This window comes from Pomacea canaliculata, linkage group LG6 (genome assembly GCF_003073045.1).
Source record: "Pomacea canaliculata isolate SZHN2017 linkage group LG6, ASM307304v1, whole genome shotgun sequence".
NCBI lineage: Eukaryota > Metazoa > Mollusca > Gastropoda > Architaenioglossa > Ampullariidae > Pomacea > Pomacea canaliculata.
Genome location: NC_037595.1, coordinates 7,923,967 through 8,068,145, shown reverse-complemented (window position 1 = coordinate 8,068,145; position 144,179 = coordinate 7,923,967). Strand labels below are relative to the sequence as shown.

At 40.4% G+C, this 144,179-nt stretch overlaps 7 protein-coding genes across 9 annotated transcripts; 4 read left to right on the top strand and 3 right to left on the bottom strand.

Moving 5' to 3' along the window:
* Window positions 1-3,714: 3,714 nt before the first annotated feature.
* On the top strand, window positions 3,715-11,098 carry LOC112565799. Of its 2 annotated transcripts, none has more exons than XM_025241574.1 (9): window positions 3,715-3,730; window positions 6,758-7,699; window positions 7,935-8,200; window positions 8,858-9,001; window positions 9,496-9,558; window positions 9,863-9,899; window positions 10,357-10,451; window positions 10,671-10,734; window positions 10,901-11,098. In XM_025241574.1, exons 2-9 carry the CDS (start codon window positions 6,802-6,804, stop codon window positions 11,092-11,094), a joined length of 1,761 nt encoding a protein of 586 aa, XP_025097359.1. In that variant the 5' UTR covers window positions 3,715-3,730; window positions 6,758-6,801; the 3' UTR covers window positions 11,095-11,098. The 2 variants fall into 2 exon arrangements, with proteins under 2 accessions (XP_025097359.1, XP_025097358.1); XM_025241573.1 differs by lacking the exon at window positions 3,715-3,730 and adding an exon at window positions 3,789-4,227.
* A 20,925-nt stretch (window positions 11,099-32,023) lies between these two features.
* On the top strand, window positions 32,024-45,327 carry LOC112566265. Of its 2 annotated transcripts, none has more exons than XM_025242319.1 (10): window positions 32,024-32,158; window positions 35,904-37,589; window positions 37,895-37,978; window positions 38,326-38,480; window positions 39,095-39,140; window positions 39,391-39,548; window positions 40,036-40,081; window positions 40,793-40,890; window positions 42,668-42,734; window positions 43,320-45,327. In XM_025242319.1, exons 2-10 carry the CDS (start codon window positions 36,110-36,112, stop codon window positions 43,514-43,516), a joined length of 2,331 nt encoding a protein of 776 aa, XP_025098104.1. In that variant the 5' UTR covers window positions 32,024-32,158; window positions 35,904-36,109; the 3' UTR covers window positions 43,517-45,327. The 2 variants fall into 2 exon arrangements, with proteins under 2 accessions (XP_025098104.1, XP_025098105.1); XM_025242320.1 differs by lacking the exon at window positions 32,024-32,158 and adding an exon at window positions 32,926-32,996.
* Window positions 45,328-45,477: 150 nt separating this feature from the next.
* On the bottom strand, window positions 45,478-49,792 carry LOC112566267. Its single transcript, XM_025242321.1, has 5 exons — window positions 49,106-49,792; window positions 47,648-47,866; window positions 47,121-47,284; window positions 46,729-46,842; window positions 45,478-46,281 (listed from the first exon to the last, which is right to left on the bottom strand). Exons 1-5 carry the CDS (start codon window positions 49,109-49,111, stop codon window positions 46,149-46,151), a joined length of 636 nt encoding a protein of 211 aa, XP_025098106.1. The 5' UTR covers window positions 49,112-49,792; the 3' UTR covers window positions 45,478-46,148.
* A 1,559-nt stretch (window positions 49,793-51,351) lies between these two features.
* LOC112566591 lies at window positions 51,352-54,703 on the bottom strand. Its single transcript, XM_025242841.1, has 5 exons — window positions 54,203-54,703; window positions 53,824-54,033; window positions 53,328-53,509; window positions 53,001-53,114; window positions 51,352-52,633 (listed from the first exon to the last, which is right to left on the bottom strand). The coding sequence occupies exons 1-5, from the start codon at window positions 54,206-54,208 to the stop codon at window positions 52,501-52,503; spliced, it is 645 nt and encodes a 214-aa protein (XP_025098626.1). The 5' UTR covers window positions 54,209-54,703; the 3' UTR covers window positions 51,352-52,500.
* Window positions 54,704-58,968: 4,265 nt separating this feature from the next.
* LOC112566592 (transmembrane protein 50B-like) lies at window positions 58,969-64,036 on the bottom strand. Its single transcript, XM_025242842.1, has 7 exons — window positions 63,881-64,036; window positions 63,406-63,519; window positions 62,982-63,094; window positions 62,224-62,291; window positions 61,588-61,680; window positions 61,278-61,338; window positions 58,969-60,572 (listed from the first exon to the last, which is right to left on the bottom strand). Exons 2-7 carry the CDS (start codon window positions 63,502-63,504, stop codon window positions 60,527-60,529), a joined length of 480 nt encoding a protein of 159 aa, XP_025098627.1. The 5' UTR covers window positions 63,505-63,519; window positions 63,881-64,036; the 3' UTR covers window positions 58,969-60,526.
* Window positions 64,037-64,755: 719 nt separating this feature from the next.
* On the top strand, window positions 64,756-76,364 carry LOC112566295. The gene is made up of 6 exons (XM_025242371.1): window positions 64,756-65,119; window positions 68,841-69,257; window positions 69,758-69,781; window positions 70,499-70,549; window positions 70,918-70,984; window positions 71,567-76,364. The coding sequence occupies exons 1-6, from the start codon at window positions 65,023-65,025 to the stop codon at window positions 72,087-72,089; spliced, it is 1,179 nt and encodes a 392-aa protein (XP_025098156.1). The 5' UTR covers window positions 64,756-65,022; the 3' UTR covers window positions 72,090-76,364.
* Window positions 76,365-83,955: 7,591 nt separating this feature from the next.
* LOC112567194 (hyphally-regulated protein-like) lies at window positions 83,956-100,160 on the top strand. Its single transcript, XM_025243795.1, has 5 exons — window positions 83,956-84,102; window positions 89,239-89,297; window positions 91,848-92,017; window positions 94,093-94,213; window positions 98,912-100,160. Exons 1-5 carry the CDS (start codon window positions 84,003-84,005, stop codon window positions 99,791-99,793), a joined length of 1,332 nt encoding a protein of 443 aa, XP_025099580.1. The 5' UTR covers window positions 83,956-84,002; the 3' UTR covers window positions 99,794-100,160.
* Window positions 100,161-144,179: the final 44,019 nt, after the last annotated feature.

Here is a 144,179-nt window from a genome sequence, read left to right as displayed (position 1 = left end):
GCGCCGATAGGTTGTGCCGAAAAGACAAGATATGCACAGTCGGGGAATTGTTCAAAGTAGTTTGATTTATTCGACAGCACTTTATTTCAAACTCTCCTGGAAAATAAGAATTATCGCATAATCATTATACTTGAAATTTGAAGGCGCTTGTCAAGATTGCTGAATGCCACACTGAGTATTGCAAACAGAACTACAGTAATAAATGTAAACAAGAACATTGTACGACAAAAGAACCCTGAAATGAAAGCTCAAAATTATTGTAATCATTCATTCACTTACAAAAAATATGATGACCATGTCGAAATAATTTATCACGTTAATTACTCAAATCTGCAATGCTAAACGTTCTTCTTACTGGACATACAATAAACAGCCTTATTAGATGAGCTAGAGTTAGTTTCTTAGAGAAACTTAGAAGAAGAAATAAGTAATCTGTATGTTTGTGGGAGGTGGGAGTGTTAATAATATACATAATAAATTGAAGTATATTCGTGATGTGGATGATGTAGATATCAACTTCTATAAAGGCAAAAATATAAATGTGAGGAGATGACATCATAACAGAGATGTTGGTGGTGGGTATAATATATAGGTATGAGTGTCTAGTGTGGGAGTCAGTGTTTAGAAGATACAAGTGGATGAGGAAAGGGGGATTATATTAAATACAATATAGATGGAATATATAAATGTGGGGGGGCTCATAATATTATATGGTATACTGTGGTTGGGGGTGGTGAGGTTATAAATAGCAAATATGAGGCTGTTTGGTGGTGATGTTGATATTTATACAGTTAGATGGTAGGTGTGTTGGTGTATATCATATAATACGATATTGAGCTTGGTGTGGTGTGGTGGTGGGGTTAATTGTATTCATAAAGATACAGTGTCAGAGGAGAGTATATCTATAGTAGCAAATATGATGAGTGAGGGAGTGTGGTCGGGGAATTTATTCATTACAAGATGGGGGATATTTATAAGCAGACTGGGCAATGTGTATGATTGTGTTTATATACAAACATATAGAAGTGTGTAGAGATTATTTTAATATATATATCACTTTAGTAAGTAGTTGATGTATATGGTCGGACAGATAGGTATGGTGTGTAAGGTAGTTCATGTAATATATAAAGGCAGGATAAGTGAGTGCGGGGGTTACTATTTTATTAGCAGATTAGCGTGTGATGGTGGGGTTTACAGGTGTGCATAAGAGATGTGTGGTGTGTGAGGGGTTTTATATATATATACGATTGATGGGGTGATGTTGTGGGGGGGGGGAGTTTTATATACTAATTGTGTGTGTGTGATTGGTAAGCATCAAATAGCTTCTTTGTAGTTGTAAGGGCGATTTCTGCAGATAAAGTCGATGTATGTGTTTATTTGTGTAGGTAAGTGAACAGGGCCAGAACTGCCATCCAAAAGTTTGTTTGTATTCATGTGTTATATACTTTGATATATTGGATTAACACATGAGTGATCGGTATTGCCTAAGGCAGAAGAAGAAAGAACAGTGAGGTAAAATTAGCTTTTAATGTATTAACGTACAACGACAGTAATGTGTTGTTATGTTGAGGGAGATTGCTATAAGATATATAAATGCTTGTGATGCAGTATATTTTGAATATTCAATACCTGACAGGGTAAAAAAATAGATTCGTGAGCATGCTCAACAAACAGAGACACTCCGAAAAACATCGATACGTGCCATTGGTGAAGATGATGTAAGGAATAGAACCAATTGCACATTACACGAAATATTTCTTCAAAGATCTTAAGTAGTTATAAATAAACCCCACAAATACACAGACTGGTTCACAATACAATGCTGTGACCTTGTTGCCACTTGATAGGAAAGACTGGAAAAATTGCCTGTAGTTAAGAATCTGGTGCAGCGAAGAATGGGTTGTTGTTGCTACCTTAGTAATTGTACAGACTTGGCATTGAACATGTAGGCAGGAAACTTGTATTAAATGCAGGACAATCCTAAATGTATTCAAGTGCAGAGAATATATATATAACCAAAATCATTTTTCATTTAATGCTGAATACTAAGTGCAGGTGTATAGTGTGAAGGATGTCTAGAATAGATGTAGGACTAGGATTTTTTTATCAAGCATTCATCGTCTTTTTAACGCTCGAATTTGTTTGTACTTGAGCACTTGCTTGTAACTTAAGAACTTTAACTCTGGTGTAACTTGGCTCTGTTGTGCCTGGTCATGACATATATTTTTATGTTTTGATCACCAAGTTTAGCTGAATGTATAACATTTACATACCTACACATTTGCGGGCTCTCTAAGATGCCCTGCTGTGTCTTTTAGCATGGTGTGTAGATCAGTTTATGCAGACTCTCCATCATCGTGTGTATAACTATGTCTTGCTTTCACTGTTAAATATACTTCATTCTGGTTTCTATTGTTGTGTATATGTAAGAATTACACAACCTGTGAGCTGACACACAGATCAGGCTATGTAATAGTAGATATTTCACATCAAGTCAGGGCCTTTCTTTGTCTTTTGCACTGCGGCACTTCTAAATCACAATGCAGGTTCCCTTTTCTGTTGGACATTCATTATTTTTTTTAGGACTGTGACTGGATTGTGATACAAATCAAACAGGATGCTTGAGGGAGATCCTACAGCAATGTCGGAAGCTGAAGTGCTCTGCCCACGATGTATTTTCTCTGACATTATATAACTTTGCACATGTATATACGTCACTAGAAAACTCGGTTGGTACTTGACTACGCTATACCCGCGGTCTCTGACAAATCCTTTCACCAGCACTTGTTATCGGGTTACTTTGCTTGTTCGCTAGTAAGCAAAGCACATGGTGAGAGATTCGCTGCTCTACACTCTGAGTCACCTTGCTGACTACAAAAGGGTCAGTATAGCAAAATTGAGACCTGCTAATTAAGTAGGTGCGACTCTGAGGTCGATGTAGAAAGAAAGAGTGACGATAGGGCAAAGAGTTAGACTCTTCTACTCCCAATGACAGTCCTACTGGGTTTTCCCCGCAGCCAGGCCGGAGAGCTGTTTGAGGGGAGTTACGCTTCGTGCATCGCGGAACTCGAGAGACGTATATCGGGAGTAGGTACGAGTACTGGAGGCAGCTACTGGAAATAATCTCAGTCGTTAGCATTAGGGGCCAGAGAGCGTAGGAGCGAGGAGAGGTGAGAGTCATGCACCACCGTACTGCCCGCTGTCAGATGCCCAGTTAAACAACGTTTCCCGCTCTCAGGGAGTGGGCCTACGCTCTTGCTTGGATCAGTCACGTGTGCGTGTGTGTTAGAGCAGTGGTTCTCAAAGTGTGGTCCGCGGACCACTAGTGGTCCGTGGGCATAAGTCAGGTGGTCCGCGGCTGACAGTCGTCATATGTCAGCAAAGTGATGTTTAAAGTGATGCATTCCTCGCATTAACATTTTAATTACAAAGAACGAGGTATACGTATGTCATCTTATAACTATACTACTTTTACAAAAGGACATTTAGTTTAGAATTAAAATGAAAAAAATGCAGCAATTTAAATTTGAAATTCATAGTACAGACTGATTTTTAGGCCTTGGTGGTCCGCCATATTTTTTACAGTGGCCTTGGTGGTCCGCCATATCTTTTACTTAAGTAAAGTGGTCCGCGGTCCGAAAAACTTTGAGAACCACTGTGTTAGAGTGAGTGAGAGACAGATGTTACTGCTTTGACCTTTCTACACGGCGACTGTTTCATGATAATGACTGTAAGCAGGTGTTAAAGCTAGATATACACAGGATAACATTTTCTGAGCGGAAGAAATAATCTGTCCTCCCCCACACGCTCTCGTCAGGTCGCTCGGTGCAGATGAATGTCAGATGCTGTGTACGCATGGCCTTGCTGCTTTCCAGGTCACACTCTTTCTTGGAAACTTATCTTTCTATTCCGGGAAGACGGGGGCGAAAAACAAACGTTGAAACCTTCTTGAAATATTGTCAATCAAACCATAACAGTTATAAAATCAACCAAATCAACATTTGCAACGGACGTAGCGGCTTCCGTTGAATTAAAAAATCAGTTAGGAATATGTGATGATTGGTTATTACTCATTACGTCATTATCGAATGGTCTTCTGGGATATGTGGTGTTTGTAGTTGCAAGATCTTTTGCTCGTGCTGTTTGCACTTCCAAACCACTAAGTAGTTTTAACTGGACGCAATACACAGGCTTCTCCAGGTGTCACAATATCTGCTGCTAATAAAGGTAAGGTCGATTTAATTTCTTTTATCAGCAATCTGCAAACTTTGCAAGCTGAGTTAAATCCCACGCCATAATCTGATGTGGACAACTAATTTGTTACGAAAGATCACCTACTTTTTAAAAGTAGTTTTTCGAGAGATTATAAAAAGTAAAGAATCCTTTCTGCTCTATACATATTCCGATCAGAAGATCGGTGAAAAAGATTGCTATTTGACAACCCTAGCTCGACATTTAGAAAACCAAAATGGCGAGGGTGGACCTGTTTGTGGGTCACTGTACTTGGAATGTAGCAGATTACAACAGTGTCTGGTTTCATCTGGCGACCATTATACAGGATGTATCATAGTGTTTGCTGGTTTGTTAGAGGAAGAGTTAAATGATTTTATGCATCTTTCTGAAATGTAGACATAGGGTGTGACGAGCAAGATGTGTTGGGAGCACAACAACAAACGCAGTGCATGCAGATACAGTGGAACCTCGGTTAGCGAACGCCTCGGATAGCGAATTTTTCGGTTAACGAACAAAAATTTCGCTAAAAATTTGTCTCGGATAGCGAACAAAATTTCGGATAACGAACAAAAATTTCGTTAAAAGTTGTCTCCGATAGCGAACAAAATTTCGGATAACGAACAGCCACGTGAACCACACGTGACCGACCAGCATGTAATCATTCGCGCTCGAGACAGTTACGATCAGTCGTTCCTTACTGTGCGCATCCTTCTTATTTAGTGATTGTTGTGCTTTATTTTTAATAAGATATATCTCAATATGGCTCCAAAGAAGATTAAGAGCAATTAATAGTATGAGGTAAACAAGACGCGGCCAACAAATGGAATTGAAAAAGGAAATGATTTCAAAGTATGAAGGTGGCATGCGTCTGTCGGATATGTGATGTCGTATTACCGAAGAGTTTTACAAAAAAAGGCAGAAGAAGCAGACACTGGACAAGTTTTTTCTTCAACCTCAAAGCTACAGAAAAGGGAAGTCTTCCCGATTTTATAATGTCACGTGTGCTCATGGAGAGGGGATTCAAAGCAGTAATTCCACCCCTTCCTCCCACACCTGCTCCAACCACGCCGTCCAAACGGCAAGTTTTCTGTTTAAATGCTTTCGTTAATGTTTTTATGTTATTTAACTCCGTTTATATTGCATTATAACTGTTCTCATTAAACAAATACTATATATATATAGCCTGTACTTTCAAATATTAGCGAGTCAACAGGGGCTGGGAACAATTAAATCTATTTCCTTTATTTCTTATGGAAAAAATTGTTTCGGATAACGAACATTTCCGTTAACGAACAGCTTTCCAGAACGGATTAAGTTCGTTAACCGAGGTTCCACTGTACTGTATATACTTCCTTGTTAATAGACTTAGGTAGGCCTGTAGAACAGAGATGTTACAGCTTATATTCTGCTACTGAAACTTCACAATAAGAAGAAAATTAGGATAACAATCAGATATACTGACATATTGGTGCGATGCTGAGCATTGCTGAAAATGAGTAATTGCGGAGTTTCCCCCTGAGTGAAAGGTTTTTGAAACAATGTAAACTTACCTGTGAATTGCATAAAATACAGCAATGGAATTTATGTTCTCTTCGCGTTTGTTTGTTTGGTTGGTTATTTTTTCAGACGACATGGACATTCATGTGTGTAATTGTAAATGTTTGTGCGGGAATGTGATAAGTTTAACTCTTTCTGCAGTGGGGTAGGAATGTGAAGTGCAAAACTTATTAGCTGCGAGTGTCACATTTTTTTTACTGGGGGAGGGGCAATGTAACTGAAATCATTCGAAAGACTTAAGCCTTTGTTAATCGATCAGAGGAGTTGTGCTTTCTGTCAAAATCAGGACACCAAGAGGTAACAGGTTACACTAGTGTTAATCAAGCTTGAATTATTGGTTTCTTGTGATTTTATGCTTGAAATAATAAGTGACCCTCCGTAGACAAAGCAGCACGGTTTGCTGAATGAGATGTGGAGGATTGTTGCACCAACACAGACATGTGTATAAAACTGCTGTGGTATCCGGTGGCAGAGAAGTGCATCAAACAGTAAAGTATTAATAGCTCTGACGGTTCGCCTGTATACAAAATGACAAACATGCCTCCACACGAGAAAAGTTGAAAAGACATTATTACTACTATTTTCTTGTAAAAGTAGTCCTCTGTCCGTAAAATAGTGAGGTGTTCGAACCCTCTCTTACCCAGTAGACAGGCCTTTGTCAAGGCGGTGCTGCTGTCCTTTACCTCGCTGCTACTGGAGGATGTGTGCGGCGTCAGACGGGTGTCGAACCGGTTAACATGTGCGCCTTCGGGTTCGGATGCTGTTTCTCTAAAGCATAGCATTCCCATTCCTCTGATAAACATTTTTCTTAGTTACCTTAGTCTGTCCTTGTGTTTGTAATCTGATCGCATCTTTGGGTAGATTATTTATAAAGTTTCCACTACTCCACAATATATGAATGAATTTATGAACATGAAATACTCCGTCAGTCACATTGTTATGTATTGTCCTGCATCTTGTCTTCCAGGTTTTGGTTACTGCTGACAAAAAGGAAGATCCTGCTGACTGGCAATGAATCCCTATCAAGTCCCAAACGATTCTCATGATGATGAGAGAACGCGGGACAAAGAAAGGAAGACGAAGAAACCCCGAGAGAGGGATAAAGACAACAAAGATAAAAACAGTTACGAGGACTCTGGTGGAACAAACAGAGAAACCTCAAGAGAGATGACGACCAGACAGACGAATGTTCAACCAAACGGCAGATTCCCAGGATTTTCATTTCTCATCTACCTATTCCGACTACTATCAGGATCTGTCACAGCAACACGTTTTATCAAAGAATTTATCGCGGCAATCAACGGAAACCAGGAAAACAGATTAGTAAGGTTTACTAATTATCCATCATTTGATAGAGAAGGACCAAATCAAAATTTAAATTTTTCAATTTATTTCGCACCAATCTGCCCTCAAACTCGAAACGTTCCAGCTACCCTCTCCCTCGGCTACCCGTGTCTTCTGAATCGCATCGGTCTAGTGTTTCCCCAGGTGTTTCGAACCTCCGATAACTGGAAGTTCACGTTTGCAAGGACTGCCATGACAACCAACCTTACATTTTGTCAGCTTTGGATATCTGCACCTGCATCGACTTCCCAGACAAGCTCACCAGACATTGTTGTTCCAGCTTTTGCAGAAAACGAGGACTCAAACATGATGGCGGCAAGGGGACGTAACTTTCCAAGAGTGGTGACAAGGGCTAGAGAAACTATCGCCTTGCTGTATCAACGGTTTAGATTGATTACATTTGACTCATTTTCTGAAGAAACATTACAACAGCTAATTAATACTGTGCAACGCGTCTTGCAATGCGACGGAAACTCTGCAATAAATATCATAGCAGGTGTTGTTCCGGCCTTGGCCTTAAGGGAAAATCAACAAACAACGATGTTTGGAGTGGTGTATGCAAGAGGTAAGTACAATGAGTTACAGGGTCTTCTGTGTTATTCAATCCTATACCTCCCTCATGCACTGCTCTCTTAGCATCCACTCGCCAATCTGACATTGTTTGTGACGAGTTGCTGTCTCCCTGTTGTGTGTATGCTTGAGAGAACATGTGTGGGTGGATATGACAACAGGTCGTTAGATGCCTTTCCTTTGAAAACATGGCTAATGGCAAATTTTATTCGTTTGTTCACCACACGCAGGGATAACTTATGGCACTGTTCCACGCATCCCTGCGGTCAGCTCCCCTTGTGGAGAAAGCAGTTTCCTTGACGATATGGCTGCCACTGAGAATCCCATATTAGGGGAAGGATCCCGGCAAATGGCACACGACGGTCGTCAGTTCGATGATTACATCGCTGATGGTGATCATGACGGTCGTCAGTTCGATGATAACATCGCTGAAGGGGAAGACGAAGTGTATGTCGCTGACCAAATAACACGAAATGAAGAAGGCAACCCCAATGCAGTAAATAAAATACAGGGCGCTTCAAAAGATTTTGACACTTATCTCGAGACAACCGTTTCTCCTCGAAAGTATAACGAAAGTGTTAATTAAATAAGTGTTAATGTGTTTCTTGAAGCGCTCTGTATGTATTGTTAAGTTTAACCCGTTAATTTCAAGCCTCGCGGAGTCTTATGTTAAATTTAATGGCTTTACACCATCCCATGTCTCCAGAAACACTAATTAGAATGTGATCACAACCATGTTTCTAGAAACAGGTTCCAATTCTCGGTGTCATGAACTGTGCAAGTCCTATGTAGATGCCTTGATGGCGATATCACTGTACACATACGAGCATCACTATGGCTTTCTCTACCCGTTCTGTTCATTTCCAAACACCCAGCATCGCGGAAGGTTCCCATCCGGCGAACAGGTCCTTCATATACCCACATCACAAACTATCTCGTAGAAATGTTGCAGATGAAAAAAGTCAAAGAGAACAAAGAATGAATAAATAATAAATTGCCTTCTAAATATAACAGAAAATGGTTCCAAGCACAATGTTCTAAAATAATCAGACATAATAGTCACGTAAAACAGATTTAGAAGCAATAACTGATTTAACATTTAAATAAAAGTTTACAAGAATGAAAGTTGTAATGTTGTTTTCTATTTCTTCAGGATACATTACTAAAATATCCAACCCAGTGCGAAGATACAGTGACACCCACCTGTACAGACGAATATGGTAGGCCAGCGGGTCAAGCTGAGGCACCGAAAGGTGATCTCAGTAACCAAGGAAACACCTGCAAGTTTCCAGTGATGGTAGGAATTTCTACAAACAAAAATGTTATAGTCCTTTACATCCATCTCTAGGCTTGAATGGATATCAGACATATAGTCATGGAGAGCTCCAGGAAAGTGTGCCTCAAGGAATGTATGGACCCCCTCTTTCTGTACTCCTGCAATGGTCTCACTCTCTTTAACCTTACCTACCTTCCGTGTGTCTGTTTCTGTATATATGTGGTTGCTTGCGTGATACAGTGGATTAGGTGTAAAGGTATGGACCCCACTTTTGACACTGGAGACCTTGTATAAGAAACTGTGGAATGAGCATTGACAGTGGCATTTTACTTCATGTAATGATACTTTCATATGTGCATTGGATGCAGTGTAGGAGAATGATAGGAGTGAAATAGAGGTTGTATATATCTGCGTGTTATTTCTTAGTTTTGTATGAGCTTTGTTGCTGTTATTTGTCTTGCTGTAATACACTGTGACAAGAAATTAAAAAAAAATATTATTATGTTTACAAATAGGAAACAGGATGGGAAATAAATGTGGAAGACGTGCAAGATAACGACCCCACTGAAATAAATCAAGTAAGAAGAAAAAAAATATTATAACTTTCTTTATGTCTTATTGTACATAAATACTTAGTAGTACAGCATAGCTAACTGCAAAGCAAAGATTGTGCATTTCATTATTTATACCGCAGGCAACATCCAGGTTTTATTTGTTGCTATTTCCATGCTGAATAATTATGACTTTAATGCAGTGGCTTATTTCATGTGCATTGTTTTCTATCCTCTGTAGGCGTATGTCTGTGCGAGCTCGCGTGCGCGTGTATCTGTACTTCTGCGTGTCTGTTTCCATGTCAACTTTATTTATTAATTTATTTTACAGGAGAAGATTCCTATCCAATGTGAAGAAGATCTCCACTGTAAGTTATTCCTATTTCTCTGACCACCTAACTGCCCTCCCAGCAGGTCCCTCCCTACTTCTGCAGACAGTAGCCTCCTTTCCATTCTAAGAATTAGGACAAAAGCCTTCCGTGAACGCTTTTTCACTCCTTTATCATCAACTTGTTGGAACTCTCACCCGCGAGTGATATGTCGTCAGCAGACACTAGTCATTTAACAGGAATTTGTTCTGAAAACATCTAGTCACGCGCTTTATTCTGGCTTTTGTTATCTATCTCACGGTTCATAATGTTTATCATGTAAATGGATCAGTGCTCAGAGATTGACACTAATGTTTGGTACATTTTTATTATTTACTCAATATTGGTTTAATGTGATTTTTAAAAATAATTTCCTCGATCATGCGTTTTAGAAAAATCCACAGTATTCACGTTTCATGCATGAGACACAAAACTGATCTTTGCTTCTGTCGTGCAGTGACCCGTTATAATGATGTAAGCGGGTGTCTGTCACGTGACTACGGCGCACCCGACTCGTGTAGTCATGGCGGAGCTCGCAGTCGGCCGGCGACGGTAAGAAGTTAAACTCTGTTCTTGTCTTTCACAGTCGTTATGTCTTCCTCTCGATAGTACATGTGATTAAGAGTATGCTTCTCTTCGGTTATACATTATAATAATTATTGTATAAACTCGTGGGCATTGCGAATGCTAGACATCACTATTTTTGTGCCTCTATCAGAAAATATAATTATGATGTCATTATATCTTAAAGCCATTTCTGATACCTTACAGCAAGGGAGGCTACAGATGCGTCAAACTGTACTGTACGCTCAATGCGAGGAAGATTTGTTTCATGGTGAGTCTGTCTCCTTGTATTATTCTTTATGCTTTTCTCCTCTCTCTCTTTCTTTGAACATTTTTTGCATTATTTAGGTACTTTCATTCTTTTGGGCAAGAGTAGTATACCTTTTCCGTTAGCCACGCCGTCCCTTCATACATCCTTTCTTTCCTCTTCTTTTCAGAATACACGTGGAAGCTGGAAGAAGGGGACCGTCTGAGGCGGAGCCTGCTGTGCCCCGAGTGCCACACTTCACCGTGGAGCGTGGTCCTGATCCCGTGTGGGCATCTGCTGTGCTCTTACTGCTACCATGGCCAGGGAATATGCCCCAGATGTTTGAAGAAAGTGATAACATCCAGCCACGTGCTTCTCTCGTGATGGGGAAAAAAACCATCTTTTCTGTCATTTGTCGCTTTTTCGGTTTTATATCATACTCTCGAACATTTTGTTCAATTGTGTGATCACTAACGATTTAATACCAATGTAAAACTAAACTAATAAATATTACCATCATTAATATCAGGGCTTCTGCTTACGCAAAAAATTGCGTACAGTACGCATTAAAAGTTCGGAGGACCCCTTCAATTTTCGTCAATGGGGTCCCAGGGGACCCCTTCAAATCTGGGCGAAGAACAGATACAAAATTTGGTAAGTGTAGTGTCTGACGTCGTAGCCCAATCTATTGTCGTCTGCTACAAGGTGAGAGTCACTTCCCTTGCACTGAGTTTTTTTCTTTACTGGGAAGAGTTCCAAGATGTTGACAGCGAGGTTAGAATCATCGTCTCAGAAACGGAAAGAAAGTGAGCACCCCAAGTACAGTGAGCATAAGCTCATCACAGATGCTTGCACACTCTTCATGGCACAGAAATCTCGCCGTTTCTGACTAGACATTACAGTGCTTTGTGTGCCTGAAAGGCAGTTGAACAAAGTAGTTGATTTGGTGGGTTTTTTTCACATTGTGAAGGGGCCCCTTAGAGTTAGCCTGGGACCCCTTAGAAATCTGAAGGGGTCCCTGGGACCCCAAAGAATTTAGCCTTAGCAGAAGCCCTGAATATTATTAATAATTTTGTGTAGTATATTTAATCAAGTGATTGGATTTAATAAATTGTTTAATATAACTTTAAGGGACGTAGCTCATGTCATTCGGTTTAGATAAAGGCGGTAAACAGACACCAGCCAGGTGGACCTCATCCCTCGGCTGAGATCCGGCAAAACCCATGATGGCAGGAAATCAGGACCAAGAAAGCTGGTGATGCCCCACGACCTCTCTTGCCTCAGCTATTGTCTGCCCCCAAAGTGAATGAATGCGCGCGTTGAGCAACAACATATCTGATCAGATCTTTCGAGAAAGAGTTGATCCCACTGATGGACCTGTTTCTCAAATCTTTCATGCCAAGAAAAATCCAATTTCTCACAGTGGCTGTAAACTACTAACCAAGGGAGACAAACCAGCAACAAGGCACACGATTGCCCTGTTGGTTTTCTCGACAAAAACAAGTGTTCTTTTTCCCTGAAGATCATTTGGGGATCTTTAGCTTAGATAAAGAAAAGGAGAGGTAGAGAGTAGAAAGGAGGATAAAACCATGAGAGAATCGACGAAAATTTCAGCTCTTAATCATCTTACTGATCAAATGCAAACTTTGCATCTTTGAAACTTAATTAAGTTTTAGCAAATTTACTGAGCTACGTCCCTTATTCAAGTAGAGTTAAGAGAGAAAAATGTAGAAAACATGCATTTTGCAACATTTGTAAAACATAAGACCCATGTCGCTTTCAAAAAAAGATTTTTATTGCCATGCTGACCAAAAGGCACTCGGTATTCTAACAATGAGAATAAAAGTCTCCGTACCATTCTGGTATAAACCAGTAAACATTCCAGCCCACATTCCTATTAAGACAAAAGGAAAAAGAGTTCCACACACTCCTTTAACTTTGAATTTGTGCATACCATTCCAAAACGCACCATGAGTCAATCCGTGCTTGTTGTGGCCACCAAACTTTAAAGCAAAGCACTAAAAGGCAGATGCTGACGATTTCCTGCTGCTTATGATGACTTTACTTTTGTTGCTAAACATATCTGCTGACCTTTGACCCATCAATTTAAGAGAATATTACTTCTGTTACACGGAACTGCTGATGTCAAACAAAATGTCCGTGCAAAACTGTTGACAGTTGAGTGGGCTTTTAACGGCATGTTTTCTACGCCATCTTTGTCTTTTAACTCTGGGGGTGTCTTCTGTCTTAAGCTAGACTGGTATTATTGTTTTACTTTTGCATTCAAAGAGTGCAGGCGCTTACTACCACGAGATTCTGTCCGCTGACCAGGGTAGAACGCCTTACACTTCCCGCATTTTGGTTTTGTAAGCGGGAGATAAGTCGTTTTGTACATCTCTGGCTTGGCAAAGGACAGGTAGACAGGGACGAGACTTTAGTCAAGTAATGTGAACACGGACATTAATGTTCAGATATATCAACATGTCCGTTCTGCCCAGCACCCCTCCACCCCGTATCAGAAAAACTCACTGATGTTTTCATGATCAGAAATAGAAGGACAGGGTAAGTCATAGAAGGACAGGGCGAGGAGTGGGATGATTCTTGTCTTGGAAACCTTTTGCGGGTAGTACCTATCAGCCTGTGGATTTCCTTGCTATGGCTAAGCTTCCCAGTCTAGATAAGACAAAGGTCACAAATGGATTTTAAAAATCATTTATTTGATTTGATTTTCATCGTTTTAAATAAAGAAATGATACAAAGAAATTTTATTGTACTCATTTTGTGTGTGTGTGTGTTTGAGAGCGAGAGAGAGAGACAACAGAACGTTCTGGGAGTCAGCATGCAGTGCAAGAAGATAAAGAAGAGGAAAAGAGTGGTTGTATGAATGGTCTGTTGCTGTTTTTACAATGCATGTATTTATTTTTCATCGGAATTTGAGGAAACATATGTACCTCTTTAATATAAAATACCATTTCTTAAAAAATAACAATTTCGTATTCACGTTACGTCAACTTCATACATGACGTAAAGGAATGAGTCGCGCGGAGCCACGTCAGCGCTCGCGTGACTGCTCTTCCCTAACAACAAAGAGAATTAACAAAAATAGGAATCTAACTAGATTCGCCTGAATCGCGAATCGTTATTACTGGAAAGGAAAATGTGGGGGCTGATTACCTTAGCTGGTTTCCTCCATAGAGTTTAACCAAGCCGCAGGTTGGTTTTGGTGGGGGGCTATTTGTCACAAACCTGCTGAGATGTATTTAAAAAATTTTTTTTTAATTAGTAAAAGTAATTGTCTGGGTGAGGTGGTAAAGACAGCTATCACTGGGGCTGTTAGTGTCAACAGCCTGAGGCGTGCCGCGCCATACAGGGATGGCCGGCGGGTCTTTGTTTCAATTAAGTTTGTGTTGTTAAGTTTTCTTTGGGATTTTCTTTTGGATTTCTTTTGTGTTTTATTTTACTTTTGGTTGATTGTTCTTCGTCTACTCGTCTTATCCGCCTGGGGTTCCTGAGCAGCACTGAGTTGGATATAACTTTAGGAAGTGGAAACTTTGTGTACTTTTCATGTGGATATATGGTGTATGTTAGAAGTGAATTTGCATTTATCTAAGGAATGGTTTTGTTTTTTCTCTCCAGGTTTTTTCTTTTGGATTTCTTTTGTGGTTTGTGTTTTTCTCTTCTGTTTGTTCCTATTCTTCGTAACCGCCCGGGGTTCCTGACCAGAGCTGAGCTGGATATAACTTCAAGAAGTGGAAACTTTGTATTCTTTTCATGTGGATATATGGTGTATGTTAGAAGTGAAAACTTTGTGCTGTTTCAAGTGAGACTTTGAGAGGAACTGTACTGACGGCAAGAGGACTGTGGGGTTGGGAAATTAGGAATTGTTTTGTGTTTTTTTCTATGGATTTCAAATTATATTATTTTAAAAATTTTAATCGTTGTCTTCATGTGAATAAAGCTTCGCCACTTTTTCATAAAATGTTTACCAACGACTTCAGAGAAAAAGAATTAGGCGAAATTTCATCTTCCAGGGAAGAAGTATGAAACAGTAATAGAACTTCTGGATCACTGTAACGTTTTAAGAGGAATAAGTAAACTAGTTGTTTGCCCAGTCAAGGAACTACAGAGGGACTCACTGGGAGTGTGGAATCCCCAGCCAAACCGCCGAGACGACGGAGAAGATTTTTGGGAGAGAGGACGGGCGGAAAAACCGAGAAGCGGTCTTACTGTTCGTGTGGATACAGAGACGGCTGAGACCAGTGAAGAGAGGCGGACTGAAAGTGTGTGGTGTCCGCTTTGGATCTTGTGTGTCGATCCCAGGGAATATATTCGTGGTGTTCGCTTTGGAACTCAAATAAAAGGAGGAAGCTTCAGCAGATGCGCAACACTTTAATGTAGGGACTAGAACAATGGCCACGGCTGAGCTGTCAGTGCTCCCTCTCTGAACCGCTGTCGTCTGCTCTATTCCTTTTTGTCGTCACCTTATTTTGACGTCACCTTATGTCATTTGCTCAAGAAACTACACAAATAACATCCAGCCCACTTCACATGTTGCTGATGAGGTTTCCCGCACGACGCTTTTCGAGCTAACCTGTAGAGTAGCGGCAGCTATCACTGGGGCTGTTAGTGTCAACAGCCTGAGGCGTGCCGCGCCATACAGGGATGGCCGGCCGGTCTTTGTTTGTTTGTTTCAATTAAGTTTGTGTTGATAGGTTGTTTTGTTGATAGAGCAAAAGAAAGATTGTTTTGTTGTTAGTTCGAACAAAGGAAGGAGTGTGGCAGTGTTTTGGGTGTGTGTGGTTTGATTGGGGTTTTTCCTTGACGGGAGCGGGGAGAGGGGACAGTTTCTTTGGTGTTGTCAGTGCGTCCAGAGCGGACGGTTTTTGTTTGTGACCAGTCTTGACGGACTTGGTGTTGTTGTACAAATCCTGACCAGATTTGTATTGTGTGGTACAAGTCCTGAACCGACTTGAAGTGCCATACTTGTTTGTACTTTTGTTAGCATTGAACCTGTTGAGGTGAGTGTGAATCTTTGTTGATTTTTCAGTGAGTGTGTATTTCAGATGATGTGTTGTACAGTCCTGAACCGACTTGAAGTTACCAGACTTGTTTGTACTTTTGTTAGCATTGAACCTGTTGAGGTGAGTGTGAATCTTTGTTGATTTTTCAGTGAGTGTGTATTTCTGATGATTTTTAGTGAGCCTTTGTTTAATGTTGAAGAATGGGAAATTTCTGATGAGTGTGATATATTTGTGTATACTTCATGAACATGGTTTAAAATAGTTGAGAGTGAATTTGCATTTATCTAAAGAATGGTTTTGTTTTTTCTCTCCAGGTTTTTCTTTGGGATTTTGGGAATGAGTCGCGCGGAGCCGCGTCAGCGCTCGCGCGACTGCTCTTCCCTGACAACAAAGAGAATTTAACAAAAATAGGAATCTAACTAGATTCGCCTGAATCGGGAATCGTTAACACGACTTTGCCGAAATTACCCTTGTGGTAGAGGATAGAAAACTGCATGTGAATAAAGGTTTGCTGATGATACATTCGCCAGTTTTTCAAAATATTTACCAAAGACTTCAGAGAAAAAGAATTAAGCGAAATTCCTCTTCCAGGGAAGAAATATTCGACGATAATTGAAATGTTGGACCACATCTATCCAAACATGGAATCTGGCTTCAAAGGTGAGTTTGATGTTCCATGTTTTAACGTGCAGATTCATTTGTTACATGTGAATTCCAGTTTCAAAACGAATTATCTCTGCATATCGATTTTCTTTTGGATTTCTTTTGTGTTTTATTTTACTTTTGGTTGATTGTTCTTCGTCTACTCGTCTTATCCGCCTGGGGTTCCTGACCAGCGCTGAGTTGGATATAACTTCAAAAAGTGGAAACTTTGTGTACTTTTCACGTGGATATATGGTGTATGTTAGATGCGGAAACATTGTGCTGTTTCAAGTGAGACTTTGAGAGGAACTGTGCAAGAAGATATTGAATACTTTTGAAACTTTGGAAGAAACGTGTGTTCGAACTGTGGGGTTGGGGTATTAGGAATTGTTTTGTGTTGTGTTTCCTTTTTATGGATTTCAAATTATACCATTTTTAAAATTTTAATTGTTGTCTTTGTTACAACGTCTGCGAGGAATTCGTCGATCCTGTCCAGTGCTGTCCAAAGCAAAATTACGAATACCGCCGCTCAAAGGAGGAAAAAGACCTCTTCAGCCAGTCGATACGAAGTGGCTGACGACTTAGCCGACATATGTTATGACGACTTTGCTGACATTACCCTTGTGGTAGATGACAGTAAACTGAACGTAAACAAAGGTTTGCTGATGATGCCAGTTTTTCATAAAATGTTTACCAACGACTTCAGAGAAGAAGAATTAAGCGAAATTCCTCTTCCAGGGAAGAAATATTCCTCAATAGTGGAACTGCTGGACCAGATTTATCCCAGATGTTAGTGTCAACAGCCTGGGGCGTGCCGCGCCATATAGGGATGGCCGGCTGGTCTTTGTTGCAATTAAGTTTGTGTTTATAGGTTGTTTTGTTGATATAGAGCAAAAGATTGTTTTGTTCTTAGTTCGAACAAAGGAAAGAGTGTGGCAGTGTTTTGGATGTGTGTGGTGTGATTGGGGTTTTTCCTTGACGGGAGCGGGGAGAAGGGACAGTCTCTTTGGTGTTGTCAGTGCGTCCAGAGCGGACGGTTTTTGTTTTGTAACCAGTATTAACGGACTTGGTGGTGTTGTACAAATCCTGACCAGATTTGTATTGTGTTGTACAGTCCTGAACCGACTTGAAGTTACCAGACTTGTTTGTACTGTTGTTAGCATTGAACCTGTTGAGGTGAGTGTGAATCTTTGTTGATTTTTCAGTGAGTGTGTATTTCAGATGATTTTTGGTGAGCCTATGTTTAATGTTGAAGAATGGGAACTTTCTGATGAGTGTGATATATTTGTGTATACTTCATGAACATGGTTTAAAATAGTTGAGAGTGAATTTGCATTTATCTAAAGAATAGTTTTGTTTTTTTCTCTCCAGGTTTTTCTTTGGGAATTTCTTTTGGACATCACGCTCGTTGGAGCGGGCCATAGGAGGTCCACACAAGGCTACCGCCGTGTTCAACCACAATAAATTTTAATTGAGACAATTTTTGAGACAATGATAGCCAAGATGGTGCTCACTGACTATATCGCAAACGAATTATTCACTCCCCGTTTTCTAACCACGAGTGCCTGTTGTTCGACAGCTCCTATCAACATCAACATCGCCTCGCTCACCCCTTCGTACTTCAGCAGATCTTCTTTCCTATCTCTCGTAACTGTCGATAAGTCCTGGCTTGAGTCCGTGCTTGACTCAACTACTTGCGCTTCGTTGAACAAGAGTCGGACGACACATCAAAGTGGTTTTTAGGACAGTTCAGTAGTTGTTTTTCGACATATTCTTGATTTTTCCGATGCGAATGGCAGTGGAGTTGAGTTAACCTACTCCATTACTGATTTTGTAGCTCAAAACGTTTTGAAAAAAGACGAAGTTTTGCTCAAAGCAAAATTATGAATAACCCCGCTCAATGCAGGAAAAAGACGTCTTCCGCCAGTCGATTCGAAGTGGAGGACGACTTAGGCGACATGTGTTTAATATTTTGACGTCACCTTATGTCCTTTGCTCAAGAAACTACACAAATAACATCCGGCCCTCTTCACTTGTTGCTAATGAGGTTTCCCGCACGACGCTTTTCCAGAAAATCTGTAGAGTCTGGGTGTCTGGGTGAGGTGGTAAAGACGGCTATCACTGGGGCTGTTAGTGTCAACAGCCTGAGGTGTGCCACGCCATACAGGGATGGCCAGCCGGTCTTTGTTTCAATTAAGTTTGTGTTGATAGGTTGTTTTGTTGATATATAGCAAAAGAAAGATTGTTTTGTTAGTTCGAACAAAGGAAGGTGTGTGGTAGTGTTTTGGGTGTGTGTGGTTTGATTGGGGTTTTTCCTTGACGGGAGCGGGGAGACGGGACAGTCTCTTTGGTGTTGTCAGTGCGTCCGGAGCGGACGGTTTTTGTTTGTGACCAGTCTTGACGGACTTGGTGTTGTTGTACAAATCCTGACCAGATTTGTATTGTGTGGTACAAGTCCTGAACCGACTTGAAGTTACCAGACTTGTTTGTACTTTTGTTAGCATTGAACCTGTTGAGGTGAGTGTGAATCTTTGTTGATTTTTCAGTGAGTGTGTATTTCAGATGATTTTTAGTGAGCCTATGTTTAATGTTGAAGAAAGGGAAATTTCTGATGAGTGTGATATATTTGTGTATACTTCATGAACATGGTTTAAAATAGTTGAGAGTGAATTTGCATTTATCTAAAGAATGGTTTTGTTTTTTCTCTCCAGGTTTTTCTTTGGGATTTTGGGAATGAGTCGCGCGGAGCCGTGTCAGCGCTCGCGCGACTGCTCTTCCCTGACAACAAAGAGAATTAACAAAAATAGGAATCTAACTAGATTCGCCTGAATCGCGAATCGTTAACACGACTTTGCCGAAATTACCCTTGTGGTAGAGGATAGAAAACTGCATGTGAATAAAGGTTTGCTGATGATACATTCGCCAGTTTTTCAAAATATTTACCAAAGACTTCAGAGAAAAAGAATTAAGCGAAATTCCTCTTCCAGGGAAGAAATATTCGACGATCATCGAACTGCTAGACCACATCTATCCAAACATGGAATCTGGCTTCAAAGGTGAGTTTGATGTTCCATGTTTTAACGTGCAGATTCATTTGTTACATGTGAATTCCAGTTTCAAAACGAATTATCTCTGCATATCGATTTTCTTTTGGATTTCTTTTGTGTTTTATTTTACTTTTGGTTGATTGTTCTTCGTCTACTCGTCTTATCCGCCTGGGGTTCCTGACCAGCGCTGAGTTGGATATAACTTCAAAAAGTGGAAACTTTGTGTACTTTTCATGTGGATATATGGTGTATGTTAGAAGCGGAAACGTTGTGCTGTTTCAAGTGAGACTTTGAGAGGAACTGTGCAAGAAGATATTGAATACTTTTGAAACTTTGGAAGAAACGTGTGTTTGAACTGTGGGGTTGGGATATTAGGAATTGTTTTGTGTTGTGTTTCCTTTTTATGGATTATGAAATTATATTATTTGTAAAATTTTAATTGTTGTCTGTGTTATGATTTTATTTATATTCCTCGTCTGAAAGGCACTGTAGAGTGCAGGTGACAATATTAATGGGAGCTCTGTCCAGGATTTTATAGGCAATATATTGTCGTTTCAGACGAGGTTAGAAATTTTTTTATTGTGGTTTTTTATTTAACTTAGTGTTGTTTTAAACAGTTTAAATATTGTGTGTGATATTTTATTTGTGTCATGGCTACTGGACTCGATCCTGAATCGCGAATCGTTAAGACGACTTTGCGGACCTTACCCTTGTGGTAGAGGATAGAAAACTACATGTAAATAAAGCTTTACTTATGATCAACTCGCCAGTTTTTTCACAAAATGTTTACCAACGACTTCAGATAAAAAGAATTAAATTCCTATTCCAGGGAAGAAATATTCCACAATGTCACAAACCTGCTGAGATGTATTTTTTTTAATGTTTTTTTTTTATTAGTAAAAGTAATTGTCTGGGTGAGGTGGTAAAGACAGCTATCACTGGGGCTGTTAGTGTTAACAGCCTGAGGCGTGCCGCGCCATACAGGGATGGCCGGCCGGTCTTTGTTTGTTTGTTTCAATTAAGTTTGTGTTGATAGGTTGTTTTGTTGATAAGCAAAAGAAAGATTGTTTTGTTGTTAGTTCGAACAAAGGAAGGAGTGTGATAGCGTTTTGGGTGTATGTGGTGTGATTGGGGTTTTTCCTTGACGGGAGCGGGGAGACGGGACAGTCTCTTTGGTGTTGTCAGTGCGTCCGGAGCGGACGGTTTTTGTTTGTGACCAGTCTTGACGGACTTGGTGTTGTTGTACAAATCCTGACCAGATTTGTATTGTGTTGTACAAGTCCTGAACCGACTTGAAGTTACCACACTTGTTTGTATTTTTGTTAGCATTGAACCTGTTGAGGTGAGTGTGAGTCTTTGTTGATTTTTCAGTGAGTGTGTATTTTTGATGATTTTTGGTGAGCCTTTGTTTAATGTTGAAGAATGGGAAATTTCTGATGAGTGTGATATATTTGTGTATACTTCATGAACATGGTTTAAAATAGTTGAGAGTGAATTTGCATTTATCTAAAGAATAGTTTTGTTTTTTTCTCTGCAGGTTTTTCTTTGGGATTCTCTTTTGGATTTCTTTTGTGTTTCATTTTACTTTTGGTTGATTGTTCTTCGTCTACTCGTCTTATCCTCCTGGGGTTCCTGACCAGCGCTGAGTTGGATATAATTTCAAAAAGTGGAAACTTTGTGTACTTTTCACGTGGATATATGGTGTATGTTAGATGCGGAAACGTTGTGCTGTTTCAAGTGAGACTTTGAGAGGAACTGTGCAAGAAGATATTGAATACTTTTGAAACTTTGGAAGAAACGTGTGTTTGAACTGTGGGGTTGTGATATTAGGAATTGTTTTGTGTTGTGTTTCCTTTTTATGGATTTCAAATTATATTATTTGTAAAATTTTAATTGTTGTCTGTGTTATGATTTTATTTATATTCCTCGTCTGAAAGGCACTGTAGAGTGCAGGTGACAATATTAATGGGGGCTCTGTCCGGGATTTTATAGGCAAGATATTGTCGTTTCAGACGAGGTTAGAATTTTTTTTATTGTATTGGAACTTAGTGTTGTTTTAAACAGTTTAAATATTGTGTGTGATATTTTATTTGTATCATGGCTACTGGACTCGATCCAGAAGAGCTGAAGGAAATGCCTTTCCAAGAGAAAATGTCTGTAGAATTAGAGGGGGATTCCGGTAAACTTCAGAGATGGACGTCTGAAGCTAAGTTACTCGCCACAGAGCTTGGTCTGACAGGGGATGAGTTGGTCAAGTTCGTAGCCAGTTTTTCATAAAATGTTTACCAACAACTTCCGCGAAAATGACTTAAAAGAAATTCCAATTCCAGGGAAGAAACATCCCACAATGGTTGAACTTCTGGATAACTGTAACGTTTTAAGAGGAATAACGTTTTAAGAGGAATAAGTAAACTAGTTGCTTGCCCAGTCAAGGAACTACAGAGGGACTGACTGGGAGTGTGGAATCCCCAGCGAAACCGCCGAGACGACGGGAGATTTTTGGGAGAGAGGACGGGCGGAAAAACTGAGAAGCGGTCTTACTGTACGTGTGGATACAGAGACGGCTGTGAGCAGTGAAGAGAGGCGGACTGAAAGTGTGTGGTGTCCGCTTTGGATCTTGTGTGTCGATCCCAGAGAAATTAGTTGTAGCGTTAGCTTTGGATCTTATGTGTCGATCCCAGAGGATTTATGCGTGGTGTTCGCTTTGGATCTGGTGTGTTGATCCCAGAAAAATATATTCTGAGTCGTCGATTAGGTGTCTGCCAAGTCAGCACTTATTATTAAGCATCGGAACGTGTATGTGGTTTCCTCTAAACGTTTGTGTGCGTGTGTATGTCAGTCAAGTGTGGGCAAGACTGCACAACTTCTGTACAAGGGAAAGAGAGGATTTTACCAGGACGTTTCATTTTTGGGTGTGAGTAACTAAGACTCTAACGAAGTATTAAAAACGTACGACAGTTTGGAGTTACAGGTCGCTGTGTGGAAGACCTACGGACATTGTATATATTGAGTTAATGTTGATTGATATAAAGTTTTGTTGCCCACGACAAATCTATGTAATTTGTGATTAAAAGAACACAAAAGGGGACGTGTGTGTATAGTGTGTGAAAGTGTGGTCGAAAACAGCGTCCCTGACAATTGACTACAGTCGCCCTAGTTACGCTGTGCCACGCTCACTTACGTCAACTTCATACATGACGTAAAAGAATGAATGAGCGGAGCCGTGTCAGCGCTCGCGCGACTCCTCTTCCCTGACAACAAAGAGAATTTACAAAAATAGGAATCTAACTAGATTCGCCTGAATCGCGATTCGTTACTTAAGTTACTTAAGGGGGCTTAAGCCCAAAATTCTCAATTTTGGCTCAAAACAATGATGAGCGATTCAAATAAACTACAACTACGTTAACGCCACTGTTTATGACTTACATTTTCATATTCTAAAGCAGTCCGGCTTTCATCTTAGGTTTGAAGAAATTCTGGAAGTCTTGATTCCCTGGTAAAGCACTCTGCTTGTCGTTTTTATGTTCATAGGTGCTATGATTTATGTTTGTCCTACGTCTTTCCTTCTTATTGTCTCCTTTAGCATCCTTTACACCTCTTTCCTTCTTATCTTCTTCAGTATCTATCTTCTCCTCATCTTTCTTTATGTTTCCTTTTTTCTGCCTTCTTCTCCGGTTTCTCTGCTCCACCCGATTTCTCTTGACCATCTACCGGGTTAGACGATTTGGTGGGTTCCAAATCACTGTTTGCGTTTCCTGGACAAACTGATTCTAAGTTCCCACTGTTAATCTTTTCTGTAAGAGACGCCGTATATCCTTCATACATCACAGCTCGGGAGAATACACTGTTGCAGGGTGACGACCTCCGACAGATGTTGCACGCCTTGCAATACCTGCGCGCGTCGGCGAAGATTCCCGGCCAGGAGAAGTCGTTTACCATTTTGTATTTAGTCCTTCTGACTCCGAGGTACCCAGCCATGGGTGTGTCGTGCGCCCACCGCAGCACCTCTTGTCTGTATGCCTTAGGCACCACGACTTGGTGTACCGCCATCCCTTCTTTGCTGTGGACTCTGTATAATATACCTTTCCTCCACCGGTAGGTGGCTTCTGGCTTTGACGCTCGACTTTCGTTTCCTTGCCTAGTGCTATGACTTGCGGCCAGTTTGCGTATACGAGTAAGGGTGGGGTCCACTCGCTGAGCTCGTCCCAGTTCTTGTAGAGATAAGTTACCAAGCAGTGTCTGTGATGGCGTCGATGGTTCGTCAGTCTTTCTCCCGTAAGGCCTTGTCTGCGTTGCCGCACCAACTTCCCTAACTGGATACACTGGGATTGCACTCACTGTCCCATCAGCCTCTATGCGGTAGTTCCCAATCAACACCTTATGGACTGGATCTGCCATGAGCACGACCTCAGTCGGTCCGTGGAAATATGGAGTGTCCAACTTTACCATCGCAGTTGGGAGTGTCCGCGTTTCTGACGACGAGGTTAAAGTGACTTCAACTGTCTTACCTGTTTTGCAACGCTCAGGCATCAGGTCTGACTGCACAACCGTGATTGAAGCGGCAGTGTCTCTCTGTGCAGCCACCCTTTTCCCTTCGATGACCACTTCACACTCGAACGAGAGCGGTATTTCACAACAAGTCGCGCACAACATTTTATAGTCACCTTCCTTGTGAGTGTAGGGAAAGTCTTGAATTATTGCAGCCGCTGACTGATGTGTCTGCTTACAGTTTCTCGCAGGTATTTCACGACGAGTCGTGCACAACGACTTATTATCGTCCTTGTGTGTGTAAGGAAAGTCTTGAATTAATGCAGCCGCTGATTGATGTATCTGTTCGTAGTTTCTCGTAGGTGTTTCACAACGAGTCGTGCCCAACTACTTATGATCGCACTTCTTGTGCGTGTAGGGAAAGTCTTGAACCACTGCAGCCGCTGCCTGATGCATCTGCGTGCAGTTTCTCGCAAGATGGTCACCACCACATATAAAACAGCTTATCTTCTTCGCGCCCTCTTTGTAGCGTTGGAATTCTCTCGTTGGCACCGATCTAGCTTTGCTGTTTGTTACAGACTTCGTTTCTTGCTGTGGCTTCCCTTCAGATGCACCCTCATCATGATTGAGTACATATTTCTTCAACCTCTCATGATCATTACAGGTTGACTGTTTCGCGGATTCAAACACTAGCGCATGTTTGTTTTAACGCTTCTTGCGCTGTGGCTGGTTCGCGTTCCATGACGAACCTCGTTGGTCTAGCGGAAGTCCTGCGATAAATTTTTCTAGTAGGAACATGTCTCTTATTTCTTCATAGGTACTTTTCTTCCCTGCTAGCTCTTGCCACCTGGACAACCACTTGTATCGGTGAAGCTGATATATTCCTATGGAATTAATGCCTACACCACACCATAGAATACGAGGTGGTGTCTGGGCTACACCTTATACGGTTAAACGTTGTAGATCAACGCCGATGATCGTTAACGAATTTATATCCTTCAGAAGTAATCCTCGGTGGCTAATGCCGTATCCTTTGTATGGGTGAAGTCGATGCACTCCTATCGAATCAATACACCTCAGAATACAAAGCGAGGACCAGGCTCCACCTCTCACGGATGAACGTTGTAGATAACGTTGAAGGCCGTTAACACAATGATAATCCACCGATGTTGTCGCACCAGTCGGTGTGCTCACGGCAGAAGGGCCTGGTCAGCCTAGAAAGTAGTCAACTGGAAGGCGTGGCTCACGACCAAACAGTAAGAAGAACGGCGCGAACCCTATTGAAGCATGTGGAGTGTTGTTGTAGGCCTGAAGTAACTCTGGCAGGTATTCTGGCCATCGCCGCTTGTGTTCAACAGGAAGCGTTATAAGGAGGTCGTGCATGAATCGACTAAATTGCTCACACTGACCATTGTCCTTGGGGATGGTATAGCGTCGTGCGGGACTTCTTGATGTCATGAAGCTGGCAGAACTCTCGCACAACTTTGCCTTCAAAGTCTCGGGCCTGATCACTGTGAAGTCGCTGTGGGACACCAAGCCTCTGAAACCATTCCTTCACAATCACCTTCGCGACAATCTCGGCTTCCTGATCCCTTGTGCGGATGGCCTGCGTGAATTTGGTGAACCCGTCAGTCATCACTAGCACATTATCCCTGCTATCACTTGACATTTCTGATTTCATACAGTCGATGACTGTCACGACGCCGCCGGTGCCTCTCGTCTTTCACTCTCTCCAACTCACCAGCGGGTCGCCTGTACGAGTCTGTCTGCTTACTGATCAAAATTACCACCAAAAAAAAAAAAATCCTAACTATAAAAACAAAGCGGTCTCTAACACAATAGTTTTTCCTTCGATTTCCAGATCTACGAAGTACATAGAGCACATCACACACTATAAACTCACTGTCTTGGCAATCAACGTCTCTTCTATCGCAACCACAAAAAAATCCACCGTAGCTTCTACTCGCTCTTCACACTTACTGTCATGGCAGTAGTTTCTCCGTTCATACTACCACATTCGATCTCTGACTAGCGAAGCAAATGTCTTGGCAAATGAGTTCACCTCTTCCTATCCGCTCTCTAACCTTCTTCTTCTTCCACTCGCTAAAGTTCTTCCTCTTCTATCTACTCTCTAAAGTCCTCTTCTCTCAGTTCTCCAGCATCCTTTTTCTTCTAAAAATGCCCTCTAACGTCCTTCTGCTTCCATATCTTTCCTAACGTCTGTCTCTGCCGCTTACCTCACTATTTTGTTTGACGTCACTATACGTCATTTTTCACGTTCCATTTGGAGAACGTCTATCATTCGCACTCTTCCATCCACACACGCGCCCAGTCCTAGCACTCTGACTAGATCCATGACAATGACCAGCACTGCAAGTGGGCAATCAGCTAAAAGATGTCCTGGAGGTGTATGCACACTTTGCCGACGGATTAGCACACACCTGTCACAATTTCGATATAGTTTTTAACATCGGTGTACATTCCCGGCCAGAAGACTCTGAATTTTTAACAGTGAAATAGCAGAACCCGTGAAGAACACGTTTCTTTTTGTTAAGCACTGCTTTTAGGCCCTTGGTCACCCAAGGTTTGTTGTTAGGATAAACATAAACTGCTTTGATGGAACGGTGCAATCTACACTTTTTTTTTACTCCTAACTTTTACTCCTAACTGTGTGTTAAATGTCTGTATGAGTATGTATGCCTGCCCTTGTGAGCGAAGACAAATTTCTGTCCTGGGTCTCCTCAACAGATACTAAAGTCTGTTTTGATTTTGATTTTGATTTGATTTTGATCAAGCACCAGACAAACAAACATTTGATATTTTATTAACAGTGATACACACTGAAAAATTAACTCAAATGCATTCACTTATTAACATTCAATAATAATAATAATAATAATAATAATAATAATAATAATAATACAAAGACTGTAATGACCGGGACTTTTGCCCATTAAAGTTTAATCAGGAAGATTTAATTTCCAGTCTGTCAAGTGGATTAACAAGACAACATCAAGAGTTTGTTCTTTGAACCCTGTATCCCATCCTGCACGTCATCTCTCCACGCGAATGACCCATCGAGAGGGAAGTGACCTCAGGTGGAGGACGTAGCACGCAAAAATAATAGCCGGCAAATCTTCACGTTTGAAAGTATTGTTAAAAATTGAAAATATTATGTAAAACATTAAGCCTTTAAAAATCACTCCATTTCTAACGTTACTCATCATACAGAGTATTGTAGCTGATTAACGGATGTTTTTCTAGTGAGGGTTACACACCCACGCACACATTGATGACTGTTGACTCGCTAATATTTGAAAGTTACAGGCTATATTACTATATAGTTTTTTTAAAAGATGAGAACAGTTATACTACAATATAAATGGGGTTTCATAAACATAAAAACATTAACGAAAGCATCTAATCATAAAAAACTTGCTATTTTCAAGGCGTGGGTGGATGGAGGGGTGGGGAGGACGGGGTGGAATTACTGCTTGGCTTTCCTCTCCATGAGCACACAAGGCATTGTCAAATCGGGGGGTGACTTCCCTTTTCAGTCACTTTGAGGCTGAAGGAAAAAACTTGTCCAGTGTCTGTTGCTTCTGCCTTAATTTTTTGTAAAACTCTTCGGTAATACCACATCACATTATCGTTGAACATGTTTAGGCTCCTATTGCCTATCGCACTATTAGGGAAAGACTTTTCTACAAACATTTGCAATTCCACCCACTTCGCACACATTTCTTTAATCGTTGAACTTGGAAATTCCTCCTTCCCTTACTCCTCCCCATCCGAAGACAGGAGCCATGATTGAGGATTATCTTATTAAAATAAAGCACAAAAATCACTGAATAAGAAGATGAGTACAGGTGCACTTTGTCCTTAACACCTTATTATCTCAATAGCGAAACCTGGTTCACGTCTCTAAAAGTACTGTCATGTCAGATAATTTTTCATCAAAATTACGTATAAACTTAATAAATGAAATAATTTTACAGCATCGAAAAAGTGATATTTACCTTCCCTATCTGTACTGGAAGACATTTCAATTTATATTTGATCGCTATTTGTTTATTGTTTGCTTGCTTTCTTTCGTGTTTAGATCGGTTGTTTTTGTTTTTGGTTTTTTTTTTAGTTGTTTGAGAGCATAACAATGTCAGCTGAATGATCTATAAACATAATATCTGCAGTGTTGTTTATTTAGCAGTAACACCAGGCTCCACAATGCACTGCCTCAGTCACGTGACCTCACTAAGACTGTGACTGTAGATCTCAACAGTTAAACTTAAGCCTTCCTCCAAAGCACAGCAAAGAACTTTCATGCCAAAACATTGTGTCGGGAAATATGATCTACACCATTTTCAATCATTCAAAGAAATCGTGCGCTGATGGGAGACGATGAAGAGGAGGAGCTAGAAGAAAAAGAAAATAGCAGTAACGTTGTCAATCGAGGAAACACAAGATGGAGGCAGCAGGAGCTTCAAAGCAATTTCGAGAACCCAGCCAGCATTCCGATGTTACTCTTGTGGTAGAAAATCAAAAGCTTTACGTACACAAAGCTCTTCTAGTTCTACATTCACCAGTCTTTGAGAAAATGCTTACAGGTGACTTTAAAGAAAAAGAATTAAAGGAAATCCCGCTGCCAGGAAAGAGATATTCTGTAATGGTGGAGCTCATGGAGCAGATCTACCCCGGAGATGTCACTGACTTAGTCAAAGGTAAGCCCAGAAAATTCTTTCAGTAACAGAAAAAGAGACCCATGCGCTGCATGCGAATCATCTCGGAAATAATTCCATAATTGTTATTATTCCTTAACTTCAATGCAACTTGTTTTGTTTGGTTCGTCAAATATTTATATGGGCTGCCATCTGCCAGTATGTAAAGTCAACCATTTCTAATCTCAATGTAACTGATTTGAACTATAATTACATTGCTAAAATGTAACTCGACGAATGTGTCTGTATAAAAAGAAACTGTATACATATTTTATTGCGGAGACTTGATAACATTATAGTCTTGCAATAAAATTGTTGGACTTTCAAGTTAAGAAAAAGTTCCGGTGTTATGGAGTGATCCGTTGATGCACGGTATACAGGGAAGTAAGTCTATTTACTGAAGACATTTTCTCCAGATGAAACCCTTGAGGACATTCTTCAACTCGCGGACGAATACGACGTCCAGCAGGTTTTCATCAACGTCAGACGATACATCCTCAGTCGACTGTGTGACCAGTGTGCGGGTGGCAGGCCGTCGACTGACCGAATTCTGTTTTATCTGGGACTGGTGGAGCGTTACGACCGACTGGGGTCACTGAGAGATGTTCTCATTCGTCGGGCGAGCCAAATACCTGCTCAGGAGATGGAGAACAGCAGGTACTTCCTGTCCGTGCCTGCCACAGCCACGAGAGACGCCTTGCTACAACAAATTAAATCACGAATGCAATATCATCGTTGACTGTAAAAGTGTGTTGAAAAAACAGTTGAGGAAAGGGTTTTGTATAGTTTCTCTCCGTGGAACTGGTAGATCACATTTGTATGACTATTCTTTACTAACATATAAAATAGATTTAGATTCCAATGTACATACATGAAACCCAATCCTTTATTTTGATATCCCCCACTTCATGTGTAGCAGGAACGCCTTGAATGATGTATTTCCTCCACTCTGCATCCCTTGTGCTCCCCGTCTGGTCACGTGAGCCACGCATCGAGATGTCAATGACTCCCATGGCAGGTGAGGGACCATTCGAAAATCATGATATAAAGCAGAAGAAAAAGGTCCGTCTACCAGGTAGTTGGCCAGAAGGTGACAAGCCTCCACCTTCCCTTTTCCACAGAAACTAGTTTGTCATATGGTGGTTCCAACTTCCACAGACCGTAGTTTGCAGTATGATGGTTGGTTCTGACCACCTTGGAGTGGATGGAATACCAATTCACTAAGGGTGTTCTAGTGTCTTTTGCCCTGTTTTTTAAGATTGATTATCATTAAAGTTTTTAAGTTATCTTGTGCGTCTGACGCTAGTATTCAATATTATCCGGGAATTAGATGCAAGATGTTAATAGATCAGTGTTAGATATTACAGCAACAGTAAACATTTATACAGCGCGTTTATCCCCGAAACCAGGCTCAAAGTTCTTGCAGGCAGGTGCAAAAGCATCACCGCCAACAATAAGAACAAAGGGAGCTGTATAACCTGACGAGCAACAATAATTATGCTCATCGACAACAACACTTCTGAAGAGCAGGGACAATGATATTCAAGCAGGCAGCGTCTGTTGGCAAGGTGATGGCTTCTGTTTGTTTTTGTTTTTTAAGATTCTTAAGGCACAATCATAATAGACTGCCTGGAAAGGAGTAAAACTATTAATGGACAGTGGTATGCATCCCAATAAATACAACTGAAGGAAGCAGTCAAGCTAACACAGAGAAGCTGAGGGCAGATGTGCAACTGTGGCTTTAAATTTCTATCTCATCCCTCTTTACTCATCAGATATAGCTCCATCTGACATTTACCCGTTTCTTAAACTCAAATCCCACATAAGTGGTCACGAGTTTGGAAACAACGATGAGGTCGTGCATTGATGTCAAGGGAGACTATCTTAGTCTGGTGTACCTAAACCTGAACACTAATACAAACGATAGTGTATTAAGTATTTTCACATTCTCACCTCTAACCTCACGAGAATAAACCAATTTCTGTATTTTAAAAAAAATCAACCCTCCCATCTTATTTATACATATCCCTTTCGTGGCTCTTGAAAGCGTTTATTCCAAGAGATTTTTATCGTGGCGCACAGATTGATTGCAGTTAGGAAACTGAAGAACTTTTGAAAACAAAGAGACAAACCAAACTGAAACTTACCGCTTGTCATTGTTTAGACATTAGGAAGTAGGTTGCTTCAGCACGAGCGGAAACCGTAAACTGCGGAAGTTTGCGGCTAAGTGGTTGGACTGGGGGGGGGGGGTAAATACCACTGGAGTGGGGGGACATACTTCTGTGGTACATACTCAACGTAACGTTATCTTGCTTTCAGCACTAAAAATAAATAAAAGAAAGAAAGAAAACGATAGAGACGCAAGCAGACCGTTATCCGATAGTTTGAAATGAACGCAGGGAAGAAACAATTTCTCTAGAACCATTCAGCCTCAGGCACCTCCCTAGTTTTTACGCCATCTTAGAGTCACGTGTCCTCAACCGCTCAGCATCATGTAACAGAACTTTCAGGAGTCGCCAACCCCACCTGTTGCCATCAGTGGGAAGTAACTCCCCTGTCGTGTGGGACTACCATCATCTACCCTGGCAACGATTGCGAGAGTCAAGTACCCATCCTAAACGCGTACATATGGCCACCTTCCATTTATCCATGGAGTGAAATTCCCTTGCGTAGGTAAGCACCCAGCTGAGTACCATGAGGAGGACCGATCATACAGTGGACACCACAACTTTTGATCAACTGGAATTATTTTAAGACAGGGGTGAGGAACGTCCGATTCGCGAAATCGGCCCGCCAAGAAGTCCTCCATCAGGAGGTATGTGTATACTAAATAGTCATGATAATTATTATTGATGTGGTTTCACTGCACAGGCTAGTTTTTAAGCTAGTAATTTTGTCCGTCTCGCGAATCATCATTATAAATATCGAAGTGCCCTTGGAGGACAAAAGGTTCCCCACCCCTAGTTTAAGACTAATCAATTCTTAAAGACTTGTAATTGGTTACATAATTGCCTCCGACGTGTAGCTGGTTTCATAAAATGGCCATTTTTCACGACTTAGTTGCTTGTGCTTTCAAAACCAAGCCAGGGAAGATTTAACTCATTGCCACCCCGGCACATTTTTCAGAAAGCGACTGCTAAACAGGTCAAACTGAAGATTACGGACCCGAGCATCGGGAGTGCAGTAAGGTCATGTGATACTATTGCAACGCATTGCAGACGCTTCTTGTTCTCTGATGTACTCACCAGGCGTCTGTATACACGTACATTTCGTACCCCTCCTCAGCCCCACCCCAACCCTTCCCCGTGTACTCGACAGCCATCAAGAGCCATTCTTCCGCCGGACATGACAGTTCGTCATCGGTTCAAGGACTCTTCCGCATCGCCATCTGCTGACTTCATCAAGTTCCAATGTCTTGTGACATAAGTGCACCGCCGGGACACAAAGGGCAGATCACTGACAGATGAGGGTAGCCATCAACACGGAAAGGAAGCGGCGAATGGGTGAAGACGAAAGACAGTTAATGCCTTTCAAGGTAGGACAAAACATATCTTTTTTCACACAGTTATAAAGCTAGTGGCAACTTTTTATCAGTTGAAGCCGTCGTGTCTTTAATGAACCGACTATCGCTGAATCTGGAAAAGTTATATATTATCAATTTCCTGTCAGCTGGAGAGCTAATCGGACACACCATCACTTGCCAACAACACAACAGATAAAAAGACACCAGCACATAAAGAAGAACACAAGCAAACAGACAGGAGTTGTGAAAGACTCGAGCAAGTCTGTGTTACCTGTACTTATATTTTGATATATTATATGTTTTCCAGAAGCTATAGTGTCAGTTCTAAATTTAACTTTCTCCGTCAGGGTTATGGTAAACTCCGAACGAAATATTCTCGAAACTTCTTTAGGTCTTTATTTAACTGGTAATCAGTAAAGTTTGTTCTTGCTTGCTATTTTACTGGTGTAATACAAATGCTCACTGCCTTTTCCCGAGACTCCGAAGATGCAAACAGACAGAACTCGAGGACACAGACCATTCCTATGCGAAAATTAAACACCAGGCTTCCTTCTAATCTAGGCTTAAGCCGTTATGACAAGCTGGGAAAACGAATTCCCGAATAACACTACAAGTATTTTCTAATGACATTCCTGAAATTTTGTTTTGCATAACATCAATTGCTGCAAATTTTCCTATAATATTACTATAAGCTTGTTAATGGATATATTTTTCTTTAAAAGATTATATTTTATAAAAAATAAAATGAGCGATGATTGCGGTTAGTGAAAAAAAAGATATAAATAGACATTACATCATTATCGTCACGTGCATCGATGGTGCAATACGCTGAGCAGCCATCTCGAGAAGGGTAATGCAATCTATTCCTTTAATTTTATGCTGTATTAGTAATATAGACTTATTGAACAAGGTCAAACAATGAACATGATTATCTGTCAAGTATGACATTGTTGTATTTATGTCGAGAAAGTATATTTTGTGTCGGTCCGTAGATGACGCAAGGGACCATACTTCCTTGCCCTCCCCCCACATTGTTTGTTTACATGTATAAAGCGTCTGCTACACGCGTTTACAGAACAATTTCGATATCAAAGGTCCAGTTGCTGACCCTTCATTGTACCCACGGACATAAATAAAGGTCTGTGGTTGAACCAAAACTGGGCGAAGATTCAAATTTAGTAATGTTACAGTGCAGTACTTAGTACTTTACGTCTGAGGGCTTTACAGAAAGAATAATTTGTCTTGTAGTACTGCCATCCGACAGAAATGATTCGTAGGCTTAATTCAAGATTACTTTTGCCTCCCACCTCACATCTTCTACTGACTCCATTTCATTCCAAAAAAGCAGACGACTTTATAATATGCCCGCCGCTGCTGGCCCTCTGATATTCAATGAGACAACATTTTATGAATACTTTGCTTCATAATTTCTTTCTTCTATATAAATTACTTATTTAAATGGTTGCAAAATTAATTTATCATAAAGTTTCTCTCAATTTTAACTGTTTGTAAAATCGCTGCTAACACTAAGAGGTTGAGTGGACTTCCATGCATTTAGAACTGTCACTCAGTTGGATTATTTCGACTTTGGGTTGGTAAATGCTTTAAAAAGATATTTAGAGTATAATAGGGCCATTAGGGCAAGAAAGCGATAAATTTTTAATGCAAACTGTGGACAATCAGATTGAAATGCTGGTATATTTAATTTTATTTTACATTTTTAAAATTAAATGTATTTTCAAGCGATTGCGTAATACAATAATTAAAAATCGTTATTTATTTCAACGATGTAGAGTTTAATATTGAGAGTAAAAATCGGACTTACCTTTTCAATCTGTTGGTTGGCTTTGCTGCGTGGCTGTCCATTATAAATTGACACAACTCTACAAGCTGATTCCAGTGTAAATTTTGCTGTAGATGTCTGAATTTGTTCTTGGTAAGGCACATAAACACACTTCTCACAATTAAAATGCAGACCCACAAACCAAGCATATATGCGAAAATCTGCTACTATTCTAAATCATATGATTTCTGGAAAAAATCCAAACCCTAAGCAGTGAGTTTCTTAGCCCTAAATGTCTACGACCAAAGGTAGTTTTCTAGAAATGTCACATCACTCAGGAGAGTAGACTATTCTCGGTTCTATGCTGAGTCACTAAATCACACACAACACAAAACTGCTGAGTCATTAAATTAACCCCGACACACCATCAGACAGCCTGGTCTGGCAGGTGAAGTTGTCCTTCAGGTCCTCAGGTGTAGACCGGAGACTGCAGTTGAAATACTCGCTCCCACCTCACACACACACATGATGGAGGACTCTTTGCTGTGACTACACACAAGTCTTGTATTCGTGACTGGCTTGGATACCATTGGCAATCGTTATAATTCCCATGTTTTAACAGCTGCAGCTTCTCAAGATCATGGGAAACTCGCAGACGAAAAGTGTTTTGTGCAGTACACATGTCAATAGAACAAAAAACAGTTTATGAAAACACCAATACTTACATCCTTAATATACATGAGAGGCCAATACTTGCATGCCTAATATACATGTTAAGTGTTCAGAGTCACTCCGCCCTTTATATCAGAGAACATACTCGGTAATCTCGGTTATAGTAGTGATAAAAAACTCGGTAATCTCAATGGTGATCCTCTTGCGCAATAATTTCCGTACATCAGCGAAGCCCTCACTTTCTCCAATACAACTTTCTAACACAAACATCTGTCTTCTCTCCTTTCCCCTCCATATATATATATGTTTGCTAAATCGCCACTGACAACAAAAAATCCGTTGATTGACATTTCTGGCGGCTTGTGGCTACCAGCGTGCAGTCGTCTGCTTCACAGCGAAGTTGATGTCGGATTCTGGGGGAAAAATGTCTTTTCACTGGTGACAAGAGAATATAGCTTTGTCATCCAGGAGTGTAGAGAGCCTGGAGCCAAAGCCAGCAAAGCAGAGACTTTTCAAATAACATCGGGCTGGCAGAAAACTACATCCCGCCAATTTTTGTCGAAGCCGGTCTGTCGTTACGCTCGTTATAATGCGGAGTCAGCTGATTGTGTACTTTCGTATTAATGTCGCAATTAAAATATATTTAGTTAACTCTTCCTCCACCCTTCGACAAACACCTTTTTATTCACTGGATTAAACATTTCATCAGAACACTGACATCATCTGCCGCATCATCGGAAATTCCCAAATACCCCGGTGTTGTCGCAGCTGAAATAAACCAGGGATGGGGGCACCTGCCAACATATCGTTGCAGGCCATACAAAATTTAAAAAATTAAAAATTATCCTGCTATATTTAGTCAAGCTGTAGTTTCATCAGAAATGTGTTAACACATATGTACACTCCCAGTCTGCCTGGCACCGAGTCACTGCAATACAGGGTGGCAGCCATCGAGCATACGTGTCTGTCCCACCACGTGTCTGTCTATCCCGTAATGGACCTTACTGCTCGTCCCTCAAAATATATGCTATTGTTATGATTCACATAATACAAATTTATGTGGCCGTATAAAGATGCTAGATTTATTAACTTTCAAGTCCGGCCTATGGCAGGGTTGGACCAAATGATTTCGAGGTCTTCATATGACCCTTGAGCTGGACGTTACCCACCCGTGATACAAACGATTGCCGAGAGCTTTAACTACCTAGGAACTCTCCCTTTTAATAATAATAATAGAGATCAGTGTCAATTGTCGTCAAGTCTATGCTACCTCTTTACAAGTATTTTGTACTCTATGTGCAGAAAATATTGAACACTTGTACCAACCAGTAACAGACACGTACTGAGCAACAATCAAACTGAATAATAAATAAACTTAGAGTGACAATGACTTCTGTCAGAATCAGCTTCTGCCACTGATGGAATCTGTGCAGTAGACATCGAAGCGGAGTGCTTCTGTCCTATAAACTGATAAACACAAAAGTCAGTGGAAGTGTTGCCGCTTAGTCATGCCGCGCAGCATTCACGTGTCGAGGAGGGACGGACGCTCTTCGCTTCTTGCCGCTCGTGAGCATCACGTGACAAGGACAAAGCAGCGCTCGAGGCCAGCGATGGATTCCCAAAAGAAGAAGAGTGGGCAGCTGCTTCAGCCGACATTGGGTCTTGTACAAGGGCTCATGTCGGTTCTAATAATGGCTGCTCTTTCATTCATGACACACTTTGCAGAGAAATGGAAGTCTGTTGGCAAACGTGAGGACTGCGTCGTTGGTGACAACAGCAGCGAGGACGACAACATGCCTTCACCCACCAGACAATATAGAAGGCCACGTTCCAGCTCTACAGTGACCCGTACACCTGTTGCCAGGCAACGCCATTGCCTGCGTCGCATCCAACAGCGTCGGACATCGTCCTCGCACGTCATCTGCTGTCCGACAGAAGAAGAGAAAGGCGATAGAAACAGATATTCCCACATGATTTTTCCCCAGACCCTCGACAAGGAGGCGGTTATTGCAGACTGCGATCCAAAGGAAAGCTGTCAAGAAAATCTCTGTGCTTCAGACATTCAAACTAGTTCAAGACACAGAAGCCACATTCCTGCAGGTTTCACCAACACTCCTTCCCACGCTGAGGAGCAAATCGAAGACATAGAACCAGATGGCACGAGTCATTTAGAAGGACTGAAGTCAGATGCTACGACTAAAGAAGGGTGTGGGCTGCCACCAAAGAAATTTATCGACATGAAGGCTGGGCACAAATACACCCAGGATACTGATGCGGAAGGAGCTTTGCACAGAAATGTCACCGATATTTCTCTACACCACAGCAAGCCAGACATTTCTCAGGACGAAATAGACCATTCTCTGTGGAAGGTTATACTAGGTATTTCTGTATGCCAGAGTGACCCAGCAAGCGAAGCTCCTTCCTTCCAGAACAGTACCAGGGACAGGGCTAGTGTCTCCTATACTGACCTCGAGAACGGAGCTGTCAGCGAGGGTCATGAATGTGTGGAAGGTCAAAGCTCCAAAGATGGTGGAGAGCAGCAAACGCAGAGTGGAAACTTTGAAGGTGGATGTCAAGATAAGGGTCAAAGCTGCCAATGCCGAAATAAAGCTACCGGCGGGCTCCGTGGTTCCGCAAGTGGTGGAGACGGCGGCGGCGATGATGACGACGACAGGGACAGAAAAGACGAAAAAAGATCAATGGACGAGTGCCTGCATTTGACAAACCATAGGAAGAAGAAGAAAAAGAAAAAGAAGTCGAAGAAAGCAGCACGTGCGGTGAAAGAAGGGGTAACTGAGATGACCAGTGACGGTGCGGAAACCTTGCATGTTCTGTCCGGTCCTGTGAGCAACACTGCCGCCAGGTCAAGCAGCAAAGGTCACGGCTGGATGGTAAACCAGGTGAGCGATGGGGACAACGCTGTTCATCATACAGATGTACCACCACCACAACCACCACTACCGCCACCACGACCACCATCAGCATGTGGTAAGGTCGAGGAAAATTTTGGATAAAATAGAGAAATTCATAGATATGAACGAGAGACTGACTGAGAGAGAGACAGAGAGATGAAAGATGAGATGGAGAGATTCAGAGAGCTCTTGAGAAAGAAAAAAATGGGATCAATGAGGTCGAGGTTTATCAGTATTAATTTCAGGATCAAAGTTAAAATTTCCAGAACTTTCATCGTGTACTGTCTTGCTGTGTCCAGCTAGTGCAGACTTAAACGGTAATTGAATGTTGTCGTTTGTTTAGGTACTAGATATATGTCTTGCTTCAATGCATCCTTGCAGGAAATGGTCACAAAAGCTCGCAGTCTCAGTCTGAAGCAATTCCATTTGAGACAACCGAATCCAGCTCTTCCTCCTTTACTGCAGGTCAGCGTAACCTCTCCTTAATTTGTCTGTTTGCCATCTGTACCTAATTTTTAAAACAAGTATTATGTCGTTTAAGCTACTAGGTTTGCAATGGGTAAAATAACTTGTACAGAAAATTATAGAGTTAGAAAAGCTTCTGGTGCTTCAAATGTGGGGTTATTTTAAATTCATACTTTTGAAATATGGACTGCACACTCTAATCTGTAACTAATTGAAAGATGTCTGACTGTGCTAGCTTCTGCTCTGCCTTCCTGGTTTTTTTTATTGTTATTGTCTTACATTTCCTTCCTACCAGCCCTACTCCATCCATCAGCTAATTTCTTTTCATTTGTTTCTTAAATGCCAAGGACATAAGTCAAACAGCCAGCGGGTCAATGATTTTGAAACACAGCTACTTGGCCACGGCCAGCCTCAACCCATAGCTGCTGAAGACATGGTGACACAGCCGTTCCACAGTGACCAATGGCAAACCAAAGTCTGCTGCTCACAACCTCCACATGAGGTAATTAATAATAATTAGTTTTCGATGTTTTGCATACTAGTGAATAACAACAATACAACTATTGAAAAAATAATTATAATGGCAGCTCTTGGGAATATGTGGTAGAACAAACTAAATGGTTTAAACTCCCTGCACACATTTAATATAAGAAATGATCTTACTGAATAAACAGTGCATGTGATGATACAGTATTTTCTTCTCACATGGACCCACATGATCATGTGAACACACACACAAAATAAAGTTTCATGCACGCAGCTGCCCTATTGTCAAGCATGTAGAAATGTCACTCAATGCCTTCATTTATATGATTCTTAATGTACATTGCACAATCATCGGAACCAGATGTCATAACTTTTCTTAGTAGATATCATGAAGAATATCTGTAAGATAGTTCCCTATAATTTTGCAGTTTCCATTCCATGTGCTGTGACCATAGTACAGATATATTTTGAAAAGATGAGGTATTTTAGCTGCAGCTAGCCTTTGATACAGATATAACTTCAGTTTTTTTTTAAATTATTTTTTCCCTCATTGTAGAGATTAGTCTACAAGGTCTGCAGAAGTAAATTAATGAATACATGTTCCTTCATTATTATTATTATTTGTTTTAGACGGGTCTGTTTAAGCACCCACAACAGTGTGAGGAGGACTTACAAAGTAAGTTAGTTTTACCATGTGTGAACATACTGAAAATTAGTTTCACTAAATCTGAACATCTTTTTACCAGCAAATGTTAAAACTTATTAAAGTTGCTACTTGTTAAAGTGTTCAGCACTGGTTTGCCTGTATGCTTTTTTACTCTCATCTAGCCATGCGTCCTTAGCCCTTCCCCCATCCCTGCAAAATACACACTCGCTATCCATCTTACCTTAGTACTTATATCAACCAAATAATGTACTTCTCCCAGGAGAACAGAATCTGGATTCCTGCTGCCCACAGCCCATTTCCACTCAAAGTGAACAAGTGCAGCTCAGTCTTCTTGAAGATGCTCTGGCTGCCCAAACATCCACTGGCCAGCTTGCAGAACTAAAGAAAGTATCAGGCCTTCATGATATTTTTCCTGTGGTAAGGATCATTCTAGGGTACTCTGGCTGCAGTCGTAACTGTATAATATAACATTAATGATATAGATATATAATTACCAATGTGGTATTAAGAAACAGAACATGTTTGTTGTGCTATAAATTATATGATGTGTACTGTGTACCTAATGAAGGCCATAGCTATGAACCAAGGTAGGTCATATCTTTAGACCAACGTTGGGCAAATCAAAGGAAAATGTCTTGCTTCCATAGTTACAGAGTAGTGTCCAGACCCAATGGACATGCTTTATGCTACTTTACTCCAGGTAATTTTTGCTAATGATGTCTGCTATTTTGGGTAAATCAACATCCATGGGGTCTGGAAATTGCTTTATAACTGCAGAGAAGATAATTATTCCAGATTTATCCATAGTTATCTGAGGCAACAATTTAGTCTGGCTTTATAACTATGGCTAATGGTATGTAACTTTCTATTACCATAAAAAACAAAACATTTTCTCATTCCTTAGGAAGTGCAGCTCAAAAGACCACAGCAGTGCGTGGAGGACTTAACATGTAAACAGTTATTTTTCTCTTGTAAAAAGATAATCATAGTTTTCTTGACTTAATACTACAATTCAATTTTATTTAGCTCCAATGGCAATTAAAGTAGTAAAATAGTAAAATATAGGTGGACTAGTCAATTGACTATAGTCATAATTATTCAGAACTATGATGATTGGTGAAAGGAATAATATATATATATTTGAAGAACAAGGGTTTAAAGTGGGAAAATTCCTGAGAAAATCCAGTCCATGAAGCTGTGGTATCTGAGCAGGGACTATTACATAAAAGCTGGTGCCTATTAAAAAAATCTAAAATCCAGGGTCTCAAAAGATGGTAAAGTATAAAATTAGAAACAGTTCTTTCTTTGAAAAAGTGTGTGTGGATACATGTCTCTTAAATATACAACTGATGATCAAATAAGCTGCTTTGAAAACCCAAAGATCTATCAAAATGTAATTTCACACAAAATCCAAGAAAGTTTTCTTCAATACAAGAACCATGCCAAAAGTATCGTAGCATCTTCAAAGTATCACTATTTTAAAGTATTCATCAGCAGCTTTTTAATTTTAGTTTTTTTTAATTTAGTATGCACAGTTAGAATGCTATTGCTTTAAAGGCTAGATTATTGTAATATGCGCAGTTTCAAAAGCTTATTTTGTGTTCAAAGGCTTTTTTGAGTATCTTTACTTACTCTCACGGCTTATTTCTTCTTTTAAACAGTGAATGCAGCAGCTATTTCATCTCGAGGTCACCATAGTGATGGCCATACTGTGAATCATGACACTGGGCCACAACAAGCACAGAGTCGAAAAGCTGTGGTAAGGAGGCAACCACAATCTTTTGCATCACATTTTTCAAAACACATTTTTGTTCCATTCATTACTCAACTCTCAAGCTCACACACTATTACACCCACCAACCCGTCTAAAGTACCAATTCAGCAGAAGCCCTTCGAGTTGCATCCCTTAAAACCTTGTTAAGTGTGAAAATATTAGAGCTATCAAATGCATAAAATCAATTACATTTTAAGACCGAATGATTCTAATTTGGAGTTAAAAATAGCTAAAAAAGATTTTTTAAAAAACTTTATTCAAGAAGTTTAGACTCGGGTATTAGTTTCTTGTTTGCTGAAGACTGCGCTGCTACCATACTTTTTCTTAAATCTTACTTCCTTCTTACTGCAACTGATTTCAGCTCAGCTGGAGGGGTACCCAGCAGTATAGTGGTTAAAGCACTCCCTTGTCATCACTACAGTGATCGGCTCAGGGTTCAGATCTTGTCTCGGGACATTCTATACATGTGACACCTGTACACAAGGTTGTGCTTAGGGGAGTTTCTCCGGGTACTCCAGTTTCTCCCCATCCCTCTTCCACTCATAGTGCAAAATCGCCGCATGGTGAAAGCACTTTCCTTCTAAATAAACCAACCAGCTGAGCTGGCAGCCACTTGAGAAAAACAGTGGACTTTTAAGCTGATTTAAGTTTCTGATCCACAGGGTTACAGAGAGTGTCTGACTGTTACATTAACTACTCCGACAGACAACAAACCACATAAAAATGAAAATAATTCACAATAATGACAAAATCTCAACAATGATGAATATGTTTCAAAGTGATGGAAATGTGGCTGAAGGCCCCTTCAGCTGTCTTGAGATGTGAATGACATTGTCAACTGCTACTTGACTTATGAAACGTCTGTTAAAAGTTAGTAGGCTAACAAAGTTCCCTGAGTGAAAGATTGAAAGGGCCTGTTTAGGTCTCGTAAAGGAGGTTGAAAGTATTGAAGGTGTTTCACCAAAAATTCTTGAAGGCCCCGACTATAGTAAAAGGGAGATCGAACAGGCACGTATTAAAAGCGCCACACTCATGGTCTAAGGGAAGCAATTCAAATTTTGGAACGTTATCGTGTGTACAACGTTATTTCCCTTTAAAAATTAGAATTTTTATAGAGTACAGGGATCCCTCGTTTATAGCGGGAGATGCATTCCGCGATTGCCGAAAATCAGCGAACTAGAAACGGTATATTAATTTATGTATTAATACACTATATTAAGGCTTCATAAACCCTCCCTCATACTTTTACGCTACATAAATCTTTCCCATTTCCTTAATAGCCATTCCAACATTGTTCTGCGCATGTATTGTACCTTTACAGCGTAGCGTCTCAGGCAAGCGATGCTGGTTCTCGTTTTAGAGTAAATATATGCACTAATTACTGTAATTAATATTTATTTTATTATTTATAATATTTCTTTATTGTTAGAATTAATATTAGTAATATATTTTTATACACTTTGGGTTTTTTAAAATCTAAAAATTCATAATATGTATATATTTTCCACTGATCAAATGTTGCGGAAAATCTGCAAAGAAGCGTAGATCCGCGAATCATTTCCCCCATTAATTTCTTACAAAAACCCTCGAAATAGTGAAGCCACAAAAGATGAAGCGCGAAGTGGCGAGGGGTTACTGTACAGCTAGTGTACATTTATTAACTTCAATTCGTCCTTTTGCATTTTCAGAACATCACCAATTAGCAGTTAATTATTGGCAGTTAATGTATTCAGATGAGATCACAATATTGTATTTTTTTCAGCGCAGTCCGATTACAATCAGACCTAATGTTGTGGTGGTCGAGAAAAGTAGCCATGACGCGTTGCTTGGTAAGTACAGCATTAACAGTCCCACGGGAAATAACTCCTGAATGTTAGTACCAGTGTTGCGGTTGCTTCCCTTTACTCGTGCATCAGCTAGTACCGAGACAAGAGCTCCAGCTTGACGAACAAGTTACGACGAGGTCGATTAAACCACTGCTCAATAATAAAGTTTGATTTTAGGCATATTTAAAATTAACGAAATTAATTGTATTCCATTTAACATGTATTGAGCCTTCGTTGTATACAATTGCTTTACAGGTCGTGACCTTAGACTGCTTTGCCAAGTTTTCTTTGTGCTGAGCTTTGTAAGGCCAGCTTTTTGTATACCCAGAACAGAAATCTCGCAACAGGAGAGCTAGAAAAATAATGTCTTGATGTCACTCATTTTTTAGTGTGTAAATGACCTGGTCACTAATCTGCTACAGCCGATGCTTGTCCATCCACTCACAAGATTACACAGATCACCATCAACAGACTGGTACTCAAGACAATTTTGCATATTTACACTGACAAGCTGTAATTTCTATATCTCTACACAGATGAGCTGTAAAAACACCACAGATTCTATTTTGTTTTTCTTATCTCATACAGAGAGTTATCGGGACAAGTTGTTAGAAAACTGGCATCTCAGAAGGAGATACCTCTGCCAGAAGTGTTGGACCAACAACTTTGATCGCGTCCTCTGTCCCTGTGGTCATCTCCTGTGTCATACATGCGGGCATAGACAGACCCGCTGTCCCGTTTGTAATTCGATGGTACAGTCTGAACACTTTGCTTCTTTCTCATAATATGTTGACTTTCATAGCTACTATGCAGTCTACATTCTAGTTAAAGTGAACTAAAATAATAACCACGTATTCAACTTTCCTAGAAGTTTTTTATTCATTTTCTTTTTTGTACATACACACACATTCTTACTCATTTTTAGCTCTGTATAAGCGCACACACACACATATATATATTAACAGACACTAGCAGGCACACACACACACACAGAGGCTGGGTGTGATGCGGAGGTGGCGAGATAAGGGATGACAAAAGAGCGACGAGATAATGAGTTTTGAATGAAAAAATATCTATGTATCGTTTTTCCTCTGATAATTTATTTAAAAGAAGCAATACAAAGTACAAAAATCGTGGCATGGTGGTAGATACCACACAGCCATTTAAAAATATTTCACATATGTTCAGTTACTACATCATTCTTTGAGATTACGCTGTAGAGACTAAGTAGTAGTTCGTTTTGTACATTCCAGGGAAAAACTCGAACAAATAATAGTCTTCGTCATCATGCTCTTATAAATGTTTTTAATATACAAACAGAAGAGCCGTATCACAGTACCATTGTGTGGTCAGTTTGAATAATATAATAATCTAAACTCAAGGCATTTATCTTCTTTTATTTACATGCAGACATTGTGCCATTGTAGGGTTTAAAAAATTGATGTATGATTTTCTGTTTTAAGCGCACAAGTTTACTGTTAATATGCACAACCATTTCTTTAAATGCTTTCATATACATGGAAACACAGGAGTAGAATTTTAGGACACTTTTTCCCCCTCTGTTTTAAGCAAGTTCATTTTATTAATTTTCAACTGTGAAAATGCGCTTTCGAAAATACGTTCAAGAAATCTCACGCATTACTGTGTTTAGCCTACGGTTTTCAATGACGATCAGATGTATTTTTAAGATGTATTTTTAAGATGTATTTTTAAGATGTATTTTTAAGATGTATTTTTAAGATGTATCTTAATAGGAAAATAGAAACGATAGTTCGAAAACTGAGCCCGTTTTTACAGATGATTGTAAACTTATGGAGAAAGCAATTGGACTAGACAGCTGGGCTTATTTTTTAAAACAGAGTAAGTAAACTATGTTCTTTTATCAACTCGTTTCTTTGAAGGCATGAGAGATTTGTGGGAATGTTTCTAAACTGAGGATGCAAATTGATTATGCAATGGACGATGATTTTAAGATTCAAAACTTTTTCTGTTCAGGTCACCAGTATGAACTGAAAATAAATATTGAATGGAGATATTTCTTTTATATGCAAAGCCTTTTTTCAACCTTTAACGACGGTACGTGAGTTAAAGACGATCAAACAAAATAGTTTAAAATAATATTATTTGCCATTTTCCCTGGAATTATGATGCATAATGTTACACGCTTGTATAAAGTGTGCATGTGTGGCTTTTGAGTTATGTGTTACATTCTTTTTTTCCATGACCGATAGGAGTATATAAGAAATATACTATCAGGGCTAAGGCTAAATTATTTGGGATCCCAGGGACCCCTTCTTCAGATTTTTGAGGGGTCCCTGTTCTTCGCCCAAATTTGAAGGGGACCCCATTGACGAAAATTGAAGGGGTCCTCTGAACTTTTAATGCGTACTGTACGCAACTTTTTGCGTAAGCAGAAGCCCTGAATATGTTTAGTAAATGTTTACTATGCTACTTTCTTCTGTATGCAAAATTTTATATTAAATTTACTGCTAAGTATTTATTTTGCTACTTTCTTCTACATGTAAAGGAATTATATTACCATTTTGAAGCACACAATTTTAGTACTATATGAAATAAAACGTTTGTTTTCTCTTAACGTAGACTGAAAGTTGTTATATATATATGTGTGTGTGCGTGAAAGTGTTTGGATGACACACCAGGGACGTGTGCGCAGTCTTGTGTTACTGCAATAAAAGCATTTTCATGCGCATGACTGCATTTGTGTGTGTGTGCGTGTGAGAGAGAGAGAACCAGAGATAGAAAGAAGGAGCAAGGGGATGAAGATTGGGTCACAGACGGCAAATGGCGTCAACTCGCCCCATATACAAACCAAAATACACAACCTCTGTACATGCAGTCTCTCTGCCTCTGCCACCATCTTCTTCGTCAGCTCTTTGCTCAACACATTTCCCTTTTTAATCAGAATTTGAATATTTTCCACAAAATCCATTTGTCCAGTCACTCCAATCACTTTCATAAGAGGGTTTCTTTCATACGCTATTGTCCAGCCTCCAGCACGGTCTTGTAACACATTTCTCACAGTGAATGGGTCAGTGAGTTCCCCCACCAGTGAGCTGAGGGTTGCCACGTGTCTGTACGGAGCCTCAAAATGAAACACGTGACCCTCATCATTGCCCCGGCATACGACTGCTCCCCATAATGAGAAAACCAACGGAAACAAACCTCACAGCATAAATCTGTCAGCTACACGAATTCGTTGATGTAATTTTGTTTTCTGATAAACATTATGTTCGGGGCCAGTTTTTTAATCGTTACACGCATTGTCAACCCTACGTTGTGATGCTCAAAAATTATTTTTTTTTAAAAAAAGGTGAGAATGCTGTTTGGGCACGATGGTTGGTGTAGCCGGGACAACTGGCCGGAAGTCCTGTCAAACATTTTCAGCAACGTCACCGTTCAGCCGGCCTTGCAGGAGCAGTAGGAAGGAACGTCAAAGAGGTTGAACTCCACCGACCCCCCGCGGACACACAGCAGCGACACCTTCGACATCTCCTGTCGGCACGTGCCGCTACAACCGTTGGCGCTGCTCCTGAACACAGCAAGCATGTGTTCACATCAGTACATCCTTGAGCGTTCACACAGAAAGTGTCTTTGTACAATATTAGCAATGGTGGACAAAGAGAACAAACTGTAACGTTCTAGACGCACCTTCAGAATAATACAGAGAAAAAAGTAATTTTAAAAAGTGTACTTTAAAGATACTTTGAATAAATCTTCTTTGACAAAAATAATCATTAATAAATAAGTTGCTGAAGAAAACTTCAACTGTAATATAATTTAATTGAGATGAAGATGGGTTTACATAGAATGCATTGTTAAAATAGTGATTAATGATTTTTTTTTTTGAAAAAAAATGTGATTGTCTAATATTTTGAAACACCCCAAAAGAAAAAAAGGATGAGAAAGGGTACATAATCTAAGTTAGGTCTGAATTCTAACCAAGAATGTTTCGCCAGAGGATTTGCCCCAAACTCACGTGTCGCACGTGCCGACGTGAACCACCTGGAAGGAGTTGTTTAGGGTCAACACATTACACTGCACTCCAGTGGAGGTTGTCATAGTTCCGGAATAAGTCTGGAAGACTCGTATCCTAAGAGGATATAAACCCGTAGTCATTGAAGTCATTTAACTAGAAGGCTCAGGGGAAAAAAAATCTACGAAAACAGCAAATGTCACGTGCTTCGTCACGTGGATGAACAGCTAGATGCTGAAAGTTCATTAAAACTGCTTAAGTGGCGCAAACAAAAAGATTACATAGGTCAAAGTTTGAAGGTGATGACATTAATTACAATGTAAACTGAATTAAGTGTGTCGCTAATTAACACAGACCCATTTATCCACCCCAGTCTATCCACCCCTATTACTCACGTCCTGCAGCACTGATCGAAGTCGGAGTTTCCCAGGGTCGTGGGGTTTATCAAAGACAATGCACCCTTCTCCGACAACCGCATGCATTTCCATGGGTTGGCTTCGCAGTTGAGACGAAAAATGTCATGGGTCGAGTAGAAGAGTCTCTTGTAGTACCTGGCAACCTGCAGGAGGTTGAGAAGCCACCAAAGATTTCAATGCTAGTACATTCTGAATTGTTTCTTTTCGGCACGTTTTTACTTTTATTTATTGTTTGTTTACTCTCCGTGAAGGGAGAAGTTAGGGTGATTGTTTTGACATTTTCTTTTGCACGTTTTCTCTAAATTCCTTTTTAGCCAAAAAACTTCGCAAAGTAATGTCTTCATTTGTTTCTGGTCTAGCTCGGCTGTTATTGCTCTAAACTGCTTCCTTTCAGTAACTGCGTCTATTCGCTTAACTTAGTTTATTCGTCAAATAAACCAATTAAAAACTAGTGTTTTCCTTCTCTCCACGTTTTACCTGATGGCACAGCAGTCTGCTACTCTCACCTCTTTATACAGGGTGACATTCTTCGTCCCGCCACATGAGGACATGGTACAGATGCTCCTCTTATCATGATGGTCTTCTGGAGAAGAGAAATCTTCAGGCAGGGGGAGAACCGGGAGGTCATCCACCAGGTCCTTCCACAGCGGCGTGGTGAGCAGAGCGAAGGATGACTGCCACAGGTGTGTCACTGTTGCTATGGTAACCGCTAGTATCCACAAGATCTGCGATAACAGGTGGGTAATATTTTGAGTGATCTCGATACCATATCCCGGCTCTGTGACCGGAGCCATGGTTTCATGCCATACCCTAGACACGGTAAGCTATCTACAGTTCACTGCCACTGCGACAGCTGTCGGGTGGATCCTTTGATCCTTTGGGTAGGTGCTCTAACCACTCGGTTATCCGCTTCCCCGTGATAGATAAATAGCCAGGAAATATTCAGGGTCACACGCTCCCCTTCCCATATAGATAGAAAGATAAATAAGAAGATGGTCGTTACACAGTTGGGTGCACGTGCGCGTCCTCAAGCCTACCTTCATTCCAAGTGTTGTATCATAATTTATTCAGTCATAATTATACACTTTGTGTTCGTGTTGTATGTTCCTTCTGCCTGCTCCCTCATTTATCGCCCGTTACATTTGCATAATGTCTCAGCCATGCGGAACGTGTCGAGCCTGTGGTCCTCATACGACAGAGGTCAGTGTCAGTGCAATCATCTCATTTCGACTGTTGGGTCACAAATGCCGGAGTCTGTGTTTGTTGTGTTTTGTTTGCTGACTGATTGTTTCTCTGTGTGATGCCTGCAGTCTATTCCCCTCACACTGTGGACGACTTGAGTCGACTTTCGTCGTTAGAGGATGAACAGATGCCCGCAGGTCGTGACGAAGAGCATTCAGAAATAGCTCACAACCTTTTGTGCTCAGGGTTTGAAAAGTAGACACACCCTTAGTGTGTTTACATGTTATGTCTGTCTCTTGAGCACCAAAAGTCAAATTATTGAAGCGAGAACTATAATTTATAAAAGTGCTCAAACATGTTCTAGGAAAAATACGCGTGTCCTTATAAACTTTATCATTCCTTGCTTCGCATTGTATAATTCCTTACCACAGTACAAAGGATGGTGCAAACTTAAACACATATTACTCACATCAGAAACTTTCGTTCACGCATTGTCTGTAAGACCTGTGAAGAGACTGAAAACTACAGAGAAAGCAATAGACAGACAAACCTACGAACAGACAAAAAGTATCTTTATGATTACTAAGAGATTGTGAGAACTTTACATTATTTATTTTTATTTTTTTAGACAGACATATTAATCGTTCCACCAAAACAAACCAAAAAACAAAACAAAACAAAAAACAAAAACAAAACAAAAAACAAAAACAAAACAAAAAGCAAAAACAAAACAAAAACCACAGCAAACTGACAGCAAGAGACCGTTAGTTTGACCAGCCTACCTTCATCGTTGCGTTTTCTTGAAATAACGACAACCGAGCGGAGATCCGTATCCTCGGCTCTTCTTCGTCAAACACGACAAGACTAACACACAAACACAGCCCCTCAGATGTAGATATATGTATGTATATATGTGTCTCCCTTCACTTCTGGCCACCACAGTGTCGGCTGTTTGCACACGGCACCCGCGGTCTCAACTGTTTGCTCGCTGCACCCGTCTTCCTCACTTTATATTCCCACCCGAGCAAAGCCTCCGCCGGTTTTTCCCTGAACCCGATGTCGACCGTTAATGGTGTTGATCCGTATCCACCCTGTTCGTTCAGAGGAGTCAATAGTTGTAAACTTCACAACTTCACACACGCCGCCAGCCAGCGGACCGTCACGCGTGAGTGGACTGAGCACCTGACTGAGCCTGTGAGTAAACTGTGAGTAAACTGTGATGGCTGTCAGAACTGTGAGGTTTGGTCATATCTAGCGGGTAGGCGGGAACAGGAGACGGATTTAATCGTCCTTCTTCCTCTGCCCACACACTACCTCCCATCAACCCTACCCCTCACCTCCTCCCACACCTGCCTTTGACCAACTCTGTCAACCGCACCTTCACTGGGGGAGGAAGTTCGCTTCTTCCCTCTGACGTAGATGTCAGGTTGTGTAACATTAATAGCCAGACATCCCCTCGTCACACTGTGGTCGACCTATATATTTATATATTATATATACACACAAGTGTTTTTCTAACAAAACTTTTAGTTTCTGTGTTTCAGGAGATAAGTCCAGGAGATAAGTGGTGCGTTGCTATCCATGTTATCCATTGTTATCCAGTTGAACTGCAGCCAGGGAGGCAGACGTCTAACCTCATAGATTGTCTTCCGGAAAGGCTAGAATAATTTAAACTAATTATGTGCTGTCACTGCATTGACAGAAGGCCATTATTCAGCACTCCCCGTGTGTCAAACATGTGATGTGGAGTCCTCGTGAACTAGAGTTGCACTGAGCGTCGATGTGCATCGAGAAGACGACGACGATGAGATCATCGGAGTTCACAAAGTGTGGCGATCGTATCGGTAATAAATGTTGGGTTAGAGGCAGTTGAGAGCTGTTGACCCCAAGTAGCGAGGATCGAGTAGAAAATGATTTATTTCTTTTGATAAGGAGGATCGGCAAGTCTGAGCAGTCTTATACCTTACCTTCTTCTTTCATTCACTTTGCGCTAACATTCACGTCTTTTCTCTGTGTGTCCATGTGTATGTGCGTGTGTTCGGTTGAGTGTGTAGACGTGCATGCATAAATGTATACACCCCTTGTCTACAAGGATGCATTGTCAGGTGAAGGAACTCGTCTACAAGACAACAAGCGAAGAGCAAACAGACAAACAAAAAAGATGTAAAAATAGGAAGGACGAACACAGCGGGAGTGGCAGCCATAGAAACAGATGACCTACAGACACACGGGCAGGCTGGTACGTTTATTTTAAATTTGAATCTTCTTTGACAGGGCAAAGACCACAACTCACTCATGTCCACCCATCACGTGACTCACGTGTGACGCTCTGCCATTGTCCAAGTGCGGTAGAACTTGCGAGAATATTCTTCAGAGAGTGTTTTTTTTTTTTTTTTTTTTTTTTAGGCATTTGCTATTTTGTGTCACCTACTTATTCTGTTATTGACATTCGCTCTTGTATAATCTGCGCCATTGTTATGTACAAGTGCACGATGAGTGAACTTTTCTTGACTTCCTAGTTCAGCAGCCGCATTCATGAAGAGGAGGTAAGTCGTCACCCAGGGACGAAATGAGGGAGATCTCAAAAAAAAAAAAAAAAAAAAAAAAAAAGAAAAAAAAAAAAAGAAAAGGAAAGAAAAGAAAAAAAAAACTCGTCGCCATAGCTACTACAGACTGTCTAGATATTGCTTTATGTTATTTTACCCTTTGCCACTGCTTGATAACCACGGTGTCAGAGGTCGGACGGCATCGGCACAACCTGACACCGGTTTGTAACTATGGAGACAAGACGACTTACCCTCTCGACATGAACACAGCCCCAGGCTATCTGAGCTTCAGTGCGAATACAAACAAAACTGAGGGACGATGTGTGAGTATCATCACCAGCAGGCTAACAACAACAACAACAACAACAACAACAACGACGACGACGACGACGACGACGACGCACGCGTCATCAGCCACGTCACCTACACTCACCACAGCATCCAAGCCACTCACACTACAGCTACACAAAATCAGACACGTGGCTGTCACCAGAAAATATTTTACCATGATATTCAAAAGAAAAAAAAACCATCATAAACTCTATTAATAACCATTGCGAAACATAAATACACGCGTCCTGTTTAACACCTCCTAATGCTACCTGTGGCCTGTAGCCACTCCTTCCTGGGAACATTCCAGCAAACGAAATAATAGTTTTTTATTTCTGATATCGGTGATAAATCTTATCAATGGATTCTAGTTGTCAATGGTCTATATTTAGAATGTTAGTTTTCACTATCTTATGAAAATACTGGAAGTGATGTGAGTTGATCTAATTACATTATGTTCAACACTATAACACAAGTTCGTGATTTTTATTTGGTTATAGAAGCACCGTTACTGTGGTAAGTAAACATTCTTATTATTATTATTATTTATTATTATTATTATCTTGACTATGTAAACACGGGATCTTTATGTCCCCGGCGGTCAGCCTTTCTTGCAGGTGTCACGTACAGAGAATCTCCCGAGACGAGATCTGAACCTGCGTCCTCTCACTCCAGTGACAACCGAGTGTTTTAACTCTACCGGCCGCCCGTGTGAATGAGTGATGGATGGAGGAGGTTAAGTTCATGGATATATCACATCTTCCCTCTTCTCCCAAAATATTCACTTCTTCGTGAAATCTTCTGCCATTCGCTGATTGTCGCCACTGTTCCACATAGCACTTATCTTGGTTCAACACATATCTATATTCACTGACAGAGTTCACGACAGAGTTCATGAGAGAGGGTGGGGACGGATGTTGTCAGGGGGGAGGGGTAAATGAGTGAGGCAGCCAGCAAGTCCAGTCATATGCTCACCTAACCTCCATCATTTTCCTACGAAGGACAAAGCCTGCACGGACACTGGTCTGTGTAATATTTGTCCAAAACAAAAATTTGTGAATAGAACTTCTCGTTGAGCTGCTCCTTGTTTATCAAAATGAAGCCGTGTGCCTCGACAAAACACATCACAGAATTATATATATGTATATAAGGCCGGTCAACGTTGTGTGAATACAGCTTTTGGCACAAGAAATGTCCGGAATCGAACCCTGGGCAGGTAAGCTGCAGCACAGGTGTGTCTTCCTGTTGCGACTGTCACAAGGCACAGAAGTCTTACTGAACATTTCGTCCAACGGTTGGTCTCAGCTGGCCTTGCAGGAGCAGTAGGACGGGATGTCAAAGAAGTTGAACTCCAGCGCCCCCTGGCGGAGACACAGCAGCGACACCTTCGACATCTCCTGTCGGCACCTGCCGCTACAACCGTTGGGGCTGCTCCTGCACACAACCATACAGCAAACGTGAGCAAAAAAACTCAACAAATTTATCAGATATATACATTTATATCTTGAGAAATAAAATGAATAAAAATGAAAAAAGGAAGAATTAAACTTTCGTGATTCACAAACATGTTGTTTGTACGGATTTCTAACTAAATTATTTGAGAATATTCACAAACTTCTTGAGATGAAGAAGAAATCACAAAAGTCCTTGAAAAGATAGTGAATATTTACTTTAACAAAAAACGTGATTACAAAATATTTATAAACATTGAAAAGATTATCCACTTATACTATTTGGGACATAAAGTTAATGAAATGAGTCACGTGTCGAGATCACGTGACCTCCCAGCCGCGGTACTCACGTGTCACAGGTGCCGACGTGGACCACCTGGTAGAAGTTGTTCAGGGTGAGCACGGTGCACTGCACTCCTGACGAGGTCGTCATCAGCCCGGACATAGTTTTAAACGCTCGTGTCCTAAAGGATATAAAACATAACCGACATTTCATAAATAAAATATGTAAAATGTACAGATAAATAAAATGTATTGAGATCCAAGTTTACAAGGGAATGCCATTCTTTGCATGTACAAGTGAATGAAGTTTGTCGCTATACCCATCAATCAACGATTCCCCAAATTATCTACCCGTTTGTTCCATCCACGACTACCACGACCACCCTGCAACTCACGTCTTGCAGCACTGGTCCATGTCCACGGTTCCCATGACACTGGCGGTAGTCAACAACCACGAGTCTGAAGCACCCGTGGAAGCTGTTGTAATGTAGGGCTGGCATTTCTTGGGATTAGCATTGCAGCTGAGCCAGAATATGTCACGTGGGGTGTAGAAATGCCTCCGGTAGTACTTGGTAACCTGATGATGTTCACAAACATCAAAGGTATTATTAACTTCTGTTTTTTTTAACATGCGTTCTTTTTTACTTACTTTTTAATCTTCGAGGAGAGATAGGTGTATGACATTATTTTCTCTCATATTTTTGTTTGATATGTTGCTATTTTGTATAGACATAATTTGTAATTGTTATCGGCCAGATGATCTTGCTTGCTGCATTTATATATCTATTTTTTATTGTTTAATTAGTACTTTTTATTTTATTTATACTTGTTAGTCGATTGATCCAGGAACCTAGGATAGCTCGATAGTTGTTTGTTTGTTGTTATTTTTACCTCTTCATACAGGGAGTCGTTTTTCGCCCCTCCACATGAAGTATTGGTGCACGAACTCCTCTTGTCGTCGGCACGGAGGAGACCCACAGGGAGAGAAAGGTCCTTGAGGTCAGGCAGGAGGTCGCCTGACGATGACCCGACAACCAAACCGGAAGATGACTGCCAGGGATGTTCAGGTGTCAGCACTGCCACTGTCAGTAGCCACAGGATCTGCGACAAATGTTTGTTTATTCTGCTTTTAAAACAATTCGAACGGTCGATTTGGGGGCAGGATTTCTGGATAGTCTACCCCCGGCCCAGCCCTAGACACGGTGAACCACTTATGGTACACAGACAAACAAGAAGATAGACTCGCTATAAGAGACTGTTACCATCCTACCTTCATATTTCAGTCTCCTTGAAATTATTCCACACTCAGCTTTGCAAGACTCACAAACACAGTTTAATGGTCTCTCCAGCCCTGAACTTTCTGTTGACAGGAACTTCAGATGCTCTCACTCAGTACCTGAAATCTCAGCTGTTTGCACAGTATGCCAACAAATATTGTTTGCCAACAACCCTTTATATTCACACCCGAGCTAATCTTCCCTCTGGTTTTCCCGTGTATCGGATTTAGTCAACCGAGCTCGGGTCCACCCTTCCGTATCCAGACACGTAATGAGTGGAGCGATGACGACTGTGAAGTTGAGGGGAATTTGTTCAGGATTCCGTCAGTGGAGAAGGCGTGACCAGACGTGACCAGACACCCGTGAGATCCCTCCCTTCTCTTCTCTACAATACCCTCCCCTCCCAACCAACCCTTTCATGAGGTCACGAACCCTTCCAACCACATCTTTACAGGCCTCGGGATATTTACCCTCCCCGACCCACCCGACCACCCCACGTCCTTTGAATGTAACGCCAAGACTTGTAACAAGATAGAGCCACAAGACCCCGAGTCACAATGACGGGTACTCTACCTTCTCCCACCCACCCCTCAAAAATATGTTTGGGGGGAGGGGCTACTTTTTTAAGACACTCGTGTTAAGACACTGACGTATGATGAAGTAAGCGACACTGCTTCCTATAAAAATATATACAATCTTACAGGGAACAAGTGAGAAAGACAGGACGACGGAGCGAGAATGTACATGTAAATTGAACAAAATAAATCACAGAGGCAGGTGCACCAACAGACAGTCCACACGTGGACAAACCGCCGGGGGAGTTATTTTACATATCGGGTGTTTCCTGAGAGAACCAAGATCACATCTCATACCCACTCATCCTGAACCTCGCTCACTTGACAGTCGGTCATTATCCAACTACAGAGTTAATGCTTTTCAACAGATTCTTTGGTGCTGACTCGACATCCTCGAAATAATGTGTCTATTAATTTCAAACTATTTTTAGCCTCTGTCGTTGGCATGGGCGTCATTAGGCCCATCCACCCTCTCTTATTTAACTGCTGTTGCTGGGTTCTTCGCTTCGAACTTCATTGTGCAATGACCAGCAAACCATCGGAAACTGATCAACAATAACAAAGATTTCATCAGCTCAGACGCCGAGATTCACTGACGTGTTTCAACCGTTGACCGCCATTAAATAATGGAGTATGTGACGTACAGCTTTACGTGACGTCTGGTGCTAAATATAGATACAAAGTCGGTTAGGACGCTTGCTAATGTTAGCTCATCATGTAGCCACTCCTCTTCGGGAAAAAAATGTTTTGCGTCTCCTGATGCAGCCTGTCATGTACTGCTGACAAACAAGATCAGTTATGTCTCACTTGTGACAACAAATACAATCGAGAAACAAACAAACAAACTTAATAAAACCCAAACAATAACATAAACTTGCTGTACAGTGTCCGAAATTTAGGTTTTGAAAATAGAGACTACCCACACCGAGTAGACATTACCCTTACATACACAGACACTGTCACTGACTAGACATCACCCACCCATTTCAGTCACCATAGATACCAAAAGACGTGCGTGCAGACACACATGGACGCTTGCTCGCCTTCGTACCCTGTTCCTGACACTCACCGACTGTAAAAGTACACATCAGTAATGACTGGTCCTGACACGAGTTATGGCAGAGTTCAGAAAGGTCATCGACTCAGCAAAGAAATTGTTTCTCACCGGGAAGTTCTGGCACAGACGAGAACTGACCTCAGAGGGCACGAGACAGAATTAACAGGTCATTGGCCGGGTGGATGCATCCGCCACAATCTTGCACAGACTGCACTGGGAGTAGATTATGTCCACAGGGTAGGTAGTAGGGGTAGGGTGGGGTGGTCAATGCATGCTAATGCCACGCACCACCCGGTGGAGTAGGATGTTTTGTTTTTGGGTGGTGCTGCCGTACAGACGGTGACAGAGAAGGTCGGTACACTCTCGATCACCACCCGATAAAGCTGTCTTGTTGATAGTCGACACCACCATGATTTGCAGCTAAGTAACCATTTTGTTATCTGTTTTATTCACGACCTGGCCGTGGTAGTAGCGGGTTGCGTGTCTCGATGACCCCTGGAGCTATGCCGACGGGAGCATAAACTCTTGGCAGGGTATCCTTGTCCAACAGACCGAGGGGTAACCAGACTGAAAGGTACACCGAGCTTGCAGGTCACAGGAGGTTGGACAATAAACTACAACTCATTCCTGTAAAAATATTGCCAGAGAAACGGAGACTAGAGACAATCCAACAAGCAATGGCAGTCGAGGGGCAGAGCAAGCAACTGAAGTTAAGACACTGATGACTAATGGACATTTCCAACATGACATCTGACCTGCTCTCAGGAAAAGAACAAAAACCAAAAAGTCTCATTGCTACTGGATGGTGGAATGTGAGAACACTAAGCCAACAGATGCATAGGACCGTCGAGCACTTCATTTATACCGAGCTGATCTTTCTGGTTTCACAGAAACAAGTTGGACAGGAAAAGGAAAGAGAACCCTTCCATAGAAAGAAAAGACATGAACATAGTTTACATTATCACAAAATGGCTAATAGGAAATAGAAATGGCAGTCAAGATTCCCCTTTAAAGATTCAAGATGGGAACATCATCACTGAAGAAAGTAAGAAAGTGAGATGGAAGGGAGCACTTTGGGCAACTGCTCAACCGACCGAAGCCTCCAGTCCTGGCTGATGTCTAGACCCCATCCCCGTGATAGAGGTAAAGAAGTAATAAAATCATATTTCTTTACTGGACAGCTGATGGTAAGAGGAGATGTAGTCGACTAAAAGTAACATTGTGAAAGTCAGTAGAGAGAGAGAGAGAGAAAAAAAAAAAACCAACAGAACTAGACAGACAACAACGGAAATCTGTAGCTGATGCCTTAAGTAGATGTCAGGTAGGTACGAAGAGGACTGATTAAGTACAACAGTATTTAAATGAGTCGTCTGCAGCCACGCACACACAAACAAACAACAAAAGAGGGAGGGAGTCGTCTAGATAATAAACAACAACGAACAAGGTTCTGTTGAAGGCGGGAGAGGGTGTGGGGCGAGTGGACTGCACACTATTCACAGGTGACACCATTTCCACGTGTCATTAATCAAGGTTCTTTGGAATTCGTCTTTACACTGAATGATATACGGTGATACAATGCGCCTCGGGCTACTCTCGGAAGGACTCATTTTCAAACTTTAACACGGAATAGCCTTCAGACATTCACGTAAACAAAATAGCAGTTTTTACAGTAAAAAATAGAAAGTCATGAAAAGATGAAGTGCCAAAAAAAACCAAACAAAAACAAAACAAAAAACAAAAAAACAAACACCCTGGGGTTCAGATTGCTTGGGTACACACACTCACCCCAAGGTTTACTCTGTTTATTTCTAAAATCACTGTCTCCGGGTGAGTTCAGCTCACGGTGTGGTCTCGCGGAGCAGGTCGTAAGGGAAAAGAAAGAAACTCCATGATTCCTTGAAGTGAGGAGTGGGGTGGACATTAAGAACTGTGATGCTGAATACTATCTATGTTGTGGGTAGAGATGAATACTATCATTGTTACGATGCCGGTGCCACTCGATGCGCTCGCTCATTCGCTGTCGTCCCCTTCCTTGTCTTGTCTCTCACTCTCCGACAGAAAGAACTGAAAGGACTGGCTGCATTGTTGGGCAAAATGCTTCTAGCTAAAGATGATTTGACACTGAAGGGTGGGTTGGTGGAGGCAGTATGAGGAATGAGATGAGACAGGGAGGTTGTGATCGTCTTGATGCACTTGCATCATAGCGCAATGAAAAAAAATCTGATTCATACTCCGCTGAAGGTTTTGCTTGCTCCACAGTTATTTTCCTTTCTTTCTTCTGTTTTAATATTGTTTAGGTTCTCTTCCTTTCTTTCCCATTGTCACTTTCAGACCGGTAGTGTGCTTCCACTTCCACTATTTGCATCTCACTAGTCCTTTAAGCAATACTCCAATAATAATAAGTAGAATGCAGCTGAGCGGACTAAGCAGACAGCCTTGTCCAGAGAATCAAAATTAATAGTCAATGCATGTCTGTTCATGCTCGAGCTGCTCAGTGACCTGTGCAGAAGAAAGTTGAATCATGAAGGACGTTTATCTCCCATTAACTATGTTCACCCTGGGGCCAAGTCTAAAAGTACGGAAATAAGAAAATGCACGGTGAAGAGTGGAGTATGTAAATACTTATTTTTATTACACTTAGTGGGGTGGGTGTGACAATGAAATGGGAAGTGGTGTGCTCTGAGATGAAATGTTGACAAAATTCAGGACTAATTTTAGCCTTGAATGTATGTGTTGTAGCATGGCTGGTGTGAGAGGTTTGTGTTGGTGGGGTCAGCAACTATCACGGCAAAGCAGCCAGCCCTGTAAACAGATGTCACATGCAGAGAAAGAACATTGTGCCCGAGCTGAAATCTGAATCCAGGACAACAAATCCTCGTGTTTGGGCACAAGATGGATATATTTAGGAGAAAGTGTTTCTCTGCTGCGATTATAGTTTATGAACATATAGTAGATTGGATAGTGTATATTGTAATATGTCTAGGCTTGTGATTACGATTGTTGGGTGTGTTGTGAAATATTATTTGCATTAGCCTTTATGTTTTAGATGAAAACCGCTGCTTCGTATTCAATGGAATTTATTAACACACAGGCCTTGGGAGAACAGTCAAAAAGTTATGAAGCCAGCTTGTGTACAGATAATACTCACAAAGTATGCACTTTATTTTATATCCAACATGAACAAAACTGTATAATAACAAATAATGTATTTATGACAGTTTTCATTGGATAAATGAAGATTGATCTGTGTACATTTTACTAAATATTTACAGAAACAATAATTACAAGGTAAACAGCTTGAACCAAATCTACAGTTGACATATTCTCCAAGCTACATATCAAATATTAAATAAGCATGTTATTTTATAATGGACATTTGTACAAATAAAGAGTAAAAAGATTGCAGAGATAGCAAGGCATGATGTTTTGTAATTTTGTTTCTTTTCTCATATGAATGCAAGCATTTGCCCAGGCATTACACACATGAGCACACCCACACAAAAATGCATGTGTACACAGCACAGCCACACAGCCTGCATCTCGTAATCATCAGAAACAGCACAAGTCCATAGCGTGGACACTTGTTTTCCCCAAACATTCCTTTTTAATGTACAGCAAGATATAATGAAGCTGCTTAAGACATGATAGGAGCTAAAGACAGTCCAGACCAGTACTAATGCAGGATTGTACAATGTCCTTATACACAAAAATGTACACAACCAACAAATTTTTTTTCTTGCCTACCAATGAAAAATATCCACAACCAAATATTCAGGAAGTAAAAGTTCTTTATAGGCCTATTTGCATTTGTGACCTTTTGAAAATGTTCAGCAGGGTGCACATAAAATTCAATGTTTCAAAGGTTGCAGTGACAAAAACATGACAGACTGTACCTTTAAGGAAGTCTGTTGGTAAACTCAAAAGACTAAAAGCAGGATTTGGTGAGCTGAACTGACAAAGTTTTCTGCTTACAACATGAGGTTTATTTTTCCAGTCTGTCGATTGTAATTTCTTCCCCACTGCTAAGACAGTTTACCAGTTATTTCAGTACTTCATGTTGCTAAGCTAACAATGGCTTTATACAAAATTAGTAATTAAACCTTAAATCCAGAAAGCATTTAATAGGCAGACTAAGGATTAGAGATACCATCACACTTAAAAATGTAAAATGTGTATAAGTTACTGTCTTCATTAATGATAAAGCCTTAAATGTTATGTATTGATCATACTGCAGACATAAACATAATAAATACAGCAGACTAATCAGTCTGCAATAGAGATTCTTTCATGAAAACAATGTAGAAAAAAACTTTTTATGCCACTGTGTACAAAAATTGAAACTGCTAAGGGTAAAAAAAAAAAATCTCCAGCTTCTATTCTTCATTAATATCATACACAACATTGGTGATTGCTGTTAAATGTTTTCAACACTAGTTTTTTGATAAACAAGGAAGAAAATTTTAAAATAAAAGACATTCTACAACATCTTTACAATATAATACATTTTTATAGTAACTGAAAGCAAACACTAAGTACAAGGGCATGTTCATGAACTGTAAATAAAGACAAACCAGCTTTAATGTAAGCAGCAAAGGGGGAAAACACACAATATCAAACATGCATTTGTTATGACTTTTAAGTAAAAGAAACACAGATTTTGCCCTAGAAAAACATATTCTTCAGCCTCATCCCCAAAGGTCTTCTGTTCTTCCAAATTTAAACACCATGGCACTGAAAATTAGTAAAGAAGCCATAAGTTAAAATGTAAATCATGATCACTTATTTATGTGCCGAGATGTGCGTGAAAACACACACACACACACTTGGATGAAAGACACTGAAGGATTCAAAGGTGAAAACAATTTAAGCTTAAAATGTTTGTAATCAAATAAAGTAGATTCAATCTTTCCTCACTAAATACACCAAAAAAGAGAAAACTTCTTTGTATTTAAAGAGATAAAAATCAGTGGTTTGGTCTGAGTACTCCAGTTTCCTCCACTTTGAATGCTTCTACATGATGTGCAATGTGTGTATGTCTTCAAGAAGGTCCATTTGATGCCTACCCTCAAAAAGGTGTGTGCCCATGCACCATGTGTGTAAAGTGCTTTGGGAGTAATGGTGCCAGGGAAAAAAAGCTATATAAATGTGCTTAACAATGACAGTGATGAACTTTATTAATCCCAATGGGCAATTTAAACATGGAAATGTGCTCAGTTACTATATGTACACATAAAGTTCTAGTTACAAGATAAAAAATTAAATTAAAACCCAATCTTTTTTACTTTTTAATAATTCTTTATTTGTATTTGGATTAAGAATGTCAGGTCAGAAAAATGAGAGGAAATACAATTTTACCACTTAGTTGTATATCTGCCTCATTATAATCAGTTAAATCTACGAACTTGTTCTGAATCACACAGTGAAAAGCATTACTACCTGAAGAAGATAAGAGCATTCTGAAGAAAGACAGCAATACCAGGCCAGTCTTTTTCCACAGCTGTAACAAAGCCAAAAACAGAGTTAGTTACTGGAATCTCTCACTGCATGTTTGAAAATTTCCACTTAACCGTGTCACTGTCACATAACTAAATTTAAACATGTGTGGTGCCATCAAGGTAATCCTAGGGATTGGTTGGTTGGTTGTTTGAGAAAAAAGTTCCTAGCACAAAATTGTTAATGATCATGGAATATGTAGGAAAGGATAAGGATGAAACATTAACAAAGACATTTATCTAAATATTCTTACAGTTGGCGACATAAACACCAAACAGAATCCATGCAGCTGAAATCAGTGCTCCAAAGGCCAATAAGAAACCGATGAAAAGCCAGACTCTGGCACCTAAGGAATGGAAATAAATATAGTTTTTTCAAAGAAGAGAATTTTAAATTTATGACTTTTAAACAGGCAAAGTATTCACCATTTCTTCTTCATCAAATTTCTAACACATCAACATTTATTAATACATTTACAATTGAATTGTGGGTACTTCATTAGAAAAGCCAAATTTTAATGAGCTTTATATATTTTCTTCACTTTTTACCTATCTGACCGATTAAATAGTAAATTAATAAACAGGCTAAGGTTATTAGTTTTAAAATATATATAACACTATATGTGAAAATGTCTAATAAAGAAATTTCAGTAATCTTAAATGTTAATTAAGTCTTTTATTGATACTTGCAAGAAATACACAGATCAAGCTTTAATCTATATAGTCAAGTTCATAAATCCTAGTTCATGTAAAGATTCATAGTGCAATCTCGCAATATCTTTTAAATCACGAGTTACAAAAGAGTTCGTTTAATGTGATACTGTAATCATATCATTAGCTTTAAAACTGACTTTCAGCTGATGCTTGTATAGTTAGTATAGTGACTGTACCTCTTTGGCCCAAACAGCCAGTAGTATATGACTCTCCTCGAATCTGACCATTTGACACAGAATTGATTCTGAAAATGAGGACACAGGACAAGAAAGGAATTAGACTTACATTCTAAAGGAAAAGTACTGAACATTGTACAGAAATACTAGAAATGTACATTTTTATTTTAAGATTCATTTTGCATTAGAACAGAGTGGCATCCACACTTGAAGGTGTGCAAAACTAGCCAGTTTGATAACTGTGTCATGCAGTATATTTCCCCCAGTTGACCCATGAGAGGGTTGGCGAAGGTAAAAAGAGTGATGTAAGTGAATGCTGCTAAACACTACTTCTACCACAGGACACATAGCCTCTACCACAAGACAAAGGAATACATTTATTTTTTACAATATTAATATTGCGACTCTCCTCCCAAGGGAGAGAATGATGTTGGTTAATATTATATCAAAAGTAGATTTTTGTTCTTAGAAGCTTCTTCCACAGTTTGGAACAGTCACAAAGTCCATTCATCTTTGAGTTTGAGATACCACTGCTTAAGGTCTGCATAACACAACAAGAGTGCTAGACAACAAGCAAATCTGATTTTGTATTTGCAAGAAACTAATCTGAATAACTGTTTCTGCCATCTGATCTATGAAAAATAAGGTAATGTGTCCAGAAGCAAATTCTGTTTTCCATGTCTACGGGCCACTGAGTTAGGATGTACTTCAAGAACAATGTTAATGTTTATATGACTCCAGGGGTGCTGTGTACTTACAAGAAGAATGCTAATGTCGATATAGCTCCTGGGGTGTGAAAGGCATGATTAAAGTCAGCCTCGTTTGGGTACAAAGCAGCTGCATCAATCACCATCCACCAGCCTGAAAAAAACTGAAAAGGCAAATTAAGTTTATAAAAAATCGCGTGAAAAATAATATATAAACAATCCTAGGAACAAAGAAATTAAACACTGTACTTAACTGTTTAACTATGTGATAATTTCATTTTGAAATCATAAAATAAATACCACATCCGTAAATAACAATATGATTTCTTTTATGATTGGGTGATGTTTCCATAAAAAATGCCTATCACAATTCTGAGAATAAAGTTCACTCTGAAGCTGTCAATCTTTCTTTTTATCGACAGACTGATGTTATTCTTATATTAAAGGTGTCTTATATCAAAGGAATTGTCCTTACCATAACTCCTGATATAATTGATGCCACAAAGTTTCTCCTTTCACCTAGCTCAATGCAGTCACACTTTGGCCAGTTGCAGTTATCCAGAAACCCAGACATCTTGCTGCTGACGCACTGTGGAAAAAATATTCGAGTAAAGACTATAAGAAGAATAAGGTCAAGAAAATCAGCATTGCTATCAATAAAAGACAAATGAAATTTCCGAGAAAGAAAAATGAGACACGGCAGATCACACAGTTTTCTTGAGTCATATCCAATTAAACTTCACAGAGATTTTTGTTTATTTGTTTGCTGCATATGATATAGACATTAAAATCTATACATTACATAATTTGCACATGAAATGAAAACTTTCCCAGTGTTTTGGGACCTTGACTACGTTGTTCATTACAGACTTCTTACAGAAGCCTCACAGTTTCTGTCACGACGATGATCGATGTTGTGATCGTTTATCATAAAATTTTATTTACTATACCTTTATAAATGTCTTATCTCGATGACGTTTCTTCTGGCGACAGTGATAGTTAAAACTATCCTTGCCCAAGAATGAAATACAAACGTTAGTGGATCATAACACTAGCTGCAGTCACCGGAAGTAAGGAAGCTGATGACGTCATTATATGAAAGTATTTTAGAGTTGTCTCAAAGACTGTCCGGGGTTGTCTCTCTTAGTCTACAGCAACTCAGCACTTGACCACATTAAATAAATTAGTTCTCGTTTTGATACAGGGCCGAGCAATTTTTTTTTTACCCCATAAAAAATAAAGTAAATGTATTTACTGGTTCTGGCACCCACCCACTAATTATCTTTTATTATTTACAATGTGTACATGTAAAACAAAGATGGGTTTGTTATAATTCATTACGTACAGTACTATAAATTTTACTGCTTATATTTCTTTTGCTACATTAGCTGTATTTAATGGACTCTTTATACCTACACTATAACTTAATTAGGAACACGCACGAGACTCTCATACTATGAGAAATTATTGCATCTCTCTTTTATTCCACTTTTAGCACTAGAAAGTGTCGGGTGTCATGATGGTGTATTTTATACAATATACACACGAGTGTGTATGTACGCGCGTTCTACTAGCAGTCTCTCTCTCTCTCTCTCGCACACACACACACGTATAGTATTCTATAATACAAATGTCACCGCAAAGTGGGTCTTGCTGGTTTTTATTCGTACCAACTGCTGTACCACAGCCACATTTCCGGGTCGTTGCTCCCAGTCGCACAGGGCCCACACGGTGTTTGGTGATAAAAGTGTCATTGTTTGAAAGCAAGTCATCATGCACTACACTATAAAAGCACATCTGCTGCAAGTGCTTGCACTCAACAGTCACAGCTCCGTAAATACTTCAACATGAATCCGGAGCCCCTCTCCCCACCCTTACTGTCGCATCCCTCTTCCCCTCGCACCCATCCTGCTGTTGGTGTAGACTCCATGCACTTGGGCAACTCACTCACAGACAGACACACCGCCGCTGGGATCACAATTCGAGTGCTCTGTGTTTGCACAACTCTTTTGTCCCGAAGGCGACTTGCACATCCTACATCACAGTGTTATTTATCCACCAGCTCCATTTTGTCAGGAATCAGATTGTGAACATGGAGGTGTGGAGCCGAAAGCCACAGAAGTTTTTCTTTTCTGTTCTATGCATCGTGCTACTGAAAGCTGCGTTAGTCCAGGCCGACTACAGCCCTAGTGAGTATAGTAGAGTAACACAGTCTGTTGTTATTTGTTCATATCAATGTCTAGTGAGCATTTTGGTTACTTATGTCAGTGTGTGTGTGAGAGAGAGAAAGAGAGAGGAGTACAAAATGGAGAAAAAAGTCAAGCATACATATTGTTACGGCCAACAACAAAAAACCCACTTTGTTTACTTCCTAAAAATATTTGCTTAATTCTTAAAAAATTTCAAAGCTTTGTCAGCTACACAGTAGATACGGTTTCCGACTAGGTGTGTTCCAGTCAAATGTGAAGGCAGTGAATAATATGTGTATAATATCCGATAACTGAGTAGTAGTCAGATTTACAGAAAGCTGAGGTGTATGAACGTATATTGACAATTTATTTTTGACCAGTTCATCACCTTATCATCAAACCTTTTATCAAGTTAACAAAGATGACATACAGGGCGTTGCTTGCCACCCGTCCTTTGTGACCCTTGTGCTTACATGCACGTTCAAAATACTTCCACAGATAGACTGGTTTTATTGCCAGTGGCTTATACTAAGTTGAGGAATAACACTATATAACCTGTTTCGTACTATATTAAAATCGTGCATGAACTCTGTCAGTGTAGTTTTGTATTTCTTAGCTCTGCTTCTCTGAAGCGTATAACTGCTTTCATTCCCTATATTTTTTGTAAATTTCATTGTGAATATTAGGAAAAGAGCCACAAACATTATTCTCAATTTCACAGTAGATGACTCATCTGCAGCCTACACAAAGCGCTAGCTACCCCAGACATTAAGATCATAAACTAGGACGATACAGTCGTTATTTATGTACAGAAGTTTATGTGAGGAAAGACCTCATAAACTAGAAACACCTAAATACACAGGTGTTATAAAGGTCAAGAAATTAGAAGGAAGGCCTCACAATCCAGGTATAGAACGAAGAACGATTTCTGATACACGGACTGGAGAGAGAGGAGAGGAGCACTTACAAGAGGTCTCATGGGAGCTTCACTAGCAAAGTCACACAGGATGGAGGTTTAGTCAAGGGTCGACTGAATATGGGTTGTAAAGAAGACTTTTCTGGTGTGAGGATGTCAGAGATTCTAAACATCTTGTCAGTTTTCTTTTTCTTCAGATGTGCTTTTGGAGTGTAGTGCATGATGACTTGCTTGTAAACAGCTTTTGCTTGTGGCAGGGATGTGGTGGTGCCATGACAAGTTAATGTCAGTAGTTACACCTTCAAGTTTGTGGTTCAGTACTTCCATGATTGGTCGACTGGTTGGATACTTGGAAATGGGGTGGCTAGATGTTCTCTCTTCTGCCTAGATGTTAGAATGACGAGAGAGAGAGAGAGAACGGGATGAGGGGAAGAGAGTGGGCGAGTCGCCTGGCGGTTTCACTCGAAACATCGTGCAACTGTTGCTAAACACGAGCTATCATATGAGAAAAGGAACATCACAAATATTTACTACTGGCTACACAGTCTCTGAGGACCAAAATCCTGAGGATTTGTCGTCTCTCCCAGTGGATCTTCAGTCCTTGACGCGGACTCATTCTCCCACCATTTTCCCAATAGTCTTGTATCTGAATCACAACTACACCCGCGTGCCAAATTCTTGCAGAAAACCAGAATGGCAGTACCCTGAGCACTGATTAGTTCTCTTTTTCATATTTTATTTTAAGGTAAAATCATTTTGAGATTTAGGGCCTCATGTGCAGATGATGTGCGGAAGGAGATCACCAATTTTCGCCACCTGGAAGTCTTGTCACCAATGAACCTACTGCATCCTTCTTGCTCTCTTAATCTGTCGGGCTGATATCTCCTCACATCAGTCAGGAGCAAGCAGGCAGCCAGTGAAAATTAAGACTTGCTGTTTCTTCCTGAACTTACAATGTGGCAATATTTCTACACATTTGTCTGTGGTGGAGTAGGATTAGCAGAAGCTGTTGAGCGTCAAAATTAATATAGGTTCTTTCTCGTTGTCTGTCTTCATTTGTTATATCAAATCACCCTCTCTGTCCATCCCATGTCCCAGTCCATCTATGTATGTTTGTCTGTCTGACTGACCTCCACGCCTTTAAAAAAATTGCAAAAGAATTTATATTATATACATTTGTTTTTTCCTTTTTGAAACTATGAAACTGTTGGAACAAAGTAGTAAATGAGAAACACGGATTCATAACACTGAATGAGATTTCAAGGGAAGTGCGCAGGGCTAGGAAGTTAGGGTTAGGGTATTTGCATCGTTGGCCAACCCACTTAACAAGGGTTTTAAAAGCAGGCACTTGACTGCGACATGTGCAAAGTGTTCGTCTTCCTGTTTGAGCAACAGCCACACAGCACGCCAGCAAACAGCTCATCCCCCCGAACTCCTCCATCCTCCACAGACTCGACTTCCTGCAGCAGGTTCCGCGATGTCGAGTGTCTCCTCCTCTCCTCTTCCTGGTCTGTCGTGTCGTAAAGGTCACACGAGCGGGGTTAGGATGCTAAGTGATGACCCTGGCCATTCTTTTCGCCATTATGGCTTTCACATTTTCTGAAAGAAAAGGGTACTTAAAATGGCGTGTGTAGAACAGACGATTTGGCTTGCACAGCTCTTTGTACAATGTACACAGTACACTGGTGGCTTCTTTTTATGGTGAGGTGAGAGATGCGCTTATTATTCAATTGTGCGTGGTTGCGTGCGTGCGTGCGTGTGTGCGTGTGCGTGTGTGCGTGCGAACCTTTGTGTATATCCCACAGTAATTTATGGAGAGCTGTAGCGCAATATCCGTGAAAATATCAATTGCGACATTACACTTCCTGTATGTCTTGATGTTCACTTTTGTACCATTGCATCCTGTTTGTGTTCATTCCTGTTTACTGTGAGTGGTTTACTGGGGAGGGGAGTGTGAACCATATGGCGCACTGCCAGTTGCCTCTTGTGGACATCATCAATTAATCAACTGACACACAGTTTTCATGCATGAATTTGTTGCATGTATTTATAACAGTTACTCAGATAGCCTCTTTTACAACTACCAAAGTCCGGTTTCCTCCCAAACCTGCTGCTTATTAAAGACTAATGATCTGTCAGCTGTTTAGTATGTGAGTACTTTCCCCAAGTGTGCAACACCCTGACTCTTCCGCTTAACGAGGGCTTGATGTTCTGACAATAAATGATTTGTTGAGTTGTCAAATTTGTGGAAGTAACTAAAGAGTCACATGATCACGACAGGCAGGGTCTCATAGCTATACTTTCAAGCCAGTCTTCATTACGAATGATACTTGTGATCCAAGTCCCTGTTGTTCCCAAAGAACTGCCTTTGAAGTGGAGTTCCCACTTGCCATGTCTCGTTTCTATCTACATTCAGATGAGGCATTTATTTAGGACGCGCTCAGGGGTAGCAAAGACTGTCCTCCCTTCCCGAGAATCGAACTTTGAAACAAGTTATTGTGACGTGAGATGTTTTCAATAATACATCCACTTGTATTTCGCTATGTCAAGACCAGCAACATACACACACATAATGCAAAATAGCAGAGTTTATTCATAAATATATGCAGGCAAAATTCCAAATCTTCACAAATATGCTGCACTAGTATATCTTTTGTGCGTGAAGATTCTTCCAGTCACTTCTCTCAAGACAGGGAGGGTAATATTCCACTAGATGTTTGGGAAATAGTACTGAGCACTGAGCTTTACCCGATCTGACTAAACTTGCAAACTACTCAACTTTTAACGCCTGAGGTTGCTTTGCAGATTTTGAGTGTCCTCTGACCCTGACCACCAAATACTCGCAGAGGACAAAGGTACCCGACGACCGTTTGTTGTTGTCCTCGCGGACCAACTTCACCTTCGGTGTCAAAACCTGCAGCAACATCAAGATAATCCTCGGTGTGAACGACGAGAATGAGTTCTGGATAACATTGGACTCTTCTGGATACCTTTCACTTCAAGACGGTGATGACTGTAGTGATTTAATTGATTCTTTCTTGGATGAGGCCTGTAATGAGTCGCGGTATTTCTCTATCAGCTGGGACACGAATTTACAAGTGAGGGATCCTTCCAGTAATGGAACAGTGTACTTGAACAACCCCTTACCTCCGCCAGTGACCATAGACTACGTGTTCCTCATTAGCTGGGATAGCGAAAAGAACAAAACAGAGTGGATCATTGGTGAGAGGAATATTAGTCACTCACACGAACAGCTTTCAATCGCACACGTACTCTCTCTCTCACACACACACCACTACTACTACTGTGTGCTCTCTTCTCCTGTATCCAGCTCGTTCACACACGCACGGTAAGAAATGACATACCCAATGTGTAATTATAGTTACACTATTACAGTTCCTCCCACCCTTACCTAAAAAAGGTCGAACATTTGGTTTTGTTTTCACAGTTTAACACGAAGTTTGTGTACAAGAGTTATCCAAACATATTCATATATTCGATGTGTGTCCGCTGACGTAGGTCCACCGGGTACTCATTGTCGTCGTCCCTACCATCAATGTGTTCTTGATAGATTATTTTTTCTGAAGTCGTTCTAAATGGTAGTATAACAATACTTTAAGAGACAATAATTAACAATAATAGTAACAAAAACAATTACAAATATACGTTTTCGAAATCAATAGAATTTCAGTTTATGTTTAATATTCTTTCTTTTCATTCAGATGCTGACTGCAGCATTGGAGCTGGTGAGAAATATCTTACGAGCAACATCAAATATAATTTTTAAAAATTCTCGTTTAAGTGTGTGTGTGTGTGTGTAAGAAAGAACGCAATGGTTTGTAACAACATAGAACCGAAGAAAATGCCAGGCTCCCCAACCCGGTCAAGAGGAAGAGTATTCCAGAAGAAAACACAAAACAACAGCAAAAATCAACTTTTTCTCATCCCTTTTACAATTTGTGCTACTGAGTCTCTCAAAGGTGCCGTTACATCAAAAAATAAGAAAAGAAAGAAAAAATAGAAGGGGGTGTGTGGGGGTGGCATCAGAGGCTCGCACCCATACCCACGCCCAGGCTCTTACAAGTAAATCACTCGCCATCAGCCCACTTTTTCTGTTAATTGTCCCGTTCCCAACTGATTGATATTTGTTTACTAGCAGGTGTTTGACAAAGAGAGAGAGAGAACGGCTGGGTGTGCTAGCATAAAATTCACACATCTAAATCGTTGACAGAATTAGGATGTGTACAATTAATTTGCTCAGAGTGTGTGTAGTCACACCCTTCACCTTCTACTGAGTGGATTCAGACTGTGTGATGAATTGTGATTGGGTCATCTTTTGTTGCGGAAGCAAACTTATTTAGTCAGAACAAAACAGTTGCTTACATTTGTACTAGACCTCTAGTTTGTGTGTCTGATCATGCAATCAAATGACAGCATACAATTATATTCTCTAACCTCTACAGAAGCGCCATCCACTGTTACCCGAGGTCACCTGGCAGGTGCTGTAATCGCAGGTAAGATGGAGGCTAGTGTTATTGTGCATCCTCTCGTACCCCGGTCACACATTCTCCCCGAACCCATCCACCCAGCTATGGTCCCAAGTCAATGTCTTTTTGTAGCTGGCAGTGCAAAGCTTTTTAAAGCCATTGTGTTTATTTATTTTTATCGTGTTGTTTTCTATTCACATTGGAATGTACGTGTGGATAGCAGCCTCATGAGCACCGGGATCGCTGCTGTAGGCTAACATCTACTCATTTAACATCTTCAAACGTGTGTCTATGTTCGTACGTGTGTGTTTCTGATAGATCGAGAGAGAAAGAGAGAATGAGAAATTCTTACTTTAGTAAGAAAATAAAAACATACCCACATCTACACATTGCAGCATTGATTGCTGGGATTCTTCTGGGAGGTGCTGGAGTTTACTTTGGACCAGACCTTTGGGAACTCAGGTTCGTGTTCAATAAATATCGCTGACTTAGTCTCAACATCCTAAAATTTTTGTAAAACAGTTATTAACAGATTAACAAACTAGCACCAAAGATATATTAAATACATTACTGTTATTTATTAAAATTTTGAGTATTTGATGGATATATATTTTTATGTGTGCATATAAATATAATATATATACACGTAATTATTCATCGTGGTGAAAAAAAGGGAATTTACTCGATCGAATATTTATCAAGCCTTACACAGTGTTGCTTCCCTTCGTTAAGAAATATCGCGATATATACCATATCAAGCAAGATAATGAAGTCAAACTACCTTTAAAGCATTCAAAATATAGTCACAATCATAACATGTGTGGTTGTAATACCATGTCAGTCATCTGCACTCTGTCTTTCAGTTGTGTATCCTTTGTCACCAGCGTGTACACGCACCATGGTTGATGTCATGTCGAGTGACGATAGAAAAAGGTTAAGAACTACAACAAATATTGATGCAATTTATTATACAATAATAATAAGTTAGCCTTTTATCAAAGTTTGCCAGAAAAGGTTTAAAAATTGTTCAATATTCTGTTGTAGCAAGGAGAGACTCCCTGCTCTATGGAGGCGCAAAGCAAACACCACAGACGAAGCAGAACTTTCCGAAGTCTTGGACGGGAAGCGGGCGCCGACCCCTGAAAAGTCCAACACCAAAGACGACGAAAACCCAGAAGAAAAAGGTTACATCTCCATGGGTGTCGCCAAACGCAGGGCTCCTTCCAACGCCTACACGCCATGCACCGTCGCCACGGCAACGCCGCCCTCCAGGCCCACCACTCAGCGCCAGGGCGTCAGCAGGACCGAGGGCGCCAGGCCCACCGAGAGGGCCAAGTCGACGTCTGACGTCAAGCGCGCGGCTGTGAGTCAGCCTAAGACCAAGCAGTCGACCAAAGCTTCTGCCAAGCCCTCAAAGACTGTGGCTAAAGTTCACAAGGAGGAGGAGGAGCCAGGCGAGATTTATGCAAATGAAGATGCGCCAGTCTACGAGGGTATGAAGCGCGACTTGCCCATCTATGAAAACCGCAACACTGGAATGTACGAAAGTCTCAATGTAGGGAAGTAAATTTTCAGATATCTGAGAATGAAGGGTGAATAAAAAAATAATAATAATAAACCGGACAACAAGATGTCCTTTTTTTTTTAAATGGACCGCCGAGCTTTGACAGGAGCAGCTCAGCAGTTCATGGGAAGACAGTCTGTGGACAGATGGCAGCATTTGTCTCCTGCGTTCTCAGACCATGTGCCTGTCACAGATTTACAGAGCACGGAAGACAGAAAGAGAGAGAGAAAGAGAGTTGAGCAGCAGATGCATGTTAATGATGGGGGTTGTCGGAGGGTGTCGCGGTTTCAAAGATTTTGATTTTTGCAAAATACGATTGGCAGTATGGTTAGTTGTTGTCAAGGCGACAAATCACAAAAGCTAGATATATGTGATATTTGTTCTCCATTCGCGTGATTTTAAAGGCACACCCAAAATTATTTAATTGTATTCCGTTTGTCCATCGCAAGCCTTCAAAGACAGTTATACTTTAACCTATATTGTGGACACTGCATCATGAAAAGTGAAGCTGATGGTCTTGCAAGACCTACTCATGGCAGCAGTCGTCACTGACGTCAATGATTCAATTTCTATCATTTCAATTGTGCTTTTTCCCAAAAGTAATTAAAAGTACACACGACATTTTATGAAAAAAATAATAACCTCTTTTTGATTTGTCGGCAACACCAAGTTTTATTTTCTATTCGGCAAAAGTTCTGGACACTTGTAATCGTATTACCTTCCTCGCCTCATCTTTATAATTGAGTTCTGTCGAGACTGGGTTTCTCTTCACTGAGTAGTAGATTATATAACACAAGGTGAGAAACATTAAACGTGTTGATTGTAAAGGTTGGAACAGTTATTTTGGTGCGAAAATTCACACCTTTTCCTGTTCAGATTTCTGATAGATATTTTTATTGTTAATATTACTTCAATTCTCTTCATGTTTTCTTCGAATGTCTATAAATGTATTTGGACAACAACCAGCTTTCATTTATCTACCTGTGTAGGAAGACCTTTTTTGTAGCAGGTCTTAACACCTGTATGTTGTTGTTAAATGTCCATGAATGCTTGTGGCTAAACTAACAACATTTTAAAAAACCAAATTAATTCTTTCTTGTAATCGTTTGCAAGAGACTTTTTTCTTGCGGAAATCGAAGTTCTTTTGTTAATAAGATTTTTTTTAGTGGCAGAAGAGGAGAGAAAATAAGTGAACATTTTTTTTTTTAATCCTGCGGACAAAGAGGTGAAAGATGAAGAATCACGAATGTATAAATCCACTGTGGCTAAGTAGGGAAGAGAAGGAGGGGAAGAAAATGTGTTTACACAAACACACACTCTCTCTATCAGAACCAATTATCAAGTCTTGCAGGATCAGATATCGATATATCGATCTATAACAATCCAGCAAGTGTTATTGAAGTAAACAATGTTGCAATAACAAACAAACAAAGGCTTTATTTAACAAAGCGATCCCTAATTGTTCCAAGTGGTGTGATTATTGTGAACAACTACGCAGGTGCTAAGGGGAGGGGTCATGTTCACCTCCATCCTCAGCCCCACTTCCCGGGGAGGAATAATTACCAAGTAACATCTTGTCATCGGAAATGTTGCAGACTTTTTCTCCCTCCTTTCTCCCTTCTGTCTTTTTAATCGTCACAACTGCTACTCAACTTTAAGGAAAATCGGAAAGTTTCAACTTTTATGTTTTTTTTTTTATTTTACAAAATTGTCTTTTCGTTTTTCTTGTTGACTTTTTATTTTTTTCAGTGTGAACATTTCTTTACCGCCATTAATCTTCGACATCGTCTCGGATTTTTCTTACATTGTAAAATCACATTTTGCGCCTAAAAACAAACCTTTATACGTGTCGATGGTTGCGAGTTTTTCTTGTTTAACTTTCCAATCTCTGGCAATCAGCTGACAGCTGCGGAAACCGATACTTTCTCCTCCCCACCTTCCTCCCCTCCCTACTTCGCGATGCTCCAGCGCTGTGTGAGCCTGGATGTTAATTGAATCACTTCCGGTTTTTACGCCTACTCTACATCAGTCTGCAGAAAGTCGGCATTAATTCACAGATGTATTTTGTGTTTTTGTTTGGGGATGGGGAGATGGGTAGGTTGTTATTGCCATCTGTAACAAGGCAAAAACAATCGTCAGCGTGGGTAGATGACTGACTCTGTTTTTCCGAATGAGTCGGCTTTCAAGACGAAGAAGACTGTTTGGAACGGAAATTTTTAGTCCGTATCTTAGCATATGAGATGTTTTCAGAATTGTAACCTCTCTTCTTCTCAAATTTCTTCTGATTTACAGCAAACTTTAACGGTGAGATTTTAAAAATAGACTTCATGCTGTGATGTCACTACTTGAATTATTATCATGTGAGGTAAGGAAACAATATGCCGGATGTCTCAGCTGATTCTAAAACAGATGTTTATTTTGGTGAAGTTTATTTTTAAATAGACAAATTTGCTAACAATTAACTGCTTCGGTATCACCTAAAGAAGCTGATGCTATATCCTGTGTCTCACTTGGTTCTAAAAGAGGAGTTAATTTTTAATTCCGGATATGAAATATAAATTTAGAACAGATGAAAAAGCAGAAGCAGATGTTTTTATTTTCTTGCCACTTGTCATCCATTTCTTTCCTGTTGTTACACGATCTATACAGGCAAAGCACGGTTCGCATCCAACCACGTTTTGTAATGTTCCAAAAAAAGAAGCACGCCATTTACCTGATGGTATTCCACACCACATTAATCTACCTAAAAAATTATATATTTTTTAACACTCACTTTGCTCTGTTTCAAACACAGACCTAGTTGATCTCAAGCTTACTTTCTTTCTTTCATGCATGCTTTTTTTCTTTTGTTATGAGAGTATCTGATCCAATCGTGATTTTTCAAGTTTTTAAAAAAAATGATTTATTTTATCGAAATTTTCAAGCTTTAAAGCCAAAACTAGGTTTCGATGAGTTTCAAGGAGGCTCATCTGACCAAGCATTCTTGTCGTTTTTGTCCGTTTTACCCCACATCTGGCTTCCGCCTGTCAAATTACGCTGCAAATAAGCAGTCTCGTGTTGATTGGCTGGAAGGATCACCTGACCCTGCTGACATGCGCACTCTGCGATCCCTCGGTGCTTCCTGTATTTTTTGTGTTTAACTTGCGCTCCTGTCACAGCATTTCTTTACGATTGAGCTTTTCCGTTCGTGAGCTGTGACAAAAGTATAATTTCTAACCACAAGAAAACATTTGGTTGAGGTGGGACCGCCATACTTGTAACGATTCCATTTCACTCAAAAAAAACCTGATGGTTTACCTGTTAGGTTTACTATGTTGTGCGATATTTTGTGATGTGGAAATGAGTAGAGGGGTACACACTCCACCAGTTCTGGGTGTGGTTGCCGGGTGTCATTAAACCCTACTTTTGTAAGTTCTTGCGAGTACCGACACTGTACTCCGCCTTTGTATTGTGTAATATTTTTTTTACAATAACCAGCAATTGTAAGTTTTGTATTGTACTAATGGTGTCACTTCAACCTTGTTCAACAAGATTTGCCTTGAATATAACAGTTTCATACTGCAGCAGCCTCTACAGAAGTTGGTTGGTTTATTTAGTAGGAAAGTGCTTCAACCTTGAGACGATTTCGCACTACGAGAGGAAAGGAAAGGGGAGGAAGAAACCGGAGTGCCGGAAGAAAACCCCCGACACCCAGTCCTACAAACAGATATTACAAAGTGTTTTCGGGACGAGATCTGAACCCAGAGCCTCTCTACTGAAGTTGTATACGAAGCTGTGTGCGATTGATTTGTTAAAAACTAATCAACTATTTCAGTTGGATAGAAGAATTGAGAATCTAACATGTTCAACTGACGGAAATGTCTTTTTGGGATGTAGTGATGTTTGTTTAGTTGTCGAAAACAAGATTCAGTCAATGCATGTTTTTTTGCCAAATATAATCTGATAAAAATTGATTCATTATTTTCCTGACTGTTCATACTACTGTTCGGTTGCAGGGCAAGAATAATTTTTTTTCAAAATAGCTAAAGTGATGTTTGGAAAGTTTCATTGTTTTAAAAGTCTACTAAAACTCACAATGAACATGCAGAGTTTATTATCTATCAAATACATTAACCAACTAAATTGAGATATGTATAATTTATTCACTTTCGTTGGAATTTGTCAATAACCTGGTTGGTCGTTTTTAGCATTTTTGATAAATTTGTTTAATGTCAATGATCTGAAGGAACGTTGGCAATGTTAATTTTCTTTGAAATATATATTTGTGATTGAATGAAAGATAGTCGATCTTGTTTATTGTGTTTGTATTGATGATCTGAATAACCTTTCTAGAATGCATTCTCTTTAAAAAATAAATTATCAACCTATAGTTACAGATTCAACAGGTTTTTATATGAAACATTTCAAATATTTGCTGGTAATGTTTCTGTGATTCATCGATGTCGTGGGCGCTCAGATTTAAACAATTAATTTTTTTTCAAGAACAAATGATTCACTCTAAGTTTCATGCATATTTAATGAGACAGTTTCACTAATTTTATGAAACTCAAAGCTGGATAAAAAATTTATTATTATAAGGTAACATTGCATACCTGATTTCTAACATTTTTGTTGAATATTTGCTAAACAACAGCAAAACAACACCAACCAAAAAACTAATAATTCTTTCATCCTTGGGTTTTTTTTTCGCTCTTTCTCACTCTATTCTTCTCATATTTTCTTTGTTTCTCTTCCTTTTTCCTTTCCATCTTTTTTCATATCCTTTCTTTCTCTACCATTTCTCACCAATCTTTAAAAGCTAACGAAACTGTTATTGTGAGATGTCGTCCTTTGAGCGCTCACACCTCTGTGAACGGGAAAGATGCGCGCGCATACTGCTCGTGCTCCTGCTTCTCCAGCAAACCCACAAAAAGATGTTTTAATTAAGGTAATACGAGAAGTGAGGCATAGCAAAGGAAATTAAGCAGACGACTCCTTTTGACAGGAACAAAGAGGAAGAAGTGGAGCACACAGATTGCCGAGGGCCAAACAAAGAAAATCTGATTACATAAGATAAACAAAATGGACGTCAACAAGCAAAATTTTGAACTCAACCTGATCCATGGAGCCAATCCCATTAACTGATAAACTGATAATTCGTAAAAAAAAAAAATTAGTAAAGTGCATAATATTTGATTTGGGGAAGCTCAGTACTGGATAATATTTCTCTAAATTCTGTTTTCAAGTTACACACCTACAAATATCACAAAGGTGAGGATAGTGTATAGATACATTTACTGGCAATGTGAAACATTTTAGCCAGTGTAAAGATGTAAACATGCTGGTTACGATTTTATTCTTTCTGTGAATACTATATTTGTAGAAGTAAACCTCAAGAAGGAAACAACAACAATATTTACCCAGGAAATAGACAATATCAAAGTCGCTTGAGCTTGCTTCCGACTTCTTCTGATCTTTGTTGTTGTTGTTGTTGTTGTTGTTGTTGTTGTTGTTGTTATAAATACACGATTACTCTATAAAAGGATGTAGCCTACAGCCAAACAAGAAGAGGGTGTGACATGGGATATGTATTAACCCCAAAAGATGAGGATTAATGTATTTGTTATTTTTTGTTTAATGTGTCGATGATCTGTGATATTTTTAGACTTTTAAATTGGTTGAAATTAGTAATATGAGTCACAGAAAACAAAGGTGTCGGGTTTGCCGTCTTAGAAACTGGGGTGAAGACAGTTACATCAACGAGAGAAAACAATTTTTTGTCTTATTTCACAAAATAAAATGGATTTGTTTATTTGAATAACTTGTTCTTTCAAAGTCTGCCCCGAGCATAGCTGCTTCTTCGTGTTGGTGTGTCCACAGAGCAAAGTTGTTCCCTCAGGTTCCTACAAACAATGGACTTCATGTGAGGTTCTTGATTACATGCATTACTGTATTTTACAACACCATCATTTCTTTCAGAGCTAATGAGATTCATTTTTCCCAGAAACCCAGTTTCTAGTTTCGCCTCTTGCCTGTAGGCGGTCACTTCCATTTATCTTCGAGATTCGTGAAGCGGACTGCAAACCATTTGTGTCTATCATTGGGAGGAAAACATTCAGAACTAGGAGGTGAGGGTGGTGTAGCAGGATGGGGATGTTAATTGGAACAAGAGGCTGAAGATCGCCACAGGATCCGAGAAGAGCCGGTAATTCAAGGAGACAAAAGATTTAAAAAAAAAGAAAAAAAAAAGAACAAGAAAAAGAAGAAGAGATGGATAAAGAACTTAGTTATTAAATTTGCCGTTTTGTCGAAGAAACAAAAATCTAGAGTTGTCTAAAAGCATAACTGAATGATTATGACATAGAGACCAAGTGTAATAATCGGGGAAAATAAACAAAAACAAAACTTCCTGACGTCATCTATAAACACTAAAAATGTCTGTCCACATAATTGGCATCAGTCGTGTTCTTTCCATCTCCACTGACGGTTTTCTTTTCTGTTTAGAAAAACGGATAAGGGAGAGTCGAACCAGACACTTTTCCGAAAAACGAATCTGTGAGAGCTGGCTTGCTTTTGCTTTTGTGTAATGGACGTGAAACAACATCCGGGTGTCCTTCTCTGTTTGGTCGGCCATGATTTTTGTCTTCAACGTGCAACTGCGCCTCCGCTCCATCCAACGAAATTTTACCCAGCTTTGCCTAACACACACACACACACACACGCACACACACACACGCACACACGCGCACACACATACACACATACACACACACACAAACAAACAAACAAACAAACAAACAAACAAACAAACAAACAAACAAACAAACACGAGCGCAAGAAGGCACTCATGAAGCTGTTTCTCCCTTAGCATTCCTCCTCTCCCTCCTCCTTCCCCACACATTGACCAACTAGTCATCTGCTTCTTTTATTTCCTCACTCACTTCTCTCCTCCCTAGACTGAGGCATTAGCGCGAGCACTCCACGTGTTTGGGGGAACTCCTAGAAGTCCTTGTACTGAACCTTGTACGGACTCACTTTCACTAAGTAGAAAACTTGGGTCTGGCCCCTTTAAATATACATCTTGTTTAAGAATAACAAATACACAATGTCTGGCAAATTTTAAATCTGCCAATAAATACAGGACGTGGCTAACATAACAAAGATGCCAAGTCCGTTGCATGATAAATACAAGATATTCGATGAATAATTCATCGAACTGCTCTCAGATAATAATAATAAAGGCACAATGTTTTGAGAATATTAAACTCGTAATGTTCGGACACAATAAACAAACGATGCTCGGAGAGTGATAATGCAAGATGTTCGTTCAATGAGGAGATAAGTTTTGTTTCGAGAAAAATTTTTAGTTAGGGTGCCCGCAGGCAAACTCTAAACTTCGACAGCCTTTCAAATAAAACTGCAATAATTTTTTTTCTAATTGTTTTTCTTTGTTTAATCAACATCTTAGTCTATAAAGTCGTCGGTCTTGTTGCCGATAAACTTTTGATAAAGTTTGCCGATAAAGTTTTGAAAGTTATTAATACTGAATTAAAACATAAACAACTTTTTCATTTACCGGTGACATCTTAGTTCCACGGATACGAGCTTAACGGAACTTATTTATTAGTGATTAAAACTTTAATGTGGCAAATAAAAAGGATGGTCATTAAGAAAAAGAATTTGCTCCAAGGAGGAACAGACAGCAAAATTAAAAGGTTTCTGAAAAAAAGCATCCTGAATTAAAAGTTTCTCCGAAAACTTATATTTAAAGCAATGACATAAGACAGACAAACTTATGTTTCTTCGAAAAAGTTTTCTCAAAAAGGGTTTGAAGCCAAGACAGTCCTGTCCACCCCACTTTCTGTCTCCCGATGGCCATCAGGGCGAAATCTCGGTCCAAACCACGCAGGTCTGCTCATCTCGCGAGATTTCCTTTCCAGTAACCATCCTCTTGCATCCATATTCATGCTGCTGTTTCCGAAGAACAGTAAAACTGCCATTGAAAATTATTGTGTGTAGAATGTCAGGTCTCTCGCAGACATTTATTTAAATCAAGGTTTTTTAAAATATTATCCCAGCAGGCTATTATTACCTTCATGGCAGGAGAGACCAAGTCATTCGGTTACACTTTTCTTTCCATGAGAATTCAAAGATATTTTAAGTCACACGTTCAATTTCATTTCACAGACTGTTCTTGTACCTATTAATTCATACTAAACTTTTATTTCTGCAGACTATCATTTACTTAATAAAATGAGGAGATTTTTTTCTTTTTCTTTTTTGGAAAGTTAATTTCCCTTCTTCCCACTTGAGCTTCAGTTAGCTGCATTTTTGTCTCTTCTGTCAAGCAATTAGCTCTGGCTTTAGAAGGGATTTTTTGCGATACACTGGAATGCAAAGACCCATACAGTCGTTTGACAGCCCATGGAGGATAGTCCGCCTAGAGACACAGACTATCTGCTTTATTGAATCGGGTGTCTGCAAGGGAGGCTGGGATGACGCTGAAGGGGCTGATGGGATTTTACAGTTGTCAGATTTATGGAAAATGTCACAGACTACATCGCAGACCCTTCAATGGTCCAATACGCGCGGCATTCATAGGTACTGGGGCTGGTGGCTGAGGGTGGAGTTATGACTGTGTTGGGGAATCATACCACCGACAGCCAGAAGTGTCTAAGTGACTTTTACATGTTTCTCGACTGTCGAACTGTACATGTTTACAAGACTGTCGAACTATGACAGTAAAAGACTGTGAGAGGAATGAGATTAATTATATCTCTATCGTCAAAAAAAAAAAAAAAAAAAAAAAAAACACGGTTCGATTGCTCATTAAATTCGAACTGACCATCTCAAATAAATCCTATACTGACGATATAAAATATATAATTCGAAAAATAACCACATTTGTATTAAATGACACCCTGACCACGTGTTCATTACGATGAAGTAATTGAAGGTGTGAACGAAGGAAGGAATACTTAACATGAAACATAGCTCCAAGGCAGGAAAAAAAAGTGTTGACCTTTGACCCTCCTCCACTCATAGCCTGACCAGACAGACAAGGCCGTGCGTTGTGTACGCGCCATAGAAGCAGACGCGTTTCCGCCGCTGCCGTCTGCCGGTCGCTCTTTTACGACATATATTACGACAACCTGAGCTTTGAATGCACACAAAATTGCATTCAGCCTGTAAGTTAGCGCGCAGACGACGGTACCATTTCGCGCGCTCCGTCCCCGCCACTTGAGAAATTGATCGTCCTCACTCATCTCTCTAATGGATACTTCTTGTCCGGGGCTCGGGTAGACAGCCGGAAGCCAGGGAGTAAATTCTTGTTAACGCTGACGAGATACGGCATCGAGTTACCTCCCGCGCTGGAAACGAGAGAAGCCATTAAAACGGTTTCTGGCATAATCGAACATTTCACGCAGAAAATTGAAATTCTTTAAAGGAAAATATCTCGCGGTAAAAGCAGTTGGCATCGCGAACTTGTAAAAAATTCACTTTTAAGTAAATTGTTCGAGAAGATTATTATTATTTTTTTTATTTAAGTGTTTATTCTTATCAGAAGGAAGCATATGTCTACAAATACGTGTAAGAACATACATAATTACACAATACATTAATAGACACCCACTCACCTCACACGAGACCGTCTGTATAATTTAAGAGGCGATAAAGTGACTGAGGACGTTGCAGGCAATTTTATATTCGAGTGGCAGGTGAATGAATGAGAAAAGGCGGAACAGGTGTAATATGAAGAGACAGAGGAGAGCTAAAGTAAACATTACAGCTTCCTGTCATTCATTCACTAATCAATCTTCCTTCAAGTGCACGCTTATGCCATCTTCTGAGAGGGGAACCCTGGCAGAGTTACCTCCTCTTCCCCCACAAAAAAGTCCTCGTTCAGACATCAACCTTCGTTTACTTTCATGAATTTATTTACTGTCCTTACATGACATCGCGGATGACAGCGCCGACAATGAAAGATAGCATCATCAGGGTGTTGAGGACCCTGGCGAGGAGCCGGTACCCGACTGCTGTACACAGGGAGGCGGACCGACCGACACGATGCATCACTTGCTGACATGGCCGCCAATTGGTCTGAACGGACAAGCAGCGGGACCCACGCCTGGCTTCAGATGAAGTCTCGCCCTGCCACGTGAGATCACGCCGCTGGGAACAACAGCTTTCAATGAGCTTGTTGGCCTTTCATGGGAAGATTCAGACATGGGAGCAACTGGACTGGATAATTTTATATGTGTGGGCGGATATATATATATAAAGTACGCGTCTTGTTTCTCCCTTTAACAATACTTCTAATGATGATAATAAAAATCAGTGTTATTAATGTCAGTGTTAAGATTACTATGTTATAATTATTAAATATTAACATTAGTTTAAATATTAATAATATTTCAAAAATCAGATTTAGTTGTCCCGAATGTATGTACCGCGACCTGGAAATGAACCTAAGGTCTTGCTAAATAACTTAAACCATATTTATATGCAATGAGGAGTTTGGTGGAAATGGAGACAGATGAGTAGGCAGTCACAAAAAAGAGAGAACTGGCATAAACAGGGAAAGTCAAATAAATTGAGGTGACTGAGTTGTTGCCCCCTTCATCCAAACTTCTGTTGGCTGCTTCACTCTCCCCATCATCATGGTTGAGGCGACTGCGTGGTTTCCGTCTTCAGCAGCTCGCTGCCTGCAGCTTTCTAGTCTACCTTGGCCTGGATGTCGAGGGAACTGTTGTGCATACTTGTATGTCAGTGGTTGTTGGTTTTAGGATGGAGGCGAAGGATTCATCATGACCTCCATCAGAACCGTCAAACTGTGTAATTGATGTGTGCACGACCAGGCCTCGTCCTGACCGGTTGAACTCTTTAGCAAAAACTGTGTGATTCGGAGAGAATTTAATCCACATTCAAGTTAGTCCATCGAAGGGACCTCTGTGTAAATTTGTCATTCTGTGTACATTAAAAAAAAGAAATTAGTGTATCTTATGTAAGTATCATCGTCGAGGTGTTCACTTGCTGATGTATATTTGCTACGCAGACAGTAGAGGGCTCTGTGTAGTAAATGTGTGATGTTTCATTTATTTATTTATTTATTTTTTTGTCTATAGCAGCAATATAATACCTGGACAGCCGTTAGGAAACTGTTTGTGTATTGTATAAAGATCGCGTGAGGAACAGTGTGTGTGCGCGCGCGCTCGTTTACTAGTTGCTTGATGCAACTGTTTTAAAAAAGTATTCATCAAGGTTCTGATGGAATTTAACTCAAGAGGCTGTCCATTTTCTATTAAATCCAGAGACCGCCTAATTTGTTTTAAATTACGAAATTTCCAATTCTAAATCATTTTCATTGCCATGCGCAAAGAACAGTGCCACAAACACATCTTTATTCTAGTCGAGTCGAATATGAGTGTTCATATTCTGTTCGACATGTCATTTGAAATGTAAAGCAGACAGCTATTCATGTCATGCTAAAAATGAGCCCACAGTCAAGTTCATTTGCGACTTTCTTTTCTCATGCTCTCTCACATCACAACACTTACAAGGCGACCTTTCTGAACCGACTGGGGTTAGCGAAATATTCATCCTTCCGTATTCAGAAGTGTTCACAGCTAAAGTATTAACACCCCACAAACACCACAGGCGACATTTTATAGACACAAGCAGGAAATACTCTATCTCGGTTTGAGGTTTCTCAGTTTCTTTCCTCGCCCAAACCGCTTGAACCCTCCTCCCCCACGCCCCACCGTCCAACCTCTCATGTTTGAACAGTCTTGGCAGCTCAGGTATGGCGAGGAAGCGCTTTCCCTTCACCTTGCCTGACCGTTAACTTTATTCAAAGGGCAATAAAAGAAAAGAAGATGCAGATCCCCGCGGAACAACGACCCAACAGCGTTTGGGTAGAGGGACAGGTCAGACAAGATGGCGCAGGTGAGTGTAGAGATGTTGCCGGGGTTCGTCTTGGTTGCTTTTCTCGCGCTGGGGAAGGTTGCAGGAATAGATAACTGCAACACTCAAAGTGGTGAGTTAGTTTTCCATGTTTTTTGTCAGAGTTGTTTTGTGTGGTTTTAGTTGTTTGTGTCTGACAGCTTTTGTATGTTCGACTTTGTCGACTGTGGTAGGTTAGGGTCACATGACATAGGATGACGACAGCTGCGATTCGCTGTCAGAAGAACTTAGGACCATATTTTGCAATTTTTCTGCCTTGTTGACGTGTCCTGAATGATAGTTCCTGGACAACGTTTATTTATCAGGCATCTTGAAAGCAGAAAACGTAAAAGGAGGAAATAAGGAAAGTTCAAAGAAGAAAAGAAATAACGAAGATGAAAAGAGTGTGAACTGAATTGGTGAACGTGCTGTAGACGTTTAAGTGCAGGTCGTCTGCGTTCTGGTCAGGCCATACATTTTATTTGTTCCTCTTCATCTCACTCAGCGAACACATTTGCATAAGTTAAGGCGTCACGTAAGGGGGGAAGGGAGATAATCACATATGCCGAAACGTGGAGCGTAAACACTTAGACAGCATCCTCGATAAAGGAGAAATAACTTGTCACACACATACACATGTATAAACACGCACTGGCTCAAAAACACGCTAAACACATGCGAACCCATTGTTTACATGTCTGTACATCTGTCTTCACGGAAGGCGGGTTGACCGATGAAACAGAAGCAGAAACAAATGTTTACGGGAGGATGAAGGCAAATTTGCTGTCAGGTCAGAGATGATGAAGAGTGAGATTCTCAGTATGAATTAAGCTCGGCTTCATGACCCTAAAATAATTTCATCATTTGTGGGGAATCTACACTTGACCATTGACCTTAGTTTCAAAATTAAACAACTGTTTCCAATGTGAAATACTATCAAACACATTTTTAAAATCGAATTTTCGGTTAGGCGTGTCTTCTAATTGGAACTTTAAAATTAGTTCCTTTGACAAACAAGTGGGAAAGAAACTGTAAACTGGGTTATTCGTGAAGGACATAACAGTTTTCCTGCAGACAAAGAAAGGAATCAGTCAGGTTGCCATTCTATACGAGGTCTGTCAACGAAGTCTTTTTGAGTAACCTAAATATTTTGTTACAATCTCTGATTTAAAAATAAATAAACAAAGTGGGAGAGAACAGAATGCGATGCCATTGTACTAGGAAACAAGAAATTCTGCTGCACATTGCCGGAATTGGAAAAAGGAGTGACAGAGGCTTTTCATTGGCTTTTTGGAAATGGGTACAGAATTCGTACAATTACTTAAACTTGCTATCACCAGCAATATACCATCATTAGAAAATAATAAAACTCAGTCTTGTTGTATTATAAAAATATTTCTTGTATTCTCCATGTTTTCACATTGAAGTAAGCCAACATACTAAGGGTGTTTTAGAATACAGGCATAACATTTTTTTAATTATTATTTCTTCGTGCAGTAAAGAACGTGTGCATATTCATAGACTCTTTGCACATCAGTTACACGTTCTTCAAGTGACATAAAACATGTGAATAAATACCAAAGTGTATGTAACTAAAACGATGCTTCCCCTCATCATTCTATATATGGTGTCCAGAAAGCCCAAGCTTTGTCTTCTTTTCTGTCTTATTTTTTCTTTTTACATCTACTCACATCACTGAATCACTCCGACTGCACCTGTTGCTGTAAACAAGTAAATCTTGTTCTTTTCCTGGCAAATCAGATATTTTGTATTTATCGCCGTCTGGTTGTATTGTTAGCTGCTTCTCCATCCTCTCCTCGCCCACCCAGACGTGTCTCGTGTATTAGCGTCTGATGGAAATGTCCACAACAGTCAGCTACAGAAGGGTCTTGGTCTGGCCAGGAGCGGAGAACTCTCCCTCCATGCATCTCCTAATCTTGAATTGTCAAGTTAGCCTCTCTGAAAGGGAAAAAATATAAGTTGTAAATTAAATTTCCATTGATCTGTTTGGCAGTCCGTAACTGAACATAGAACATGGCTCTGTCACTCTCTGTCTCTTTGTCTCTGTGTGTTTTGGGGGAGTTTATGTGCGGATAGGAGAGGAAAAAGTGAGTGATAGATATATTTCATGTCAGTTTGAAAAAATGGAAAGATTTTAAATGGAATTTCTTATTTTATTTTTGTCGCTAGCCCTAGAACTTTACTCGTAAATTTTCCTAACAAACCCATCGAGTAGCAGACGCCACATAAAAGTCTTTCAGAGAGCGATCATTTGAAGAAGACAGTCAAATGAACAGAAAACTAAAACTAGATCATGTTACATTTATCAGGAGACACAATTTGCGGTTGTTTTAACCAGTTTACAGCTGTGACAAACGACATCTGCATTCGAAGGATTTCGAACCAGACTGAGCCAGACTGGCAAAGACTTAGAGTTACTTGGAGTTACCTTTCCTGAAAGGGAAAGGTCCTTTTAAGCCTTCTTCTGTATTTAGGTTAGAGCCCTGACAGAATTGTTTGACATTTAAAAGCTAGAACTTATTTCTTCAGACCAGTTTCAATCAAACAATTCTTCTCTGACTGAAATTACTTGTCATTGTGGACCTTAAAACTGTCACATTAAGCTTTTTGAATTAAAAATTCGTATTCAAGAAGACAAACACCTGTTTGGACAGAGAGGACGATTTGAAAAGACCAGGCAGGGTGGAAGATAAAGAAAGACAATCATACAAGTGTTATGACATGTGTTGCCGATTACACTCCGTTAAAGATACGATGACAGAAGAAATGTACCTTTTATACCTCCGCCATATCTGTCACTTTGCTGGGGTTTATGGAGGTTTACGAGAAGTCGGTTAGATTGGCTGTTGTGACAATAAACGGTCCCTGGCTGCCATGAAATCAGGGCCGGTCTGGCTCCAACGATACCAAGCTTGTCTGGAATCCCATTACTGAATCCTAGACGAGTTTGTCAAAGAAAGGGCGATTGATGACATGAGACATATTTTTTATTTGTTCTCCCTCGGGCGTTCTTTCCTTTGTTAACAACACTTTTGAGGAGTTTTTTATTTACCAATGAGCGCGCATGTGCATGAAAAGTATTCACATTAATGTATCACCTTGCTTTTTTTTTTTGATTTGTTCCTTTTGGTTTGTTTCATTCTTTCCTCTTTCTTTGTTTTATTTTTGCTGACTTCTTTTACTTTCCTATTTGTTACTTTTTTTTTTAATCCTATCTTGTTGTACTTAATTCATTTCTTTCTTGTTTCTTTTTTCGTTGATTTCTTTATTCGTTCATTTTTATCTTACTTTTATTTTTTTATCTTGTGTTTTTTTCTTTTTCTTTATTTATTTTCTTTTTCTTTTTTTTTTTTGTTTCTTATTTTTTTGGTTATTTTATCTTTTTTGTTTTATTATTTTTCCTTTATCTGTCTTTTTTGGTGTTTTTTATTCTTGCCTTATTTTTTTTTCTTTCGTTTCTCCGTTTCTATTTTATTACTATTTTTTTTAACTTCCTTCATTTATTTTTTCACTCTTTGTATCTTTTTATTGCTTTAGTTTTTTTTTTTTTTTGTTCCTTTTTGGATATTCGTTCTTTCCTAGCGCGTGTTTTTTTTTTAGGGGGAGGGGGCGACACAAATGTAGATAGATACCAGAACTGCAGGAACCAGAAAACTGTTGACCAATCTCTTGAAACATTGAACAGAGAACATGGAACAAAGCGCTGTTCTTGACAAAAGCTCCAAGATATCGACCAACCATAACATGAAGACATCACAATTCAAATAATTTACCACAGGATCCAGAAACCCCTGAGAGAGGCCATTCCCTAAGCTGTAATCGTCATCCGACTCGACTTACACATGCATGTCTTTCTAATATGTAACCACCTTTGTCTCTTGTTTCTTGTTCCGAGTGACCCCAAGGCTGGAACTGTAGCCAACAAAAAGTCGGGCGCTCAAATATAAAGATCAGACCACGATCATCCCAATATATAATGTGTTTTACACAATTTCCCCATTTGTGTGTAAATACATGTGCCTGCAAACACTCCCCGACCTGACTTCCATTATACTTTTAGTTATGACATGTCTGCTGCCTGAGCATGTGTGCATGTAAGGTCATAACCCCGGGGCTGGTGTCCTTTAACATCAGACATATGTCGGTAAACCTTGGCCCGCAGGAGTCTGACATCAGGACCAACGGAATCTGAATGGCTACGAGGTCAATGGCCGCCACTTCGTCCACAGACTTAGGCTCAGCCTCGGATGAACTGTAATATTTATCTCATATCTTTATGCCAGTCTTTGTCTTTGTCTTTGTCTCAGTTCATGCATGAAGCCCCATTCTCTATGATTCCACTCTTCCTGTCAAAATGCAATGTCAGCCGTTCGTGCATTTTTGGCAGACCTGTGGTCCTCTGTGGCCAGTTTGCATGTGGGAGACAGAATGGACCAGGCTTCCTTCCCCACTGTGAACTTTGCAAAAAGAGAAATACCACAAACATTCAAACGACTCTCCAGTGTCTATTAACTCTTCCATTCTCATAAAATCGCTCATTCTCATGCTGATTTTAAATGGTTTGCATTCAAACTCAATATTTCTTCCGGCGTTTTAAAGCCACACTTTACCCAGACCGTGAAAAATAAAAAGAGTTTGTGGCTATTTATCGCTGAGCATGAGGACCTATTTGGCAAACTTTTGCATGAAGGCCATGAAAAAAAAAATTGCCAGACATGGTCACATATTCCGACAGAGGGAAAAATATAACTGTCTCCACTGGAAGCTATGGGGAGGTCTTCCGAATTGCGGAGATATTTTTTTCTTGCACAATTTACATTAAAGATCAAGTTGTATGGGTTAAAAAGTTCACTACATCTCAAAATTGAGTCGAAGCATTTTTTGTTTACCAGTCGTAGGGTAGACTAACATGTAAAGGTCCCCGTAAGACAATGCAATGATCCCGGAGTATTTTACTCATGATGAGGAATGTACAACTCGCCAGTCAGTACTGTGACCAAGATTTCACTTTCACTGTGAAGTCTTTACCATGATAAAATATTACAATGACATTGCTATGCCATGAAATGAACGGATGACGGAGTGCAAGTACCTTGCCATTGTTAATGAATGTGTAAACAATGTGATTAGGTCATTAACCACTTTGGTACACATTACCTAGCACTATAGACAAGTAGTCATCTGCAATGTGTAAACTTCATGTGTGCAGCGCTGTGTTCATTCAGCCAAGGACGACTCTCAGGTGTCATGGTCTTCTTCGAGACGCAGGTGAGTTTGGGTCGCCAGTTGGTGCTGAAAATAAAGCTCACCTTTTATTGTGGTAGACTTACTCAGAAGACTAGGATAACATCTCAGTCCAACAAGAACTGCTTTACTCAGAATATTTAGAACATTCCTGATACAAATGGCTGTCCACTTCCAACGAGAATAAAATATTCCTCTTGCTGCATCACTCCGATATTTATCTGGCTGATTTCCTTAAAAAGAGCAGCTAGGTGCAAACATTTTTACATTGTGAAGGGTCAGTGCCAATGGAAAAATCACGACATGACTAATTAACATATACTCTGTGATCTTTACGCATCGGCGTCTACTGTTCACAAGGAGACAAGAGGGTTGGGATACTGGATGACTGAATCTGCAAGCACCTGTCGTTTACAACCCTAAAGGACTGATTGCTCTTCTGTTTTTGATGCATAACCAAGGCCGTAAAAAAATGGTGTGATAATTTTTGCTAAGAGGTAGGGCTTCAAGGGAGAAAATCACATAATGTCTGCTGTTGGCTTTTTGTGGCTTTTTTTGTTTTGCTACCTTTTTTCAGACAAGCTTGGCTCCAAATTCAAGGGGGTGGGACAGGAGAGGGGGTTAGACTAAGAATATGCTTTTTATTTACATTTCATTTACATTTTATATGCCATTTATATTCAGTGCTGTGCATTCTATTCTTGTGTTACTTCTGTCACCCGACTTTCCGTACAGCCACACGCACTTTCTAACACGGAAATGTGCAGATTGAGATTTATCTGTCCTGCTTTCTTGTCAGGTAAGTGTGATGTACACCTAGACCTCTTGTTCAGGGACAGGAAAGGAGCTTTGTAGCGCGGGTAGACTGGATTGTCACCCCTCCCTCACTTATGTCGTGAGCTTTTATCCCCCCAGATCTGTAAAAGATTTATTTTTCCTGTTGTCTTCAGGTTTTTTAAATTATGCAATACATACAAACAAATAAAATACTACCACATAAAACAATTTAAATAAAACAACATGGACACAGGAAAAAAACAGGTCTCTGGCCTCTCATCATACTCTACCCTACGCAGAAAGAAGAAGCTCACCATAGAGACAAAGGTTATGTTAGTCACTAGCACTACAGCTGTAACTTGTACAAACAGAAATAGTTGTTTTAACAACACGTGTACTAAATATTTATATATACATACACAAGCCACATACCATACATAATAACTATGTTGGTTTGTGGTCTTTAGGCAAACAAATAATTATGTCTTTGTGAGACTGATATCTGGTCTTTTCGAAACCTTCCTTAATTGATCTTCAGTTTCTACTCCCTTCACCGCCCTTCTCGCCATAGTGTGAAGTCACCACTAGCTAAAAGCATTTTTCAATCAAATTAGCCAATTAAAGGAGGGCGACAGTCTACACGACTTTAAAAAAAAAACTTTAACGCGCCCACAACTAGAGCCGTTAATTTAACTGGTCCTCACCCACACCAGATGGACCTCAGAGGTTGAAGCTTTGAGCACATCAGGAGTCCAGAAGAATATCTGTGGACCTCCAGGGTCTGGAGACCCTTAGTTGAAGTCGCTGCACGTCCTCCACACACCACCAGCGTTGCCCAAACCATCACTGACGCAGACGATCGACAGCTTCGCATTTCCGAAAGTCGTTAACTTACCTGACGTCACTAGTCGCTTCCGTTTTACGACATCGAGGCATTCGATTTCATTAAAAACAAGAAACAATGAAAATATATTTCTTTCTGAGAGAGAGGACTGGTGAGAGGAGATCTGTCAAGCACATTCGGAACAATGTGGAGACTGTGACTGCTAATTGAGAGTCATGATCACGGCGACAACCAGACATCGGTCTCAATCACGTGACCGCACACGTGGTGACAGGCGCAACACGTCCGTAATGAGCTTCCGCCCGAGTGTAAAGGGAAAATCAACCAACCAACAAATGTCCATTTAACACACTTTACAAACTCGTGACAAAGAGCGGAGTTAGGTCCCCGATAAAAGACTTCTTCAAAATCGAGGGCATGTCCACAATTTCGTTTTCTTCGTGGAAAAAAAAATCATTTGAAATGGGATAAAATATTGCTTTTGTTAAAAATTTTCTTTTATCGAAAGAAATGTAATGGGTTTTTTTGTAAAGCTTGCACACGTTGAGCACAACTGAGTTTCTCTCCTCGTCTTCAAACTGACACCAGTGTCGGTGCTCTGAGGTCACTACCCAAAAACAACCAATCAAATTTAAGCAGTGCCACTCACCTTTGGTGCATGTGTGCATGAGAACAACATATTAGAAATAATGTGCATATGTCCTTCTTGTGCCTCTGACCTATTTCAGTATCAGTAATCACAATTTTGCAAACAAAATCTGTTAATATATTAATTTACTTTTAATAATTAAAGAAATGTTTTTAGGCTAAAATTTCAGGGCGACCTCAGGAGTTCCTTGATATTAGTTTATCAACGAAGTACACCATCACTCTGACCTCTGGATTCTCGAAATCCTCATCACCTGCACATTAACTAAAACAACATACTTCAGAATGTGTTTTCTGATTTTCAGGGGTTTGGCTGCGGTAGCTTCGGAAACGACGAGAGTTTAGTGGTTGGGATCGATCTTGAAGGATTCGACACCCAGGATGCGTTCACATCCCATAGTTTCCGGGTCAAGACATACATGGGCTTCGGTCCAAACTGCACAGGAATGGGTTCTGACTTTGGACAAGGATTAAGGTAACAGTAACACTCATATGTAAGAGTTTTACTTGTAGTAAACACCACGTTAACTGATTATTTCATGTACCCCACATGTATCCTATTGCTAAGTTTAAAACAAAACTTTGGAGGATGTTGTTTATTTGAGCTGTGCAAAATCTTCAATGGCGGGTTACTGAATGAAAGTATGTATTTTTGTCTGATAAAGAAAACAAAATTTTTCCTTTATGGCTATGGAATTTCTATTTGTAGCAGTTTACTTAAGCAAATTCAGAGCATGCTGTTAGTGCCAGCAACCCAGATAAAATAAGCGATTCATCGACCATACCTTTGTGATTATGTTTAAAATAAAGTCAAACATGAGAGAAGAAACACTAGAACAGGCTTTTATTCAAGCCTTTTCAATATAATTAAAACGAATTCAGTACAGTACAAAAGAAAAGAAAATAAGTGTCAGGTCCTATCAATCATCTGTGAAGGTCTCTGGATGGCGGCGATGTTTCCAGCTGTCCATGCCTTATCCAAAAATGTTATTTACAGATGTGTTAGAGCTAACGAAGAAAGATTTGGCGCCTCGAGTAAGAGATAGGGATAGAAAAAAATATATATAAGAGAAAGAGAATTCAAATATATATATAGAGAGAGGAAATGTATAGTACTCGATGTCGAAAAACATTTGACACCTCTTCAGAATGGCATTTAGTCGATTATTAAGTAACATACAACTATTCAACAAGACTAGCGACCTCAGTATTCCTTCTAAGACACTTTTGCAATGAATGTAAAAGAAATAAATGAGACAATGAAAGCGAAAATAAAAGCACACGATCTAGAATAAATCCTGTTGCTTCCCTCATCAATCTTCTTCCCCTGAAGTCAGCCCTGAACTAGCAAACATCAAATCACAAACGTTACCAGACGAAGAAAATAAATAATGATCATAAAAAACACGAAGCAAAAAATAACTGAATAGGAGCTTTTACTAGGAAAATGAAGAAGACAATAAAAAAGGAAGGGAGAATTAATAAAAAGGAAAAAAAAATATTGAAGAGAAAGAGAAAAGAAGCTAGCAGATTGACAATACATAGATTGTGTGAACTGTTTATTTCCCCGGGCTTTTATTGCTCAGGTCATCTGCGTGAAATCATTACAACCTTATCTGTAAATGTCTGTGGAAATAAAAGCGATGTTGTCCTTTAGTGCTCCATCAACGAGCCCTCGTCTGGCAAACCTCTTGTCCCCAGTCTCGGCCCCCGATGTCCTTAGTCTCGACAAAGAGATCCCCTGTCACGTGTTCTAGCTTGAAAGGATCATGTACTCATCGTTCACGAAAATATAAAAAATTCATCCGCTGGTTTTTCTTTACGAATTGTTGCATAAGTGTATGGACCCTGAAGACCATTTGAACCAGACAAATATGGATGCTTGAACAAGTTTCTAGATGATGATTTATACGTGATTTGTATTTAAAAAAAACAATTCCAAACTTGTTCAAACGTTCATCCATATATGTTCCGTTAAAAATTCCCTTGAGAGGAAATGACTGGTTGATGAGGTGTTTGGATATACCCAGGCGGCTCGTTGGCAACAACAGGGTTCTCAGTTTACCCTGAGGTTAGCTGAACAGTCCGATGTGTCTCTGTCCCTCATTGACCACAAACGTTTCTATAAAAGAACGATAAGGTCGCGAGACCAACTAACCTCTAGTTTGTTTCTCTGGGGGGACAGACTACAAAGACAGCTTGTGTGGGAATGTTTAGAGGGGTAGGAGAAGGATGAAGGTGACTAACTCCGAGTCATCAGTTATATGAGGCCAAAACAGCTGATCCTGAAAAAGGAAGATGCATAGGGGAAAAAGGTTGCCCATGGCAAAATCTGAACCCATGAAAACTAATATCACAGTATTGGTTACAAGGTTCGAGTTAGTGACATCTGAGAGAATTTGCTGTCACAGTTGACGGAGGCAACACGAAGCATCTGTCATGGAGCCAAGGGCTAATTCTGGCGTTGAAAGAACCCCTAGAGTTGTTTTAGTTCTTGATTAGTTTCCACCTGTGACCAGGTGAAACATGATATTAACTGTTTGTTGACAGAGGCGCTGACCTGGGTGCTTACCCGGAGAACAAGGATGGAACTCTCCGGGTGGCAAGTGTCAAGATTCCGGGTGGACCCACACTGATTGGACAAAGGTCCATCGCAGGCCACTCTGTAGTGGTGAGTAGTATTCACACGCCAGGTGCCTCTTTGAATGGATTCAAGTGGCTGCTTAAATCTCATTTCTTTAAAAAATGTCTTCAACATTTCCCAGCACCTCGAGCGGTTTTGATGGGATCAGTTCACTTTCAAAGGCTCAAAAACATAACGAGCATGAGATATAGTAGACATACTCAAATATTATTTTATTATCTTCTGCAAAATTTCTTTTTTTCCCTCTTTCTCTCTCTCTCTCTGTCTGTCTTTTTCTTTTTTTGCACTTCACATCTGTATATTTTAGCTCATTCTTTTTCCATTTGTCTGTCTGTCCTCTTACGGATTTTTTAAATAAAACATGTTAGCACTAAATTTATTTGTTTAGCTGCTCATGTCGAACTACATCATATTTCCTTCGCTCTTCAAATAATTTTGGATTATAGCAACGGAAATAATCCTTGGAGCGAGAAAATCGTTTCACAATATTGAATACACGTTAATAATGTTCTCTCTCGGAGGTTGTGGCTAGTCAAAAAATAATAAATTCGTAAATATTCTCGGACATCTTTTTACATGTTCCCCTTAAATACTTCGAGTCGCTTATAAAGGAATTATGGAACATTACTTTTAATCAGCAGTGGAAGATGATTTGCTTTTTTTTGTAGGCGTTTTGTGAACGAGGTTTGCATTCGCATTACAATAAAAGGATGGCGTGCGTGAGTGTAGTCATCAACACACCCACAAACACACCCACACACCCATACACACACCCACCCACACCCACACACACACGCGCGCGCACACACACACAACCACACACCCACACCCACAAGAATTTGCTCAAAACATTTCAAAATGGATTGTCATCTAGTCACTGATAAGTACAAGCAAGTCTTGGAATTTTAGTAAAACATAGACACCTTGCCAACTATACAAAAGTACAAGCTGGTGGAAATTATTATTTTAAAATTAAATTAACTTCATCAGAAAGAGCAAATGTTGCACTCGTGTTGTCCTTTCACTACATCAGACATGTTTATGTTGTGATGCCCATCCTTTGGGGTGTTTGCTATTTTTATTCATTCTTTTATTTTTTCTTCGTTTGCTGTATAATTTTTTTTTTATTAACAGCAGTATTTAATAGATGGTATGTACAGGTTTATCCATAAACCAGTTTAGTATTGGGTTAAATAATACCACATACAAACATGAAATAAACGGGTTTTTTTTTCTTTCCGTCCAGATATCACACAAATTTTTTTAAGATATATATTCTAGTGTACAGAATTAGCTTGCCCGTTTCTCTGCTTATTTATCTCGGAATATATCCTGCTGTGTACTTCAATGGAGGTGACCTGTTTGGCTATAGAGAAACTGTGACAGATGGAGAAAACAAGCGATGTTTCACTGTCCACGGAATATGAAGGCAGGAAACACCAGTCTGGACTTCCCTGAAGCTGGAATTCCCCATCATTCATCTGTCAACACGTTAGCGAGTTGTTTTCTTCTCCCCCGAGCGCCTTTCCCCAGACACCATTCCCCACAAAGCCAGTACAGCAATGACTTCAATAAATCCTTTACTTACGGATGCAAAACTTTGATACATGTTGGCTCCAGCAAACAGGCGTTTGGACAGACATAAATCACACTCGTACATCATTGTTTAGTTTTGCAGCCTTAGTTTCTGATAGGTTTTGTTGGCCTCCTGAACCCGACAGTAAGTAAGAAGCAAGTCACTCAACTCGTCTGAAAAACAACGAGTAAATATGAACTGAATGATTGTAGGTGGACGTGTACCGTTGGCTCAGAAATGGCCATCCACCATGCCATCACTGGGTTTATCATGTAAAAATAATTTAATATCTGTTGCAATATATTTGCTGATTCACCAGATGTAGAAGCCGATGCAATTTAGTTTCTCTGTATGTAATTACAGATAAAAGATATTAAATGTTTCTGCTTGTCTAGAAGAGGTAAATGCTAGAATGTCACTGGGGTGAAATGAATGCAAATCACAAGCCTGGATGAGATGGAACGAAAGGGATGATGAAGAGAATCAATCAACAAGTAAAACAAACGTGACGACGACGAAGATGGAGGAGGCTGGGACAGAGGGGAAATCGAGGCTTACACCTACACACGAATAAAGATTGACGAAGAGAAATATCCATGATGATAAAGTAAGATAAAAGAGATGAAAGCAGACAAAAAGAGACAATAAAAGACTTTTTGTTTTCCAGTACACCATTGTGTCATCAGTTGCAATGATATGATTTTTTTTGACAGGACAGTGTTCAAAGTGTTATAAGTGACTGGTAACTAAATGGTTTCCCTTCAAAGAGTCTTTAAGGGAGTATTCTCTCCACAAATGGCGATTCCAAGCTTGCTTTAGCAACATGGCTCAGCATAATTTGTGTATTCTTCTGACACATAGTATACATACTAAAGTATAATGTAAGCGATCGTCTGACAAACAAAATTACAGAAGTTGGTGGCATGAGAATACAAAGTATTTCGCAAAGCAAAACAGGCATGTATAAGAAAAGATCAACCATAACATGCTTTGTGTGATGGATGTTCTTTAAAGCGGGTTTTTTTTCATACATTGACACTGTCGCAATGGCAATATATTTCCATTGCCACCCCTATAAAAAGTACAGATACAGAGGCAAACACGTGTCAAAATCAAACTATTACTACAGTCAACTAGCAAGTCAATTATGGAAGACGAGATAATAAATCGTTTGTAATCTGAATTTGAGGTTTCAAACTAACCTTTCACCCAAGATCGCGTGTACAACATGGCTCTGGGACGATGAACGTAGGCCGCCATGTTTTCATGTCGAGTGACATGTTCAGCATCCTTCTGTCTTATGTGATCACTCTGTCTCAATCTCTGGATTTAAAGATCGTGCTTAAGGGATTTAAACCTGAACAAAAGGATGAAAATTTGAGCGAACTCATTAGTTCCTGCGTGATGGAGGGTTTGGTTATAAACAGAAAAAAATTATGTTGGGCCAAAGCTGTATGAAAAATAGAAGGTCATTGAAAAACAATATATACCTTCTGCGTTACTTGCGTGGTTTCCGGTTCCACAGGAAGTAAAATGTTTACAGATCCTCCTACACAAGAGGAACCAATGTTCAAAGTGCACTTTCTATTCTCCGTGGTAGCGTCTGTTTACATCCTTCTCATGAAGTATGTCTTTCTGAAAATTGCAGACCTTCCATTTCTCTCAGTGCAAGTTATAAATCAGAACGGGGTGGCCAGTCGTCAAAACAGTACCAGCACTACCCGACATATTTCTTGTCAGATGAGTGTGACCTCCTCACTTACTAGGGTCAGTTTGTTTTCCTTTGCAAAGATTACACAAAAATGTCATCCTTCATAGACCGAAACAATTTTAGAAAGTAATTCTCGATCATTTAAACTCGCTAGTCCTTTGCTCTCTTGAAGTGTTTTCACCGAGAAGAGATTTGATCATGTGTAATCGAAAAATAAAGATGAAATTACTCGTTTGGAGCACTGCGATCGTCTTATTCATTTTTCCATCATCTTGGAAAAGTTAATGGCGTGGAAACTATTCTAAACTTCAACAACTATTCAGGAAATCGGATGAACTGCTTCAATTCTCCCGTCCGTGCTATTAGATAAGGTTTCTTATTCAAACATTCACCAGAACTGAAAAAATAAATCCTTTTACTATTAAGCTCCAATGAGCAGTTCTGCGTATTTAGAAACAACAAAATAAGGTCTAGATAAATAAATGCAAAGCACATCTATCGAAAAAGTCTTATGCATATTTGACAGTTGTACAAGACAGAGGTCTGGTAGACTGCTGGAGTGCACGTGGACTTTGGTGTCCTCTTTGTGTTAGAAACAGCAGCCAACAACAGTAAATCACTGTCAGCAAAAAAAGAGACTTTTTATCGAATATTGCGAACATTTCCGGGGGAGATAACAACCATTCTCTCCACATCTGTTGAGGATGCTGGGCTATTTGCTACTGACAGGGCTTGGACATGTTGATGACGATACCTTGTGTCTCGGTCTTAACCCGCTGTTTGTTCTGTCCGCAGTGTCTCCACGCACTCGCTGCACTCGGAAAAGTTGGTTAATGATTTTGCCAACAGCGATGAACGTTTTTGAATTTAAGCTTAGAAGAGTTGTTGGGAGAATAAATTTCCCTCTTTTTTAAAATAAAAAATCCTCCGTGGTTTTGAAGACCGTTGGACATTCGGTAAGAACATGGCTTCACTGCGTTAATTGTGCGATCAGGTGAAGGGGATTTGTTAAAGGTTGATCGCTAATCGCCCAGGTCTCACTGGCATGATCTGTAAAATACAAACCTTAAGCTGTGGAATGATCAATTGTTTAAAGTGTAGGGCAAAGGAAGTATTGTAGACAATGTAAGACAGCATTTAGAAGATGAAGACAACCTCTCCCTAACAACATTTTATTTGCTTGGTTGTCAAGGGCGTTAAGTTGGCGAGCTTCAGAAAATTGAGCAGGGCCATGATGATTCTACCAACAACAAAGAATATATTAATGTGAAAAAATGTTATATTTTGTTGATTAATCACAGGTATTAATTTTTTTTCTTATATATATTTGTTCCTGTCTTCTTACCCATGCCTCTAAAAAAACACGTAGGCAGTGTTTCTAAATGGTCTTTAGCCCATTTCTCTCGCATAATCCTAACACTTTGTGTTCATTATGCAGGTGTTAAAAGGTACGAATGTAACCTCCCAGAAAACTCCACCGGAAGTACTGGGCTGCTGCGTTGTGGGCTTTGCTGACCTCGATAAGCTGAGCCAGGGAGACAGCAGTCCTTCAACCTCGTTTACTCCCAGCACCTCTGATCAGCAGCCTTCCAATCTCAAGGACCAGGGCTCCAGTGGGCCCCGCCAATCCTACCCTCCCAACACCTTCCGGTCCTCATCCGACCCTAACTCCAATCTGCCCATTGACCTGTCCTCAAAGACGTCCCGCATCGACTCCATCCTTCCTTCCAGCATTCAGAGCAACTTCAAGGCCCCCGAAGCACCCCGATTTCAAGACATTTTCGGTCTGCAGGGAGGGGAATCTCCTCTTGGCAAATCCGGCTTTGGTAGCGCCTTTGGGCCCAGCCCCGACAGCAACAAGAACAAGTTCTCAGATCTGTTTTTTAAAGACACGGACATCCGCAACTTCAAAAAGGACGCGACCATAACAGCGGAAGAGAAGAAAAGCCTAAAGGAAAATGCGGCAGACGACACAAGTGACAAAGGTAAGGGCAGAAAGGGCTCCGGTAGGCGTCGCGGCGACGGCAGGTCCCAGTCTTCTCGAGCGGCAAACGGCGACAACCCGGACAACGGCAACTACTTGTCCTCCAGACCTTCTCGCTTTGGCAACAGGTCTGGCAAGTCCGGTGGGCAAGCGGCCGACAGTGGTTCTTCAGACCAGAGCGGAGCTGCTGACCCGCCCCCTGCAGGCCAGCCACAGGCTCCCTCCGCACCTGGCGGATCTGGAACCAACCCACCTGTAGGCAACAATCCAGGTACCCCAAACGAGGGCGCCAGCGGAGGAAGCGGAGTCAACCCAGCACCTCCTGTCTCTGGATGAAATGAACAAGAAGCCAGCCACTTGACAGTAGTGTAAACAACATCAAAGTAGAAAATTTCAGCAAGTTTTTATCTCTGAGATACATGATCTGACGACAGGTTTCTGGGCTTTGGTTCTGCTCTCTGGTATCAAAGAAACTTTCTTGATTGCTTCATGTCTTGATTTAATTTCACCAATGGCTTAGTTACATCATACCTCTACTTTAGGTTATGACAGAGTTCATCAGCGCATTTGCTGGTCTGTACTATCACCTGACTCTACAGACAGATGACTGGGTTCTGTCTTCAGCATAGGTTGAACCATACTGTAACACTGTCGTGGCCAAACCTTGAAATAAAGAATGAGTAATAATAAACAGTTTAATAATTATTTGTGGTTTTTGTGGAAGCTTTCATTGAGATGAACATTATGACCGTGTTGTTTCTATTTAAGAAAACATTACTGGTGCTTAAATAATTAAATATTTTAGCTGCTTTAATTTCTTACAGTGTCGGACAAATTAGTGGTGATTAACAGATGTAGTCAAATATTTTGTTTTTTTTTCTGCGTAGTTTGGATAATATGATGTAACGATTAGTATCAAATTTCAAAAATTTGTCGGTAAGACAGAAAGGAACATACCCTGAGTATGATTGAAGATGGATTCGTCACAAATGTGGGTTTCAATATAGTTCTATGTAAAACAAAGGAGAATCCAACAAAATATGGTTTTACCAAATGTATATTTCAGCAATCTGATGGGTTAAGTATGCTCTTTAATGTCACAGCCAAATTGCATTAATCTTTATTAATTTTTGTTTTCAGGAAATTGTTCCTTCGAATGACAGTAACATTAGAACACTTTGCATCATACATCATCACAGGCTATAAAATATACAATCTCTACATTCCAACCTTAGTTCTCCAATTGTAATCATTTTCGCTGACATTTTAATCTCTCTCACCTGTTATTAATCTAGACACATCATATTGCCATTGAAAATAGGAACACAAAGACACAAGTAGTATGTCTTCTAAAAGGTCAACTCAAAAACAGACGTTTGTGAATGGCAGCAAGCAGTCCAGTCATCTGCATTAATGTGCGTGTCCTATGAGTGAATTTTTTTATATATCTGAATTGCATGATAAATGAATTTAATAAAGCCTGGTTCTAACTCTTGGGCCTCTAGGCCAACCACTTCTGTCTATGCATCATCTAAAGTCAAATTCATGGAGTGAGTGCCAGTCGTTGGCTAAAATTACTGTTAATCAGATGTTTGTGTTACATTTTCTCTATATCACTATGTACATCTGCTTTTTTAGTGTTTTTGTTCTGTTTGAGTTTATCCTGACTTGCGATGTTGCCACCCCCGGCACAACAAGACCGAAAGTCGAGAAGCTGCATATACCCAAGTGTAAAATATCTTCAGTAGTCCTAAGTTCACATTAAAAGACTTCAGTTGTCTCATTAAAGTCACATGCCACAAAGGGATCAGTCTCCTGTCTGTAGTAGGAATCGTTATCGTTGGAACTCAGTCCCCTAAGTCCGGTGTCTGAAAATGTACTTAAGGGCACTTTGACTTCTGTGCTAACCCCGATCGCAAGAGTTCGGCCAAAGGCAGCAAATTGAATAATATTCTACAGTCACCTATATAGTGCATTCAAGTCTGGAGATGAAAGAGAACAGCAGTAACTCTCTCTTTCTCTCCCTCCTCTCCTTTTCTTTATATGAGTATATATACACCGGATCATCACTTGAACGACGCACCACTCTCCTGGCATCATTTGACCTGAGAACCTACTTATGTCATTGGTGGTCGATTCATCGTTAGAACATCAGTCGATTTTTCCTGTAGGTGTTTCGACGATTTGGTCTTGGTTAGAGTCGATCTGACTCTAGTTGGTGGTTGATGTGGCGGGGTCGATGTGGCTCGGGGTCGAAGCGTCCACTCGGGTTCGTTGATAATCTGGGCTACTACCAATCCAGCATACTGTTCTGTCAGCTGCGAGTCATCATAGTCCTATTTCTGGACTTACAAGCTTTGTGGCGTCCATCCACTCTTTAAGGTCCACCGCACATATACCTATCCAATAATTTACTGTTAATATTTATCAGGTGTCACAAGTCCTCTCTTCTCTAACCTGACTACCTTACACCACCGCCTAATATTTTCTCTTGCAAATGAAGCAAATGTTTTGCTTTCTCGGGGTTAGGGTATTGTGTGCTACTGAAACAGGACAAAAGAGCAGCTTTTTGACTCGGACAAGCATTACAGTTGGCTGAACCTTACAGGTCTGCTGCAGGAACAGGTTCAAAGCCGGCTTGCCGCTTGTCTGTTTGTTAACGCTGATGAAACGCAAACAGTTGATGCCAGACGCACGTAAATGAGATTAAGATGTGAAAAATACTCGTGAAGAAAGTTTTACAATGATTTAAATTCTATTTGTTATACGAATCGATGTCTTCAGAAGCCACACTTTATCTAGATAATTGCAGTGGATGGGATTACTAGGTTTTCAGTAAAAAGATGGATGAATATTAGGGGGTGAGAGAGAGAGAGAGAGAGAGAGCAGAGAGAGAGAGAGAAACAGAGAGAGAAAGAAAAAATTGTTCATGAAGTGCAGAAGCGAAGTAACAGTAAATCCGACAGAAATGAAAGCAGTCTTTTTTAAGTAACGTGCGCAAGAATTTAAGAGTGTGGATGGCGGGAAGACTGGCCAGAAAAGAGGATCAGAAGCATTTTCGGTGGAAAAGCGGATGGAAGACGAAAACCCTGTTATGAATGAAGCTCGAGGCAACAAGTCCTGAAAACATTGATATCAAGGAGAAATGCACAGCAGCAAGTTCTGAAACAGTCAAGAGCGAGAGAGAGAGAAAGACTCCGGTCCACGTCTGGTGCTTCGAGGTGAACACAGGACCACTCCACTCCTCTCCTTCGTTTTCTACACTGGCTTCCCATCCGTTCTCTCATTCAGAACAAACTGTCCGTGCTGTGCTTTAATTTCCTTGCTGGACCTGCCCTGTGTTCTTCTCATGTCTTTCACTACTACCACAATATGGTCACAGGATATTGAATTACTGTGCTACAAAACAGTGGAACTCTCTTCTTTTATATTTTCGCCATTTATTCACCATTGAATTCTTTAAACCGTACTAGAAACGTATCTGTTCCATAAACATTATTTCTAACAACAATTCACACACTGTTTATCCATCTTCTAACCCTTTCATTTACTTTTTCCCTCTATTCTCTAGTCCACCTGCTCGTCCTTCTCTGCAAGGTTCACACGTTTCCTGAAAGTTGTTCACCTTGACCATAAATAACCGAGGAATGGCGACTGAAAATAGATAAATGGATGTCGAGGATAAAGAGACTTATTGGCTTGTTAGTAAAGGAACGTGGGCAAAATGTTTTCAGAGCTCAAAGTAATGAGATATCCTTGGGCGGTAGTTAGGAATCAAAGGTTACCTGAGGGTTAGCTATAAAACAGGGGCCGTGTTCATGAAGCGAAAGTAAATAACTACCCAGGGAGTAAAATGGTGAAATAAAGGAAAACCTTTCATTAGTAGTTAAAGCAGACAGTCTATAGCCCGCAGATGTTGCTTTATTTTATTTTACCATTGGAAATATTTGCCACTGCTTGATAATTATGGTCCCAGGGGTAAGACGACGGTCACGAAGACTGGACACCCTTTCATAACTAAGACTAAGACGCTTGCCGTTGATTTACCTGGGACAACAACTTACTATTCTTCATGAATACGGCTTCTGATCAGTTGCAGTGTGCTGTAAATTAAAACAGGTGAAAGATCCAAGTCTTGTTCTAAGACTGGAGGAAATGGGAAATAAAACTGGCAAAAAACCGACATTTTGTCATTTGGCAGAAAGAGTATTGATACAAATGCATCACAAGTCATATAAAACTTAATGGCAGGATCCAGCATGCCAGCCCTACTGGAGCCACAGCAACAACATGTAAAATGTGATTCCGCTAGTCGCGTGTAAAAGGTTGCTAATTTTAAGTTTTCTCCGAGAAACACTCCCTAAAATGGCATCAGCGCTCGTCTTGCGAAAAAGGACAAGCCTCTTAAGAATGGCCTGAGTGAAACAGGTCCACTCTCCGGACAAACCTGGTCTGAGGGGATATTCTGCTCGCAGAGAGGAAGACGGAGAAGAGAGGACAAAGCCGTTTGCAGACAATTTAGTCTGGCTGCTAGGTAGAACACGAGTTCAATATTTTCACTGAAAGGGGGACTTAGTGTGGAAAAGTGTGGAGTGAACTTCGACTTTAAGCAGCAAAAACTTTATTTAGCTTATTCACTTTCTTCTTTCGCTTTTTGTACTTTCTTCCTTCTCTTTACCCTTCGGTTAAAAAGGTACATTTCTAACATGTTTTGCTATCGTGGCTCTTTGACGAAATTAAGAAGAAAGCTACCTCAGCAACTCCGACTCAGTTTTCATTGTCTTTGACATCGTCTTGTCGCCACTGACAACACCACCATAACTGTCGGTGCAAAAATGAGTACTCCTTGAACATTTGGTCAGGATTAAGCAAACAGTACATAGAGCTTACATAACACATACAGATAAACACACACAGACATAGACACTTATACACAGAGAGACAGACATGCACACTCTCTCTCCTTCTCTGATTTAGTTTAAAGATTTGGCACCAAACACGCACGACAGTCAGAAGCGTTGGAAGGACAAGGAGGAAGACGAGAATTGTGGAATTCAGAAGCAAGCGCCAAGAAAAAGTTTAAAAGTCAATCAGTTCAAATGTTCATTTTCACTTCCAATTGCTGTTCACCTCGACTTTCCGAGGGAGTGAGTTGACTTCAGGTCCCAGACTGCCATTACGAGCTCAGCCTTTCCCCACACATGCATTGTCAGCCTCGTCTTGAGGAGACAGCGTGTTCCCAGACGGGCTTAATCGACATGCCACTCACAAAGAAGAAATTCCAAGTCTAATAAAATCACGATGTACAAGAATTTTCTTTACGTGGAAGACTGGTCTGTGCTGTGGGTAACTGTCCCTTCTGAAAACCCTTTCTCCCTCTTCTCTACACTTATTCTTCTTGTTAAACTCAGCGATGTTGATGGATTAGCGTGCTGGTCTGGTCCCAGACCGAATTCTGTTTAATAAACTCCTTGGATTCTCTTCCCCAAATGCGTGCAATTTAATTTTATTTCTTCGTCTTTGAAAGGTAGGAGAGTGTTTGGCAAGTCATGGCTCGACGGCACGAACGAAGTTTCTAAGGCTGAACAGTGAACCTAATAAGACAGAAATACTTATCCCTGGTTGCCTGTCATTAGTGTTGTAGATATGTTGTCTGTCACTATCGTTGTAGACATCTGATTTCATCATGTCTTCTGTCACCAGCGCTAAGAGGAACAAGCACATACACACACACGCACATACACACACACACATACACATACACACACAAAGCAAATTACACTTCCTCTCAAGGAGGATGTGACCCTCCCACACTGTAGTACAGCAACCCTACATCAGGGACATGCCGAAGGAGTCATTCGCTTAATCAATGTTCCCCACGAGGCCCTGATAGCGTGTTTCATCTGCGCTGCAACATTCTCATGCATTCCTTAATGAACAACCCGCAAAAAATTCACTTTGCATATAAAGCGTCAACGGCCACATCTGAGGAAAGCTATTATATACACAGCTCTACCACCACACAGTCCCAAAGCGAGGTCGAAGCCCCGGCAGGCAACTCATTTTTTTTCAAATGTCCATGACCACCAGCTAGCCTCTGGTCAATTTCCCGGCGAACCGTTAAATTTCAATTTTCCAAGTCATCATTAACAGCGTATCCCCCTGATTCAGCTTCCCACAGGCGATGTGGATCGAACCGAAGACTCTTTGGTTTCCTGTTCATTTTAACTAAACAGATTAAAATTTTAGTTTTTAGTATTAAAAAAATTCTCACACAAAGCCACAACTCAAAAATAGCTGAATGATTTCCGCCTACCCACCTCTTCCTCACCTTGCCGTCTAACAAAATAGTGTTTGTGAAGGTGTGAGGGGTGATGCACAGCTGCATCAGAGACAGGACAGGACAGAAATTTATAGGCAACCATGCTGCCTGGCGATTGAGTGTCCAGCAGGTGCAGAGTATTTTCGGATATTTATGAGATTATGGAGAAAAAACAAACGGAAGGACAAAGAGCAGAAAGTCACAGCCAGATTGGAAATTGTAAGACAAATCACGATGTTCAGACATGACACTTTATTGCCTCAGTCCAAGAGAGCACAAGATAGAGCAGCCTGAGGTCTAAAAGTTTTGTTAAACATTTCTATAGATTTATTTACCGATTTTATCAATACCTCCAACATCCAGAGAAAAGCACAATTAAATTCGACCTCACAAACCAGAGAGGGACTACGACCGACAACTCTGATCCCCAGAGAAAAGCACACGACAATCAAGCAACACACAACACGCAGCTCAAAGCAGACTCCCGAGGTGGGAGCACTTGACCTTCAATAGTCATCACCTCGTCGTGAATCGAATCCCACTCCGATGAGAGCTTTGAAGCTATTCCTAGCTTTTTTCGTACTTGTCTCCCTTTACGAGATCATCGCTAGGGGCAGATTTGAAACTAGTTTTGATGGCCTCCAAAGGCTAGCCTCCCTTTTAAAGAACTGTGTTCTCAGACATTTGGAAGCTCTCTTGAGAAATCTCCAGATCCTCAGAAGCGTCTGGGTTTACTGCTAGTGACGTCCCTTTACCCACTTTATAATCACGTTACGCGTCTCCAAGATGGCCGCCCTTGCTTGTTTGGGTTTTTTTTTTTCAAAAGAAAACAAAGGCGTAGGAGAGCAATAACCAGAAGCTTCACTTCCATTTGAAACTTTTTGTCGATGCTTCAGTCAACAGCTTTACTCATCAAACACTTGTGATTTAAAAATGTTGTGACGTCAGAAAGGTCTATATTTGCCAGAGCATACAAGCAATAAAATATACACTGTGGTCTAAAACTCTCGTACTGGACATTCTCCGGTTTCCTAAGATGAATTTGACATTTGCTTGTTGAATACTTTCACTTGTCACGTTGCCGATAAACAATTCTTTTGCAACAATCCTCTGAGATGAAAGTTCAATAAAAGTAAAAGTTAAAAAAATTACAGGCGATGTTGAAGCCTATAAACAGTCAAATCATCATTGCAAACCAAACGAAACAAACACATTTTAGTGAGTTGTATGAGACGTTGAGAAAGTATCAGATTTGTGTGGTTGCTAACAAAAGTTAGGCCCAAGCTTGGGTATTTGTGGAACTTAAATCTGACATTTCAATGCCCATCTTGTACTTCTGTTAATTAACTTCTCACATCCACTTGAAAGCGCTCGCGGATATGTGTGTTTAGAAACAAAGTAACGAAAAGGTAAGAGAACAATTTGTTTTTTAACTACATTTCGGTTTAACAACCTCCGAAACCTCTAAAAATAATATATATTTTTCTCATGTATCCGTTTTGAAAGCCGATATTCCTCTCTGTTATTTATTCTTGTCTTGCCTATATTTCTCGTCACTTCAAACATAGACAGGTCGGGAACAGACCTAACCACTCTCATATCAGTGCAAAGCGAGACAAGTGTCACCAGGACCTTTGTGACGGCAGCAAAGGCGCGTGACAAACTGTCGGCACTTGCACGCACGTCACTCTCACGTTTCAAAAGCCAGTGACGTGCACTGCTCACTTCCTGCCCTGGCCCCTGTCGGCGCTGCTGTCGACTTTGAGACACGGATCCAATCACCTGTATTGATGACGATCGACCCGTCGCCGCTGCGCTTCTTGGAGGAGGTGTGGGGTTGGGCAAGGGGTTGGGGTCTTGACGGGGAAAGTCAATTTTCTCCAAAAGAGAGATGGACATCTCTTCCCTGCCTTGTGTGTGTCACAGGCCTGGAAACTATGTGACGTTACAGTGTTTCCACTGTCCTGGGCGTAAAAATTGTGGTTTAATACTTCATCGGCGTTAAAGAAGACGAAAAAAAAATCCGACAGTTATTAAAGGATGTTTTGCGCTGCATCAGCAACTGATAATACATCAGATGGCCTTTAAAGCACAGGTGTCACGTGCAGAAGAGAACAGACGCGGGCAATCTAAACCAAGATCAGAGAATCAGCAAGGTCTTGGTGGCGATTATTCACTTGACCAGAGGACACTAATCGACAGAATATTGAAGGGGCAGAGAGGCGGGCCTGTGAAGTGTTCTGAAGAGCTTTGCGTCCGCCTCTAGCATCGCTAGGAAAACACTCGGAACAGAAGCTAGATACGAGCGTGTCTCAGACAATGCGTCACTTCCGTTTAGTGCTTATGTGCCAACGGAAGTGGAATGAGATGAAAAATTAGAAACTTATAATAGCGTAATGGTTACTCGGTAGCAGATATGTGTGTGTAAGGGGGCAATGGGGATTTAAGTTGTCAAGGGTTCATGACTGAATATGATGATTTGCTGTTTGCGACATAGGAGGGTCGTGGGGATCCGGTAGTCGTTCAAATTGTTGTTTTGAGTCAGTCGTTGCGGTCGCCGCTGATAACGCTAGTCAACAAATCTTCACAAAAGTCATGTTACTGAAAAAAAAATTAGTCATTTCTTATTTAATTTGATGTGTTCAAGACAAATATGAAAATCAAAATGTAAAATTGGCTTTTTTTTTAAATTTGCAATACTTATTGTGTATCATGAACTGCATGCTAATATAATTTTCCTAGGTTAATACCTGTAGCAAAATCAAGTCGTAGACTTCGTCTCTTGCCTGTCTCTTAAACAGCTGTTGGTGAGCATCTCTGGGAAGTCAGCCAGCAGTGTTCATTTGCTTTGTCATCCCGCCGTAAAGAGGAGGAACCAAGCAGAAGTAACTGTCATTTGCGAGGTTGCCTGGATCTCTGCAAACATTGGGGACTGCAAACGGCATTTATGGTCTTCCGTCATTCAATCAATGTGAAAGCTGTGTTCCACATGTAGCAAAGCATATACACGGGGCCCAAGGCTTGTCTCGGTCGTCAATCTTGCATCTGAAGTAAAGATGATATTCTTCTTCACTTGAGAAGTGATATTTTTCTTTTGGTCAGCACACGTCACTTCCCCACAAATACAGAAAAAATTATCCACGGTAGTAACGCACATTTGAGGCATTAGTGTACTGTATCGTAACTAAACGGATAAAATCATAACAGTTGTATGTAACAGTAGCGTACACTGTATCCCACGAAGTCTGAAATATTTTAAATGCTCAACCTTTATGAATGGGCTATATATAGTACTGTGACGTCATTTTACTTCAGCACCCGCCTGGCAGTAGGACTGCATTGCATCCGAAAATGACGCAATAAAGTCTGTATGACGTGTAATGACGGCAATTTGCAATGTGATGCAACATTACGTCATTCTGGAGGGGCCAGCTGAGCGGTAACGTGGGAGACGGGAAGGGGAGTTGTTTGCTCATGACCGAGGGGCGATTGAACTGTACTGTGCTTTGTTTTTACAGGCTCAAGAATCATCGATAACCTTTATTAGCCTCTCAGAGATCGTACTCTGAAATCATCTAATGAGGAGACGACATTATAGCATGCTCATTCATGCAGACATGCATACAGAAAATTTGAATGTTAAACACAGATGCAGGAAGTGAGATAGAGAGAACGTCCACAAGAACTCCTGGACAAGAATGTAGTCTTCCTACAGCCAGACACCACACAGACTGTCGTGGCCATGTTGAAGGCAAACAAAGAATAAATTAAGCAGCCTTGATCTTCCTCGTCTTCGGTCTCTGATTCAGCTTCTTGCTGTTGACAGACGAGAAGTGGTCCATATTCCTAATCTTCAGCATGCCAGAGAAAGGCGAGAGGTGGGTTTACTCAATCTTCGCAGCAAACACGAAGTCTTTCATTCGGAGGACGCCGACTGGCCTGCAAGTTGCTATGACTACTGCTGCTCTTTTTCTTTCTTTTTTTTCGCTGTTCTGGTCTAGAAAAACCTCTTTAATAGAAGAGCGTGCCCCTGTCGCGTGAATGGGAAAGATAGAGTGACAGAACCAGAAAGTGTGTGTGTGCATCGTTTGATTTCGTAGTTTTTGCAATTTTTCTCAAATTTCACGGATTTAGTCTTTTTTTTAAATCTTTGAATATTTTGTATTTTTTGTAACATTTTCCAGAATGTAGTAAAAACGATTTATTTTCAGGGTAGATGCTCTCAGATACTTTATCATGTAAGCACTCAACCATGCCGTGTTTGTCTGAGAGAACGAGCATGAAAAACGCAGGCAAACTTTTTTTTTTTCGCAATGTCTGCTTCTCTTTGAAAAACAGGCCAAAACACCAGCTTTCAAGCAAACACGGTCTTTAAAAAGGCAAACAAGAGCCAATACATCAAAGATCAGTGGACATTGCATTTCTATTTTTTCCAGCCACTGTTTGATAGATCTCATAACCGGCAGAGCCATTTCCCGTCCCTGCCGTTATCTTTCTGTTGCTAATAACAACGACGTGAGGACACAGAAAGTGTTTATTGTGATCTCAGAGAAAAGGAGAGTGTTGACAGGAAGCAGCCCCCACCTACTCCCTTACCACCTGCAGGCGAAAAGACAGTTTTGCCACATAGCTGAGGACAGAACCAGAACCAGACAAAATGGCGTCAGCTGCAGCAGCGCCCCCTCACCAGGCTGGAGACTAGAAGCTTTCTCAGTAATTCTCTCAACTTCCGTCCGCCATTTTGTGGCGGCGGAACATAGCACCTGTTGTCCCAGCCTGATCCCCCGTGTGAAAAGACCAACACTGAAACGACTTAAGTATATTGCCCTCACCAGATCCCTCCTTGATTGCTATTATTACCGCGCGAATAATTGTCTTCAATTTTCTTTGTTGTTTTCTGGACACCAAGCTTCCTTAGTTGGCCCAACATCTCTCTGCCTCCACCCCGCTATTCCCTCCCTATCTCCCTTTTTATGTTTTAAGTGCAATTTCGGGTAAATGGCCAGTTTTTGTCTCTCCTTGAGTGGAGATTTCTGTCATGAAAGAAAATAAACATTTGGCTTTGTGTTCAGTCTGTTTAAAGAAGGTATATGGTCTGAGTTGCGTAATGTATTACGGTCTAGACGTCTTCCGTGTTTTGATATTTTTAAAGAATATTTTCAAACCTTGGAAAAAGTTAGAAATAACTCTTTTAATGCTTTAATCTTGAAAGCAATGCTTTCACGTCTGTTATGTTTCCTGCCTTTGATTTGAAAATGTACATGGAACCCTAAGCCTCTTCTGGCTTCTGATTACGTAAAACTCCTTAAAATAAGGACTCGATCAAAAGTGATCCCTTAGGGCAATTCATGGAAAATTTTATAAAGCTAAGGTTCTATCTACTAGAGGAAACTAAATCGGAACTTTCTTGTTATGATCGTCTCTCGCTACAGTTTCTTTTCTATTAGTGTCACTGTGAGTCGTGTTCAGCAGCAGGGAGAGTTGGTTCATCGTCTCTTCCAGTCAGTGTACACACTTCTCCACTCTCTGCTCCTCTCCAGAATGATCTGTTTACGGGGCCATAACTCCAGTCGCTCCTTTTACGGTAAAAATGGCGACAAGGCATGGTCCTGGTGTGCGACTTGCTACAAATGTCACATCACCGCCCTTCTTGTTCGTCTCTCGACAGAGAGCAATATAAGACGAGAGTCCAGCCCCGAGGAAGGAGAATGTAGGACGAAGATCAACGTGTCATCTCTAGAAGTGGTTTACCAATGTCCTCAGTCCCTACTTGAGGTGGACCATTCTCTGAGTTTCAAGATACGTTGGCACAGAGCAATGATGGCCTTTGATGTGACTTTCATCCTGTTTGAGCTTGCAGCAACCGTAACATTATCTTCACGAGCCTGAAGCTGAGGCTTCATCCCCCACTTTGAGCAGCTCAGATGAGATGTTGTCAAAGCCAGGTGTCTTTTCCTCCCCACCCGCTCTTTTGACCTCTTGCCGTAAGCCTGAATGTTTTAAAAGATGTTAGTGCTAGAAATGGAATAGGTCCTTGGTACAGGTATAGGTATTTTGTCTCGCGGTTAAATACAGCAGTGGTTTCTGTGAAAAGGCAGCCATTGGTGTCTTCGATGAATGAGGTCTTCTGTTTACCTGTCTTAGTGATGTCCTCAAATAAGTAATTGGTAATTTTTATGCCGTCACCCTGTGCCATTCCCTCTTTTATAGTCTGGCATTGGCCCTTGATCTAGTTCTCACTAACTGCCTTCATCACTTTCCTGACGGCACAATGCACTTCATTGTAATTGGAAGCTGCTTTGGGTTTGCTTTTCTTTCTTTCTTCAAGACCATTCTTCGGTCTTAGAGCTGTACGATGTTCGTGACCCAGAGGTTTTCTTATTCCTTTGACGGCCTAGCCCTTCCTGGGATGTTGACAGTAGAACTCCTTTGATGTTTTCACATCACAGTTCACAAAGTTCCGTGTGACAAATTTATCTCCAACGTTTGGGTCTGTCAGCTTTTTCAAATGAAAGTATAATCGGGGGATGTTTGAAAAGCGTTGTGTCTCAGGTCCAGCTTTAGATTCGTAAACAAGCTCATCTTTCATTCCTGTGTCATCGGCTTTGTCCTCGTCCTGGCCTTGTTGATGCTGGACTTGAAGCTTGTATCAGCAGGATGAAGCCGATTTGGTTCTGGACCAGTTCATCTGGTGAGTGACAAGTTCTTCTGGGGGATGTAGTGTATTGTGCACGTAGTGCTTTGTTTACTGATCTTTGATGCTATGAGAGATTCGGTTTCTCAAGGAAGTCTCGAAGATATCTCTATCTCTAAGATAAGAAAGTCTGCTTTCCGATGGCGTTGTCTGTCTGAGTGTCAGCAGTGTCTCCACAACAGATCGTGCATGGGTAAATGTCTTTTTTAATAAAAAATTCGTAAGATAATTTCTTTGTAAGTCTACTATTAAAATGCATTGTCTACCGGCCTTAGAGGAAGTCATCATAAGTAGTAGAGCGTGTCTAGAGCACGTTAAGTGGAAGTAAAGCAGATCCTTCCATCTCTCCTCTTTCCCCGCTATTACCTTCCTATCATCAAGTATCCATTACAACTGGGGTGGACCGGGGTGGACTGGGGTGGGCTGGACTGGGCTGAAATAGGAAAAGACTTAATCCTCTTTCTGCTCCACAGTACAGCACATCAATCACCGCGGGGATCTTGTGAAAAACAAATTGTGGAAAAATAACCACCTGGAAAATGTTGTAAACCAGCTTCATCTCCGCCCAAATCTTACACTGCTAACAAGCCCTCCATGTGCATACTGCACACAAAATGAGACTGGCTATTCATAGCTAACCCCGGGGATAAAGTTACTTCCGCTTCATCACGACGGCCGCAGGCAAGTGGATAACGAATGGCCCAGGTAGCTCCGTGTTAATATGACCAGAGGTTTCCGATTCTTCAGGAAAGCCTGGTTGCAGCAGTTTCCACATCCGTGCCTGCATGGCATCGATAATGTTATTCATTAACAGAAGGCATGGGAATGCGTCCAGCCACGATATCTGCAAGAGATGGAGAGAAAGGAGAAAGATTCTTGCGGAACAAAGCTGATAAGAGTTTAGTTCTATTACTAAGCCACTACTCGCTCCCACCTGCACGCTGGACTTGACCATACAGCACCGGAACTGAGAGTCTAGCCACAAAATCTCACTTTGATCGTCAAATGACAGGAAGCTTTCAGGATTAACACGTTTACCAGGCTATTTGTCTCTGTCCTGCGGCCCTGAAAGTCGTCTAGGAGTGCAATGCTACTTGAATGTGATTTTAGTCCATAATTAATAAAAAAAAAATCATTATAAAATTCTTTCTTTGTATAAAGAGGCAGCACCCGTTGCTGGACAAGTCGAACATGATTTGAACATTATTCAGCCATGGCTGACTATGATGGCAGTTGTGTACACGTTACCAAGACTACCAAATGTTTGCTCTACCTCACTCACCCCCAGGACAGACCAATGAGACGATATTTACTTTGTATTCTGAACACGATCTTTCAAAAATTATTAATAAATCCACATATAGATTTTAAGCAATAATTCAGTTGCAGCAGAACCAACAACAACAACAACAACAACAACAACAACAACAACAACAACAGCGGCAGTCCTTGAATGGTACCAGCTTTTGCTAGTTTTAGGGTATTTGTCGTCGGGGAGGGGATTAGGAAAGGAAGGAAAGGATCGGAAATCGCAGCGGTTGGCAATGCTCACCACGGCGGCTTGTCTGGAGTGGCGATAATCAAGCCCTATGTGGTATGGCAGACCATTATTTCATGTTAGCCAGCCAATTTTATTTCTTGTCTACCACCCTTCAATTTTCTCTGCAGGATGGTCTTAGAAAGTGTTACATGGCCAAACCAGACCAGTCCCACCACTTCCCTCCTATCATGAGAAGAGCTTGGTACCCCACCAGGGTGAAGAATACCGCGCTCCGGACATCGTCGGTTTTAACAAACTTTCTTGTAGAAAATCCGAAAAAAAATCCTTAGGATTATGGTCTCAAAAACCTTGTTTGTTGTCTGTATTATCAGGCAGAGATCATGTCTTGCATTCTTAAAGCGTTCCATCTTTGAGGAACTTGTATAATCGGTACTTAGCAAATCTGATCGTACTGCTGAGTCATATTTTGTTTACTCTGACCACTACTGCTCTCGTTGTTGAAGTTTCTGTCGTCCAGCTGCCTTGATTGCCAAGTACGTACAGCTGCAGCTCCTTGTGCTGCATCCCAGTCAGACACATCTCAGCTTTCGTCGTCGATGTCATCCTTAAACATCTTCTTGTCAATGTTCGTCTCCATGTATGTGTTCATTCACACTGTTGGTGAAGTCTTGGAGTTCACTCTCTGTCGTGACAGGGACGCCATCACAGCTTGTGACGTCACGGCTTACCATATGACGTCAGGCGAAGCTCTCGCCAGGAAGTCTCGCCATAATCTCACACACTCCAAAACAGATCCCACGCATATCAAAGTCGCGTTTGGGGGCAAGTTATTTCCAGCTCACAGCCACCAAGCTTGTCCCTGTAAGTGGTTGAAACCTGATCTCGACCTTGCGCGTGATTTACATAATTTGAAATGGACACCAAGTTCAGCCATGGAGGATTGGTAAAATGGACGTGACACTGACCTCTCCGATACCATTCAAACCACTTCACTGAGGCACATAATAGACCATCTCTCATGCCCTCTGGAGGCGGCAGGGACCCTGTTTAACGAGAAACTGGCAGATTAAGAGACTGCGCAGGAATGATGGCGGCGATATGATCAGTCTCAATGAAGGATTCCGAGTGCACGGCGCAAGTACCCAATACACCCAGACCCATTGTTATGAAGAAAATTGGAAGTTATTGGAGATTCTAGTGGCTTTGTAATGAAGATAGGGAATCGTAACTAGTATGTTGTTCCCAGTCGTTTGGATGGATTGCATGTCGGTGGCTGCTTCTGCTCTAAATGGCTTTATAAATTCTTTTGTGTTTCTCCATTCGTGTCTGGATGGTCATGCGGTGCAATGCCTGAGGGCTTGTCACCAGATTAGCTTGCACATGGACTCTAAAGTTTGACCTCTGTTTTAAAATGCTTACATATTGTATTTCTATTGGTGACAGTGAGGTTGTCGTGGACCTACATCCTGATCTTTATGTGTTTGTGGCACATATTACAGGTCCGGGTTGTGATCAGCTTTAGTTGAAAGAAGTGCAATCCAGACTAAAGCATGAGTATCAATGTCGGCACTTCTGGCAAGGAATTTTCCCTTCTGAAAACAGATCTTTTGAATTATGACTTATACTGAATAAAACAAGCCAATCAGCCAACCAACAACAGAACTTTCTTCCGTAATTAGAGACAAACTTCATTACTCGAGTTCTCAGCACTTTGCCTCTCATGCAAGTCAAGGTTCTTCACAGATGTCTTTATGTCCGTGATTCAAAAATAAAAAGAGAGATCACCAAGGAGAATATTGGATATTGGAGGCCTGCTGAAAACATGAACAGAAGGAGAGATAACCTAGATGGCGTCTGTTCTTGCCCTCCTACTCTCACCTCGCCTTTCTCTTCTTTTTCAGGTTTTCTGTTTCCTTGCTCATTTCTCGTTCTCTTTTATCTCGTTTTCCAGGTCTTCTCATCTGCACGATCTCTGTATTTAAACTGTCTGCCCTGATCCTCTTGTCTGTTGAAAACAAATCCTTTGTCTTGTTCTATAAATTATTTCCCGTATTCTTTCTTTAGTTCTTGCTAGCCTTGTCAGTGTTGTCATTGTTTCTCTTTGTCTGTCTGCTACAGACTTTCAAACTTTCTTACTGATAAATCGTTTAAGGAAGAGAACATGAGCAGGACTAGATGTTCATTAAAGAAACCCTCATGGGGCATGCGCGAAACGAAGCGAGCTAGAAGTGACAGCCAGTCGATGTCTGTTGGGCTGATCAAGACTTTGTAGGAATAAATTAATTAAGAGATTAATTAAAGGCAACACCTTGGAATGATGATCAGCTGCTGGACAAGAAAATCTGAAACAAATAAGTAATTACGAAAGAAAGTGAAAGACTAGAAGTTCTAGCTGGGGAAGTGTACTAATGAATAATTAGGGTTTATTAGCATTCTTCCAGCATATCATTGTTTTTCTAATAATTTTATTACAATCTGGATTCATCTCATGTTTGTTACTACAGAGGATAGGTCTGTGTGTCTTCTCATTGCTACCTTCATACAAAAATCATAATTTTTTCTCTCTTTTTTTTGTCGGGGAGGATGTGGTGAAATTTGGAGCTAAAGTTTTAAAAGTTAAACTGACCTTTACCCTCACCTTCTACTCACTCTACATGCGCGAGCTCGAGTTACACAAAATCTCCGTTGGCCGTTGTCACCCTGGAAATTTCATCTGTGCTTGATAAAAAAGACTTATTTAAAAGAAACTCCACAACAACAATTAGATTGATCGTGTTTCGCCAGTAAACATGCCAGCTTCCGCCCCTCTCGCATTTCACTTTCTTTTTTCTTCTTTTTCTCTCGTGGAAACAAAACATAAGGAATGAAAAATGAGAAATAAACTTTATTAGGATCTCGGCTCCTGCAGCCTGTAATGTGTCAGACACGTGATCAGAATAAATGGTCAGCGTATTGAGACCAACAATTTCTTTTTGTCGCGGACGGTTGCACAGAGGACTGGATTGAAATGAAACGAAAAGTCGTTCAAATAGAATCGCTGGTCATCAATGGTCTCGCTGTAAAATGTTGAAGGATCTTGTTAAGGTGGACAAACATTTTGACCAAGATTGATAAGCACGTGTGAAGGTGATAGCAAACATTCGGGAAATCGGAACTTCAGTCAACAGACTGATATAAACTTGTTTACCAATACAATGGAACCTCGGGTCAAAGGCATGACGCTTCGGTCCTTCCTTTCTTTTTTTAGACTATTTGTTCTGATTCACAGAGTTGTAAGATGTACAGATTAAGGTTAGATAAATATTCCAGATGAGTATTAATGCTCGCCTGAAGCTGCCAACAGACAGATAGATAAACAGACAGATAGACAGATAAATAGATAGATTATGCTTCATTTACTTGTAATTTCAAACTGTTTCTGTATTTGTATGACCACCTGGTCATAGTTAGTTTATATCTGTATTTAACAATATCATCGCCTCTATATCTATCTCACGGTTCAAAGCCATTTTCATTTTTTCATGTTTGAATGCGGATTCATCTTCATGTCTAGACGAAACTAAATCTCATTTTATCACTCAGTGGTTTTTGCACAGTGAAAGATTGCTAAAACACAAAAAGCGGAGATGTTTATCTGTGTCTGGACAAAGTGACCGAATGTTTGGACTTCATTCTTTGTGACTTCAGTGCCCCCAACATCCGGTTTGCTGTACTTTCTATACTGTGCTCAGGTGTTGGTGGAAATCGCCTCTGATCTTTACAACACAAAAAACACAGACCTGGCTGATGTCATCTGATATTTTTCTGATTTATAATCATACACAGCTAAGCCCATAAAATTGCTTTGCCCATAGATCACGAAAACAAAGAAAAATAAAAACAAGTGATCCTTCAGCTTATAAAACAAGTCCACAATCTCATATTTCTAACTGTACCTGTTCAATGCAAACAATACCTGAGATTTGTTTTCACTCAAAGGATGACGCATGACAAAGAGTTGGTAGGAGACAGAATTTGAAACCTTTGTGGCTTCGGCTGTGTTACCTGTGAGTAATGTTTCCACGTTTTTTAACTTCAGTAATCTTTAGTACTATGATATTTATATTAGTAATGATGTTATGGAGCACTAATAAGTTGTTTACCATCAAGCTCCTCCCACTAACTTCATTAGACTGCTATACTCAGTAGGCTGGCTGTTGACGGCCCTCGCTATCAAACTCTTTTAACTTCAACTACGACCAGGAACCTGATGGACTCTAAAGGTTAAACAAACAGCGTCTTCATCGCATTTTTCTATTAAAAAAAACTCCGTCATCTTCTTTGAAGTCATCATCATCATCATCATCATCATCATCATCATCGTCGTCGTCGTCGTCGTCGTCGTAGTCGTCTTCTTCTTCTTCTAGTTGAACATTAACGTTGTTTTCCAATCTTCACTCGCAGGAAGTAAAAGCTACAGCTGAACGAGGTCAGTGTTGATATTGTTATTTATTAAAAAAATGTTCTATATATTTTGAATCGTATCAGCCTGTGCTGTGGACCACAGCGAGAATACTCTGATTATACAGCTTGGAGAAACGAGGACATTAACACCTCTTCGACATGTGCATAAAAATGTTCTCTTTGATCCATCGCAGTAAACCTCAGCCAGAGTCTGTGCTTGTCATAAAAGACTTGGCAAGACTCGGTTAAGACTTCAGTATGTGTAAGCACTTTTGAAATGATAGAAAAGTCATAGTGTGGAAAAATGGACGAATAACAAATACTTTTTAATCAAAGATTTATTTATATAGTGCAATTATTTATTGCAATGTTGTTTTGTTCTCAGGTTTAGCTAATGGGCTTTATTCGCAGTCTGCAGTCAGTTAACTTACTGCAATTACGTGTAAACATAAATAACGACAGGTAATTATCGGACCAACCTGTCCAACAAAGAGAGCCTCCTCAGCAAATTACACACAAACACACAGCGAAAACAACTCAGCTTGACAGCAGGGAAAGGAGGCTGTTTGTTGACCTTTACAACTTACATAATTAATCGCAGACCTGTTATGGTCATCAGACACCCGAAGGATAACAAAGAAGGACAGCAGCTCCTGCATCCTCCTTTTCAGTGAGAAGAACTAGATCAACTATCGTACGAGGCTGTTGCTGTGAATGCAAGTCATCCATTACTGACGAAAAACCTCGGCAAGTGCTCGGCAAGTGCTCGGCAAGTCCTCGGCAAGTCCTCGGCAAGTCCTTGGCAAGTCCTCGGCAAGTCCTCGGCAAGTCCTCGGCAAGTTCTCGGCAAGTCGTCGGCAAGTCCTCGGCAAGTCTTCGTCCCTAAGAAGCGGATCGATTCCTGGCGCAGTGCCATCCTTCACGCGCATGTGTTTAGTCAAAAAGCAATCTTTCCTGGCTGTCAGCTTGTTCAAACTTCCCAAAAAAAGAAGCAATACACTAGAAGCGAGTAAATAGATGTCACGTAAACAAGCAGGAAAAAAATCAAGCCTTCTGTCTGAAAAGAAGACAAAGAATTTTTTGTAACAAGTTTAGGAAAGCTTTTGATTGGTGCATTTTATCCAAAAGTAATGAGAGTAGCATTGAAAATGTGGGAGGGGTTTCACTAACAGCTTTGTTTATTTTTCTTTTTTGTTAGCATCCTTGCAGCTTTGTTGTCTCTGAGAAAGAAGTATACAGGCTTCGCTAAAAATATATAAAAAAATGATTTGGAAAACAATAAAGTGCATATACTGACAAATTTATATATATATATACATTATTGTACAAGTCATCATCATCATCATCATCATCATCATCATCATCATCATCATCATCATCATCATCATTGGAAGCAGCAGCATTCTTGATGTACCCATTTCTCCAAAGTAAGAAGAAAGAGTTTTTGTGCTCTACCTGCATTTTTTGCCGCCCTCCGGGAATCTGTCCAGGACACGAGTAGGCGCTGTCTCGATGTGTTTGTCCGAGGACAAAGAGCGATGTGGCCCAGCCCCATTCATCACATCAGTCGATCCTCCTCGCACACATTTTCCTTCCTTCCTTAACTTCTACCCCTCCCCACTACCTTCAGCATCCTGTCCTTTGGATGATGTGATACTGGCCTCGGCGACAGATCCGTGTCAGTGCGCATGACACCGGCCGTGAAACCGTGTCTTCGTGTTTGTGATTCCTAACAAAAAGCATCGAGCCCTTTGTCTTTTTTTTTCTTTCAGACTTCTTACATCCCACGCGATTCTCTTTGCCTGTCGTCGTCTCGTTCTCTCCCTTCCTCTTCCCTCGACTGTCGTAAAAAAACCAGCTGACAGTATAAATTATTTCTTTTTTCTTAGCGCATGTGATCCTTCCCTCCTTTAAAAAAAAAATCAATTTCTTCCAGATTTTTCTTACATATTTTCTTTCATTCTTTCCTTTTTTTGACAATCAATAACACTTACGGCAATTGACGTGGTAATCGCTAAGTAACTAAGAAGGATGCTGAGAGAGGAGGATTCAATGAACAGCTTGGAAAGGGAAAGGGCTGAGAAGCATGTGAACTGGAATGAATGCAGCAAGTGGGCTGGCAGCAGGAATGGCCGTTAAGTGCCAGCTGCCACTTGCTGGGCTGTCACGTGATGTACAGACATAGACCACATGTTCCAGTTCCTTCTTAACAATGTTCGTGGCAGAGAGTCTGTACGCCCACACAGACAGACCGACAGACAGACCGACAGACAGACAGACAGAGAGAAAAAGTAGGTAGATGGACAGAGCTGGATGACTTTCTCTGTCCATCCAGGAACTGTATTATTTAGACGTGGATGGATTTAAACATGGCGGAAGATTTAACAAAGACCGTGCATGGTCTAATTTAGTGAAACTGAATACAAAACTTGTCTACACCTGCACAAATTTGAAAGTGCAAAACAGTTTGGTAAATACTTTCTTTTTCATTGAATCTGTCGTGTTAACAAAAAGCAAACAATTTTTAAAACAAAACTGTTCATCGCAGTCAACATCTTGGCCTACCAATTGCTTCCCTTTTTTAGTTTCTATTCTAGGCTTCAATTTTCCGAACTTGACCAAAGAAAGCATGAGTATTCTCACCCTTTATCAGAGGAAAAGAGAAGATAAAGACAGCATATCCGTTGGTGTTTGACATTGTGTCATCCATCTGTCGATGCTAATGTTACTTGTATAGTCCAATGTAGTCTTTCGTCTGCAACGCCTCGAGCTCGCATTCACACGAAATTCAAATTACAAATTCAGTTATTAATTAATGTAAGCAATCAACTTTTCGCTATTTTGACCGAAACAGAGATATATGATAATTAATCATCATTTTCTTCTCTTAAGTCTACTCACATGTCATGCACACTAAAGCTCGTGCAAGAACCTTCGTTTCAAGAGGACTTGGTCTGTCACGAGACTCCAGACAAACTAATAGAAGTTTTCTAACACGTGACTGTCTGGATGAGAACTGGAAAGTCCACGCCACCACCACCTGGGATGACATTTCCCTCATCGGCTGAGTCGCCATGCGTGCAGAATCCAGCCTGCAGGAAATGGTGGAAAGCAAGGAACCAGAAGCGATGTCAGTCCCGAAGATTATTTCCCTTGTCTAACGTCAGACACGAGGATATCAACAACGATCCCTTCCGTAGATAATTGGCTTGGAGAAACAGAGCAGGAGGCGAGAGGATGACAGAAATACCGATGACAGACGGGTCATAGAAATGGTGTCTCAAAAAAAAAAATAAATAAATAAAAACCACCAACTTCAAGATTTAAAACCATCTACAAAGTATTCATCATTTGAACAGAAAATTTTCTCAGCTCTGTCTTCCCTGGTAAGGGAGTTAATACAGTTGGAATGGAACAAGAGGCGAAATCGAGTAAAGTGCGAAGAAACTGAGAAAAGTCTTTACTTGTAGAAAATGTGGATAGAGAAAAATAAAAAAAAGGAAAACTAAAAGTGTGATAGATGCTTGACTTAAAATCCATTCTTCACTTGGCCGAAGGTTTGACAAAGTTTCCTGTCAACCTTAACCGCCATGTAAAACATCTGCTTTTAATTTTATCAAAGGATTGTCAATGGCATTCATTAAAGATTTGTTGATTTGTCGACTCGACAAAAGACAACTGCTCGACGGAAGGGATTAGAATGGGGATGAAAGGTTCAGAAGTAAGCGAGGGCAAGTTTCAAGTGCAGCTAAAGGTCGCTGAAGTCTGGTGATGATAAGAAAGTTCACAAAAAGATTACAGAGAGTTGGAAGTGTAGTCTCAGGGGATCTGATGGCAGTGTTAAAGGACTTAATGCCGGTCTTAGCGAGACACTGCCAGTTCTAGAAATGGACGATGGCATTTCAAGAGGGAATTGAGAGCAGTTCCAGAAGCTAATCTGCCTGAAGTTTGCTTGGGTAATATCTACACTTTGGTTTTTACTCCAGCCATCTTCACGGACAAACTCAAGCTCCAAAGTTTAACTGCATCGAAACATTATACCCAAACCCTATCAAAGCACTTTTTCCCTTCGTTTCGGTTTTTTTTTTTTTAATAACTGTGCTGCAACATTGTAGAACTCTCTTCCCTTTCATTCCCGCCCTCTACCTACCATTGAATCCGATACAAATGCACTAAAAACATCTGTTGAACGAGCATTACTCTTTACACACTTGCTCTAATTGTTCACCAGCTCACCGTCCTCTGCATCTTTATAACACTCTCCATCCTTAATGTCTGTTTCCTGATTCTTCTTTGTGTCGTCTATGTTTGTATGTTTTTTATTTCTTGTCTGCATAGATGTTTCTTCTTCCGTCCTTCGCATGTTGTCCATGTCTCCTCCTTGTTTTAAGTGCTGACATGATGCTCCTTCGTGAGTGTGATTATGGACTCAATAAATCACATGATAATGATGATTGTTGGTATTATTATATTTATTTTCATTATTGTTGTTGTTGTTGCTGCTGCTGCTGCTGCTGCTGCTGCTGCTGCTGTTGTTAACATTCGTACGCTGTTTTTGCCATCTAGAATGGTACTTTTGGAGTAAAGCTATATCTATGCACAGCTTTCAAGTGGATTATCTTGCAGACGACTCTTGCTAAAGTATTATTTTTCACTGATTTGCACCAACTCAACAAATGAGTTTCCAGCATCCTTTCCAGTCTTCAGGATGAATAAGGATATATTAGAACAATTTATTGAAAGTCACATTCCTGTATGTTAATTGTATTGTCTTCAAGACAATTGGTTATTCTACTAAAAATTCCCTTCTGTCTTCTCTGCTAATTCTCGAGATCCTCAGACATTTCTACTTCTCCTGCTGCTGCTAACTGCTGAACGAGCAAAACTTGGAATATTTCCAGCCTACGATTTTTTTCCTATTTTATTTCATTGAAAGAAGCTGAAGGAAGATAAGGCAATTGGCGGCAACCTTCATGTGGAAGGGGACACTGAATATAATGATTATGTCTCAGACATGGTTCGTTTCCTATAATCGTTTCATGTAGTGGAAAAACACAACTCTCATTATACATTTGCTGGAAGGTCTGACGTGCTGGAAAATAAATCCTGCGAGAACTATTACTGAGAAAAATCTGCATTCGCAGGTTGAAAAAAGTTGGCTAGGAGTTAGAAAGTATGTACAAGAATTTTTTGGCAACTTTCTTTAAAATTCCACTACAATTGTCCTCCATTCCCCATCCATTTTTGTATTTTAATCAAGTTTCCATCGTTTGCTCTTACTTTCAATGAATTCAAATTCATTTGTTGTCCGTTATTTTTTAAAGAAAGCTCTTTATCCTGTGTTGGCAAAAGGCAAGTGTCTAGCTGATTCCCCGATCAGTTTCCAGTCGAAGTGCCAGTGGATGTGCTGGTGTCTTGTAACTCACCCCGGAGAATGTGAAAAAAGGAATTTGTTTACACCATTGTAGAGTGAAGTGGCGATTTATTAGGAAATTAGTGGAAAGGATAACAGCCAGTGAGTGTCTGAGTTCCACAGTTTTATTTCTCTGTCCTTCTTATCCTTCTTACGACTGAAATACTATTCCTCTAATGCTTTAATCTCGATTTTTTTTCTCTCCTTATCTCCTGATTCTCTTTCTAGGGCTAAATCAGTTTTTCTTCCTTTTTTCTATCTTGTCTTCTTTTCTACTTTTTCATTTATCTTCTTTCTTTCCTTCATTTCTCTTTATTTCCTTTTTTTATTTCTTTACTTTTATTCTACAGTTTTGTTCCTCTCTTTCATTCATTCATTCAGTCAGTTTTGCTTACTTTATTTTACATCGTCTCCCTTTTTCTTAATTTCTCTATTTCATTTATTTGTTTTTTTCTTACTGTTTATTTTTTTCGTTTTTTTCTTTATTTCTTTTATTCAATCCATATTTCTGTTCTTTTTCTTTATTGTTGCCTTTCCTTATCTCTTTCTTTTATCATATTTTCTTTCGCTCCTTTCTTTTTTCTTTCAGTTTCTTTCTTGGTTTCTGTTTTACTTCTTTTATTGCTTTTTATCTTCTTTCAGTTTTTTAAAATTTCTTTTATTTTAACCGTTTTTTTTTTCTTTCTTCTTTTCTTTCTTTTTTCTATCTTTATTTCTGCATACCTCTCTCTTTTTCCATCTATTTTTTTTTCCTTTTTCTTTAAAGAAATGCTTCACTTCACTCCGTTGTAGTCATCTTCCGTCTTCTTTTTCTTGTGCTCTCTTATTTTTTCTCTGTTTTTGTTCTTCGTTTTCTTCTTGGGTTTCTGCAAACCTAGCAGTGATCTCCCTTCCATCTGAGACAATTACCGTTACGCCAGACTGGCTTCACTTTGCCAGATCCATGCCTTGACTCTTGTCAAAATAGTTTTTATTGTTTACAGTTTCAAAGTGTTCATAAGAGTGCTCTGGTCCTTTTTCTTTCGTTTTTTTCATGTTATCGACCATTTATTTTGTAATAACCTTACATTACCTTCATAAAATGTTCTACGTAAATTAACTTTCAGCAAAAAGAGTACTCCTAAACAGAATAAAACCTTTTAAATAATAGCTCTGTGTGTGTGTGTGTGTGTGTGTGTGTGTGTGTGTGTTGTGTGTGTGTGTGTGTGTGTTGTGTGTGTGTGTGTGTGTGTGTGTGTGTGTGTTTACAACCCAGAAAGCATTTGAAAGAAGTACAACATAATTTGATATCTGATGTAAGACTTCGGCAAAGTTTCAAAAATCAGTTATGAAAAAGTCGTGATATGAAAGTTCGAGAGACACTTACTGGTAGTACATTGCATTACAGATTACATTTCTGTCTTTGCTCTCAAAATTATCCAAAAATATATGAAAGGTGCTAAGAAAGCAGGAATGACAATTCTGTGACAAAAAAACAGGTGTAGTAATACCTCAATCATCATCATCATTTTTTTAAAAAGTTTCATATGATAACATTTCGTAATATTCTCAAGATGTTTAAATAAGTTATTAACCGTTATTCTCTAGAGTCATCCCCCTTATATCTGCAGTGATTTCCCTTTACTGTCGGAGCGCAGTCTTCGCTTTGTTATTCGTTCTTCATCTTTGTGACTATTTTGTGACCTTGTTCAGCTCATTGAGTTTGCTTTTGGCTGAGATATTCTACTACATAATTTCTCACTTATTATTAATAATAATGAATCTGTCGAAGTCTGAAACCATCGAAACAAAACAAGTGACAGTTTGAGATTAATTTGCCATCATAGAAAGTAAAATTGTAAAAAAAATAACATCCATTACACAGACACACACACATATATATATATAGATAAAATTCGACGATTCATCCCCATGATGTTTCTCCCTTTTATTTATAATTTATTTAATTTCCGAAGAACGAATTTAAATAATGATTCCAGATAATAAAAGGTTATTTTAAAACAAACTAAAGGCTGCTTAATCAAATCTGAAATCCTGCTGTTTATTCTTCTAAAGCTAAGAAAGCTGTTTGAAGTTGTCAGATGGTGGAAAAGTACGAAACTTTATCAGTAGATATTTAATAGATAAATATTTTCAATTTTGTTGTCTCCTAACCGTCTTCAACAGTCCCGGGTAGATCCTTTGGAATGTGTGGGTGCATAATGTAGTCTGCCTGGCGTCGAATTAGGAAGCTGAAAAATAAAAAGCAAAGTTCGTAAACACTGGGTCTCAGTAACGAGAAACAGATTATTATTGCGATTTTAATACAGAAAAAGAGCATTTGTCTAGTCTCCGATTTCGGATAGTGTCCTTTTACATTCACAAGGCTCCAGTAGAAACTGAAGTTGGTGGTAAAACATATATAAACTGTTTAAATGTATCCAGGGTTTGGTTCCATTGTCGTCCGGTGGTCTGAAGGTTTCCTGCCGGGTACTTCCAATTTCTCGTCCGACTGTGAGGAGACCCTGCGACTGTAAGCCAGCGAGCCAGTCCTCCAATTAACGGCCATTTCGTGCCCAGTCCGATTTAAAAATGACGAATCCGACCCCCGCGGCTCAGCATCCAAAAAGAGTTCGCAGACATTGTGGCCAGGGGAAGCAATCTAAAGGAAACAAGCATAGGTGTCGCTTTTCACAGCGCTGGTCACGTCTTGGAGACGTGCAATCTGGAATGGATGCTCATTAAGAATTGAATGCATTCCTGATGGCATTCACTTTTAATTAATTACCCTCTCTCCTTCTCTCTGTGTTTTTTCCGCTCTTTTCACTTTCTTTTTTTTTCACTCATTCTGTCTGTCCTTCCCGTTCTCTACATGGAAAGTACATAGCGGTATTTTATTGAAATAATGTTTTTGTTAATTTCAAACTTGTTTCGTGCTGATGTCTAAAAAATAAAACTGAATATTTCTAAAAATTGGGAAACAGGCAAACTTGGTAGAATGAATTATTCGGGATATTTGAGTTTTACTTTATGGGTTCTCAAGTACATAGAAGGTTGCATTCTTTTTAGTGTCTATGAGATAGTGTGCGCGTGTGTGTGAGAGAGAGAGAGAGGAAGAGAATTAAAAAAGGACAGATGACGGAAGAGAACGAGAGAAATGAGAGAAAATAAGAGAGAGAAGAGTGAAAGAAAGACTGAACACAGCACGCAAGTAACGTGACATTATAAGCGTTGAAACAATTTTCAACCCTAAAGAGGGCAATCCCATGTTCCCCTTCTCCCAGAATCTCTCATCAGACAAAGGAAAAGTGGCTGGAAGACATGACAGGCGCTCCTTGGATTACCTCTGGAACTGTCGGAGGGCGCTAAAAGCATTTTAAGCTCTGCTTCTGAACAGTTGGCGGCCTCCTGATTGTACTTCTCACTTACAGGTAGCCAGTAACTATGCCAGCACCCTTTGTTCTGTAACCACGGCCTTTCCTTAATTTCTTTATTTATTTGCAAGTCCTAATGTCAATCCTATCTACTATTTTAGTTTGGTAAGATTGGAGGACTCGACAAATGTTTACAGCTTCATTTTACAGTCGGACTATCCCATGCTTGTTAACAACACATCTATCAGTTCTCCAAGAGGAGTTTCAACGTACAACTGTGACGTCACTACATCGATCACGGTCTCGCGAATGTTGACGTTTAAAGGACATTTCGCGAAGGGACTTCATCGATTGGCTCAGCTCGAGGGCTTTAGCATCTTGTGACGAATTAAACACATTGAGGCGACTACACGGACACCGGTGAGCCTTTAATTCCATCAACGAATGGCCCAGCAATCTGCGTAATATAACTTTGCTCTTCAGGCTTCAGCGCCGAGTCCTGCTTCGTTTGTTACAGTTCCTGCCTTTCCCAGGACTTTGTCGCGGTTTGCATTATGACATTCAAATGTTCGGCAAGTAAAAATGCTTTTGTTCAAGTTATGCCATCACTCTCCCACAGCAATGAGGACAATGGAAATTTCGCCAATAATTTCGTCCTCCAGCATGAAAATGAATTTTTTTTTTTTTTTACAAAATGAAAAACGCATTTCATGATGCAATTATGCCAGATTTTAAAAGCAAACGAATTTCGGATATGATTTGTCTTATTTTTTATATTTTATGTCCATAAATTTCTCGCATTCTTTTAACATTGCGAGAATGGCGTGAGCGTGAATAGTGCTAACTTTTAATTATGTCAGGAATAATCAGTCATTCGCCTTGACTTTTACCGGTTGTTGTGAGATGGCGGACATGGAGGGACACTGCAGCTGACAAAGCCCGCCATTCACGGGTGTCTCTGGCAAAAGTCAACAGACCCTGCACAGGACAACCAGTCCACTACCTCATGTTTGGAAGCTGCTTCTTCTCTCGTTATCACGACATCGACCTTTACGGCACCTGGAAGGACAGTCTTGACTATATGGTCTAGCCAGACTAGCTTTGTGCTGTTTAACAATTGCAGGAAGAGCTTCCTGGTATCCTACGAGTATGTTGGCCATGTTCTGTACAAAGTCATTGGTTTTACATTCCACGTCCAGAGCAACTCCTCGAGCACTTTATCTCAAATACCAGGATTATCCATTTTGTATTGACAAGTAGAGTCCAAGTTTCACATCCGTAAAGCAGTGTTCTATAAGGATTGTACTTTGTAGAAAAACTGATGTCACGATTGCGCTAGTGTTCAGTCTAGCCATTGCCACTGTTGCTGGCGTCCACGAAATATTGCATCGCATGCCATGACCTGTTAAAACGTAGACACCTTGCCCTCCATGCAATCAACTTTAAAGTCAGTCTTGTGCTGGATGCTAACAGTACTGTGACATCACATCATGTCTGACTATGGCGGCAAGCACAGAACAGAACATCACATAAAGTCGGGGCCATAGCAGCGAAGACAGACATGAGGACGTCCACCGTCTGACCATGACAGATATAAGAACGTCACCGCAAGGACAGACACGTGGTCAGGCCATAAAAACAAGCAAAAAATGACAACATGTCTGGGCATGACAACAAGAACAGAAATGAGATGTCTGGCCATGACAACAAGGAGAGACACAATGACGTGAAAAGCTCTTTGTTGCGGAGACTGCGTTTGACAAATGGAGGAATACTGATCTTCTTGATGAGTCAAGATGTCTTGTTAAAGTATTAAATCTTAATAGCCTGTCAGTTCTTTTCTACTTTTCTTCTGCCATTACTTTTCTTTCTTTTCTTCTTCCATCATTGTTTTTTCTTTCTCTCTTTACTTCTTTACCTTGCGTGCACAACATTGCTATAATTAATTCAGTGGTAATGTTCATTTATTAAGCCATGTTACGAGATGAAAGATGGAATATGTCGGTGCTGATGGGCTGTAGATCGAATTTCGCTTGCATTTATCACGGTTGGTTTTGTTCTGTTTTTATTAAAATAATACATAATGGCCGACGGCGTTGAGATAATGATTGTGTTTGTTTACCTAGTAAGGGGATGCCACTTAGCTACAAAGCAACCGTTGTCATTTTATTGTAAAAACAGTCCGACACTCATGCCAGAATATGATGACACTTCCTGTAGATTTACTTTCAAAGTAGACAAAACAGAAAACTTGCTTTCCCTTTCCCTCACTCCTCCGCTGTGTAAATACATTGTTCTTTTCCCGTCCTTCCTTGCCTTGCAGCTTGCCTACCGTTACAAACGGTGAAATTAAAAGTTCCGCTGCTGGAAGCATATTCTTTCGCCGTCGACTCGGAGGGGAGGTAACTGCAGCAGAAACAAAAATTTCCCCGAGGATTTGGAGTGGTCTTCGCGAAAGAGCAACCTTGATGAAAGACGTAGTTTGATAGCCGCAGGCCCCGGCAACCCGATCACAGCAGGGATCGAGGGAGAGGTTGGAGGCATAAGAGACAGAGCGAAGGTCGTCCGGGGGGACCCCTCAGGCCGTATCACTCCTTCCAGCTTCTCAAAGCCTTAAACCCGGTTAAAGGCTAACCCGAGGTCATTCCGGATTTTTTTTTCCTAAAGAGGCACGAGAAAATTCATCTCAATGTTTTTCTTCAAAATCACACCTTGATTTGTCAGAAAGACAAGGAGTGACATTCCTTGAGTATGAGTGCGCTTGCTAGTTTATGTTTCAAGTAATTTAATAAGGGAATACTTGGTAAGACTAAAACAGAATGTATCATGGGTTTTTTTTTCAAAATTTGCATGTGCTGAGTATGCACTACACCTCCATCGAAATGCCAATAGATAAATGTTCGAATGTGTCTTTTGAACTTTGTTCTAACACAGCTCTCAAGAATTGATTCACATTACTTCCTAAGCGACTGCTGGACACTGTTGTGCAATCATCTGTATTGTCTATTCACCTTTTGGGTTAGAAACTAACTGCATACCCGAAGCACCCTGACAGCAAAAGGAAGACAACATCGAGGTTGTGCCCTTGTCTGTCAAGCTCTCGTATTCATAAAACGAGGTCCGTGGCTGTTCCGGAGCTAATCAGAGACATCAAGGACAAGGACAAGCGTCTGATGTCCGGAGTTTTCCAGACTCCGCGGGTGTTCCTTTACACACAAGACCGCTTCTCTAAAGCAGGACACAGATTCTCCCGAGTAAAGTAGTGTAATGCAATATTGACGGAGTATGGACAGATCATGGTAATTAGAGACAAACAGGCTTTGATTTTCCTATTTTGCTCGTGGGCATCGACTCACACTCTCGTCATGAATATGGCGGCAGGAAAAATAATTTGGTTAAAATCATATTTGGTTAGTTGTTTGAGGAGTATCATCGTAACATTGACTGACATGATAGTTCTTCAATAAAAATGAATAAAATTGAGTAGGCCCATGAAAGGTTTATACAGCCTCTTGAGGCTTTTACTAACTGATCAATTTCCCACAAACCATCTGTTTCCCCGAGAGACACACAGACACGAGTCTATATTTTAAGGAAAGGAATCATCGTACACAAGCCCTACATAGCCGGCACAATAGTTTCCGAGGTCTCATACAGGGAAGAATAAAAAAGACAATAAAATAGAAATAGAAAACATGATCAAGGCTTTCAGAATTTGCTCAAAAGAGGCACAACATCAAATACAACCTGGCTCGTCGATACATCAAATAATGGCAGCTTTTAAATCAAAAAATATGTCGGTCAAACATAAAACGCTGGGAGGTAACTATCCATCAAACACTAACTGTCGGCAGTTTTTCTCAGACGAATGGACAGTTGACACACGTTAACACAAATGAAAAATTGATTATCGATGGACTTACATAATCACGTGCTTGCGAAATAATTGCACATTTAATGTTTGAGACTTTTGTACATAAAAAAGCATTATACGAAGTTTAAAAAACAAATCGAAGATTAACATACTACTCCATCAAATTTGTTTAGACTGAATAAGTTGATGCTCTAGAGATTGCATGTCTTTTGTTGCTTCCACTCTGTATTCCTTTAACTCATCCTTCTAAGGTCACTTCAGCATCTTTGTCTTCAAAGCTGTTTGAGTTCGACATTCCGATTATTTTTCCTTCATGAGACTCCATGTTCCCTGCTGGAATACAGTCGACATGTCACTGGAGCTCTTCTTTGTAGCGGGTAATTTTCGTCTGCTTTCCGAAACAAAGGGTGAGAATGCCAATGTTTAAAAGCATCCTCGCAAATTATTCGGAATTATGTACTCACATTTTATAAACGAACTAAGCCTACAGAGAAAAAGGGAAAAAAATCACTCAAGTTATCCTTTAAAACCCTAAACAAAAGTTTCTTTTGCTGCTTGAAGCCTGGAGCAGCTCCAGCTACACGAAGAAAATACTTAACCCCTGTTGATCCCATAATGCTTGTCTTTTTTTCTCTATCTTAAAATAGGAAATAGGGAGGAGGGACGTGCAAAGCCTGGATTTCCCACATTTCTGTACAATGTCAGATGTAACGAAACCTTTTTTGACAGTTGTTGTCACTGCTTTTTCTATAAAATACTTCGTGACTGATGAAACACAGTCGCAACTCATACAATTAAGATGGAGGCTCAATCATTTCAGTAAGGACATAATCTGTACGAGGGAATACGAGTGTTTTCAGTGCTCTGATTCTTGATTGTATCAAGGTTTATAAACTTGTAATGATGTACCACTGGTTCCCCATTTCACTCCTGATTCGCTCGTCAGCCCACGAGCTTCAGGCAAGTGTTGAGTCCGTCCAGATCCCAATAAACCTTTGAGCATACACATATCATATAAAATACACCCTCAAATTTCTTGTTATAAACCTCTTACTATACGGTCAGTTTATTTCTCAGTAAACTCTGATAATGTATTGAGCTCTGCTATTATAACCGTTTGGAGCATCACTCAAGTGAAACCACGCTCCTTTATTTGTGTGTTTCGAAAGCTTGGACTGGCAAAGGCAAGGGGTTTATTGCTTGTTGCAATTTTAATAGGGTGCAGAGCATCACCGGATGGTGCCTGATCATGCCACTGGCGGCTAACATCTCCTCCCTTGTCCTCGCTGCATGATATATCAGGGCATCCCTCCGATCACATGACATGCCCTAGACACGGTGAGTACTTCCGCAAACATGTTCCTGAGAAACTTATAGCTAGGGGGGGGGGGCTTCATTCTTACCTTTTAAAGAGGATAAAGTGTGCTATTTCAAGAAACTTAGCTTTCTTGTTCATTTAAATATTGTCCACCCTGGGATAAAATCTGGATTCTACAATGTCTGGTAATGTGCAAAGGGTTTAGTTGACTACCCAGCAAACCGTTGTTATCGTCACTGATGGAGTTGAAAGGACCACCGACGACCTTCCATAAGAAACCTCCAGTATATACCAGAGTTTAAAATTGTTAAAATTTAAATGTTTTGTCTCTCAATTGTGTACGTGCTCTGTGCCTTTGTGTGTATGTATGTGGGTGGGTGATATACACCAGTCGTACGGGAGATAAATGGAGCGCAGTGGAGGTGAACTCACGCCAACAGGACCGGTCTTTTGCCCCCATGAGAAGGTCCCTCAGTGAACACCCACTCCTTCACGTTAGTCATTCATCTTTTCCTCTGTTTTCCTCAGCATCAGCCACCTTCAGCATTACCTGTAGCACAGTAATGACAGAACCACTTCAGTCTCTGCTGCTTGTCTTGCTTGAACCTCCTCACATTTGATAATCTTTTAAAGCAGTTTTCATAATGTGTCTCGCCTAAAACTGAACACAAAAGACATCCTTACCTCCCCTGTCTCCCATCTTTTGTTTGGTTAATGACTTGCGCTATGTGCGTGACGTGCACGTGCCGCAAGATGGCGGACTCGGTGCAGCAGTGTACGTCAGATCGATACAACTCTGCGCTTTCGTCGTCTTTTCCAGACCCTCACCTTCCCAACCGAATTAACTTTTGATTATGTATACTAAAAACAGGACAACAAAGGCTGCACAACTTCTCTGCCGAGTGAGGCTTGGCTTTCTGTCGCAGCTGGAATCAGAGAGTCTGACCGGAAACCCAAGGAGTCGGGAGTGGCGGGCAAACAAAGCCACTCAGACAGCTTTTGGAAAATATCGGATGATGCCATCAGTTCTTCTCTCATCGCCATGTTAATTATCGGGGGAAAGTGCATTTTAGCCTTTAAATCAGGACTTGTACCCTTACCTGTCTTTTCTGGGAGGTGTCACACTTCAGTTGATAGTCAGAGCATGGGTGGACAATTTAAGTTGTTTCGTTTTCAGGATTCTGTAATCGCTCAGTCCGGTGGCTTATCTTCTAGAGTTTTCAAGAAACACGAACATAGTCACTTAAGTCTATCAGATGGTAAAAGCCTGTGGAATTATTTGGTTCGAGCACGAAGAAAAGAGAGTAGGCAAGAATCTTAAGTTCTTGATGCGAGTATAGAGAGTTAAGTGGAGGCAGTCAGGTATTAGTACAGCCAGTCAACAAAAAAAGAATCCAATCACTTGAAACTTGAGACTCATTCCTGTTCTCTGTAGCTTTCTATCTTACCCACCTTTTCTCTCTGTGTTTTTTTATTTCTTCCTTCATTTGATATATTATTCACTAGCATGTTTCACGCTCTTTTACACTGGGTTTGGTCTGTCCTCTCAGCCCTGCAAAGTCGTGAACATGCCATGGTCAGCGCCATCTTGACAGCAAGAAAACGGTGGGATGTGGAGATGACTAACATGTAATCATAAAAATTAAAGAGGTTTTGCGTCAGAAGAAAATGAAGCCTGCGAAGAATATTGTTCATACCAATTAATGACTATGGGAGGTAACCACTGGTTTCAGTCCTAGCAGTGGGAAGTTAATTACTTTCTCTCTGTTCACAACCGTTGGCGGCAACCGACCTTCCTGTCTTCAGAATGCTGTGAGGTAAGCTCATCAATTTTTAACTCTGCCAAGGCCATTTAGTGCGGTTCCGGCGAGTTGGAAGTATGTAAACAGACCAAAGGGAAGTAACCGAGAAAGTGGCCGGTTTGTAAAGTGTTTTCGTGATCTGCTTAAAGTCGGTCGAGTTGTAATTCGTGTATCAGAAGATAGAGCTTCCTTAGTCTCTCAAAGACTGCAAACCGCTTCCACCAAGAGCCTCTCCATAAAACCAATGTCGTCCATATGTGTGTGTGTGTTTGTCTGTGTGTGTTGGGGGGAGAGATAAATGCCACAACCGTAGTCAATAAGCGAGGTTAAGTCTTTGTCCTGGAGCAACAGGGGGAACTCAAAGACAAAAGTCCGGTTCCGAAAATATAAAGTGATGTCTTGACCCCGCAAATGTTGTTTTGCCCATGAATCCGTAGTTAAAAAGCAGAGGTAAAGATGCTTTGGGGTAAAGAAGCATGAAGTAGCACCCAAGTGGTCTGGGCATCGCAATGTCACTAAAAAATAAAACGTTTTTCTATGAGCTTTCCATTAGTCCTGGGGAAATGACTTACAGTCCTTCCATAGCTTTTACCCCAATTTAAGGTCTAGGAGACTTTAACATTGTAACTCAGAACTCAACTTTCCCAAAATATGTTCCTAAATAGGTACTTGGATACATACCTAGAATTAAAATAAAAAGTTTAGGCTAATCAGTGTGGCGGACGTATCACCGACTAACAGCGGCATAAGATGAGGGGTTTAAGAATGCAAAGGTCGCCCACCAGAATTAAAACACTCGAGAGTCTCTCTGTAGTCATTATTAAGGATACCGTAGCGCCTTTGACTCTCAGTGGGAGTTTAATGGCACAGCGCCGCTATTCCACTAGTTGTCCAGGAAACGTCAGCGACAACAACGGTGAGGGAGTGGAAGTGTACGCAGATGGTGATGGCACGAGAGGACGAGAAACAAGAAGAGGGTCATTGGTAGGTGACAGGAAGAAAAGCCAGGGCTAACAGACAGACAGGAGGACTGATGCTCGTAATTGTCTGTGGGAGGACGGGAGACCACTCTTTGTGCCAGTCGTTTCCTCTTGCGTCTCGTTAAGGTGTCTGCTGACATCGTCTGTTTGCCATCGCACGTGCCTCCCATCCTTGCCCCCTCAAAACCATGATTTAGGAAGAGGTATTCGTCTTGGGGCCTCCGAGTTGAGACCAGTGGACTCACCGATGACGTATGATCTGCCATTAGGGGGATTCCGTACTTTGAGGTTTGCATCCAATCTTGGTTATTCCAGTGTTATATCGAGCTCAGATTCCAGAAGTACGGATTTATTGTTTTTCTCTCGAACAGTACAAAAGTATAATAATTATATTTGTTGAGCCTCCATTCCATGTTCGTCTTACACTTTTTGTTCAATTTTTTCTGTCTGCTTCCCTCTGGTTCTGAGATTTTGTCGTAACCTTTGACCCTGCTAGGGATTTTTCAGCAGTACACAGCTTCGTCTGTTTCTTTTTAGAAATATTTTTTCTATTTATTTGCAAGAGTATAGAGGGAAATTGCACGTTTGTGGGTTAAAAGCATGTGCTTTTTGCAGAAACTTAATCACAGACCTAACCCAATTTTCAAAATCTTTCATAATTAAAACTGCTTTACTTTTCTTGCCTAGGGCTGAAAGATTTTAAAGCTGTGGCTGCAGCCAACTGTATAAAAAACGAAGCATTTGAGTCCTACATAAAAGCTGTGCATTAATTATTAAAACTACTCAGGAAAATATAAACTTAGAGAAGCAAAATCGTCCAGGAGGGTTTGAAATTTAGCAACACTTATTTTTTTTTTATTTATTCTAAAATTTTTACAGTGTTTGTTCTCGTTCAGTTTTCTATTTGCCCAGAGAATAAAAAATACATCAGTGTAGTAACGATCAATATCATTGAAAATAGGAGAGTTCAGAATCGGAGTCAATCCAGTTTATTTCTTAACTGGGAGAAATGAGTTTGCTACATCCGGGTTCTAAAATGATGGTGAAATAGGTTCAAAGTGAAAAGGGAGCTATGGAAGCTATCGTCTGCTTACCCTTGCGGCTGAGATCTTGTGTCACAAAAGGCAAACAAAATATTCCATTGGCGAATACGACAGCTTTCAGTAAAGACCAGCTTAAGAAGCATTTTATTTATTCCTAGAAATAATTCTTATGTATGTCCAAATTGAAGGAAAAATAAACATTACAGACGTCTTCAGACAATGCAGCAAAATATTAAAAATAAATAAAAGAATGAAAGACACGGACGATCCACAACACCTTGTAATAGTAAACTCGGAGGCAGCATTCCAATTTCTCAAAAACATTTAATCGTCTAACAGAATGGGCATAATATATGAGACGCTTAGTCTCATAAACCAGATTAAAAAGGAAGAAAGGAAAAAATCTGAGCTTCTTTCTACAAAATGTTCTGAATTTTACAACACAAAAGTATATGAAAAGCGCCACCGGGGTATCAAGATAGGGTAAATAAATAAAATCTTAAAACACACACGAAAATGTATTTACATTATAACCAATACAGACCGATAAACCCCTCCAGAAAAGAAATTTATGCAAGAAATGGATACTGTCAGGGGTCAGTGATTCTCCACCTTCATCACCCTCACCCCTTGCCACCTTTCATCCCTTTTCCCCCATTTACCCCAGGACCCCCATCCGTCCACATCAGGAAATCGTCTTCGTCAAATGTACTTTTCATCCCAAAACTCAGCAACAACAACAACATCAAAGAATTCTTGTTTTTGAGATAACATGCTGATTACAATAGTTTGACCGCTCGGTAATGATCAATGAAGTTGGCTAGACAGATTAGGTTTGAACAAAGTAGAAACCAAAGTCGAGATCGCCGACAAACACCGTAGCAGTTCATGGTTGATCGCCTTTTAGTTGAGACCGAGCCTCTAACTGCCGTTACCCTTTTCACACCGGTAATGTTTGTCAAATAAATAGTCTGCTCTGTCCCTCAAATATTCCAAAACTCCTCCATTTATCATCCACACTGCGCGGTTAAAATTGTCCTTTCATTTTTTATATTGTGGCGTGCGACTTGATCCGGAAGCCGAGTCGCACTGCACAGCCTGGGGTCACTCCGAGCCCCAGAGTAATTGGAGAGCTCTTGTCCAACCTTTCTTGCAGACAGAGGAAAAAAGCATAGATGTGGACGGTTCCACCCGCTGCATGCCAGTAACTAGCACCATCGTAGGTTACCCTTTCCAGACATGAGAACAATGCTGGACAATACTCCCGTGTAGCTATCATACACTATCATAAAGGGGTGACATCAGGGTTAGGGTTAATGCAAGGTCTGTCCTTTTCTTTCCTTTCCTTTGATAGAGAGAAAGACGCTAATCCTCTTGGTGGCTGAGGACTGCTGCGAAGCCGAGCTTACCACCACCTAAACTATTGGCCATCGCACAGTAAGTAGGTGGACAAGTCATCAAACGGACTTTCTGGTAAGTAGCCGCCGTCTCTGAGGACGACTTCGTATTAGCAGCTGGATCCCATTCTGCCTTCAACACCTTCCCCAAAAGCGGTTCAGCATCCATTGACCCCTTTCTTCTCTAACAACCATGATTAGGTAAGCTGGTTTCGTGCGGATCCATTATTCCACACTATTCTAGACTAGACTGTATGTCTACGTGTGTGCAAAGAGAGACTGTGGAACAGCAAGGTTTTATTTGAGTCACATGTCTGGAATAAAAGGGGAAATAATTCATCACTACGAGGTAACCATTTCACAAATCACAAAACTCGGTAGTCACAGAATAGCGAGTTCCTAAAATTACTAGGTTCTCAGGAGGAATGTTCTCAATAAATAACTGTGTGTGATTGCGTTTGCGTGCGTGTCTCGGGGTTTGCTTGCATGTATTACTGACCCCAAAATGAAGCTCAACACTTGAATCAAGCAAACCAAATTTTCTTGATAGGTTAGAGTAATTTCTCCATGCTTCTAGTTTCACACGCGTCTTCTCCGCCCAAATTGTTGGACCGAACTCACTAAAAACCTGAGATAGAACTGAGGGAATGGCAGATGTTAAAATCAGACTTTTCCGAGGTGTAAAGTGGTATTACCCTCCTTTTCAATATCCGCCCATCCTGTTTCCTCCACATGCCCTGAAGTTCTCATGATTACACTTTCAATCTTGTAAGAATGTTGTTTACTATTAATTTTCTGAAAGAAGTCAACTCCACAAACCAAAAGGTCAAAGATTGTTAACAAATCTTCCAACGTCCATCGGACTGGTCTTCAAAGATGAAGGACCTGCATCAAAGGAGGCCAATGGGCATCGTGAAGGGATTCTGTTGTCTCGGGGGCAAATGTTGTGCCACTACACACACCAACTGCAGGGGGAAAATGAGAAAAAGTAATGCCCCTTACGTAATGTCTACCATAAGGTTTGATCAAGAAACTATTTCGTGATTAAAAGTTTCAGCCTTTGCCTGGCGATAGGGTCTGTCCCTGTCCCTTTGATGTTGCTAAGCTCCGGGCTGTAACTTCCCCCTCACTCGCCCACCATTCCAAGATAGGCTGACGGTTCTATTTCAGCCACAATGCAGATCTGTGAGAGCACTTAAAGGGAACTAACCCAAAAGTAATTGGTTTTCTGACTGAAAACGGGGATGTCGTGACTGCCTCTTCCATCCACTTGCAGATCCTTTATTTTCGTTGCTTTTTTCCTGCTCGTCAGCAAGTTGATCAATTATTCTATATACGGATGTCGGAAAGAGGAGGTGGGTGGTTCAAGCTAAGTACAATGAGACATGCAGGGGTTAAGTGGTGTCTAAAGTGAACGATCATTGCAGGTCTGAACTCGGAGACAATTTTTTTCACAGAGAGGTCAGGAGGACGACAATACAAACTCGTTTACAATAAGATGTTCTGTTTCTTAATCTCTACAAATTTATAGCTCACTCATTTATGGCTGCTTCCATACTTGTGAATGATGTTGCAGACGACTTTGACACCCATTTTGTTCTTGCTACGATGTTAAAAGACCAAGATGTCGAAGAGAACCATTCTTGAAGCATATCCCAGACACCAGCAGAGGATTTCCCATGTTTTGATTTTGTCCTTTCCACTGAACTTAATTTCCTACTTATTCAGTTATTTCGTATTAATTTAGCTAAAATGTTCTTCGAGTGTGTAATATTTATATTTCGTTTCATGAGCACAGTTTTTCAAACTACCGGGATTCCAAGCGACGTTCTTCACAAGAACAAAACTATAATCGATGAGGGTCGTGAACTCCAGGTTTAGGTCAGGAAAGATCAATCAAATGAAGACAAAGATTAAATAGTATGAGATTGTGTTTGTTGTATTGCAATCAGAGCTGACTTGAGTAAGATGGTCTCTCTTTTCTACACGACATCCATTTCGTGATCCCTGGCAGCAGACATTGAGAGTTCAGTCCATTAAGATCAGATGCTAGAAGATCTGTCGTAGAAAGACCTCATCACCAATGAGGAAACACGAAAGATTACTAGGCAAATAATTGGGCCCTAGAAAGACCCATTCCCCCTCTCCAGTGATGAAAAGATGTAATCTAAAGTGGTCTGGTATATCTGATGTTCTTCAGGACTTGAAAAGGCGATCCCTCAGAGGCCAGTCCAGGGAGCAATAAGAAGACAGTAAAAGAAAAACCTCGCAAGAGTTCAATGACCTCCCGTTTCATACAACGATAGACGACGAAGGAAATGCTGAGAGCTGTTGGTGAGATCGCTGCTGTGTTTCCAAGACTTAAATGTTCTGCAGGTGGTCCTGATAATGATCATCACCATCATTGGTACTCTTTTATCTTATCACACTTACCAAAATATTAACGATAAAAAAATGCACATTTCACACAAAGTTTATTGAACTCTTCTTTCAGCCCAGCCCACCTTCTCTCTCATCTACGGTCTGTAATGAGCTTCTGAGAGGAGCAGAACGATGGCAGGGGAGTGAAGGCTTTGTGTCTCATAAATATGCGAGGCTCTCCCTCTAATTACCTCCCATCATTTTATGCCAGTTTATGGAAATGGACAAGATCTGCTTATTCGCGATGACCACATAATCTCCAGGCCCTCAGAACCTGCTTTTTGGAAGTGAGAAAACATGTGTTTGTCAGGCGCTGAAGGGGAACAGAATTTGTCTCTCAGAGAACAAAGGCGATAGAAGGGAAAAGATTTTTGTCGCGCGCGGAGGCCAAGATACAAAAAAGGTGAATGTGCTTTCCCATGTTTAGAAAGCATGTGATTTAGAGAGGATAGACGAATGTCATGCTCAGAGGAAAACGCGATAAAGAGGAACATCCGCTTGTCATGCCTAAAGCCAGAAATGCAAAAATAAAAAGAAGAGTGTGTCGATCAGAGAGGCGAGGATGCAAGATGAAGGACGCCCACTTGACTCCAGTTAATTGGCCAACTGACAAGACTTCGGTGGTCCTGTGTTAAATGTGTTTCCTGTTGAGTTAAATAATCGTTTTCTTTAGGTAGGTGAAGCTTACATCATGGATGAGGTCATCAGTGACCCTCCCTCTTCCGATTCCAAAATGAGGCTGTCTCATCCTGACAGCAAGTGCAACTGGCCGCTGTAAAAAAAAATCCCCCGAGACAGGTGTAAAATAAAATTCAGTAATTCTCTCTGTATAAATTAAATTTTTACGAGCTGTGAAACAAAACTATGAAGAGAAGATGGATATGCAGCCTTTGTCCTTTTGTCCGTTTTTACCCAAGAATTAATTCTCTGCCTCCGCCATCTTAACCAAAGCACGTACAGGCACATTCATCCACTCTAGCGTTCACATACATTCTCTCTCTCAGTCTCTCTCTCACGCTCACACTCACACACACAGATTTAGAGAGAAATATAAATCACACAAACAATAATAAAAATAATGGGCTGTCTTTTTCTTTAAGTGAATATTCCGTGCACACGAAGCATTTAATTACGGCAAAGAGACAAAGATTACTCCACTTCAAATTTTAACAAAAGAATTCTAGTTTACGGACACGGGAAAAACCTGAGCAGCATTGTTTCCCTCATTTTTGTTCTTTGTGAATAAAAATTCGGCCCCCAAGCGAAATTAATGCCATTTTGTCCAATCCAAACCACAGTCACGTGACTAGAATTTAATTTCATGCTGGACTTGCAGAAAGAATCCCTTGGCCTTTGAAGTTAGAGTGACCTCCTCTTCTGCGCCATTTTGGAACAGCAGCAAGGATTGTTTTATTATTTAACGACAGTAATCTTACATCATCAAAGATAGTTCCCTTGTGTAGTTGCCAATACTTTAATCTCCGAATGAAGATGAACTGGGCAATTTTGGGTTTGACGGTTGTAGAAGTGACAGTTACAGATTTCACATGACAGGACTAAGTATTGTCCAAATGATAACACTATGGATTATGATAGGACTCAAAGCACGTGGGACTGAAGGCTGTATTACACTTTATTATATTTTTGTATTATATATATAATTATATACTTAAAATAAAATGTGGAAATCGCTCGTCTGAAATCCTTCAGTGACAATGCATTTCGCCTGTGGATAATTTTGCGTAGAATCCATATATCCATACATTGGATACTGCCTTGTCGACTTAGAAAACAGTCCGATTTCATTTCACGAATAGAAACACTATATACAGTGTGTACAAAGTCTACTTTGAAACACGCCAGTCCTGATGGTGGACACCGCCCATAAGCTCATTGTAATTAGAGATCAAGCTGGATTTTTCACCGTGCTTTTTGCTTTGGCTTTTACTCGTCCATCATGAAGCGGCTCAACTAGCGTGTCGTCTTCCACGTCCTCTCCAACCATTTTGACTTCTAACTTTTCAGGAAAATCAGTAACAGGTAAATCGCCTTGCACTGGCAAAATCATCGTCACTTTCATCTTCGTCTGACAATTTGCTGGCATCTGGTGGTAGTACACAGATAATAGTTGCCGAGTATTCTTCGTCGCACTGTTCAAGATGTTCTTCCACTTCCTTCAAGGAAACACACTTTCTTTGCATGTTTCAGTACAAAAATATGATAAATAAGTCTAATGTTAGATGAACACATTACATGCACGCATCATCCCAATGTCCTATTTACAGGACGGTGGACAATGATGCGATATTACTTTTCGTGTGATTGGAATAAAATTTAGCGGCATGGACATGTGGATGGTGTACTAACATCACATCAGTCCCTCTATCTCTACAAACAAGCACAACACTTGTAGACTTGCCATCACATGTAGCAAATGTCAGAAGCTGTCTTCAAAGGTACAAAAGACAAACTGTGGCCTACATCTACACGGCAAATAACCACATCCGCGGAATTACTACAACAGACAACTCCTATTCTCCTGTTAATGCGGCCTGGGTCGCGTGATTGCCTCGGTACAACAGTAATTAACTGTCCTCTAACTAGGACACTGGACAATAATGGGTTAAGCCTCAGTCTACGGTGTTTACTGAACATTTACCTCTGAACGAAATTTCAGGGAGACTTCACTTGTCGTTGATAAAGTTGGATTGTCGACCACACCTCTGGAGAATAAAATACCCCAAGGCTCTGATTTTTGTTTCTGGCTTCCTTTCTCCCCAAACTTTTGTCTAGCTAACTCCCCAGGGTAACTGGCAGTGTTGTCCATAGGAATGGGAATCCCATGGGAATCCTATGGGAAACGTCCCATGGGATGGGATGGGATGGGACAGCACACATTTGTATTTCCCATGGTAGTCGATACTTGAAATTGCAAAATAAATTTACTGTTATTTCATTCATCAAGGATTTAAATCTTTCCTCTGAATCATCTATTTTATGTGAAGTAGCAGGAATTATAGAACAAAAGCCGAAAAGTGGTTTTCAGTGTTGTCCATAGGATTGTTAATACCATGGGAATCCCATGGGAAACATCCCGTGGGATGGGACAGGCATAAATTGCCATGGGATGGGATGGGACGGGATAGAAAAATATGTCCCATGGACAACCCTGGTAACTGGTCCAGAGTTCCTACAAACATGCTCGGCTGCCAGGTAAACATCCTCGGAAAGGCTTGGTTCTTTCCCACTGCGTGTAATAAGTCAACATTTATACAATTTTTTGGGGTTTTACACCTGAACCTCAGCTTTTTACAAAATATCATTTGGTGGTAGCTTTAAAATATTATTTCTGTTCTATGTTTAATTTTTATTAAATTGTTGGCACTGTTTCCATACACAAAAGCAAACAAGCGAACACGCAGACGCTCACATGTAGACATATATGTGATCGCACGCACACACGCACATACGCACACAAATGTTCATATTTATACTAGAGAGTGCGAACCTGGATGGTCTTCGTGATCAGCCAGTTAGCAATGATGAGGTCGATGCTCTGGTGATTGAATTATTTTTTCTGTCCTTTTTTCGTTAATCAAATTCTGGATAAAGCTGTTTGCTGATGATTTGCACAAAGTGATTTACGACAATGTTTTCCCGGTGATTCAGACGATAATTCTTTCAGTGGTAAAAGCACTTACACAGGTTTCCTAACTATCCTCTCCCCCATCTCTCTCTTGTGTTCTCTTTTTGGTTTCAGTGCTCAAGACCACATTACTTACCGAAATCGCTATTTCCTTTCCTTTTATTTCTTTACGACACCCGTTCCGTTTGCTCTTCTTCGTTGTGCGGGGTTTAATGTAGGTGGAAGGCCTGATGTCCACCCTGCAATTAGGATCATGATCAGTCAGTGAAGAGCACTCTCTGGGTGGATTTATTGCGGATGTGGTGGCTTGTATTTATTTGATATAAAGACTAAAAATGTAATCTATAGATGAACACTTGTTTGCTTGGAGAACACAGGTAAATGAATACCAGATGACATTGTTTCTTTCTTTGAGTGCAGATCGAATGACAAGTCCAGAATCAATCTGTAAACGAAAAAATAAACACAAAGGCTGAGTGGTGGAAGCTGGCCATAAGACGATCACATCCTCTGTC

What these genes read in the sequence shown, in the direction of transcription:
- LOC112565799 (XM_025241574.1), top strand. Translation starts at nt 6,802, where the DNA reads ATGAATCCCTATCAAGTCCCAAACGATTCTCATGATGATGAGAGAACG. An exon ending in AAGAAGGCAACCCCAATGCA is followed by an intron (nt 8,201 to 8,857) that starts GTAAATAAAATA and finishes CTATTTCTTCAG; the next exon opens with GATACATTACTAAAATATCC. An exon ending in ACCCCACTGAAATAAATCAA is followed by an intron (nt 9,559 to 9,862) that starts GTAAGAAGAAAA and finishes TTTATTTTACAG; the next exon opens with GAGAAGATTCCTATCCAATG.
- LOC112566265 (XM_025242319.1), top strand. Translation starts at nt 36,110, where the DNA reads ATGCCGCGCAGCATTCACGTGTCGAGGAGGGACGGACGCTCTTCGCTT. An exon ending in GCTCACAACCTCCACATGAG is followed by an intron (nt 38,481 to 39,094) that starts GTAATTAATAAT and finishes TATTTGTTTTAG; the next exon opens with ACGGGTCTGTTTAAGCACCC. An exon ending in TAGCCATGACGCGTTGCTTG is followed by an intron (nt 42,735 to 43,319) that starts GTAAGTACAGCA and finishes TATCTCATACAG; the next exon opens with AGAGTTATCGGGACAAGTTG.
- LOC112566267 (XM_025242321.1), bottom strand. An exon ending in ATGTCACCCTGTATAAAGAG is followed by an intron (nt 47,285 to 47,647) that starts GTGAGAGTAGCA and finishes AACCTCCTGCAG; the next exon opens with GTTGCCAGGTACTACAAGAG. An exon ending in CACGTCGGCACGTGCGACAC is followed by an intron (nt 46,282 to 46,728) that starts GTGAGTTTGGGG and finishes TGCTGTGTTCAG; the next exon opens with GAGCAGCGCCAACGGTTGTA.
- LOC112566591 (XM_025242841.1), bottom strand. An exon ending in ATGGACCAGTGCTGCAAGAC is followed by an intron (nt 53,115 to 53,327) that starts GTGAGTTGCAGG and finishes TATATCCTTTAG; the next exon opens with GACACGAGCGTTTAAAACTA. An exon ending in CACGTCGGCACCTGTGACAC is followed by an intron (nt 52,634 to 53,000) that starts GTGAGTACCGCG and finishes GGTTGTGTGCAG; the next exon opens with GAGCAGCCCCAACGGTTGTA.
- LOC112566592 (XM_025242842.1), bottom strand. Translation starts at nt 63,504, where the DNA reads ATGTCTGGGTTTCTGGATAACTGCAACTGGCCAAAGTGTGACTGCATT. An exon ending in TGGCTGTTTGGGCCAAAGAG is followed by an intron (nt 61,681 to 62,223) that starts GTACAGTCACTA and finishes TCCATTCCTTAG; the next exon opens with GTGCCAGAGTCTGGCTTTTC. An exon ending in TGGTGTTTATGTCGCCAACT is followed by an intron (nt 61,339 to 61,587) that starts GTAAGAATATTT and finishes GCTTTGTTACAG; the next exon opens with CTGTGGAAAAAGACTGGCCT.
- LOC112566295 (XM_025242371.1), top strand. Translation starts at nt 65,023, where the DNA reads ATGGAGGTGTGGAGCCGAAAGCCACAGAAGTTTTTCTTTTCTGTTCTA. An exon ending in CCAGGCCGACTACAGCCCTA is followed by an intron (nt 65,120 to 68,840) that starts GTGAGTATAGTA and finishes GTTGCTTTGCAG; the next exon opens with ATTTTGAGTGTCCTCTGACC. An exon ending in GGCAGGTGCTGTAATCGCAG is followed by an intron (nt 70,550 to 70,917) that starts GTAAGATGGAGG and finishes TACACATTGCAG; the next exon opens with CATTGATTGCTGGGATTCTT.
- LOC112567194 (XM_025243795.1), top strand. Translation starts at nt 84,003, where the DNA reads ATGGCGCAGGTGAGTGTAGAGATGTTGCCGGGGTTCGTCTTGGTTGCT. An exon ending in GACTTTGGACAAGGATTAAG is followed by an intron (nt 92,018 to 94,092) that starts GTAACAGTAACA and finishes GTTTGTTGACAG; the next exon opens with AGGCGCTGACCTGGGTGCTT. An exon ending in TCGCAGGCCACTCTGTAGTG is followed by an intron (nt 94,214 to 98,911) that starts GTGAGTAGTATT and finishes TTCATTATGCAG; the next exon opens with GTGTTAAAAGGTACGAATGT.